Raw genomic sequence first — 121,896 nt, forward strand, 5'->3', positions numbered from 1 at the left:
ATGAATCATCCTGCCCCGTGAAGGGTTTTGCATCCTCTCTGACTCTGCCCTCTTCGGTTCTATTTTTATTACATTACGTTCACTTCGCCTCCGAAGGAAGGAATCGATTAGAGAAACACATTTTAAATATCCCCATGAGATTCTCCTGCTGTCCTTGGGACGTAGATGATACAGAAAGAACATGGAGAGAATTTTTAAGGAAGGACAGTGTGTCTAGAGGGGCTTCCCTGGTGGCTCAGAGGTTATAGTGTCTGCCTGCAATGTGGGAGACCCGGGTTCAATCCCTGGGTGGGGAAGATCCCCTGGAGAAGGAAATGGCAATCCACTCCAGCACTCTTGCCTGGAGAATCCCATGGAGGGAGGAGCCTGGTAGGCTACTGTCCATGGGGTTGCAAAGAGTCGGACACGACTGAGCAACTTCATTCACATTCATTCAACGTGTCTAGAAGCTCTTCTGTGGGTTGGAGAGAAACAGACCATGCAAGTCTCATTCACAACTGCAGCCCCAGAGTATATAGTTGGTGCTCAGGATATAACTGCTGGATGAGAAATGAATGAAGGTTGGAAGTCAACGGAAGGATGAAGGGAGAGAATGGGAGCCCCCTTGTGCGCCTGCCTTCACCGTGATCAGCCAGGGCTAAGTGCCGCTCAGGACAGGGAACTCTGGGGAAAACAGGGAGTCAGCCTGATGGCTCTTTGCTCTGGGCACATTACAAGAGCACAGGCCAAGGAGAAATTCACAGGCAGAGGACTCCGTGTGCACCCGCCCAGCTCATGGACCATACCCAGCCTTTCTCTAAACGGTGGCCATGTGAAACGTAAGGACAAACGCCATGAGAGCCACACAGATGCTGCTTCCCAGGTGGCTCAGTGGTCAAGGATCCACCTGCCAATGCAGAGGACGTGGGTTCAATCCCTGGGTCAGGAAGATCTCCTGGACTACGAAATGGCAGCCCACGCTAGTACTCCTGCCTGGGAAACCCCATGAGCAGAGGAGCCTGGCGGGTTACGGTCCACAGGGTCGCAAAGATTTAGACGCAACTTAGCAACACAACAATGACAGGAAAGGCAGTCAGTCTTCCTGGATCAAGTTGACAGTGGGATGGACACAAGAACAGGAAGGGACGGCGCATGTCACCCTGGACTTGACCCCCTGAGCAGACTCACTGCTCAGCAGACAACCACCCTTCACCCTTCAACCATGGGCAGGTAAACATCAGACGGTCAAAGAGGGGAGAAGGATGCTTTTCCTCGCTCTTCAGGAAGATTGGAGAAGAAAAGGCTCTTGCCAACAACATCTGTACATGGACTGGCTTTGCCGAGCCTGCGGATGGTGCCAGCCATGGATTTGGACAAGATACACAAGGCAAAATGAGCCAGGGAGCAGAAACCACGTCTGCTTCTCAGCAGGGTCCTGCGGGGGGAGATGGAGGGACCAATGAGGTTTCTTTTAGGAAATATGAACAGCAACAATGGAAAGGACGTCTTCTGGGCCATCTTCACTAGATGGGCCTTTTCCTGCACCAGGCCTGGAGTTCTTGTCATTTGAGCCGGTGCCTTTAGCCATATCTCGAAAGACACCTGGCTCTGGATCCATCAGGGGTCCAGGGGAAGACTGGAAACCATCCCACTGGGAACCAGGACAGGTAACCTACGAGGAGTAAAGCCATCAGAATCTCTTGTAGAAAGTGTTGCTCTTGGTTTATTTAAAACACTAGGGCAACTACGGAAATAATTCCCTGCAGTAAAAAGACTGCTCTCCACTTCAAGAGACCTCTTCACAGCAACTGAGACCCAGGAAAGTCCGTCATTAGGCCCAGAGAGAAGAGAATGGCATGTCAACGTTGAGGTTTTGTGGTGAGCAGAGATGAAACCTCCCTGGAGTTTGCTGGTTCTGTCTCACCCAGCTACTTTATCCCAGCATGGCTGTGGTTTGGTCTTCAAACAAGCTGAAAGATAAGCAAATACCCTGCCTCCTAGGTGACACTGGATTTCCCTCAGCATCCAGTGTGTAAACGCCAGCAGTACAGTAGAAAGCCACAACTCATCCACACTCAACCGCAGAACCCTCACCCAGAATAAACCATGACTAGGGCAGAAGCTCCTCCCCAAACAACAAAATCAAATTCGATTAAAAGGTGACACTGCCAGCCTCTTTCAGCCACTGATCTTTTTGATGTGGGAAATGTGAGAGTCAGGGAGATCAAATAGATAATTCAAGCCACTATAAATCACAAATGATGTCTTACCATCAGAAACGAACACTTTGGGATGGGTTGAGAGACTAAACACGTACTGTCCAGTTGAGTATCCCTAGACACATGTAGTTATTTCACTTTCAACTAATTAAAATGAAATAAAATTTAAAATTCAGCTCTTCGGTCATGCTAACCACACATGTCCAGTGCTCCAGTCTATGCTGGGCTCTGGACTTGAGCCTAGACGTAAAACATTTTCAGGAACTTCCATGTGATCGAGCTAGTGGTTAAGAATCCACCTTCCAATGCAGGGGATGTGAGTTGGATTCCTGGTCGGGGAATAAAGATCCCACCCGCCACAGGGCAACTAAGCCCACAAGCCGCAACTAAAGAGCCGGCGCCACAGAGAAGCCTGTGTACCACCATGAAGGCCCAGCACAGCCAAAAAGATAAAACGTTTCCATCCTCCCAGGAAGTGTTAGCGGACAGCGCAAGACTAAATACTAAGAAAGGGAGAAGGAAAGGAGGCTTAAAAAGAAATAAAAGGGCTTGTTTTGTTTTTAATTAGAGACTTAACTCCTGGGTGCCTCTCTCAGTGTTTGCTGAAGGTGGGCTCAAACACAGCAAACACGTTAATGACTTGACACGCACCTCCAGGACTACACAAGTCAATATTCCTCCGTTAGTGAACGTGAAAGTGAAGTTGCTCAGTCGGATCCAACTCTTTGCAACCCCACAAACTGTAGCCTATCAAGCTCCTCCGTCCATGGGTGTTTCCAGGCCAGAGTGCTGGAGTGGATTGCCATTTCCTTCTCCAGGGGATCTTCCTGACCCAGGAATCGAACCCAGGTCTCCCGCATTGCGCGCAGACGCTTTACCGTCTGCGCCATCAGGGAAGCAAGCAGTAATAGTATATGTGCCACGCGTAATTATTTTTATGGTTTTCATGGCTTTTTAAACAGACTGAGAACAACAGTTTGAATGAAATGTGGTTGGTGGTCTCACGCTCTGTTTGGTGTTGTGTTCTCCATACTATCATCTTTGTATTTTTGCTGCGGAAAGCTGAGACAATGAAAGCTTTTCAGTTACTCACGGTAGCTCATTTTTTATGGCAAACATTAATACTGTATTTTTTAAATTCCATTTACCTACATTTTTCATACGAAAGATTCATTTCTAAAGGAATACTTCTCCCTGGTATTGAAAAAAATAACTTGTTTCCTTTTGGATCTTTCCACCAGATTATGTTTCTTCTTCCTAGAGTTCCCAGAATAGCATAAAGATCCAGTCATTTAAAATGGAACTGGGTCTGCCTTACTGGTTTGGCCCAGAATGCCCAATCAAGTAGGTGAAAAGCTAAACTTTGTCCATCCCATTGGCCTTTCATGTCTTACGGTCCAAACTTTCAAGATTCCCAGCAATACACCCAGTTTCCCCTCTGTTTATGGTTAATGGAATAACAGGAAAAATACAGATTTTGAAGTCAAATACCACTGATAAGCTCAATGATTTTGAACAAATTATTCATTGACACAGAGCCTCATCTGTGTTTACTCATCTGAAAATAAGGTTAATAATAGAAATATCATAGGTTAATTGTAAACATTAAATGAGTTAGTGTGCATAAAGCACCTAACCTACTGCTCAGCACACAATAATTCAATCTATATTAGTGTTGGAATTTTTGTTGTTGTCTTTCTATGGCTTTGCTTTTAATATGTACTGTGTTTCTGAAAGTAATCTTCTTTAGTTTGGTCTTGAAAGAATTCCCTCTTCTGCCCAGTGAGCAGAAAAAAAATTTTTGTCAATAATTAGAGAGCCCTCGTCTAGAATCTGTTGAGTTGAAATAGGTAAACATCTGCTGCTGCTGCTGCTAAGTTGCTTCAGTCGTGTCCGACTCTGTGCGACCCCATAGACGGAAGCCCACCAAGCTCCCCCGTCCCTGGGATTCTCCAGGCAAGAACACTGGAATGAGTGACCATTTCCTTCTCCAATGCATGAAAGTGAAAAGTGAAAGTGAAGTTGCTCAGTCACATCCGACTCTTCACAACCCCATGGACTGTAACCTACCAGACTCCTCCGTCCATGGGATTTTCCAGGCAAGAGTACTGGAGTGGGTTGCCATTTCCTTCTCCAGATAAATACCTAGCAAAACTCTGTCAAAAATGAATATGGAAGAAATAGAAAACCTGCAGGGTTCTATAACTATTTACAAAATTTAATCACTAATTTAAATTCTATTCTCGGCTGGATCATAAGTACATAGAGTTTATGACACTATTCTCTTCACTTTTTATGATGGCAAATTTGAAGTACAAACAAAAGTAAAATGAATAATAACTCCCCACATAGAAATGTTTTTGCAGGTAAATTCTATCAAACACTCAAGTAAGAGGAATTCTAATTTCTTTTTTCTTTTTTTCTTTTTCAGTTGGAGGAAAATTGCTTTATGATGTTGGTTTGTTTTCTGCCGTAAAATGACACATATCAGCCATAAATATATGTGCATCCCCATGGAATTTTAATTTCTCACACAATTTTTCAGATACTAGGAGAAGAGGAAACAGCATAACTCATCTTTTATGCAAATAAAATCTTGAAGTCAAAAGCAGATGAAGATGAGATGAGAAAGGAAGCTTCAGGCCAGAGGAGTGAGTCACACTGAGAACTGATGTGTGTCCATGCAGAGGTTGAATTCCATGGTGACCTTGCCTTTCAACTAAAATCAAGCCATGCTGCTGCTGAGTCGCTTCAGTCGTGTCCGACTCTGTGCGACCCCATAGACGGCAGCCCACCAGGCTCCCCCAGCCCTGGGATTCTCCAGGCAAGAACACTGGAGTGGGTTGCAATTTCCTTCTCCAGTAAATCAAGCCATATTTTACATTAAAATCTTTCTCATCCTTCCCCTTTTACATTGTGATTTATGGTAAGACCCTTCCATTAACACCTGATAAACTCACACTCTTGCAGAAGTGAGAACAGGGAGACAGACTAGGGGACAGAATGAGAAATAAAGCCTGCCGCGCACCCACCACCTGCCTCCCAGAGCCCCACACAGCACAGAGAGGTCTCTGGCCCCCGTGTTCTAGATGAAAGTCATAAGCAGAGTGAGTGGTGAGGATGTAGGTGTCTCTTTTCCTTTTTAAGATTTCTTTTTTTTATATGGGACATTTTAAAGTCTTAATTGAATTTGGCCATTGAATTTGGTCAATGAATATTGCTTCTATGTTTCGGTTTTTTGGCCACAAGGCATGTGGGATTTTAGCTCCCCGACCAAGGACCAAACCAGCACCTCTCATTGGAAAGCAAAGTCTTAACCACTGGACCACCTGGGAAGCCCCCGTAGGTGACTCCTAATGGCTTTGCTGTGGCTCAGGCCTCATACCTAGATGACTATTCAAAGAAATGATTTGATCCAGACAAATCTCACGCATCAGCCATGTACACCCCGCAGCAGCCCCGCAACCACAGCTCAGGACTGGCAGAGAGCTTCCTCCATCCCCTCTCATCAGAAGTGAGGCCCACTCCTCACCGCTTCTCCCCCAAAGGGGTGACATCAGAAACATTGGAGGTTCGAGCCGACAACGACTTCACTCCTCTGTCGCTCCTGCTGGAGCTGTGATCCCATTCGTATCATTAGCCCAACTATACACTGTCTTGCTAAGTGAGACCAATTTTAGTAACTTCAGACACGAACATTTTCTTGTGGTAAATTTCTCATTTTCCAAGGCTAGATCATTTCAAATGGAACCATGTAAGTGGCGGTGGGCAGGAGGCATTTAAGAGGCTGCGAGGTTATCAGGCTGATTGAGATGGAGAGCAATTTGGGGAGGACTGAACAGTACATTTAGTTATACCAAGCTAGATCAAGATGAGGATGACTTTACTTGTTTGAATAGGCTGAAGGTTTTCCAGCATTTTTTTTTAGCAACAGTGGGGCTTTGGTGAATGAAATTTTATGTAGGTCTTCAATATATAGAGTTGATCACATCAGAGCTGGTCTTCTTATGGTAAGAAGATAGCGATTCACTCACTTGACCTTATCTTACCCCTCCGAGTTGACTTCTCCAGACCCTAGACTCCAGCCTTCAATACTCTGGGTCCTGAGCACGTGGCTCAAAATCCCCTGCCATAGGTGCTGAGTGTCCAGTGAAATCTTCCTCATAGGGCCATGCATAATCTAGAGACAGGAAATTTGTGCAAACCAAACCCTTAATTTTACTAATGAGAAAACAGTGAGAAGGGTCTTTCCTGACTTGTCTGAAGTTCACAGCTATTCAATGGCAGAGCCACAGTGCATATGTGTCTTGACCCCTGTTTCCTTCTATTTCTACCATACCCAATTGACACCATTAAATAGAATTGAAATTTTTGAACTTGCGTCCCCTAATGACTCCTATATAGCTAACTCTCCCCATACTTGAATAATATGTGTACATACTTCTCCACAGTTCTAAGGATACATGTAGCAGAAGTCCCGGCCAGGCTGTGGATGAAGCTTGCAGAGATGGCTGGACCACCCACACACGTGTAGTTCACTAAGTATCATGGGGGCCAGAGGCCTCCCAGAAATCACTTTAATATCTGTTGAAACTGCGGGCAGCCCTTTTACACAACTGGACCTTTGTGCAAAGCTGAGCACCCAAGTTATACTCCATAAAGACTTGTAGGCAAAGAATGGGCATGCGTGTGTGCCCAGTCATTTCAGTCATATCTGACTCCTTGTGACCCTATGGACTGTAGGCCACCAGGTTCCTCATCCAGGCAAGAATACTGGAGTGGTTTGCCATGCCCTTCTCCAGAGGATCTTCCCAACTCAGAGATCCTACCCACGTCTCCTGCATTGCAGGTAGATTCTTTACCAACTGAGCCACCAGGGATGGGATGTCATTGCAGACTCTGGAATAAGGGGGCCTTTGGACCAGAGTTTATTAAGCACTGATATGTGGGTATAGTTGGATTATTAAATAGATTCCTCCAGTAACTATTTCCAAATGAAAAAGTGACAACGGATCTGGAAGATGTTACAAGAGCATTAAATGACTGGGATGGAAATGTTATGGGAACTCAGATACTAATGTTTATGTCCTTTCCTGTGTTCAGCTCTGGAGCAGCATTCGTGACACTGGCATTTCCTGTGGGGAATGAGCCTCCTGCATGGAATCCCATTTGTTATCACCAGGCATGGACTTCTTTATTTTTAACTATTAATAAAAACAACCTCTTTAGTGGGAAAAAAAAATAAAGGAAGAAACTGGGGACAGGAAGAACAGGGCCAAGTAAGGACAATCAATAGAAGGCAGGACTAGAGGAGATGGTGAGGTCCCCTGGGAAAGAGCAACCATGCTGGATAAAGGGTTGGGTCTGAAGGGCCAGCTTCCCCAACGGGACCTAAGGGATAGAGGGGAATGGCAATTCCAGTTGTGATAAATGCCTCCCCTGGACACTGCCCAAACTCAACCATACTGACAGTGCATATGCGACTTGGGAAAGAAAAGGTGTGGAACACAAACACTTAAGAAAACTGCAAGCCTTTCACAATAGCTGGAACATGAAAGCCACCTGAATGCCCAGCAACAGAAGAGGGGATAAGACAATGTGGCATGTAGAAATTACCATATCGGAATAGCACTCATATCATAGGGGAGTATCACTCAGCCATAAGAAGGAACAAAATTAGGTCATTTGTAGAGACGTGGACAGACCTAGAGACTGTCGTACAGAGCGAAATAATTCAAAAAGAGGAAAAAAAAACGTATATTAACAGATATATGTGGAATCTAGAAAAGTGGTATAGATGAACTTATGTGCAAAGCAGAAATACAGACACAGACGCAAGAGAACAAACATATGACCCCAGGTTGGGGGAGGGGGAAGTGGAATGGACTGGGAGATCAGGCCTGATATAAAGACACTACTGATACTATGTATTAAAGTAGAAAACTAATGAGAACCAACTATAAAAATAACATTTTTAAGAAATTAAAAAAGAAAATTAAGTCCTAGAAGTAATCTAGGACTTAAGCACCCAGCATCTGCACACATGCCCCCCACTCCTTAAGACAGAGATGGGAAAAGTGTCCCTTAGCAGCAAGAGGGGAGTTGAGTGAGCTTCGGGACATGACCAGGAGGCCTTCTCCCTCCACACCAACTCTCCACCCGCTACCCTCAAGCAAGTATCAGCAGTCTTAAGGCATCTGGGAGCTCCAGCAGACTTGGAGTTCCAAACACAAGCTCTCTCTGCAAGTCCAATACACAAAACCCCAGGAAAAAAAAAAAAACACACACACAAATAGGCCTTGCATGTGTCCCATGGCAATGCCTGGTACCAACCACCATGGTGGGAAGGACGAGGTATCATGAGTGGTACACTTGGTGCCCCCAGGCAAGCCAGCCTCCCAACCACCACACGTGATGGGGGAAGAATGGCAGGACCCCACAGGTGAGGAGAAAAGCTACTGTTGGAGGGACGAGTGCAAAATAGGTCGTACTAGCAGGTACCTATCAAGACTCCACTTGAGAAATTTCTAGACGGTTACCCCAAAAGGTCAAGAATAAAAGGCTTGAATAAGCTAAAATCATTTTAGAGAGGAAAAAGAAGATGCAACGAGGAGAATTTAAGAAGGTAACCATCACATCCGAGAGGATAATATAGAAAAAGATAAGGAGCCGAGGCAACCAAAGACAGATGTGTAGAACGAAAATGAAAGGAATAAACTGAAGAATAATCAAAGCCACACACCGGGTGGTCTCATAGCCTAGCACTACATACATTGTTTCAGTTCATCCTCCCAACAACCCTACCCTGTAGAGTGTCTTCCCTCCCCTTCTGCCCCTCCCCGTGAGAGTTGAGAAGTCTAGGGTTCCCAAGGTCGAATAAACCAAGGTCATTCAGCTGGCTAAGATGCAGAACCAGACATCAAACCGAGGTCTGAGGGCCTGAAACCTCTCCCACCACTTTTCACGTATCTCTGCTCCCTGCGCCGGCCCCCAGTGCCCCCCTCCACCACGCTGTCTCCCTGCAGAGCCTGGATGGGCCATGGGCATCATCTGGGCAGTGACGGCCTGGCCGTTAAATGGAGGCCTGAAATCAAAAACAGAAAACTCCGTAGAGTATTAAAGCCAAGTCCTGAGGGTTTGGGAACTGGCACAAATGTTTTGAAAAATACAATAATAGCCATCCTAGAAGTTAGTGAATACGAATTCAGTCACTAGTTAAGAGAGTACCCAGAAGCAAGAGAAGAGAGTTGGGAAAGCAGGAGGGGAGTATTGGACATGAATGCTGAAAGCAGCCCCGGGTCCTTGCTGCACTGCACCTGCCGGGTTCTCCTCCAGAGATTAGGAGTCCTTGGGCGTGAGGCGAAACCCAGGAATTGCAGCTTCAACAAGCGCCAGGGACTCTGGGCCAGAACAGAGTTCAGAAACACTGGTGAGAAACCAGGGAGGATACCAAGTGTGATAGAAATGGGAGAAAGATGTACGTATTCTAATACTGGGGGAACCAGAAGAGAGGAAAGAGAACATGTCCAAGGCCACTGCTAAATCCACTTATCTGCACTTGAAGATGGATGTAGCCTTTGTCCCAGAAAGAGAATATTCTGGAAGAGCCAGGCAACTGGTGAAGCGGGGGGGGGGGGGGAGAAAGGGGGAGGTGCCTCCTGCATTGCTAAGTGGCAAAGGACCAAACCTAAGCTAAGGCTTAAAACAATTATTAATACTTGATCTAAGGCTATAAAAGAGTAAGGAAGGAAAATAAGAGGAAAGAATGCACTAAGTCAACGTTATTGATTTACACTCTGAAAGAAATGCCAGAACTATTATTTAGATGTCAAAATAACTCCAAGAAGAGTACAAGGCTGTTTTGATCATTTGAAACCGAATACCTGCCTTCTTTGAGATGGGGCTTTCAGACACAGAGCCTCCTTAAATACCACTGCGATGCTCTGAGCAGATCACATTTCCCCTTCAAAGGTTATACCACGTTAAATTATATGCAATTTCAAAAAGAACAAGTCGTTGTCCTACTTTGAGTCCTCTTCTCTTAAAAGCATGTTTTGACTAAGATGAATTTATAGCCCAAGGAGACTTGGGGAAAGGAAAAAGCCTTGAAATTGCAAGTAAAAATAACTAAGAATTCCGGTCGCTTCTTAAATATCAAGTGACGTTGTTTTGGGACTAGGACCAGAATTGCGCAGAGCTACAGGCAGATGGGCTGTCTGTGGAATCTGCCATCTCCAGCAGACACTCAAGGGGGAGAATTCTAGCTGGAGGTGACGATCAGGGAATATCCATAACGGGAACCCAACAAGGGGTGGGGGGGGGGGCAATCTGCCCATCAAATGGAAATCAGAGAGCAGGAATAGGAAGGTAGATGCTTACTTCACATGGATGTTGCTAGACTCTAACGAATGTTCCTGGAGCCCTGGCCCTGATGATGGCTCGTGGCTTCTTTAGGTTTCTGTAAAACATGCTCTAGTTCCATGGATAAGTGCAGCTTCAGCACTCCTACCAAAACAGCCACAGACAGGTTCATCTATTTCTACCCTAAAGAAGATCCTTGATCTACTTGTAAGATTTGTCCATAATAAATTATCATTAGTGTTTCCTTTAAAAGAGAGAGAGATCTCCTTATACTTTTTTGTTCTTTCTTTCTCTCCAGGCATTTATCTGGAGAAAACTCTAATTCGAAAAGATACATGCACCCCTGTGTTCACAGCAGCACTAGTCGTAACAGCCAAGATATAGAAGCAACCTAAATGACAGAGGAATGGGCAAAGAAGATATGGTCCCCACACACAATGGAATACCACTCAGCCATAAAAAGGAGTGAAATTTTGCCGTTTGTGGCAAGATGGATGAAGTTGGAGGACAATTCGCTAAGTGAAAAAAGTCAAACAGAGAAAGATAAATATTATATGAAATCACTTACAGGTGGAATCGAAAACAAAAGATACATATGAACTTATTTACAAAACTACCCACAGACAGAGAAAACGAACTAGAGGCTACCATGGGGGATATTGGGTGAGGGATAAATTAGGAGATGGGGATTAACATACACACACTACTGTACATAAAAAAGAGAACCAACAAGGAGCTACTGTATAGCACAGAAAACTATCTCAATATCTTATAATAACCTACAAGGAAAAAGAATCTGGAAAAAAATATATATATATGTATACATAAAATTGCAGCCATGAAATTAAAAGACGGTTACTCCTTGGAAGGAAAGTTATGACCAATCTAGACAGCACATTAAAAAGCAGAGACATTACTTTGCCAACAAAGGTCCATCTAGTCAAGGCTATGGTTTTCCAGTGATCATGTATGGATGTGAGGGCTGGACTGTGAAGAAAGCTGAGCGCTGAATAATTGATGCTTTTGAACTGTGGTGCTGGAGAAGACTCTTGAGAGTCCCTTGGACTGCAAAGAGATCCGACCAGTCCATTCTGAAGGAGATCAGCCCTGGGATTTCTTTGGAAGGAATGATGCTCAAGCTGAAACTCCAGTAGTTTGGCCACCTTATACGAAGAGTTGACTCATTGGAAAAGACTCTGATGGTGGGAGGGATTGGGGGCAGGAAGAGAAGGGGCCGACAAAGGATGAGATGGCTGGATGGCATCATCGACTCGATGGACGTGAGTTTGAGTGAACTCCAGAAGTTGGTGATGGACAAGGAAGCCTGGTGTGCTGCAATTCATGGGGTGGCAAAGAGTCAGACACGACTGAGTGACTGAACTGAGCTGATACATACAATGGAATAACATTGCTGTACACCTGAAACAAACACAACATTGTAAATCAACTATACTTTCATTTTTTAAAAACCAAGCACCTTCTTGTGCTTTTGTGTGTGTGTTTTCTTTATGCATGTTACCGATCTTTTCATCACTCTCTTCCCTAACACTTGCTGTACCAAATCAATAGAACTCATTGTATAAGTGAAAGAGCCCCAGAAGAGCCTACATAGCAGATAGAACTAGGGTTTGTTTAACCGCCAAAGGAAGAAAAGCTTCTTAAACTTCTCATCTTTTGCATATAGTCACTTTGATAATTCTATTTTCCAGTGTTTTTTTTTAATTATTCAAATGCAAATTACTGAAAGGAAAAGACATTTCCAGTAGGATAGGGGACTAGGTACTTGAATTGTGGCTTTGATCTGTCGGGGCATTTCCTGAGTCCTGATCCAACACTTATTTCCTTAAAGAGAGGACCTATTAGCCTGCTAGGTCTGCCATAACAAAATCCCACAGCCAGATGGCTTAAACAACAGACATTTATCATCTCACAGTTCTGAAGGTTGGACCTCCAAGATTACGGTGTCGGTAGGTTGGGCTTTTCCTATGGCCTTTCCCCTTGGCTTGCAGACACCTGTCTCCTCCCTGCGTCTCACATGACCTCTCTGTGTGCACACATCCCTGGTGTCTTTACCTCTTTTTAGGAAACCAGTCCAATTCGAATAGGACCTACCCTCCTGACTCTATTGTATTAGTGGAGCTCTACAGGGAAACAGAACTAATAGGATAGTAGCAGAGAGATTATAGGAATTGGCTTATGGTTACGGAGGCCAGAAATTCCCACAATCTTATCTACAAGCGGGAGAACCAAGAAAGCCAGTGGTATAATTCTGTTGAGTTCAAAAGTCTGAGAATCAAGGGGCTGGTGATCTGAGTCAGAGAACCAAGAGTGCCAGTGTCCAAGGTCAGGAGAAGATGAACAGAAAGTGAATTCACCCTTCCTCCATCTTTTAATTCTATTTAGGCCCTCAGTGAATTGGATAATGTGCACCCATGCTGCAGAGGGTATCCGCTTTACAGGGTCCACCAATTCAGATGCTAGTCTCCTCTAGAACACTCTCACACGCATCCAGAAAGAATGTTTTACCACCTATGCCTTCACCCAGTCAAGCTGACTTACAAACTTAGCTATCACACTCATTTCACCTTAATTATTCACTCAAGGTCCTATCTGCAAAGGCGGTCACATCGAAGGTTGGAGCTTCAACATGTGAATTTGTGGGAACACAATGCAGACCATGACAGAGGATATGCCAGAAACATGAGCAGAACCAACTGTTAGAACTCTGTAGAGGGTACTTTGCTGGTGGTCCAGTGGGTAAGATTCTGCACTCCTAATGCAGGGAGCTGGGAGTCGATCTCTGGCTGGGGAACTATATCCCACATGCTGCAACTAAGACTCAGCACAGCCAAAGAAACAATTAAAAATATATTTTTTTAAACTCTGTAGAATGATGGAAAAGTTTAAGGTATTACTCTCTTTTAGCTTGACCCATAAAATCATTACTGTACAAATACCATGAGTTAAACCATACCGCTAAAATAAATATTTATCTCTCTGTTGTTTAGTCACCAAGTTGTATCTGATTCTTTGCAACCCTGTGGACTGTAGCCCACCAGGCTCCTCTGTCCATAGGATTTCCCAGGCAAGGACACTGGAGTGGATTGCCATTTCCTTCTCCAGTGGATCTTCCTGACCCAGGGATCAAACCCACGTCTCCTGCACTGGCAGGCAGATTCTTTACCACTAAGCCACCTGGGAAGTAAATTTATGATAATTTATTTATTATCTATCTATAATAAAACAAACACTGGGAAGTAAATTTATGGGAAGTAAATTCTATTCCTAACCTTTATCTTTTAATATAATTTAAAGGGGCTTCCCCTCAATCAGAAACCCTTGGACATTCATTTCAGGTCAAAATGAAAAAATAAGTCAAAATAAATATCTTAGAAATCATCTGTAGTTAGCTTCTGATGGGGAAAAAATGTGGCTATAGCATTTAATAAATAAAAGACAACAACTTTTCACTCAATGTCCTTATGATCTGAAAAACCACTGTTGTTAAACTTAATGTCCATTACTGTTTCAATAAGCAATGAGACACAATCAAGAAGGGATTTAACCCAAGATCGTAAAATCTATGCAAATCATCAAATATGCGTAGCCAATGAGGGAGTTACAGCTTCCAGCACTGCAACACTATTGGCCCATGGTGTTTATTATTTTTCTTCACAAAGTGCCTGACTTTACAACTCCCTGAGGACTGGCACGTATCTGTTCTGTAAATGAACAGCCAAGGGGTAACTTACAACATGGGAACATTGAAAGGAAGGGTAAGGTCTTGGGAACAGTCTTAGGTTATACCAAACAGCATCTTAAAACACATTTAACCAAAACCTACAGAAAGAATTTTTCTGAACCTCAGAGTAACCAACCTTTTTTGGCAGCTCATGAAATTTCTATTAGCTGCCCCACACCTGACATCATCAAAGTAAAAATGCACCAGTGTCTTCTTTGCCTAATCAATATAGTTAGTTTAAATTTCCCATTTACTTTTCATTGTCATTTTCTGCCTGCCTCCAGCATTAGGTTCCTTTTGGTTAAGTCCCAAATCCATGCTATTATGTATGACTAAATCTTCAGGCAATGTGTCCAAACTTCCATGGAGGTTCTCTTTCAACTTCTCTGGTGCTGGAATACTAGAGTGATGAAGGCCTACTAATAATTATTAGCAAAATGGGATGGATTAGATGGTAGGATGGCATCACCGACTCAATGGACATGAGTTTGAGCAAACTCCAGGATGTGGTGAAGGACAGGGAAGCCTGGCGTGCTGTAGTCCATGGGGTTGCAAAGAGTCGGACACGACTGGGCGACTGAACAACAACAGCAAGAGAGAACAGTGCAACTGAGAAGGAAACGCAAGAAGGAATAGCCGGAGAACAGATTTCTTTGTAGTAAATGTATTTGTAGATTTATAACATATTTTACCATTAAGGTATTAATATCTGATTCAACACAAATATGGCTGATAACAGTGTCAGAACTGAGGAAACTCTCATTTTTGACACTTCCCCTAAAGTGAGAAGAACCAAGGCCAAGTTCTTTCTCTCAATGACACCAAAGTTCTGAAGAACTTCCACAGATAGGACTTACTATGGCCCATTTCTTTCCTGATTGCTGCTCCCAAGCCCAAAAAGTATACTATAGGTCAGGACCTATATTCTCCCATTGCTATAAAATAGCAAATTGTATGTTACTTCAGTAAGGAATATTAAAGATGAGTAGTACAAAGCATTATATTACATTAAATTCTCAAGATGGACAGGGAGGCTCAGCATGCTGCAGTCCATGGGGTCACAAAGAGTTGGACACGACTGAGCTGAACTGAACTGAACCATCTTCTCACTTGGTTTAGAGTAAAGATGGCCCTATTGGTTCCCCTAGCTTGACTTAAGTTTAGACAACCTAATTCTCCTTTCTAGCACTTAACTTCCTTTTACTTAGAGCATTTTTTTGTAGAAGGCTTGTCATCATAAATTCTGTCTGCCACTTTGAGATGTATATAAACTGTTATAAAGTCTACCGCTAGCTTTACAACCTAGGGGTGTCTTTCTCAAGGACATGGGAACCATGTTCTTAAAATGTAATCATCAAGGAAGAGAGCCCCCTATCTCCCAGTCCCTATAGGATGGTAGGAACCTAACTTGATGACCTTAATCACAGAGATTAAAATTAAGTATTTGCAAATTCAGGAAATAACTCCATGTGCTCAACACATCCCACTGATCAACCTCCCCTACCATCCTCCAGTATTTTTCCACTAGCTCCTCCCAGCCCTTAAAACACTCCCTGCCCTTTGCTGCAGTAGATTTGAGCTCAAACTTTGTTCTAGCCTCTCGTTGTCCTATTGCAATAGCCTTCAATAGACTTTCCCTTGCCTGTTTAAATTTGACCACTGCAATTTCTGCTTTGGCAAGGGTTTATCATTTCCACAGCTCTGCCCTTCAAGGAATAAAAGGTAAAAGATCCTCTTCCTTCAGCTTCAAAGAGTTACTTTTTCACAATTATTCATAACAAAGGACCCACAATTCCTTCAGGGTATAATGTCTATAAGATATCTGCTGCAAATTGCTAGCGCTTGTTTATAGGGATTTCTACTAGTATTCTCCATCATCATCATTACTCAGTTCGGTTCAGTTCAGTTCAGTCGCTCAGTCATGTCCAGCTCTTTGAGACCCCATGAATCACAGCACGCCAGGCCTCCCTGTCCATCACCAACTCCCAGAGTTCACTCAGACTCACGTCCATCGAGTCCGTGATGCCATCCAGCCATCTCATCCTCGGTCTCCCCCTTCTCCTCCTACCCCCAATCCCTCCCAGCATCAGAGTCTTTTCCAATGAGTCAACTCTTCACATGAGGTGGCCAAAGTACTGGAGTTTCAGCTTGAGCATCATTCCTTGCAAAGAAATCCCAGGGCTGATCTCCTTCAGAATGGACTGGTTGGATCTCCTTGCAGTCCAAGGGATTCTCAAGAGTCTTCTCCAACACACAAATGCTTATTGGATTTTGGCCAGAAACTGCCTGGTCCTGGGAAAGCACTAGGAAGCATGCAGACACAATCCATGCTGGAAACTTTAGTCCAACATCAGTGTTACAAGGATAGACGTTTGCAAAGCATTAATATGCTTTTCTCTTTTGCTCCAGTCTTTGGAGACATGCCTTGGCTTGGGAGGGGAAAATGAGAATTATATAAGGAAAGCAAAGAGATAGACCAAGGTAGTATCAACTTCATGCAACTTTAGTCTGGCATCAGTGTTACAAGGGTAACCATTTGCAAAGCATTAGTATGTGTTTCTCTTGTTTTTCTCTTTGCTCTGATCTTTGGAGACATGCCACTGCTTGGAAGGGGAAATGAGAATTATATAAGAAAAGCAAAGAGGCAGAGGAAGGTAATTCTCACCTTCATGCACTAACAATAATGGTTTTTCAGCAAGAGATAGTCTTCCAGGCTGGGCTGGTGACCAGAGAAAGGATGCCCAGCTTTCCTTGTCTCTCCATTAGTGTATAAAAAGCAAGGCCTGAAAGACTAAACCATGTAGGGTTCATACAGGAGGAGAAGGGGACCCAGAGGCGGGAAGGAGGTCAAGACAAGTGCTTTGGGCCATTCTGGCTACTATGACAGAAATACCATAGACTGGGTGACGTAGTGAAAGTGAAAGTCGCTCAATTATATCCAACCCTTTGTGACCCCATGGACTATACAGTCCATGGAATTCTCCAGGCCAGAACACTGGAGTGGGTAGCCTTTCCCTTCTCCAGGGGATTTTCCAAGCCCAAGGATCAAACCCAGGTCTCCTACATTGCAGGTGGATTCTTTACCAGCTGAGCCACCAGGGAAGCCCTGGGGGGCTTAGGCAACAAACATTTAAGGCTCACAGTTCTAGAGGCTGGGAAGTCTGAGATCAGGATGATAGCAGAGTTTCTGGGGAGAACCCTCCTTCTGGTCTGCATCCATCGTCTTCTTGCGTGTCCTCACACGGTGGAGGGAAAGAGAGGAAGCTCTGATCTATTGGTCTTACAAGCACACTAATCCCATTATGGGGGCTCCGTTCTCAGGACCTCATCTAGACTTACCCACTCCTTGAAGACCCAAAACCATCACTCTGGGGAGGTAAGGTTTCAACCTATGAAATTTGTGGGGAGGGACGCAAATATGCAGTCCAAACCTACAAGCCAACAGGTATACAATATTTCAAGTGAGGATACCCACCCAGGATGGAGTTCTGGCCTTACTACTGGGTCAGGATACTCCATATTCCAATCCTGGGTCCAGACACATGCTACAAAATTTGGTTGCACAAAAACATGGTCATTCTGAAGGACGCCTTGAAGGTCAGGTTTGTGGGGCCAGGGTGAGAATCAGGCTCAGGGATCTGCAGACAGCAAAACAGAGAGAGCAGATGTATCCCAGAGGTACTGCCTGGGCATGAAGAATAGACTGCCACTTCCCCAGTTCCAGGCCAGAGAACTCACAACCCAAAGCCATCTTAGGGGAAAAGCCAAGAGACGCTATTGGAGCAAATTTCACTTTAAAGGAGTTATTTCAACACAACTGAGGCCTTTTCAATTAAATTGGATGGGACAAGATTTAAACTGGATAGAACCAGAAGCCAAATTTTGCCTAATAACCCACAGGTGGGTCCAGAGAAGGATCAGGTCACACAGCCGAAATGAAGGCATCACATTTTCTCTGCAGCAGGGGTTAAACCGATGCTGCTGTCCAGCAGCCAAGCCTGATTGCACACAGAGGTATGTTTCATCCTGACAACAGCTCTCAGGCATCAGTGCTTATCCACATTTACAAACGAGGAGGAGGAGGTACAAATAGATATAAACTTTCCGTGGTCACAAAACTAGTGAGTGGTGGTGTACTAGGACCCAAACCCAGGTCAAGTTCAGTTCAGCTGCTCAGTCATGTCCGACTCTTTGAGACCCCATGGACTGCAGCACGCCAGGCCTCCCTGTCTATCACCAATTCCCGGAGTTTACTCAAACTCATGTCCATTGAGTCAGGGATGCCATCCAACCATCTCATCCTCTATCATCCCCTTCTCCTGCCCTCAATCTTTGCCAGCCTCAGGGTCTTTTCCAATGAGTTGGCTCTTCGAATCAGGTGGCCAAAGTATTGGAGTCTCATCTTCAACATCAGTCCTTCCAATGAATATTCAGAACTGATTTCCTGAGCTTCCTAAGCCTCTTATCAGTCTCCATCAGAGGGCAGACAGAATGAAAATAACAATCAAAAAATCACAATCACAGGTCAAGGTTAGGGCCCAATCTAGAACCCATGCCTGTAATCCATACCCCACATGGTCCCTGATCAGAGTATCAAAAAGCCCACATCATCAGGAGCCCATTAAAAATTAAAAGGAAGATACCATGTGAAGCTTCAGTATCAGAGTGTTGCATGAAGGGGGACTCCCTTCCAGGGCCTGAGAGTGGGTCTTGTCTAACACATGGAGATGAATTGTCTGAGGAGATACACAGGCTGACATAGCAAGAGACTTTTCTGGGAAGGGGCACCCAGGCAGGATAACGAAACCCAGGAGAGCTGCTAGCCACGTGACTCACAGTCTCAGGGTTGACGGTATTGGGATTCGCTTCCAGGTTGTTTCTGGCCAGTCACCTTGCTTGGCCCACGTTTGGTCTGACTCAGGGTCCTTACTGGCGGCTCAGGCATCTCTCAGCAAATATGGATTCCAGCTTGAAGCATTCTGGAGGGTTGGTAGGACGTATGGACTGGTGTCTTCCCTCCTTGTGGCCCCTCCCAAATTCTCCCGGTTAGTTTCCAGTTGCAGCACCATGATGTTCGGGACCTCTTTTGGCGAGATAACTCATGCAAGTGGTTATCATTGTGAATGGCCAAGGTGGGCAGTTTCAGTTCAAAGTTTCCCTAACAAATTTTCAAAAATACACTACAGGCTAGCAAAGCTACATAACTTCAAAGTGCCTCATGCCTGGTGACACAATCCAACCTAAGAACTGAAAAATTAAAACAAACCTAAAAAAAATATATATATTTATATATATAAACAGTGGCAAAAATTAAAGATGAAATGAGAACAATGCAGAGAAAAGGAATGCTGGAAGAGGTTGCCTGTGAGAGTTGTATTTTTAGGGAAAGAAAGGGAAAATGATTTTTCTTCCCAAGACTGGATCAAACTCTGAGGTTTGAGTTAAGAAATGACCTTCAGCCATAGCAGAGAATAATAAAAGACAATTTCCAGTAAGTATGCTAGCTCGAATTAATGACTTACTTTTTATTTTTAAGCTCAATTCAGTAGAGATTTACATGCATTAGGTTACAATGATTAACATTTGAAATCTGACCTTGAAATAATCTTTACATTGTAAATTCTTAATGATCAAAACAATGTTCTCAGTGATTAAAACATATTAGAAATTAATTATTAAAAGAGAATAATTGCAAATACACATTCCTAAAATCTCAAGGCTTTTAAACCATTTATACAAATGACTGAACATTTTTTACATTTACAAAAAAAAAGCCTCCATCTGATTCTCATTTTCATTGTCAATCCAACAAGAAAAATAGTACCTCTCTGCCTCTTCTTTTCTATCATCTTGCAAACTAGAAATGAGCACAACTACTTTTGATCCCATCAAAGCCAAGGACAGAAAATTGTTCCATAAAAATCTGTAACATTAAGGAATAATCCCCAGAACTTTCTTAAGATTAATAAAAGGTCAGCAGTCTTGATGATCATTTGTCTTTTTAATAAATCACTTTAAAAAACAAACATTTTAATAACATACAGTCAGAACACAGTCTTCCTGCTATCAAACAACCACGATTGAGGCTCATACTGGTAACAGGACAAGTGGAATTACTTAGCAAACTGCATTTGCCTGAACACTTTTTTCTAAGTAATAAGGTTTCAAGAAATAGTTATATCTCATTACACAGAGAAAAAAAATTCAACCAGATATTGGTTCCATGTATTTTAAGCAATCTTTCCCAATGCCATGGCTTTCCTTAACTTGAATATGCTTATCCCATATGGATTTCCTTTTGATAGAAGGAACCCCCGAATGTGTACAAACTGGTGCTGACTGTGGCTTCCACTGGCCAAGAACCAGAATGAGGGTCTCTCAGATGCGCTGACCTCCCAAGAGCTAGTCACACCTGGCCAACTCTCCTGGGGAGATGCAAGAACATCCCTTACACTCTCCTTGTCCGTGGGATCCCATCAGAAGTGACGAAGTTTAATGAAAAAAAAAAAAGAAAGAAAAGGTAATTTGCTGGGGCATTTGATATATGCCCTTTCCTGAGTTGTTAAACATTACTTTTAGTAGTTTACTTTACACTGATCATTAGCATATCTTTTCCAAAATAAAGGAGTGATATTTAAAATGCTACCTTTATTAATTTTTTATTGCTAAATAACAAATTATCCAAGCTTAGTGGCTTAAAGTAACACAGATGTATTATTTCACGGTTTCCATAAGCCAAGATTCAGCACATTTTAACTGTTTTCTTTTTTTGCTCAGGATTTCTGCTACGGACTGTTTCTGTCAGCTCAAAATTAATATGTTGAAACTCTAATCATCCGAGTGCTGGGATCTTTCTGAAGTAATTCGGATTAGAAGAGTTCAAGAGGGTGGGCCCCCATGACAGGATTAGTGCCTTAAAAGAAAAGGAAGCCTCTCTTTCTTGTGATAACACAGCAAGAAGGCAGCCACATGCAAACCAGGAACAGGGTCCTCACGGAATCCACCAGCACATGGATCTTGGACTTCTGAGATCTTGAACAGTGAGAAACAAATGTTTGTTGTTTAAGCGACCCAGTCTCTGGTATTTTTGTTATAGCAGCGTGAGCTGACCAAGACAGCCTTGCAAGGCTGAAACCAACTTGTTAATTGATTAACCAGGTGCATCCTCATTTGGAGGTTCAGTGATGGAAAATCCACTTCTAAGCTACCACAGTGTGGTGGCAGAATTCATTGCCTTTTGGGTGTAGACATAAGGTCCTCATCTTCTTTCTTACTGCCAACTGGGGGCTACTCTCAGCTACTAGGGGCTATATTCAAGCCCTTGCCATATGGCCTCCTCCACAGGACCCCTTACACTTCAAATCTACCTCTTCAGAAGGACTCCATCCCCAGGCCTGATTAAGTCAGGCCCACTCAATAAGTTAACTGATTTGGAACCTTTAAAATTCCTTCACTTATGTCATATAGCATTACCCAACATGACATTCCGGAGAAGGCAATGGCACCCCACTCCAGTACTCTTGCCTGGAAAATCCCATGGACGGCAGAGCCTGGTAGGCTGCAGTCCATGGATCGCTAAGAGTCAGACACGAATGAACAATTTCCCTTTCACTTTTCACTTTCACGCATTGGAGAAGGAAATGGCCACCCACTCCAGTGTTCTTGCCTGGAGAATCCCAGGGTCGGGGGAGCCTGGTGGGCTTCCATCTACAGGGTCGCACAGAGTCGGACACGACTGAAGTGACTTAGCAGCAGCAGCAACATGATATTCATAGTCTTGTTCACACTTGAGAAGAGAGGGGTATTGGGACTTTCCTGGTGGTCCAGTGGCTAAGACTCTGCACTCCCAACGCAGAGGACTTGGGTTCAATCAACCCCTGGTCAGGGAACTGGATCCCACGAGCTGCAATTGAGAGTTTACATGCCGCAACTAAGACCCAGCAAAAAAGTAATTTTTTGAAAAAGAGAGAGAGAGGGAGAGGGCTTGCCTGGTGGCTTAGCATTAAAAGAAAAAATCTGCCTGCCAATGCAGGAGATGTGGGTTCAATCCCTGGGTCAGGAAGATTGCCAAATAGAAATTTTAAAAAACAGAGAGAGAAGAGTGTTATATAGATTATGTACATCAGGGAGCAGGAATGTGGGACTGCCTCACAATTCTATGGTTTAGATTCTCTGGAGAACCTTAACTAATACACATGGTCATTGTATGAATTACAACTCAAGCCCCTCTGTATGTCACTCCAAACCCAATCAGTAACTTTATATTATCCACTGTCTTGCGGTGAGCAAAAATGGCAATCCCTTGAGGGTTTTTTAATGTCCATGACAGCTAAAGGGCCCTAGAAGAGCTATAGTCCACGTAACCTTGAGGCTGTACTTGATTTGTTTTACGCAGAATGCAGTGAACGTGTAGTCTCTCTTATGACACCTTACTATAGGTGTTCTTTTAGCCTGATGACATATAAAGTGGGAAAACAAGAGAAAACAGGGAATGCTCCTGTTGCAGATGATACAATAACTATCAGGTAGAAATTTTCGGCTGCAGATAACTGAAAACCTAGCCAAAGGGGCTTAAGCAATAATAAAGACGTGCGTTACTTCATATAATAAGTAACCTGGGGAGAGAAAGGGAGACTCCAGGATGGATCATTCAGTTGCTCATATGAATGTGGGTTCTTTCCTTCTTTATACTCTGCCATCCTCAGGGTGTTGACTTGGAATGACTCCCCTCACAGTCCCAAGGAAGTCGCATAAATCCAGGCATCATGCAGAGATGATAACATCTAGAAGCACAAAAGGACTATTCCTTCTTACTTGCCTCTTGTAACATTTTAGAATGAAAGCTGAGATCTACATTCTGCTGCAAAATACAGTGAAAAGCACCCAATACTTTACAAGGTCTTAAGTTTTCCTAAGAAAAGAAGAGCAAACATTTCCAAACTCATTCCATGAGGTCAGTAGTACCCTGATACCGAAATCAGACAAAGATATTACAAGAAAACTATAAACCAATATCCCATACGAACAGAAAAACAAAAATCCTCAATAAGATATTAGCAACATATAAAAAGTATTATGCTCCATGATCAAGTGGGACTTATCAGGAAGGCAAGGTTCAGTTCAGTTCAGTCGCTTAGTTGTGTCTGACTCTTTGTGACCACATGAATTGCAGCACACCAGGCCGCCCTGTCCATCACCAACTCCCGGAGTTCACTCAGACTCACGTCCATCAAGTCGGTGATGCCATCCAGCCATCTCATCCTCTGTCGCCCCCTTCTCCTCTTGCCCCCAATCCCTCCCAGCATCAGAGTCTTTTCCAGTGAGTCAACTCTTCGCATGAGGTGCCCAAAGTACTGGAGTTTCAGCTTTAGCATCATTCCTTCCAAAGAAATCCCAGGGCTGATCTTCTTTAGAATGGACTGGTTGGATCTCCTTGCAGTCCATGGGACTCTCAAGAGTCTTCTCCAACACCACACTTCAAAAGCATCAATTCTTTGGCGCTCAGCCTTCTTCACAGTCCAACTCTCACATCCATACATGACAAATGGAAAAACCATAGCCTTGACTAGACGGACCTTTGTTAGCAAAGTAATGTCTCTGCTTTTGAATATGCTATCTAGGTTGGTCATAACTTTTCTTCCAAGGAGTAAGCGTCTTTTAATTTCATGGCTGCAATCACCATCTGCAGTGATTTTGGAGCCCCCAAAAAATAAAGCCTGACACTGTTTCCATTGTTTCCCCATCTATTTCCCATGAAGTGATGGGACCAGATGCCATGGTCTTTGTTTTCTGAATGTTGAGCTTTAAGCCAACTTTTTTGCTCTCCTCTTTCACTTTCATCAAGAGGCTTTTTAGTTCCTCTTCACTTTGTGCCATAAGGGTGATGTCATCTGCATATCTGAGGTTATTGATATTTCTCCCAGCAATCTTGCTTCCAGCTTGCGCTTCTTCCAGCCCAGAGTTTCTCATGATGTACTCTGCACATAAGTTAAATAAGCAGGGTGACAATATACAGCCTTGATGTACTCCTTTTCCTATTTGGAACCAGTCTGTTGTTCCATGTCCAGTTCTAACTGTTGTTTCCTGACCTGCATATAGGTTTCTCAAGAGGCAGGTCAGGTGCTCTCGTATTCCCATCTCTTGAAGAATTTTCCACAGTTTATTATGATCCACATAGTCAAAGGCTTCAGTGTAGTCAGTGAAGCAGAAGTAGGTGTTTTTCTCTGGAATTCTCTTGCTTTTTCTGTGATCCAACAGATGTTGGCAATTTGATCTCTGGTTCCTCTGCCTTTTCTAAAACCAGTTTGAACATCTGGAAGTTCATAGTTCACATATTGCTGAAGCCTGGCTTAGAGAATTTTGAGCATTACTTTACTAGCATGTGAGATGAGTGCAATTGTGCAGTAGTTTGAGCATTCTTTGGCATTGTCTTGAAGGCAAGATTAGTTGATGTGAAAACCTATTTGTGATCCCATGGACTGTAGCCTGCAAGGCTCCTCTATCCATGGAATTCTCCAAGCAAGAATACTGGAGTGGGTTGCCATTTCCTTCTCCAGAGATCTTCCCTACCCATGGATCAAACCTGGGTCTCCTGCATTGCAAGTGGATTCTTTACTATCTGAGCCAGTAGGGAAGCCCACAGCATAATACACACTATTAAGAGAATAAACGGATTGAAAGCAGGAGGAAAAGGGGGCAGCGGAGGAAAAGGGGGCAGCAAAGGATAAGATGGTTGAATGGCATCACCTACTCAACGGACATGAGTTTAAGCAAACTCTAGGAGATAGTGAAGGACAGGGAAGCCTGGCGAGCTGCAGTCCATGGGGTCATAAGAGTCAGACACAACTTTAGCAACTGAACAACAACAAGAGAATAAAAGACAAAAACCACATGATTAGACACGGGAAAGGCATTTGGAAAACCTTGATACACTTTCATAATAAAATCATTCAAAAATGTAGGAACAGAATGGAACTTTCTCAACCTAATAAATGCTCTATAAAAACCCATAGTTAACGTCAGGCTTAATGGAGAAAGACTGAAAACTTTGCCACTAATAGCAAAAACAAGTCAAGAATGTCCCCTCGCCACTTCTATTCCACAATGTACTGGAGGTTCTAGCCAGTGAAATTAGATAAGAAAAAGAAATAAAAGGCATCCAGATTAGAAAGAAGTAAAACTTTCTTTGCAGATGATATATAGAGAAAATCTTAAGAAATCCACAAAATAAACTGTTAGAGTTAATGAAGAGTTCAGAAGGCTGTGGGATACAAGATCAGTTTACAGAAATTAACTGTGTTTCTGTATACACAGAGTGATGAACAATCCCCAAAAAACCTTCCACTTGCAATAACATCAAAAAGAATAAAACAGGCAGGAATTAAATATAACAAAAGAAGTATAAGACATATACAGTGAAAACTACAAAACATCATTGAAAGAAATTTTTAAAGATCTAAACAAATGTAAAGACATTTCATATTCATAGATTGGAAGACTTAACATAGTCAAGATAGTCATAACAGTCAATCTTATGTGTCAGTTTGATCAGGCTATAGTTTCCACCTATTAAATCAAATAATAATCAAGGTGTTGCTATGAAGGTATTTTTTAATAAATGTGATAATTATCTATAAACAGTTAACTTTAAGTAAAGGAGAGTATCTTAAATAATTTGGTGGGCCTGACTCAATCAGTTGAAAGTCCTAACAATATAACTGAGGTTTTCAAGTAGAAAATTGATTTCCTGGTGGCTCAGTGGTAAAGAATCTGTCTCCCAAAGCATGAGACGAAGGTTCGATCCCTGGGTTGAGAAGATCCCCTGGAGAAGGAAATGGCAACCCACTCCACTATTCTTGCCTAAAGAATCCCATGGACAGAGGAGTCTGGTGGCTCCCAGGGACAGAGGGCTACATTCCATGGGGCTGCAAAAGAATCAGACATGACTTAGTGACTAAACAATAACAACATTCCAGGTAAAAAATATTCTACTGTGGTCTGCAGTTTCTGCTCATGTCCCAGGGTTCTACCCTGCCCTTTAGACACCCTGGCCTACAGATTTCAGATTTGCCTAACCAGCCCCAATTGCATGAGTCAATTTAGGGCTGTGTGTGTGAGTGTGTGTGCATGTGTGTGTGTGTGTGTGTGTCTTGTCAGTTCTTTTTCACTGATAGAACCCTAACTGATATAATGGTTATACCTCTTAAATTCTCTACAAATTCAACACACTCTCATTCTAAATCCTGGCTGGCTTTTTTTTGCAGGAATTGACAAATTGATCCTAAAAATCATATAGAAATTCAGGAGACTCAAAATACCCAAAAAAATCTTGAAAAATAAAAAAAATTTGGAAGATTCACATTTTCCAATTTCAAAATGTACTACAAGGCTACAGTAATCAAAATAGTGTTATATTGGCATAAGGATAGACATTATAGATCAGTGGGAAAGAATTGAGAGTCCAGAAGTAGACCCATACACTTATGAGCAATTGACTTCCAACAGGGTGCCATGGCAATTCAACGGGGAAAGAATAGTCTTTTCAACAACTGGTTTTGAGACTGTTAGATATTCATACCCAGAAGAATGAAGCTGGACCCTTGCTTCACACTATATACAAAAAATTAGCTCAAAATGGATCAAAGATCTAAAAGTAAAAGCTAAAACTATAAAACTATTAGAAGAAAACACAGGTGTAAATCTTTGTGAGTTTCAATTAGACACTGGTTTCTAGGATATGGCATCAAAAACACAAGCAACTAAAGAAAAAAACTGATTGAACTTCATCAAAATCAAAAACTTTTGTGCTTCCAGTGAAAGCACTCAGTCATGTCCGACTCTTTGCGACCCCGTGGACTATACAGTCCATGAAATTCTCTAGGCCAGGATACTGGAGTGGGTAGCCTTTCCCTTAACCAGGAAATCTTTCCAACCCAGGGACTGAACCCAGGTCTCCCGCATTGCAGGTGGATTCTTTACCAGCTCAGCCACAAGGGAAGCCCTTGTGCTTCAAAGGAAAGTGAAAGTAGAATGGGAGAAGATATTTGTAAATTACATATCTGCTAAGGACTGAGTTTACAGGATATACAAAGAGAAGACTTATAGCTCAACAATAAAAAGACAAACAATCCAATTTAAAAATGGACAAATGACTTGAATAGATATTTCTCCATAGAAGATACATAATGGTCAATAAGAAACTTGAACATTTGCTCAACACCACGGTCATAAGGAAATGCAAACAGAAAGTACAATGAGATACTATTTCATATTTACTAAGATAGCTGTAATCAAAAAGACAGACAAAACAAGTGTTGGTGAGGATGCAGAGAAACTGTAACCCTCATACATTGCTGGTGGAAATTAAAATGACGCAACCACTTTTGAAAACAGTTTGGCAGCTCTGCAAAATTCCACTCTTCATATATACCCAAGAGAATTAAAAACATATATTCACATAAAATGTTGTATGGAAATATTCATTGCAGACATATTCATAACAGCCCCAAATGAAAATAATACAAATGTCCAATTGATGAATGAATGAATAAACAAAAAGATGGTATATCCATCCCTATAATGGGATACTCTTCCACATAAAAATTAATAAAGTACTCTGTGTGTGCATGCTCAGTCACTCAGTTGCGTGCAACGCTCTGCAATCCTATGTACTATAGCCTGCCGGGCTCCTCTGTCCATAGAATTTTCCAGACAAGAATACTGGAGTGAGTTGCCATTTCCTCCTCCAGGGAATTTTCCTGACCCATGGATTGAACCCTCATCTGCATTGGCAGGTGGGTTCTTCCCACTGACCCACCTGGCAAGCCCCAATGAAGTACTGATATATGCTAAACCATGGATGAACTTTGAAAACATTATGCTAAATAAAAGAAGCCAGTCACAGAAGGCCAGCTACTATACGATTCCATTTGTATGCATGTCCAGAATAGGCAAGTCCACAGAAACAGAGCAGATTAATGGTTATAAGGGGCTGAAGGGAGAGGAGTGGGGAGTGACTGCTAAGGGACCAGGTGTTTCTTTCGAGGGTGAAGAAAACTTTCTGGGATTAGACAGCACTGATAGTTCTACAGATTTTGAATATACTGAAAACAACAGAATTGGATATTTTGAAAGGGTGAATTTTACACGTGAATTGTATCTAGTTTTTAAAAGTACAGCGAGAATTTGAGGTTCCTAAGAGTGTTCCCCCAAAAAGATATAAGGGGAAAGGGGTGGAGAGGACAAGTGTTGCTAAGGTAATGAGAAGCAGGGGCTTCTGTGTGGGTGTAGGGTGGTGGGTGAGAAATGTTTGTTTTGCAGGAGAACTAGTGAAACGGAATCCAAGACAGAGGTCACAGAGAAAGCAGGAAGGGGCCTCGGGGAAGGAAGGAGGAGTGGAAAGGTGTGAAAGCAACTTAGAAGGAAGAGAAAGGCACTTCTCAGAAGGGACAGGACCCTGGGGAGGGATCTGGTGGCCCAAGGACTCAGACCGGATAGAAAGCATGTTTGAGGAAGACAGTTCTTCTGGGCAAAAGAATGAGAGAAACAGATTTTTCTTAGGAGCCACCTTGAAGTATATTCTTGCATCCATTTAAGATTCTTCCAAAAGCTCTAATAAAGACACAAAGCCCTTTTGGGGCTGTGCTTCCTTACATAGCACAACTCAGGCCAGGATGTGAATACAAAGCTCCTCGAGGATGCACTCTATCTAAACTATTATGAGTCCTAATTGATGGAATTTTACTGCACAAGTCATTTAGAAACAGTTTCTGGACTCACTGCTCTTCTGAAGGTGAGCAAATCAATCTCACTTACTAAATGTGTCAGATGTGCAAAATGACAAAATAAGAAATACAGATGAACTGACTCCCCGACAGGCCTGGCTGGGAATTCAATCCACGGTCTCTCCATCCTAAATTCATTGCGTTTCCACCCACTCTTTCTTTAAAATTGCTCAGTAAAATGTAGGACAACATTCCCCAAAGTCTCAAAGGTCTGCACACTCAACATCCATTTTAAAAATATGTAAGACATGGGCCTTTTTATTTTCCTGTATTCAAAATATAGAGTTTATGCTCTTTATATATGGAGTCCAGAAAACCTGTACGGATGAACCTCTTGGCAGGGCAGGAATAGAGACGCAGATATAGAGAACTGACATGAAGACACCGTGGGGAGGGAAGGGTTAGACGGACTGGGAGAGCAGCGTGGACATGTGTACACTCCCATGTGTAACACAGACAGCGAGTGGGGAGCGGCTACACACCACAGGGGGCTCAGCTCGGGCCTCCGCGACGACCTCGAGGGGCGGGAGGGAGGCTCACGAGGGAGGGATATATGTATACATATAGCCGATTCACTTTGCTGTGTAGCAGAAACTGATGCAACACGGTAAAGCAGTCATATTCCAAAACAAAAGAAAACAAACCATGAAAGTATGCTCTTGCAATTAGAGGACTCAAAAAAGCGTGTTTCTCCTTGGTAGTCGCAGCGTCAATCCTGAGAAGTCACACTTTTGTGTGCAAGGGTTTCTCATACGTGACAAATCACTTCATTTTTGTGTATTACTGGTTATTTTTTAGATACATTACAATGGTGGGAAATATCCATTAGTCAGTATTTATCAAAATTGTGTTGGAAAGGCTGATGCTGAAGCTGAAATTCCAATGCTTTGGCCACTTGATGCGAAGAGCTGATTCATTGGAAAAGACTCTGATGCTGGGAGGGATTGGGGGCAGGAGGAGAAGGGGACGACAGAGGATGAGATGGCTGGATGGCATCACAGACTCAATGGACATGAGTTTGGGTGAACTCCGGGAGTTGGTAATGGACAGGAAGGCCTGGGGTGCTGCGATTCATGGGTTCGCAAAGAGTCGGACACGACTGAGCAACTGAACTGAACTGAACTGAACTGAAGAGAACAGTAAACAAGAATTTGGGGCCACCTACTCCAGTCATTTGTTTTCTATGAGTTTACCAGTCAACTCCTCACTTTTACCTAAAAGCGATTCCAAACGCTGAAACAGTCATGGGGGAGTATGAATGCACTCTAACGGTGCAATAAAGATTGCCGCTTAGATTGTGCCTGTGGCCCATCTTTGCTTTTGGTTCCATCTTAATCTTTTCACTGGTGTCAGCACGCCTTTTCTAGCTATTCACAGTAAATATTTACTGCATTTACTGCTGAGCTTTGCAGGCCTGCGGGCCTTTGTTGCAACAATTCAACTCAGCCATTGTAAGAACAGTGCAGCCACAGACAATATAAAAATGGATGGGTATAGCTGTGCTCTTATAAAACATTTACCAAAAAACGAGCAAGAGGCTAGATTTGGTCCATGGCCCACGGTTTGTCAGTCACTGGTTTACACTATGTTGTTGTCGTTCAGTCACCAAATCGTGTCCAACTCTTCGCAACCCCTTGAACGGCAGCACACCAGGCCTCCCTGTCCCTCACCGTTTCCCGGCAGAGTTTGCCCAAGCTCATGTCCATTGCATCGGTGATGTCGTCCAACCATCTCATCCTCTGTCACCCTCTCCTCCCTCTGCTTACGCTATACTGGAATCAAAAGTCATGATTTATGCTTTACAGTTGAGACAGCTGTTGATGAATGATTATATTTCATATTTCTCCCAGTTCAGGGAAGTCATTTTTTTCTTTTCTTTGCACATTGCCAAATTATGTGGCAATGTTATGTCACAGATTTGAAGGTGACACGTTTTAATGGGAAGCAAACATGGTGATATAAAGATAGACATTGCTCCAACTCTCCCCAACTCTGTACTACCAGCTTTCTCCGTCCCTCCAAGCTGTAGACACAGAGTTGAGCTCCCACGGAAATGAGATGATGGGGAAGGGTAGAACCACTTTTGGGTGGAAGCTGAGACATGATGATCAAGACCCTCCGCTTCTCTTCCGCAGTTCTTAGCTTCTGAGAGGATTCGGCGTGGTAAGATCTGGGGAGGCGTGTTCTGAAATTGAGTGTGCTTTGGATTGGGAGCCAAGGCGGGGACCCAGGACATGATGGGGGTGCTGGTTTCCCCCCGTGTGATAGCAGGTCACAGGTCACAGGCCCTCCCCGTGTGCCATGCCATTTGGTGTGTGCTCGCCCCGCCCCTCCCTGATTACAGATGCTGGAGAGCCTGCTAGTTACCTTAAAGTCTTCTTATCCTAATCCTAACCTGTTCTCTTTCTCCACGATCCTCTCCAAAAAGCTCACCTAGAACTCCTGATGCTTGCTTTCCACCTCTCACAGGAAAGTCCTCTCCGCTTTGTTCTGCTCTCCCATCTCCAGAAAATGTAGCTGTAATTCCTGTTCCCACAGCTGTCTCTGGCTGGAGAAGACCCTTATTTTTCAACAGGGAGACGATCTTGCATATTTAAGTTCAACCTTCACATTATCCCAGGCAGCTCAAGTTGTGCACAAATAACTTGTTATTAATAAAAATTTAACAGCTCTGATATATAATTATTTTTCCATAATTTAGAGTGGACTTAATGTTAGCCCTGAAATAATGTCTTCTGGGTATTTTTGGCCATGCAATGTGACATGTGGGATCTTAATTCCCCAGCCAGGGATTGAACCCAGGCCCCCTGCATTCGAAGCAGGGACTCTTATTCACTGGACCACCATACCTGGTCCAATGTCAATTTTTTTGATCCCTGGATGGGGAAGATCCCCTGCAGGAGGGCATGGCAACCCACTCCAGTATTCTTGCCTGGAGAATCCCATGGACAGAGGAGCTTGGTGGGCTACAGTCCATGGGGTCGCAAAGAATCAGACACAATTGAAGCAACTTAGCATGCATGTGCGACCTTAAAAAGCCTCCAAACTATGATGTTTACACTCTGCTGTGTACCTAAGGGAGCCTGTCTAATACAGTGTGAAGACTTACAGTTTGTGAGCTGGTGAACATTCATTTCCGGGCCCTCAGATGGTTCACTTCTGCTCTCTGGGCCCCAATGTGATCAGATGATTCTCATTTGCTAGTTACAAGACGCCCTGTACCAGAAAAACACATAGCCGCCAACGAGCCCTCAAGAGAGGGCATTCCTGCATACTGACAGCCACCACTATCCTCAGGCATATTTTCACCCAGAGGAATAAACATCCTAGTAGGAAGAGACATGAAATGCGAACCTTGAAGTCATAATTCAACGTCTAAGGACTCACAAACCAGTTCAGGTTTATTAGATGGCTAATAAAAATAAATCATGGTCATGTTTTTAAAATGACTTCCCATGTGCTGTGGTTACTTCTCAGGCACACTGTAAATTAGCTGTGAAGGGCTACTTCCTGCTGGGACATTTTTTTTTTCTCCCTCAAATATAAAGGGTTATAAGGCTAAAGAATGCAGACGCGCATCATGTCTGCAGAAATCATTTAAAAAGATCAAATGTAATATGTACTTTCAACATGGACAACGGGCTTTGAGATTTTCCATTCAGGCATCCTCGAACACCGCCTCCAGCATTTGCCAATTACTTCTGACAAATACCATTTGGGCCTGAGTGATGCTGTAAGTGAAATAAAACAGTGGGAGGAAAAAAAAAAACAGCATGATAAAAGGCATTTTTTTTGGTCTGCTGAGAACTTACTGTAAGTTATCCATTCACGGGGGAAGGCCTTGCTTCCTGCCAGGGACGGGCCCCATGTGATCCAGAGTTCTAAGGTGACTTTTGTTTGACAGTAATAGGAAGAGAAGACAAAACTCAGTTTTCAAGTCCCTTGAAAGGGAGTTCGCTCTTTTTTTCCCCCCTCACAAAGGAAAATATGTCTATAAACAAAGGAAGGGACGGCAGGCACTGCTGCAACCCCCATACTGCACAATATGAGCTAATGGATGAGAACAGTGTTGTGAAATCAACCTGGCTCGGATCTGAGAGTGGAGCATGTCAGAACCTGCAGGGCACCCAGGTCGGCATTTAGGGGGCAGCTGACTGGTCCTACCTGCAATGTATCCCTCCTGAAAGCTCCTCCACTTCTGAGGTCTTTCTGTCCCAGAACCCATGGGTGGCCTCTGACACGTGAGGACCACATCCACCCCCATGACCACCATCACCTTGGTCTTCAAGACTCCAAGGAAAGTCGACCTTAGTGCTAAAGGGAATCAGAAAGTAGCTCGTGGAAATGGCCAGAAAGAAGCTGGACGGATATAAAGGCTACCTGAAAGGGACTTCGCCTCCTACTCCCCTGGGCTGGGCTTTCCCCATGTATCAGAACAGTGTCCGGTGGGGAAGAAATCCATTCACACGTGGCACCCGTCTGGTGCGGTGCTGGCCCCTAGGAAGCTTGCACTCCCTGGAATTCCTAAGTTAACGGTAGAGCCCAGTCTGAAAAATCCCCGGACTCTTCTAGTCCAAACCCCACAGCCCCCAGGCATCACAGTGGCTCAGTGAATTCAGAAGCACACCGCTGCACTGGGATCTATTTTTCCCCTGAGAAAGTGAACCTCAGAAATGTAAGAAAGGGAGACTGGGGTTCCGAGGCTGATTGCCCAGCTGCCCCCAGCAAGGGGTGTGGGTGAGGAGCTGGGTGGCTTCTATCAGGCCACCTCCCCTGGCACTTCACAGGTATTTCAGAACCTCCATCCCTCAAACTCAAAGGGGCAAAACTGTGATAATCACAGGAAATCTGGCCTCCGGGGTCCTCCCAGCAGAGTCCCAGGCCCCGCCTTACTGTCTGTAGGTGAGTGACTCCAACGGCAGCCTCGTGTCAAGGATGGGCATCCCCCAGCTGTGCCAAATATCTGCTGATGGTCAGGCCAACTGGTCCAGGAGACTGGGAATTCTCTACCAAAATGGGCTGAAGTCTGCATACAGCCACACTTCTGCTTTTGTTCTGGGTTTTTTTTTGTTGTTGTTTGTTTTTTGTTTTTTAATGTATTTATTGCGGCATGTAGGGTCTAGTTCCCTGACCAGGGATCGAACCCAGGTCCCCTGTGTTGGGAACCCAGAGTCTTAACCACTGGACCCCCTGGGACGTCCCCAGTCACACTTTGAGGAACTGCTTCTCTAACTCTTAGTAGGTCCAGGGCAGGATCTGAGACTGAATTTCTCAAAAGCTCCTTGATGCTGTTGATCGGCAGATCACCTTTTAAGGAGCAGGGTCCTAAGGCAAGCAACCCCAGTAAAAGACGCTGAAAGAGCTTCTTTAGCTTCCTGAGGGACATTTTTGGTGGCAGAAGCCTCCCCAATAGATTCCTGCCAACAAGTAAACTATAAAAGATGATGAATCCCAACAGCTGCTCACTGCCAATATTTTGCTTCTACTAGAATGCGAGATGCTGCCTTCTAACTATAAGGGACAGAATATTTCTTCTTCCATACAATTTCTGCTGATGGCTGTGTCCATGTGAACCACAGCTCCCAAGCTGGGATACAGTGGGGCTCCCTAACCAGCGCTTGTCATCCCAACCTGAACACTGGGTGCAGGATAGGTTTCCCAAATAGCCAGCTACCTCTGATAAGGAAACTTCAATCAGAGACACTGTCATCTATAGTTTTCTCCACTCTTCCAATTAAGGGGGAAAGCTTCAATACCACAGTAAAGGCCTCACCAGGTCATGCTAGCATGCTGTAGGTGAAATGCCCAAGAGAAAGCAAACACCCACTCAAGACAAGGCTGTGTGTGTTAATCACTCAGTCCTGTTCAACTCTTTGTGACCCCATGGACTGCAGCCCACCAGGCTCCTCTGTCCATGCAGATTCTCCAGGCAAGAATACCGGAGTGGGTAGCCATTCCCTTCTCCAGGGGATCTTCCCGACCCAGGGATCGAACCCAGGACTCCTGCATTGCAGGCGGATTCTTTACCATCAGAACAACCATATACCCCAAGGCTGGTATATGTATAAATAGCAAGGGGGGTGGAGGGAAAGAGGAGAAGGCAGAAACCATGACGATCGGAGCTCCCCTGATCTGCAAGTTGGATGAGTCTTGATGGAAGGACAGGTCATGGGTGCCCTAGGAAAGTCCAGCAAACCAAAGAGCTCATTTCAAATGAGACATTCCCTCCCCTGCCGCACCCCACCCCCACTGCGCAGTCACTAGGCGACGCTGTGCTGGGTCACGTCCCATGCCCGGCCTTTCGGGGGTCTGGAACCTGTCGGCCACCTGCAGACTCAGCAGTTCAAGGGCACCCTGGCGTTGTTTTCATTCCACTTTGAAGCTCTGTCCTCAGATCAAACGTGGGCCTGTAACAGCAGACGGGCAGCCCTCCCCTGCTCTGGGAGAAATGGCTCCTTTCCAGCTCTCTACCGAAGGGACCGCTTTCTAATTCGAGAAGCATCTGGCAGAAGAGGAGACACAGGAGTCACCATCGCCCTCCCCTTCCTTTGTGTGGGTGGTCAGCTTAAACTCCTTCAAAGGACCCTTGCTCTGTTGGCCTGCATGTCAGGACCTGTCTACCAGCCGCCAATGATGGAAATTAAAACCTGTGACCCGGTGCATGAAAGATTCTTTCCTTCTCAAAACAAGTCCCAAATATCGACCTCTGTTTATAGCTTGTCTGTTGGCAGAGACCGGGCAGTTCCTGCCTCTTATCACAGGCCCCTCCTCTCACCCCCACCTGGCCAGGTCCTCTAGCAGCCCTCACCTTGAACTAAAGCTTATCTGCCTGTGTTTCCTCACCCAAGGAGATCCAGGGGCCCACAGGAGAATATGAAGTCTGACTTTATCCCAGAAGCAACGCACAGAGCAGTTTTTTGCTTTGTCTGGATCCTACTAACATCTGAGAAAAAAAACACACACACACACACACAAACAAACACTGTTTTCCAATTTCCACGGTTGCCTCCATGACCTGAGTCAGCATTCTCAGTTGGGTGGGCCTCGTGTGCCATCTAGTGTTCAAAGATAGAAGTGTTTCAAAGTCATCACAAAGTCCCCTAGAATCAGAGATCCGGTTCATATTTTTCAGCCACCAACCACAACACTCGGGACCCTCACTGGTGTAGCTTTCTTTTAAAGGAGACGTGTGAAAAGAACTAAAGTGTACTGAGCGCTTGTTCTGATCTGACCACCCTATTTAACCCTACTGACTGAACCAAACGCTAAAACATTTGTGCTTTGGATCCATCTGCACTCCACGTGGACTGGTACTATATTTAAAAAATACTTAGGCAGCATAAACTTGTACAGCAGTACAGCAATCGGTACTCTCTGTCCTGCCTTCCCAGACTACTGCGGTTATAGGTTTGAAAATCCAGAATGTTCCAGCTGGGAGAAGTTGAAAGAGTTTGGTCCTGTAGCCAGCAGACTCCGAGGAGGAAGTTTGCTGACCATCAGAGCCACCTGGGAGCTTTAGGACCCCGAGGATCTCGGCACACTCCAGGCCAGTTTAGCCAGACCCTCTGGAGTGGGACCCCAGCCTCTGCAGTACTGAAAGGTCAACATGTGAGACGGCGGTGACATCAGCAAGAGGGGGGGCTAGGAGGCCCCAGTGTTTATCTCTTCATAAAAACAGTAAACAACTGCAAACCGACTAGCTCAGGAAAGCTCTGGAGCACAATGACAAAGCAGACAAAAGCCTGCAGAGCTCAAACACTGGGATGGCCACATGGACAAGAACAGGAAGTGTTTCATCTGTGTCACCCCATGCTCGAGTCAAGAGCTCGAGTGCTCACCACATGCAGGACGGGAGCCACGGCGGCGCGGAGCCCTGCCCTCAGTCTCAGCCCAAGCCTTGTGCCGCCACGTCCAGGTCAGCCTCTGGGTCCCAGGTCACACATGACCATTCCCAGTCCCGCCCCGCTACGCCCCGGGCCCCACGCCCAGGTCCCCGATCACCACTCTGAGCCATCACTGCCAAGACACACTGTCCATGCTCCCAGCCCTGCCCCTGGGGCCCAGGTCAAAGCTCTGAACTGTCCTTGCCAGAGGCCAACTGTCATTGCCCTGAGCCCTGCTCCCCGGATCCTACCGCCAGGTATTAACGGGCCAACACAGGTAGGTAGCCCTCCACGGCATGGTTTAGCAGAGACATCACTTTGCCAAAAAAAGGTCCATCTAGTCAAGGCTATGGTTTTTCCAGTGGTCACGTATGGATGTGAGAGCTGGACTGTAAAGAAAGCTGAGCACAGAAGAATTGATGCTTTTGAACTGTGGTGTTGGAGAAGACTCTTGAGAGTCCCTTGGACTGCAAAGAGATCCAGCCAGTCCATCCTGTAGGAAATCAGTCCTGAATACTCATTGGAAGGACTGATGTTGAAGCTGAAACTCCAATACTTTGGCTATCTGATGCAAAGAGCTGACTCATTTGAAAAGGCCCCGATGCTGGGAAAGATTGAAGGTGGGACGAGAAGAGGACGACAGAGGATGGGATGGTTGGATGGCATTATGGACATGAGCTTGGGTAGACTCCGGGAGTTGGTAATGGACTGGGAGGCCTGGTGTGCTGCAGTCCACGGGGTTGCAAAGAATCAGACATGAGTCAGACACAACTGAGTGACTGAACTGAACTGAACTGACCCAGGTAGGTGCAATCACCATCCTACGACTGCCTCCCCAGCTGGAGCTAAAGTTGGGACTTTGACCCACCATCTGGAGGCTGCGTGGTGACCGCACCCTGCACCCCGGGGCCAGGGACCAAGCCACTGCTGCACCTTGTCACTTCAGGTGCCGAGCCTCTTCTGCACCACCACTACCACCCCTGCCAGAGTCACTGTGGTGAGACCCCAGAGACCCGGACTTGGGTCCACAGGTGATCTGCACACACGCCCACACCTTAGACAGCAGCACCTCTGCCTCAGCAAACGGCCCCAGGGCTCCAGGTCCACTCCAGGTCTGCCAGCACACCAGATCACAGCCAAGAGGGACCCTACTGGCTAGAAGTTCCTCCCAAGGGGAAAACAGAACAGAAGACCCAGCAACCTTCACCTCCAAGGCTCCCAAAAGCCTTCGTTGCCAAGGGTACCCGTAGGAGGACTTTCGCACAGAGGACTCTGGCCATTCGCGCCTCTCTGACCTCAGCCGACAGAGCTGCACAGGGATGACGCAGCTGGGCCCTCCAAGAAGGACAGACCCTGCAGCCTGCCAGGCTGGCACCCTTCCAGCCACCTCTCGGTGAAAGTCTTCTCCCACTAAAGGCAGTCTAAAAGGTGATGCGTGTGTGCTAAGTCACTCCCGTCGTGTCTGTGCGACCCCATGGACTGTAGCCCACCAGGCTTCTCTGTCCGTGGAATTCTCCAGGCAAGAATGCTGGAGTGGGTTGCTATTTCCTTTTCCAGGGGATCTTCCTGACCCAGGGATCGAACCCAGGTCTCCTGCACTTCAGGCAGATTCTTTACCATCTGAGTCACCAGGGAAGCCTTTTGAAAAAAAAAAAAAAAAAACAGAAACTTTGGAGCTGAAGACCATGAGTGAAATGAAAAAGTGCATCAGAGAGCTTCAGAAGGAGGCTCAATTAGGCAGAAGAAAAATATCCGTGTAGATGGAGGAGAGAAAAGTTCAATTGAAAAAGAGTGAAGAAAATGTATGTGAATCATGGGATGCCGTTTTTGTTTAGTTGTTAAGTCATGTCCGACTCTTTGAGATTCCATGGACTATAGCCCGCCAGGTTCCTCTGTCCATGGGATTCTCCAGGCCAGAATACTGGAGTGGGTTGCCATTTCCTTCCCCAGGGGATTTTCCCGGACCAGGGATTGAACCCACATCTCCTACATTGGCAGGCAGATTCTTTATCACCGAGCCACCTGGGAAGCCCTCTACAAGGTGTAGGTATCTCAAAGTCATCATGCTATACACTTTAAATATATACAATTTATTTGTTGATTATTCCTCAATAAAGTTTAAAGCACACACATACACACACACAGGATTCCCATGAATGACTGAGGCCTTGAACCGCTGGCCCCACCTTCACTATCTGAGGCTGGGAGGCGGGCCACTCAGGACACTGGGTCCCAGAGATGACCTGAGGATTAAAGGTGTGCTGCCCGCCTCCAGCATACCCTGTACTTGACCTGTTTCCCTGGGGCATCCTGAATCCCGCTTTCCTCTTCGTCAGCTTTGAATCTCCGTTTGTGAAAAGGGCAAAGTTAGAAATACAATTGTTTACTGTCCTAATAATTGCTAAGTACATGCTTTGCCTTCCTGGGTTTCAACCTACCTTCCGATTCAGCTAGTAAAGAATCCGCCTGCAAAGCAGGAGACCTGGGTTTGGTCTATGGGATGAGACAATCCCCTGGAGAAGGGAAAGGCTACCCACTCAAGTATGCTGACCTGGAGACTCTCACGGACTGTATTGTCCAAAGAGTCGGACACAACTGAGCAACTTTGACTTTCACTTTCCGATTCAGAAGGCTTCCAGGAGTTGGTGGCCAGAGCTGCAGAGCTGGACAAGGACCCTTAAGATCAACAGGGACCCCCACCCCCACCCCAAGACAAATTCCTCCAGGATGGGATAAGCCTGCCTGGTGGGACTACCCTCCCCTCCTGCTCCTCTGATCACACCTGCTGCCCTCCGTGGAAGGTGGGTCTTCACAGTGCCTGGGAGGGGCTGGAAAACTGAAACTCCACCATAAAAAGTGAGGCTGCGGGGAGAGGGGTTGGCCCATAGGAACTTCCAGGCAGGCCTTCTCTCTCCTCAAAGCTTGGCGCTGCCTGGTTCCTCATGGCCAGTGAAGTCACCCATTAGAACCCAAAAGCGAGACGAAACAGAACCAGCTGCTGAGTTGGCCCATCCCCACCCTGTCTCCTAGGCTGCCCATCTTTGGTGGTAGAAACATGTAACTGACAAGTGATGGCCTTGAACTCAGATGCTCCTGGGGTCAAACCCCAAGTCCCCTGGCCCCGCTACACCCCAGTGTCTTCATGCCTCATAAAGACGTAATATGTGCATCCGTGTGGCGCTGGTGGTGAGGAATCCACCCGCCACTGCAGGAGACGTAAGAGGTTCGATCCCTGAGTCAGGGAGATCTCCTGGGGAGGGAAATGGCAAACCACTCCAGTGTTCTTGCCTGGAGCATCCCACGGACAGAGGAGCCCGGCAGGCTACAGTCCACGGGGTCCCAAAGAGTCAGACACGACTGAAGAGACTTAGCATGCATACAAGTGCGTCCAAGAGCAGAGGAGGGGCTGGGATGAGGGCAGAGGCCTCTGTGAGTCCCTGGACCCTTCAAGGCTGACGCTACCAATCCCCTTTCTCCTCCAATGCCTGGCTCCTCCTTTCTGGTTCTTCCCAGAATAATACAGTTTGGGGAGTTCCTCTGGGGCTGTGTCTGATCTGATACTCTGGAGGGAGGATGCAGGAAAGGGGAGAGAGCCCGCTAGAAATGACAAGAAAATGTGGCTGCTGATGCTAAGCCCACGGCCCAGAGCAAGCTCCTCACTGCTTGGGGGCTCCACCCACAAAATAAGGGGTCAGAGTGGATCACCCCAAGGATGTGTCCCACCCCAATCCTCTGATGCAACACGTATTCAGAGGCTCAGTGTTGGAGACACCCAATTTAGGGTCAGGTCTGCCCAACACAGGGCTTCCGTGATGGCTCAGATGATAAAGCATCTGCCTGCAATGCGGGAGACCCGGGTTCGATCCCTGGATCAGGAACATTCCCCTGGAGAAGGCAACGGCAACCCGCTCCAGTAGTCTTGCCTGGAAAATCCCATGCATGGAGGAGACTGGTAGGCTACAGTCCATGGGATCGCAAAAAGTCAGACACGACTGAGCAACTTCACCGCCCAACACTTCACATCAGGAGTCCATAGAATGAAAACTGCAGGAAACCCTGGGAAGACCAGGGCTCAGGGTTAAGGGCACAGGCCTCCTCTGGTGTCTCAAGGTTAGCACTTTGCAGCCAACACCCCCTGAAATCCCCCAGGGGCTCAGCAAATACACATTCATGGAACCGCAACCCCTGGTCCCCTCGAGACCGACTCAGTGGGTTTGGGCTGGGCTCCTGCCCCCTGACTGTTCCTGACGTGAGTTGGGGGACCTGTGCTGACAAACATGAGCCTCATAAAGGCCCTGCCTGCCTGTGACGGAGGGCACATCACCCCTCGCTAACCTGTCCTCTGTCACGATCCTACTCTCCGCAGAGCCTGTTTCCTTTTCCGTAGACGAAGCTGTGCCGTGTTCAGTCGTGTCCAGCTCTTTGCGATTCCCATGGACCATAGCCCGCCAGGCTCCTCTGTCCATGGAATTCTCTAGGCAAGAATACTGGAGTGGGGTTGCCATTTCCTCCTCCTCCAGGGGATCTTCCCGACCCAGGGGTGGAACCCGCATCGCCTCCATTTCCTGCATTGGTAGGCGGATTCTTTTCCACTGAGCCACCGGGGAAGCCCAGGTTTTCTAGAAAATGTGGCTCGTAACACACCCTCTTGGGGTCAGTGTGAAATCAGGGGCTCTGGTCTGAGCTTTCTTGTATTCAGGGCTCTCTGTCAAGGGGAAGTGGTGGTCCAAGCCAGGAGGGAAGGTGCTCAACGGCAGAACCGCAGGACCCAGCCATCCCAGTGTTCGTCCCAGGGAGACCATTCCAGCTGCACTTGGCTTGCAGGAGGTTCTGATCGGGCGAGGGGAGGTGCCCACGGAAGCCAGCCTGCGTCTCACCAACAGTCGTGCAGCAGGAACCTTAGGAGGGCGGGGGTGGAGGGACTCCTAGCTGTGTGACCCCAGCTGTGACCTCTCTGAACTTCCGCTTCCAGATTTACAAAACCAGGAAGGTATTACCTCACAGATGGTTTTAAGGATTAAAGAGGCTGGTAAATGTCACACACAGGGCACAGGGCCTAACACTGCCAGGGGGTCACCATCATCCTCAGCTTGACAGGCTCTAGGCCTGGCTTCCCAGGTGGCTCTAGTGGTAAAGAACCCGCCTGTCAACGCAGGAGATGGGAGAGATGGGTCGGGAACGTCCCCTGGAGAAGGAAATGGCAACCCACTCCAGTATTCTGGCCTGGAAAATGCTATGGGCAGGGGAGCCTGGCAGGCTACAGTCCATGGGGCCTCAAAGAGTCAGATAGGACTGAAGCAACTTAGCACGCACACAGTCCGGCCTGTGAAAAAGTGTTAGCTAGGCATGAAAAGACGGACAGAATCTTCCAGCCAGTACTAAGCCTATATATATATGTATTGACTGTGCTGGGTCTGCATTGCTGCCCACGGGCTGCCCACAGCTCCAGCTGGGATGCTGCGGCTTCTCCCGTTGCAGAGCAGGCCTCAGTCACTGTGATGCACAGGCTTAGTCGTCCCCTGGCACGTGGGATCCTCCCAGACCAAGGATCCAAAGTGTGCCCCCTGCATTGGCAGGCGGACGCTTAACCAGTGGACTGCCAGGGAAGTCCCTAACCCTACATTTTTAAAAGTAGTTTTATTGAAATAGATAGCTTACATGCCATACAATTCACCCATTTAAAGTTTATAATTCAAGGGGTTTTAGTATATTTAGTTGTGCAATGATCACCACAATCAATTTTAGAATATTTTCATCACTGCAGAAAGGAACCCCGCACTCTTGGCTGTCGCCCTCCAATCCCTCCAGGACTCTGCCCCCGCCTTCAATCACTAGTGACTTTCCACCTCTAGGTGCTGGTTTAGTCACTACGTTGTGTCAAACTCTTGCGACCCCATGGACCGTAGCCCTCCAGGCTCCTCTGTCCATGGGATTTTCCAGACAAGAATACTGGAGTGGGTTGCCATTCCCTTCTCCAGGGGATCTTCCTGACCCAGGGATCAAACCTGGGTCTTCTGCATGGAAGGCAGATTCTTTACGGAGTGAGCAACCAGGGAACTGCCCTCCACCTTGAGACTTGTGGCTGGATTCTTCTCTTCAGCATGATGTTAAGGTCCATCCATGTGGCCTGCGTGTCAGTGCTTCCCCACTTCTATGGTGAGTAACGTTCTGCTTGACGGGCAGGCCGCCTTTGTTCATCCATTCATCCACTGACGGACATTTGGGTTGGGGGCTACTACGAATATTCATGCTCATGCTTTGACATAGACATACGTTCCCAATTCTCTTGGGTATGTACCTAAAAGGGGAAGTGTTGGGTCTCCACCCCTTTCCTTTCCACCAGCAGCGTACGAGGTCCCGGCTTCTCCACATCCTCCACACCTGTTGCTACCCACCCTTAACACTGCTGTGCTAGAGGGTGTAAAGCAGCACACTTACATTTTTACTAAACCGTACTCTACTTTTGTGAGCAGTTTCATTTTTAATTTAGTCATAGCGTAGTGTTAAAACTACATGGAACAGAAGGAAATTAAACAAGAAACCAACTCCTCAAGGAAAGGTTACAACAGAATGATAAAAGACAGAAATGTCCTCGGCAAGGTGAGAGGGAACAGTCCTGGAGAGAGCAGATGGCACTGCTGTACAGGGCACACCACACTGTTCCCTGGGGACCACACTCGTGTGCACGGCACACTGCATTGCTGTCTGTGGTGCAGTCACACCGGTGTGTGTGTGTGGCACACTGCATTGCTGTGTGTGGTGTCACATTATTGTATGTGATACGATGACACTGGTGTGTGTGGCACACTGCATTGTAGTATGTGGTACGGCATTTCCTGTGGTACAGTCACACCGGTGTGTGTGTGTGGTGCGCTGCACTGCAGTGTCTAGTATGACATTATCGTAGGCGACACCAGTGTGTGTGTGTGTGTGTGTGTGTGTGTGTGGTGCGCTGCAGTGTCTAGTATGACATTATTGTGTGTGTGTGTGTGTGTGGTGCGCTGCAGTGTCTAGTATGACATTACTGGCGCGGCGACACCGGTGTGTGTGTGTGTGTGTGTGTGTGTGTGTGGTGCGCTGCAGTGTCTAGTATGACATTATCGTAGGCGACACCGGTGTGTGTGTGTGTGTCTGTGTGTGTGTGTGTGTGGTGCGCTGCAGTGTCTAGTATGACATTATCGTAGGTGACACCGGTGTGTGTGTGTGTGTGTGTGTGTGTGGTGCGCTGCACTGCAGTGTCTAGTATGACATTACTGTAGGCGACACCGGTGTGTGGCACACTGCTTTGCTGCCTGTGGTGCAACGACACTGCTGTGCGTGGTACCCTGGCAGGGATATAGAAAAGAACACCAGGCCTTCCTCCTAATCTCGTTCCCTGTAACTCACACGTGACCTCCTGCATCTGCAAAACAAAGCTCTTTTCCAGTAAACTCACACGGTGCATTCCTGACAAAGCTCTACATTCAAACATCAGCTGATAAACCAGAGTAGGTTTTGTTATTCTTCCTCCTCAGGAAACTTATGCTAATCTATCACAGAATGTAGCTGCTGTTTACCAACCGAGGGGCTAAAATAAACCCCTCACTTCTGTGCCAACGGCTCCTTCGAGGGGGTGTCCAGGTGCTTCGACAAAAGCCGTCTTCAGGGAATCACAGCCCTGGTTTCCTGAAAGGTCATTCCCAGTCTCACCTTCAAGCAGCAGCAAAGTGCCCTGGTCTGAGGCAAGCCTCCTCTACGTCTAGCTTGAAAGATTCGAGCAACGTCTCGAACCATCCTTAACCTTTGGACACCTGTCCCCTAGGGCCAGTCAGCAGCTGGAGCTTTACCAGCCACAAACTCTGGAACCAGACACCAACAAGGGCGGGTGTGTCAGGAACCTGAGGCCAGCCCAAGGTCTAGGAAAGAGAAAAAAAAGGGGGGTGGGCAGGAGGGAAATAGCGACAGGGGAGGGGCAGTGAGTGAGAGAAAGGCCCAGACAGCACCGCTGGTAGGAGACCCACCTGCTGAGGCCCTCACGGAGCCCAGCACAGTCGAGCCCAGGGAGGTGGTGCGTGGCCTGCCTGCGATCCACCCTGTGGGCCGCACTGTCCACAGGAGCCACTCTTGCAAGGGGTCGGAATACATTTACACGCCAAGCATCACCTGCAAACTGAGAGTCTTATAATATTGGGGTTTTTTCAATTACTTTTCATTGGAGTATAGCTGGTTTACAATGTCATGTTGGTTCCTGCTGTACAGCAAAGCAAACCAGTGACAAGCATACATGCACACATATATATATTCTTTTTTTTAAGATTCTTTTCCTGTAATAGTCAGTACAGAGGATTGAGGAGAGGTCCCTGTGTCCCCAGGAGGTTCCTATTAGACTACTGTTTTCTTTTCAAACAAGGGTGGATCTGTTGCAGATGATGAAACAGTTCTCATTTGCAAATGTTTGAGTGGTTATTTCTTGTCACTGTCCATTTTTTCTAATGACGGACAACGAAAGCACACAATTACCACATGGGTCTATCAAGTTTTTCTTGTCAAGGGGAGGCTTTAGTTTCAAAAGGTGTAAAGCATCTACCAGCAGGAATTAACATGCGTGCGCTCACTCACTCAGTCGGGTCCAACTCCTTGCGACCCCATGGACTGCAGCCCACCAGGCTCCTCTGTCCACGGGCAAGAATACTGGCGTGGGTTGCCATTCCCATCTCCAGGGGGGTCTTCCCAACTCAGGGATCAAACCCACATCTTTTATGTCTCCTGCACTGGCAGGCAGGTTCTTTACCCACTTGGGAAGCCCAAGAATTAACATATTTAGGTCCTAAATGTCCATAAAGATGGAACAGGAAAATAAATGATGGTGCAGCGCAGGGTCAGTGCACCGCGCCCCGTGGCCTGAGTGGTGAATCAAGCTTCACCAGGACACACCATGCATTTCTGTCTGCACACCGTCTATGACTGCTGTGTCCTACAGCTTAGACAAATGCCTCAAAAGCTTAACTATTTACTATTTCACAGAAATATTTACAATTTTACAGAAAAAGTTGGCAAATGCATGGTAGAGCGTGTCCTGAAACATGCTGCAGCTATTAAAAACAAACTCAACACCAACATCTATGAACAGGGAAAGGGGTTCACGATACAACAGCGAAGATGTTTTATTTCTAACGCTGACTCCCAAGGTGCCTGGCACAGTGGTGGCAGAGGTGGGTAGCGTCCCTCCCCAACCTCAGGACCCCAGCTTCTCTGCATGTCCCCCCTCCTCTGACTTATCCAGGGCTCCCTGAGACCGAAGACTGCCGAGGCCTGAGGAGGAAATACGTCCCCTTCCTACCCCAGTCCTAAAAAGGCTAAGAAATACTGTTTGGTAAGGATTAAGGCTAAAGCATGCCCATTTTGCCCTAGGTCAGTCTCCCTACTCAGAGTCCCAGAACCAAGCAGAGGGCCCCACTGAGGCTGGGCTGTGCTGGGTGGGGCCGGGACCCCCAGGGAGAGCTGCAGAGGGAAGATCCCGGGAGCAGACCTTAAAGAGCTGTGTGGGGTGAGCCCCAAGCACAAAACTTGATCTCTGATTCCTCGCAACACCCCTATTACAACGAAGAAAAGCAGCAGAAGAGTCAAAACCCCACCGCAAACAATGGGCTTCCCTGGTGGCTCAAATGGCAAAGAATCTGTCTGTGTTGTAGGAGACCCGGGTTCAACCCCTGGGTCAGGAAGATCCCCCGGAGAAGGGAATGGCCACCCACTCCAGTATTCTTCTCGCCTGGAGAATCCCATCGACAGAGGAGCCTGGTGGACTGCAGTCCATGGGGTCACACAGAGTTGGACACGATGGAGGAACTGACACACAAAGGATGGCGAAGGGAGGACACGGGCTGAGCAGAAATTCAACACATTCTGGAAAAAAGCTGTAAATAGAGGGAAGACTGGAGAAGGGGAGGGGAGAGGAGGAGGGGAGAGGGAAAGGGGGAAGGAGGGGGAGCACCCTGCGCCAGCTCCTCCACCCCACTGCTCGGTGGCAGCACAGGGAAACCACCTTCCCCATCCCAGTCCAACAACCTCATTTTCAAATGTGCAATCAAGGGTGAAAAACTCAAAGTGAGTCACTCCAGCTCAAGGCGGCCAAGACCTGGGAGGGCTGTGCGACCCCCACAACCCCACTTCAAAAGCCAGAATGGTGAGGGGGTGGTGGGGGGCTCTGAGCATAAAGCAGCACAGCCTCTTGTTACCACACACGGAGCCCCGGGCCGACCCTGGCCCCGTCCAAGCCTCCCCTCCCTATTCCAGGTCACACTTTGCTCAGACTCTTCCTCCAGGACTGACTGCAAGTTACCCCGAGGGCATAAGAAGGGCTGCTGGCACCGACAGCTCCAGGGTCCCCTGGAACCACCTGGCCTGTGCAGAGCGCCTCCACGTCCCCAAGCAGCCACCACTTGCCCCTACAGACAGACAGAAGCAGAAGGATGGGACTGAGCAGATAACTGTTTAATAGAAACTCTTCGTTGACTCTCAGTGAGTCCATATAAAATAAACCTGAGTTTAAAAATGTTTAAAGAAGCCACACCCACCAGAGGAGGTGACCTTACGCACTTGGTGAAGTGCGTTACGTAAAAGCTGTCTGCAAGGCGGTCAGGGCCTTGGCAGAGGCCTGGAGAATCTTCAGCTCTTCCGTCCGCAGTGTTTCTACCAAAGTCAACTGGTTCATCAAAGCCACTTCATCCTTCATGCGAGAAACCTGCAAGTTATTTTTAAATTTTTTTTTTTTTTAGTGTAGTAAAATACAGCTAAGATTTAAGACTCTGACTGGTTTTAAATGTGCAATTCAGTGGCACTAAGTACAGTCACAGTGTTGTGAAACCACAGCCACCATCAATCTCCAGGACTTTTGCATCTTCCCAAACAGAAACCGCACCCATTAAACATTAACTCCCCACTTCCCCCTCCCCAAATCCCTGGGAACCTCTAGTCTGGAATACTAGACTTCTCATTTAATTTGAATCATGCAGTATCTGTCTTTTCATGTCCTGGTTTATTTCATGCAACACAATGTCTCCAAGGTTCAATAAAATCATTTATTAATCCCAGTAATGTTTTCATTCAAATGAGCTGAACCCTCATTTAATTAAAACATTCACTACACAAACGGGGAAAAAGTACCTTAAAAATCTATGAAAAAGAATTCATGCACTAATTTACCTACTAAAAGGTGTCTGTGTGCTGTGTGCTAAGTCGCTCAGTCATGTCCGACTCTGTGACCCTATGAACTGTAGCCTGCTAGGCTCCTCTGTCCATGGGAAGAATATGGGAGTGGGTTGCCAGGCCCTTCTCCAGGGATCTTCCCCACCCACGGGTTGAACCCGTGTCTCTTACATCTCCTGCACTGGCAGGTGGGTTCTAAAACTAGGGCCACCTGGGAAGCCCACTAAACAGTATAAACACATGTTAATAGTCAAAAACACAGATTACGTCAGTGTTTATTTATTAAGGCATTAACAGCACCCCAATAAGGTGGACTATTCCTATCCAACAAGTACAAAACAACTTCTCAATCAAAACACTTAAGAATGAGATATTCTAGAATCATACCTTTCGAAGCACAGCATGAGTCTCCTCTATGAAATAACAGCATATTTTCTGGGCTACGTCCAAACTTGTCTTCTCATTTGTATCAGAAATTATTTCCCCAAGAAGTACTTTTTTCCAGCACATACTAGAAGCAAAAACGTTCAAGAAGGTCATTTCAGCTGGTTCTCAGAAATAAAGGCTTTTTCCACTTCAACACAACACTTGTCCTATTTTTCCAAAAACATAATAAAACTCATTCCATCAGCGCATTCCCTCAAACCTCCTGCCAACGTGCAGGTCCTGTGCTGAAGCAGACACAGCAGACAAGATGGAAGGAACCCTGGGGATGAGAAGCAAGGGGCTGAGTTTTCTAGCATCACAGTCCTTTGGCTCACAAGCAAGCGGAGCCACGGCCACCGACCACAGGGAGGGAACAGAGGACAGACGAGAAGGCAAGCCCACAGCCAGAAGACCACAGAGTAAGGAGTAAAGGCGGCGGGTTTTGTTTTCTTCAAATAACAGCATCTCCTTTAAAAAAAAAAAAAAAAGACAAACACAACACAGGACGTGTTTCAGAAAGTCAAGTGCTCTACAGATGGAAAAGCAGAATCTACCATGAAGTCTTTTTCATCATGGAGGTCATGCCAATTTATACAAGAAAGTCTGTAGGAACAGGGACTCCATGGGCTGATGGGAACAACTTTCTGCAGGCACAACAGTGCTGCTGTGCCCGGGTAGGCAAGACGCCGAGCAGGAGGGGGCCAGGCCAAAATCGACACAAAGAGGAAGGAAGCGGGGTGGAGGACAGGTCTGGATGCGGAGAATGTGGATGTCGACTCGGCCGAGGAGGAAGAGGCAGGCGAGGACTGCACCTTCTGAATGCAGGGCACAGAAGTCGATGAGAAATTCCCCACAGCCCCCAAGCCACAGCGTATAAAGTCTCAGACGTCTCTAGCTTTAGAGACGACGGTGACAACCTCAGGAGCAGAAGGGTTCTTAGGAAAGGAGGGAGGGGAGGGAGAGAGGGGGAGCAAAGAAGAAAAGACATTCCTTTGCGCTGGGCTGTTTTAACGGCTATCTGTTTTAACCCACACGACTGCCCAGCAAAGAAAGCATTATTATCCCCACCTTTTAGACAAAAAGAAACTGAGAATCCGGAACAGTGAAGAACTGAGCCTAAGTGAGAGAGCTAGTGAGAGGCAGAAATAAGTGTGCAAACACCAGTCAGGCACAATCCCAAACGCACGCTTCCTCTGCCACACCGCTCCAGTCAGAAAGAACTCCAAGGGAGGGCTTCCCTGGTGGTCCAGGAATTAAGAATCCGCCTGACAATGCAGGGGACATAGGTTCGATCCCAGGGCTGGGAAGATCCCACGTGCCTCTAGGCAGCTATGCCTGTGTAGCACAACTACTGAGCCCACGCTCTAGCACCCGAGTCACAACTGTTAGGGACCAAACGATGGTCTCTAGGACCTGAGTCATGTTTACCAGAAAGAGACAGGATATGCGCTCATCCTGCCTGGCCAATCATGTAACGCCAGCTACTCCTGTAACTGAGGCAAAGAACTGCCTGTATATAAGCCGCCATACTCCTTTGTTTGGGGCTCTTGTCGGATTCCCTTGTGTGGGATGAGACTTGAGCCCTAGCGCGCTAGAGATAAACTCCCTTCTTGTTTTTGCATTACTGTGGTGGACTTGCTCTGTCAGTCGGTTTGGAGATACGGGCTCGGAGCATAACATTTGGGGGCTCGTCCGGGATCTCCATCCCGCCGGGGAGGACAACTCTCCTGGTAGAAGGGAGTAACCTCGTTAGGAGATAAGAGCTCTGAGCACCGGTGCTAACGTTGCAGAAGCCCAGATTAAGTCCGAGGCCGGGTATCATACTGGGGAGGCATCTGGCTATAAAGTGCAGAGGCAAGTCAGCGTAAGGCCGGGGCCTGGTTTTGTGCTGGGGAGGCAGCTGGCTCTGGTTACTGGATTAAGTCAGCGTAAGGCCGGGGCATGGTTTCATGCTGAGGAGGCAGCTGGCTCTGGTTACTGGATTAAGTCAGCGTAAGGCTGGGGCCTAGTTTCATGCTGGGGAGGCAGCTGGCTCTGGTTACTGGATTAAGTCAGCGTAAGGCCAGGGCCTGGTTTCATGCTGAGGAGGCAGCTGGCTCTGGTTACTGGATTAAGCCAGCATAAGGCCGGGGCCCAGTTTCGTGCTGGGGAGGCGGCTGGCTCTGTGAACATCCTGCAGGTAAGACTGAGTGCATTGTCGGGGGCCACCTTGTGTTTGTTCTCTGTTTGTCTATTTGTGGTGTCTGCGTTGCTCTTTGTGTGCTCTGTTGGCTCCCAGTGTACTTTTCTGTGATCATGGGACAAACAACTTCTACTCCTTTATCTCTTATGATTAACCACTTCTCTGATTTCAAGTCTAGAGCACAGAATCTATCATTGCTGGTGAAAAAAAGCAAGTTAGTAACTTTTTGTTCTGCCGAGTGGCCTGCTTTTGATGTCAGCTGGCCACAAGAAGGCACCTTCAGCCTGCCTACTATTCAAGCGGTCAGAGAGAAGGTGCTCACCCCCTACCCTTCAGGACACCCAGCCAGACCAAACTCCCTACATTTTAGACAGGACCTGGTGGAAAACCCCCTGGCCTGGCTAAAACCTTTTGTTTTTCAGCCCCTCACTTCCCTTCCCTCTTCCCCGCCCTTGCTTCCACAGGTTCCACAGGTTTCATCGGGAGAAGCCAAAAAGAGAACCAAGCCTTCAGCTCCTCCCAGAAAAAGGGGCCCCACCTAGGGAACTCGGAAAAAGGCAAAAAAAAAAAAAAAAAAAAAAAAGGCCGGCATAGCAGAAAAAGACCAGGAGGTTCCCTCCTCCACCATTCATGTGTTTCCGGTCCGGGCGGGGCCAGCCAGAGAGGGTAGAAAATGGACATATCAGTATTGGCCCTTCTCCACTAGTGATTTGTACAATTGGAAAACCCAGACTCCCTCCTTCTCTGAAAAACCGCAGGGTCTTATTGATCTTTTAGAGTCTATCCTGTTTACTCACAATCCCACTTGAGATGATTGTCAGCAACTGTTACAGGTACTTTTTACTACAGAGGAGCACTAACGGATCCTGTCAAAAGCCCGGAAAAATGTGCCAGGGGTGGATGGGAGGCCCACAGTACAGCCTAACCTCATTGAGGAGGGGTTCCCCTTGGTGGGATCCAACTGGGACTTCAAACGCGCTGAAGGTAAGGAGCGTCTCCGAGTGTACCGTCAGACTCTCATGGCTGGCCTTAGAGGGGCCACCAGAAAGCCAACTAATTTGGCCAAAATAAATCAGTGAGACAACAGCCAAATGAGAGCCCAGCAGCCTTCCTGAAAAGGATAATGAAAGCTTTTAGACAGTATACCCCTATAGACCCACAGGCAGATGAGTCACGAGCGGCAATTATGTTAGCATTTGTAAATCAAGCAGCCCCCGATATTAAAAAAAAAAGTTAAAAAAGATAGAGAGGTTAAATGAACAATCCTTGCAAGATCTAGTGAGGGCAGCCGAGAGAGTTTTTAATCATAGAGAGACCCCAGAAGAGAGAGAGGACCGCATTAGGAAAAAAAAAAAGAAAATTTAGAGCTGAAGAAAACCGTAAAAATCAAAAAGAGCTGGCCCAGATATTTTTTGCTGGGGTTAAAAACAAAAACAGGTTCCAAAAAGGGGAAAAAATTGGACTCAAAAACTAAAAAAAAAAAATGACAAGGCGTAAGCTTGAAAAAAACCAATGTGCGTTTTGTAAAGAGTTTGGACATTGGAAAAATAAATGCCCCCCAAAAAATCTAAGAGGGGCCCAAGAACCCCAAGAACGAGACTCCCTCTCCAGACAGTCATATCCTCTACGCGGGTGAGGATAGCGACTAGGGGGGTCAGGGCTCAAAGCCCCTCCCCGAGTCCTGGGTAACTATAAATGTGGAGGGGAAACCGGTTGGCTTCATGGTGGACACGGGAGCCCAATACTCAGTCTTAAACCAAAAAGATACACCCATGTCTAAAAAAAGTAGCTGGGTGCAGGGAGCAACCGGGACTAAACGATATGGATGGACTACAAAACGGCATGTGAACTCGGGGGCCCACCAGGTAACCCATTCTTTTCTGGTGATACCTGAGTGTCCAGCACCCATGTTGGGGAAGGGATTTACTGTCTAAAGTAAATGCCCAAATTCATTTCGACCACGGACAAGTGTCAGTTTTAGATGGGACCGGGCATCCTCTTCAGGTCCTGTGTCTGGCATTAAAAGATAAATACAGACTCTACTTGCCAGAGGCCCCAGCGACAATAAGCCCCAAAGTACAACCATGGGTTCAAAGATACCCTCAGGCCTGGGCTAAAACTGCAGAAATGGGACTAGCCAAACAGAGGCCCCCTATCATTGTGGAACTGAAAGCCAGTGCTTCCCCGGTGAGGGTACGACAGTATCCCATGAGTCAAGAGGCTCGACAAGGAATTACTCCTCCTATACAACGCCTCATAGATGCTGGGGTCCTGAAAAGGTGCCGGTCCCCATGGAACACTCCCCTGTTGCCTGTGAAAAAGCCTGGGGGAACTGATTTTAGACCGGTTCAGGATCTATGAAAAGTCAACAAATGGGTGAATGATATTCATCCTATGGTTCCTAACCCTTATACATTGCTAAGCAACTTGCCTCCAAACTACATTTGGTACACTGTTTTAGATTTAAAAGATGCCTTTTTCAGCTTGCCTCTTGCCCCCGCAAGCCAAGAGATCTTTGCCTTCGAATGGCAGGAAGACGGTGGTCAGACCCCTGTGCAGCTGACAGGGACTCGCTTACCACAGGGTTTCAAAAACTCGCCCACGTTATTTAATGAGGCCCTGGGCGAAGACCTCCGTGAGTATCGGGTTGAACACCCTACCATTGTTTTATTACAATATGTTGATGACCTTATGCTGGCGGCGGCTACAGAAAAAGAGTGCCAAGAGGCAACAGATGACCTTCTCCAAACCTTGGGGACTTTAGGTTACCGGGCTAGTGCCAAAAAGGCCCAGATTGTCAAGCAAGAGGTTACATACCTCGGTTATAAGATAAAACAGGGCCAGAGGTGGCTAACACAGACTATGAAAAAAACCATCCTCCAGATCCCTGAGCCGGCTAGCCCTAGACAAGTGAGAAAATTTCTGGAAACGGTGGGATATTGCCGGTTATGGATCTTGGGGTTTACAAAAAAGGCCAGACCCCTATATGGGGGGACCAAAAAAAAAAAACAAAGACTGAAAATGGACTGAGCCAATAAAAGAGGCCTTCCAAGAGCTCAGGCGAGCCTTGCTAGAAGCTCCTGCCCTTGCCCTCCCTGATCCACCTAAGCCTTTCCAATTATTTGTAGATGAAAAGCGGGGGATAAAAAAAGGGGTACTAACACAGAGATGGCGACCATAAAAGCGACCTGTAGCTTACCTTTCCAAGAGACTGGACCCAGTGGCAGCCGGATGACCACCTTGCCTCCGTATCACTGCGGCCACCGCGCTCTTAGTCCACAATGCTGAGAAACTGACTTATGGACAGAGACTCTTGGTCTACACTCCTCATGCCATAGAGAGAGTTTTAAAGCAACCCCCAGGTAAATAGATTTCTAATGCCCGCTTGACGCACTACCAGGCCTTGCTACTTGACACCCCACGGATTCATTTCCAAACGCCCTGCACTCTAAAGCTGGCCACTCTTTTGCCCAATCCGGAGAAAAACAGCCCCCTCCATGATTGTGATGAGATACTGGCCGGGGTAACAACAATGCGAAAGGACTTAACCGATACTCCACTGGATAACAGTGAGCTAAAATGGTTCACCGACGGCAGCAGTTATGTAAAAGATGGACAGAGAGGGGCGGGAGCCGCAATAGTAGATTACTCTGGACAGACGATATGGGCAGAGGCCCTTCCCCGGATACCTCAGCACAAAAGGCAGAGTTAATTGCCCTGATTCAAGCATTAGAGAGAGCCAAAGAAAAAAAAATAACTATTTTCACTGACAGTCGCTATGCTTTTGACACGGTACACATCCAGGGCCCAATATATCGGGAACGGGGGTTTTTGACAGCTAAAAAAAAAAAAAAAATTAAAAACTTGCCTAAAATCCGTAGACTTTTAGAGGCTGTACAGATGCCTCGGGCTGTGTCAATAGTACACATACCTGGACATCAGAAGGGTGACAGCCCCACGGCACGAGGAAATCATGCCACAGACCTGGCAGCTCAAAAAGTAGCTGATGAAGATTTCATCACCCCTGTGTTGGCGATCGGACTTCCACCTCCAGGTATGGGAACTCTGCCCCCAACCCCTGAGTATTCATCCACAGACTTTGCTTGGATCCAAAAACACACCAACCTTCAAAAAGATAAAGATAGATGGTACCGAGACTCAGACGGCTACTTGATACTCCCTGCTCAGTTGGGACGGCAACTATGTGAGCATTTGCACTTGTCTACTCATCTGGGAAAAAAGAAGACTCTGATGCTCTTTCAAACTGCGCGCCTGCGATTTCCCCGGCACCAAACAACTGTAAAGAACATAGTGCATGCTTGTAAGGCGTGTCAACAGATGAGGTCAGGAAAAGGACTACATGCAGGACTGAGGTATCGGGGAGAAGGACCAGGGCAACACTGGGAAATAGATTTCACCGAGGTAAGGCCAGGCAAGTATGGTTACCGGTACTTGTTAGTGTTGGTGGATACCTTCTCAGGGTGGGTGGAAGCTTTTCCTACAAAGGGAAAAACCGTGATGATAGTGGCAAAAAAAAAAAAAAGATTAAAAAAAAATAGTTCCCAGGTTTGGCCTGCCAGTGACCATCGGCTCTGATAATGGACCTGCTTTTGTGAGTCGAATATTTCAGAGCCTTGTCCTAGCCCTGGGGACTAAATGGAAGTTACATTGTGAATACAGTCCACAGAGCTCAGGGCAAGTAGAAAAAATGAATCAGACTCTAAAAGAAACTTTAACTAAATTGGCTATAGAGACTGGCGGGGACTGGGTGACCCTCCTTCCCTTCGCCCTCTTCCGTGCGCGTAATACTCCTTATCAACTTAATCTGACCCCATTTGAGATTCTGTATGGGAGACCTCCCCCTGTATGTCCAATATTTGAAGGAAAAAAACTACTGCCTCCCACGTTGGGGCAACTCCAAGAGGCCTTGATGGCCTTAAGCAAGGTGCACTCTCGTGTCTGAAAACTGCTCCGGAAAATACACGTGGGTCAAAATAAGGGAACTATTCCCTCACATGACATTGGCCCAGGAGACTGGGTATGGGTCAAAAGGCACCAAACCAAGGCACTAGAACCCAAATGGAAGGGTCCTTATGTTGTTCTTCTTACCACCCCAACTGCCCTAAAGGTTGACGGTATCGGGCCTTGGGTGCATTGCAACCACGTACGCCCAGCTGCTTCAGCAGAGCAAGAAGACGCTAAAAAAAAATGGGAAGCATCTCTGCACCCGTCCAACCCCTTGAGGCTAAAGCTTCGAAGGCGCCAACAGGACCAGGACAACTCGACTGGGCCCTCTTATAGATGACCCAGTTACTCTGCTCCGGAGTTGCCAGCGTGAACCCGCATCAACCCGTCAAAATCACCGGGAAGCTGCAAAATGGACTAACACGAGAGGTGCTAAACTCCACTACCGCAATACATCCACCAAACACATAGTGGCCAGACTTATACTTTGACCTTAAGCCGATGGTAAATGTGCCTTGGGCTAGGGGTTATCTCTGAGAACAAGGGTTCTGGGCATGCCCAGGCGCACCCAGGCATGACTGGAAGACCTGTGGCGGGGCACAAGACTCATTGTAAAACTTGGGATTGTGTTACTTCTAATGACGGACCTCGGTGCTGAGAAGTAGAAAATCGAGATTTACTTAATTTTTCATTCGCCAAGCCCCTCCCTAGGGTCCTCGGAGATTCAACTTTTAGCTGTAAATGTTACAATTATGCACAAGTCAGAATAAGGTTCAATCCAGAAAAAAGCAAACAGGAGGAGATTAGATCTGCTCTTTCTGCAACAAGGGGGACTCTGTGCTGCCCTAGGAAAAGAGTGCTGTTTCTATGCGGATCATACAGAAACAGTTAGAAAATCTATGGCCAAAGTAAAAAAAGGACTAGCCCAACGTAAACAAGAAAGTGAGGCTCATCAGGGATGGTTTAAATCTTGGTTTCAACAATCGCCTTGGCTGACCACCCTAATCTCCACCTTGCTGGGACCCCTGCTAATACTTCTGATGCTTACCTTTGGCCCATGTATTATCAATAGACTTATAGACTTTGTAAAGGAATGCATAAATACAGTACAGCTGTTTGTGCTTCGACAACAATATCAAACTGTGTCTCAGGACCGAGAGGAAGATTCCTCTATATGATCTAAGGACAGGGAGGGAATGTTAGGGACCAAACGACGGTCTCTAGGACCTGAGTCATGTTTACCAGAAAGAGACAGGATATGCGCTCATCCTGCCTGGCCAATCATGTAACGCCAGCTACTCCTGTAACTGAGACAAAGAACTGCCTGTATATAAGCCACCATACTCCTTTGTTCGGGGCTCTTGTCGGATTCCCTTGTGTGGGATGAGACTTGAGCCCTAGCGCGCTAGAGATAAACTCCCTTCTTGTTTTTGCATTACTGTGGGGGACTTGCTCTGTCGGTCGGTTTGGAGATATGGGCTCGGAGCATAACAACAACTACTGAGACCGTGCACCACAACTATACAAACCCGAGGGCCCTAGAACCCGTGCTCTGCAACAAGAGAAGCCACCCCGATGAGAAGTCCATGCACCTCAACTAGAAAGAGCAACCCCTGCTCTCCTCAACTGCAGCAACGGAGACCCAGAACAGCCAATAGTTAAATAAATAATTTTAGATTAAAAAAAAAAGAACTCCAAGGGAAGCAAAGAGGCCTCAGCAGGACCCCTGGGAAACACCCAGTTGCTTTTTTTAACCCGAGGTTAACGTCTTGAAAAGGCACTCGTACCTTTTTCCAAGGAAGATGCAAAGAAACTTACGTGGTGGGTACACATGAGATAAAATGAAATGGAAGACAAATGGATGGGCAAAACAAGACAAAGGAAAGACACGGGGAGGAAAAATGAGATGAAGACTCAGGGATGAGTCTGTGATGACTCGCATGCCTTAAAATCCGGCACACTTAGACGGACCACAGATTAAGTTGCCTGAGTGTTCTAGCAAGCAACAAGATGAAGGAAGTGTGTCGGATACAGAATTCAGCCTCTGCTAAGAAGAAATACGCACGATTTCTGGCATGGAGACCCAAAGGGAGTTTTTCCCTCCCAGAGTCCCTACGGAAACGTAGGCAACGTCGCGAACAGGAACGTCGCAGGCGTGACGGAAGGAGCGCCAGCCGCTTCCGGGCGCCGAGCTGGGGGCTACGTCTCGGCGCTGACGTACCGACTCCCTCCCACAGCTCAAGGATGGGCTCCGCCACCTCCAGGATGTGGTCACTCCGGTTTCCCTCAGCTGAGCTTCTGCTGAGTAGTGGACATTATTCCTCCCGACTCCCTCTGGCTAAGGGGAGGGCGGGCAGCCTCTCGGGAGTGCTGAGGACCCAGCCTGGACGCGCGGCTCCAGCGGGGGCTCCTCTACCCGCCTGCCCTCCGGAGAGACCCAGGCCTCTCCTCAGCGGGAGTCGGGGTCTGCCCTCAAGACGGAACCGGGGGCCCGCGCTCCGGAGCCCTGTCTGCTTCTGGGGAAAAACCTCCCTACTCAAGAGACTCTCCTGTGACCAGCGTCAGTGCGCACACTTTCTGAAGTGTTCACCCTGAACAGCGAACTGCAGGTCACCCGGGACGCGGGGGTAGAAATATCTGAGGAGAGGCCAGTTCTCAGGACCATGCACTCAGATTGTGACTCTAAAACCAGACACTTCCAGAAACCGTAGAAAGCTAGACATTCCCCACGTGGGGCAACTTACACAAAGACTGTGCGTGCTAAGTCGCTTCAGTCGTGTCTGACTCTTCGCGACCCCATGGTCTGTAGCCCACCAGGCTCCTCGGTCCATGGGATTCTCCAGGCAAGAACACTGGAGTGGGTTGTCATGCCCTCCTCCAGGGGATCTTCCGGACCCTGGGATTGAATCCGCGTCCCTTACGATCTCCTGCATTGGCAGGTGGGCTCCTTACCACTAGCGCCACCTGGGAAGCCCACACGAAAAATAAGCAGCCCCAGTAATGCAAGGGCATTTCTTTCTCTGAAATGGGGCGTTTGAGTGTCGGCCAAACCAAAAGCCCCAGTTATGTCCAAACTGTAGCGGCAGCTGGTGACCAACAGACAGGGGACTTACAATTCTTCAGCTTCCAGACATAACAACTTTAGAGCTGTGAGCAACCGCCATGACGGTCCATCCCATCCAAAAGTCAGATTCCTAAAGCAGAAAAAGGACAGGTGCATGCATCGATCACTGAATCTTGTGTCCTGCACAGGAAACTAATTCAACAGTGTAAATCAACTACACTCCCATACAAACTAACCCTAACCGTAAAATTAAGTTTTAAAAATGACAAATCTCACTGTGACACTTCATTACACCCCAGTAAATGGCTCAAGGGCCACACACTTTTTTAAAGGGGCCGTTCAACGTGGTGCAGCCAGTAGTCTTAGTCATAAAGACAGAAGAGAAAAGTGGGCCTGCAAATGCTTAAGGAGAAAGCTCTTCTGATCAGGTAAGAAGCTGAAGCTGAGTGAGGAGGCCACAGTGAGACGGATGGAGAAAAGTCTGGGTTATCCTGAGGATCGAACCAACGGTGGCATCACAGCTAGCTGTCCCTCACTCTGCTGCTGGACTATTGAGAACTCAGTTTTATCTAAAGAAGAAAATCTGCAAGGGAGAGAAGGGAAGGTCTCAAACCCAGTTTATCCCATTTGGTGTGGAATCACCTCAGCACCTCCCATCCCAAGAGCCTGCACCCGGTTGCTGGGTGACTGACGGCCAGGCTGGCTTGCAGGAGTAATGCCACGCTGCCTGACCACATGTCAGCAACAAGCACACAGGGCCACCAGTCAGTACATACAATCATTTAAGACGTCAAGTTCCTATCTCAGGTCCCCAGAAAAGTCTCTTGACAAGTATCTTCCCCTCTTTGTGTGCCCCACCACACATCAAGCACAATGTACTATATACAGTAAGAGCTCAATAAATAGCTGTCTGTCACCAGATCTGAGCCAGGAGGCCTCTCGCACCTTTCAAAACCTGAACTCTTAATTTTTCATCAAGATTTCCTAAAGAAAAAATTTCGAGAGAAACACTTACTCTATGAAGTCATGATCCTCCAAAATGGAAATCTTTTTGTTCATCTGTTTAGCAGTGGATGGAAGATATTTAACAAGTATATCTGCATTAAAAAAAAAAAAAAAAGAAATCAGGCTGATGTAGAGCATAAAATTCAGGCAAAAAGGAAGACCCTTCTCAGCTTACTTTCCATCCCATCAGTAATTAAGACACATGTAAACAATTTTACCTCTTTCACATAAAAAAAAAAAATCTAGTCTTTTGGTCCAACTCAATGAGGTCACAACTTAACCCTTGAAAGGCTACAAGAATTACCAGACAGCAGACAAAACATCCACTACCTCAGCTCCTGCTCCCACAAAGCAAAGCAACCCACAAAATCGGGGAATGAAGACATGACAGGACCAGTGGGAAGCCACACCCACTGAAGCACAGGCTCTAGACAATCAGGAGGAAATGTTTCCAGGCTTCAGGTTTTTAAAACTCAGAATTCAAAACTATCTGGATATTAGTGATTATAATCATAAAACAACTGAAAATGATAATGTAAAAATTAACAAAGCTTTTTGGGATAATAGGATACTGAAGGATTTTTCTTTTTTTTTTTATAAAATTTCTTTTTATTTTTTCTTACATGCAAAAATAAAGTGTAAATTTTGTTCAAAGTATTTAACAAATCGATACTGCATGGTCATCAATATTAAAAGTTATTCTGATAATACAATGCTAGTCTCAAAGCTAGCTTTCTAAGAGACCCAGCAAGACCCAGTTTTTGCTGTTCTATTTCTTTTTGAAAAAAGGCATTATTACTTTAGCTAGAGGATGGAGTGGTAGCACTTTGACCAAGTTTCTATTTCCACTAGAACTTATATTAAAATTACTTCAAATTATATACTCAGTAAACCTCCAGCCATTTCTTCAGCGCCTAGAAAACTGCTTCTCTGCTGCTTGAAGGGAAGGGGGAATAAATCAGCCTTCCATGTATTATTTTTAATACTATATTTGGAATTTTTACAACTTTAATACGTAAAGTATTTTTAAAATATGATTACGATGCTAAGTAACAAAAGAACACAAACGGAATCCATTTTTTTTCATGGCCTTAAACCCCTTCAAACAAGGGCTGTGTGTAACATATTTATCCTGTGATTGGTGCAGTGTGATTACACACAATGGGTGTTTCGTAAGTCCTTTTTACTTGGAACTCTCTCATCCTGCACTTTATTTTTTAGAGTGCTTCCATTCTTTCTTCAGTATTCATTTACTTATTGAGCTGCACAAAGTCTTGGTTGTGGCACACAGCATCTTCAGTGTGTCATGCGGGGTCTTTAGGTGTGGCACGCAGGCCTAGTTGCCCTGCAGCAGGTGGGATCTTAGTTCCCCAATCAGGGATCGAACCTGTACAGTCCCTGGCATTGCAAGGCAAATTCTTAGCCACTGGACCGCCATGGCAGTCAAGTGCCCCACTGATCTATCTTTACTGACCATGTCTCAGTACAAAATTCCCATTTCTTGTCATCTACAGGTACTCTATTTCCCTAGGAGTTTTCCTTTGCTTTCATTCTACTGTCTGACCTAACGCAATAAAACTTTTCTCAGTTCTTAACCTCAATATGGATCAAAGCTATGTTGCTTTTACTTCAACACTGAAATGACGTGGTCAATAAGAATTAGGGTAGCCCTACCTAGGAGAAAGTAACTCTTACACATTTTAAGGTTTTGTCATTTTTATAAAAAAAAGAACCAGACTGGTGGCAGGGAATCCAATTATCTTAGTGATAAAACCAAAGTCAGTTCCAACCTTTTGAGACATAAACACAAGCGTGAGGATTGCTGACAGAGACAAATCCGTACTCCAGGAGCAGGCGGTGGTTATCGTGGGGGCCGTAGCAGATGAAAACCTCCTTGTGTTTGCCACAGCGTGTAGCCGTTCTAATTTCATAACAGCGAGTTTCCTCATTAAATGCTGCTTTTACCTAGAAAAAAAACAAATTGCAAAACATGTCTCTTAAAGCAAAGCAGAAAACCAAAAAGATTAACTGGTTATATTCATTTAAGCTAGATGCAGCTTTCAAGTCCTCAGCACAGAATGTACCCACATGAAGAAAAAAATGCCACATCTGAACTTCAGCCTCTTTGGTTTGCCTCGATCTCACTCCACTGGGGATATAATCATCTCCTTTAGGAGAGGGCAGAAGCCTGGGGATGAAGAGGTCTCTAGCTGACTCCCAAAGTGGGATCCCTTCTCGATTTCCCACAAACATCCATCCAGTCAGAAACTGTTGGCTGAACACCGCCTCCATGCCAGGCCCTGTGCTAAGCACTGCGGTTACTCCAAGTGCAAGGTAAAAGCCCTGTCCTCTAAGGCTGCAGAGCTCCAAGGGAAAGGAGCAAGACCCTCAGCGATCACAGCTAAACCCTGAGAGCGATGCCACCAAGTGTGGAAGGGAAAGAGACAGGAAAGCAAGTGAGGCTTTGGTCCCAGGTCTGAAAGGATGAAAGATGCTGCTCCCTGGGGAGCTGCTTGTTTAGACCCTCCAGGGGACACAGCACCAGGCTCTGTGGGTCTGGAGAGCAGAGTCGGGAAATGGGGCAAACGAAAAGGATGCCAGGATGGGGAGACAGGGTCAGGAGGAAAGACAGGAGCCTACCAGACCTGACGGCAGGGAGGCTGACCAGCTGCACCGTTCCCTGGGGCTCTGCTCACTACTCCGGTCGCAGGTTCTACACGGCCCTGTTGAAACTGAACCCGGGTCCCCCAGTGGATGTCTCACCTGGACGTCAGGGCTGTGGTTCAGCAGATCCAGGTAGGGGGCGAGTGCGCAGGTGTCTGGCTCCGGGGAAAGGCACAGCTGCGGCGGGCGCTTCATGTACACAGCCCTGGTGTTGACGGTGCACCAGGCCCACCGCAGGGCGCGGTAGCTAAAGATGGTCTCAATGGCCTCAGAAAACAGAGGCTGCAGGGAGGAGAAAAAGCCTCGAGAAGAAGAAAAGAACTCCTGCACATGGCTTCTCTGCTCCCAGGCCTTTGTTTTCAAAGGGTTGGGAAGAAGATTCACCACTTCTGGCTCCAAACAAACTGGGCAGGTGTAGGCCTTTGGTAAAACCTCCAGGTAAGGCTTCCAGGGAGACCGATCCCCAGCATGCTTCTCTGACACTAAAAAGGTGCACAGAGCCAACAGAGGAGATGGAGGAGGCTGCCACCTTTTAAAATGAAAATCCAGATTGGAGGAGTTACTTTCATTCAAAATATGGAATAAGCAAGAGATGCAGACATCTGAGGGCTTAGTTCTGCTTCCAGAGGGGCTGTGGCCAAGTGGTGAGTACACTCCATGTTCACTGAATGCATCCAAGAGAGGGTCTTCCTTCCTCAACGGCCTCCTCCCGGGACCACACCCCAGTACAAAGGCCATGAACAAGCCACAGGCACGCAAGAACTGGCTCGGTGACCTGAGTTCCAGCTTTGTTTGCAAGAGATTACTTTCTGCAAAGACCTCTTTGCTTCCAACTCTTTTCTCCAGTTTCAAAGCTGTTGCTGGAATTTCACTTGTTCCACTTTAGTAAGGATATAAAATTGGGGGAGATGGGGAGCAATTGATAGAAAGAACTTAGACGTTCCCCATTCGACACAGTACCCGCTGGGCACCAGTAGCTATTCCAATTCTTGCTTTTTAGTTAAATAATATTGAAAATTCAATTCCCCAGTCATAGGAGCCACATTCCAAGTGCTCGTCGGCCATATGTGGCTACCATACAGGAGAACTCAACATGAAACATTTCTATCACTGCAGAAAGTTCTATTGTGCAATAATAACCCAGGCAGAAAAATGAATAAGCTCATTATATACCTGTACAGTTCTGAAGTTTTTGGTCTTAAACTCACCCATTCTATTGCAAATTATATACTGCAGTATTTTTGTTTATTACCAATAAAAAGAGCTCATGTGGCATGGGTGTACTTAGAAAAGTTTTCATTAATCCTTCAAAGTTCAGGTTCCTATATGACCGTGCATTCTACTCAAAACTCCAGAAGCATACAGAAAATGTTAATACCAAGAGCATCCTTGCCTCTACTCAGGCTCATGAAAATATATCAGCCTTCTTACAAAAAGTAAGCCAGAGGGGCTTACCGTGGGCTGAGAAACAACACAATTTTTCTTTCTTTATCATTTAGAAACCTCTTATGCTGAGGACCTTCCTCAATCTGTCCTGGAAAACCCACCCAAAAGGAAGAGAGACGCCCTTATAACATAAGCCAGAAAACAGTCTTCAGCTCCTATGTTGGCCTCTTCTCTTCTATGCCAAATCTAACCAGCTCCTTCATATCGTCAACAGCTCTTCATAGCTGAAGCAGAATTCAAGCAAGTACAGTAACGATAAAAATAAAAGCATAAATAACATTTGTCAAGACCTACAACAGTGGAAGAGGTGTGGAGTGCTGTGAGTCAAGGCATTCAGTTATGGTGTGTTATGTCTATGCTCCCACTTAATCCTCATTTTTTGGTAAGGTCAGCTCAGAATTCAAATCCACTTCCCAAGCAGCCTATCAAAAACCTTGAAAATGCAATTTACCATGAATTAAGAGCCAACTTCATAGAATCAACTTTTCACATCACTTCTGACATATACCAGCCATAAGAAGGGACTGGGTCCTAAGGGACTGTGTCTTAGCTGACATACTTGCTGACGATATAAACTTGAAAGGAGAAACACTCGCGCCAGATGAGCTGGTGAGCGGTCACTTACTTAGCAATGTACGCCCCTAAGTAGCTTCTTATCACTGTGTCCGTGGTGAGCAGGCAGCTCTCAGGCAACGAGATAATCGTCTGTCCCTCCTTACCAGAAAGAAAGTAAAGTTTAGAACATCCGTGCTTGGGGGAGGGCCTGAGTGAATCTCCCGAAGTCCCTGATTCCACAGTCATCTACTAAGAACCCAGTGGAGCCCAGCCATAGCCGACCAAAGAGCTTCCAGCGGATGGGCTCCCCAGGCCGAGTCAGCAGACACCAGCAGGACTGCTCCCACGCCGGGCACTACAGCCCCAATGAGAGTCAGAGGTTAACGGTGTGACTGACACCCACCACCAGTCAACCTCCCATCAGAAAGGAATGCGGAAACACTCCCGCACCTCAAGGTCTAGTGTTCCTTCTTGTTCTTACACCAGGAAATAGTGCCACCTATAGGCAACAGACAGAAACCACGCCAAAAATTTCTTCCAGTGAAATGCACGTGCCTGGTCATTCATTCCCAGTAATGACCTATTCACCATATAACCTGTAACAAGTAGCTGAAGAAAGGGCAAGGGTGCCCCCCACCCCCAGCACAAGAATCTCACTTGATCACCTGCAAAAGTAGAGTTTTCAGTTTCTCCCACTGAGACAGAAACACAGGAAGGAAAATTAAGACACCAAGGAACAGACCAGTAGAAATAAAGCACTAAGAAGCCAGATAAAAGATCCTGCTTTCATCATAACTGACACCTAAGTTTGGGTTAAACATCTCGGCCAAAAACCTCGTTTCAGTTTCTGGTCTCCTCATCTGTCAATCAAGACTGAGCTGGGACTTTCCCTGTGGTCCAGTGGTTAAGAATATGCCTGCCAGTGCAGGAGACTCGGGTTTGGCCCCTGGTCCGGGAGGATCCCCCACGCCATGGAGCAACTAAGCTCGTGCACCACGACGGCTGAAGCCACCACACCATACAAGGAGTGGGCCCTGCTCACTGTAACTAGAGAAAGCCCATGCACAGCAACAAAGACTCAAAAATTAAAAAAGAAAGACCAAAGACCAAAAATTTAAAAAAAAAATTTAAAGAACAATTATCTTCACACAAAAAAAGACTGAGTTGGTATGGTCACTAAAATCCCTTCCTGCTGTGACATCCCATGTCAACAAAAAACCAAACAAACAAACAAAAAAACCCAACCCTCTGAATACAAGGTTCTATATCTTGATTGAGATAAATGTCTTCATCATCAAAACCCTATCAAACTGGACACTTAAAATGTGTGTATTTCACTATGTGTAAAATATGTCTCAATTTTCAAAGTTTTCACAAAAAAGCCACAATTGAAAGTACGTGTAATATAACTGCCAAATATCATTTCCTGATCCAAAACTACCCATAGTCACGACTATCTTCATGAGAGGTACAGAGGTACAAAGTCTGCTACAGAATAGTCATATACCTCCCCTCAAAAAGAAAGATCCTGCACAACAATGTGAATGGTGAATGTACTTAAGACTATTCAACTGCACACTTAGAAATAGTTATGATAGTAAATTTTATGTTGTGTGTATTTTACCACAGTTAAAAATGAAAAAAAAAATTATGATAGCATAATAGAATTACAACATTAAAAGCTACCATTCTTTAGGTTAAAGACACAGACACAGCTAGGTTTAATCTAAATCAAGGAGTAAATATAAAACAATTTTTAAACAGAAGATTCAAATAATTACAAATAAGGAATTCATGTCTAGCTCCACAGAAAACCGTGCATTGGATGCCCTTTAAATGGCACGGAAGAACTAAAACAGACCTTCAAGAGCAGCTATGTCATTTACTTGCTCGCTGTCCAGCCTCGGAGACCGAAGCTGGCTCAGGGGGTCAGGGGCCTCGCTTGGCAGAAGGAGACCCCGGGACAGGCTGAGAGGTCCCCTTCCCTGCCTGCTGGGTTCTACCTACTACGGAGGCTCAGATTTGAGCGGCTCCGCTCCAGCCCCAACCCACCCTCAGCACATCTAAAGCATGATCAGCCTTACAAACCTGCTGCAGCGGAGGCGGCTCATCGCGCACCCCGACACTCTTTCCCTGCCTGCCCTCCCCGGGCGCTGGCAGGCGAGACGCGGCTGGAACTTCGCGGATGAGCAGAAGCCTGCCCCTCCTCACCCTCTGCCCCCTCCTGCTACTCCCTGGATCTACACCCTGGAGCTGAGCTGATGGAGCCCGGACCACCACACAGCTCAGGACCACCTACCCAGGCTGGTTGACCTGACGACCGAAGAAACGTGCGCTCCGTGACGCTGGCTTTGTTTCTTGCACACAGCAAACAATTCTAACTGACAGAACTGTATTCAAACCCATCCATTAAGTTAAAAAAAAAAAAAAAAGTGTGTCTAAAATATTTTTAATTCATTTGACTTGAACCCCAAAACCAAGCAGAAAAACCCACTTTGGGTTTCAAGGTGAGAGAGAAATTCTCACCTGCAGGGACGTCTTGCTCATCAGTCCTCTTCCTGTACCTACAAACGCAAAGAGAGAAAAAAGATAAATCCTATGACAGCTTCAAGGTCTTAGAGATACTATTCTGCATATGTGGGTGAACTTCAAAATAACACAAAGCGAAAGCAGAGTGTCTCACATCCTTTGACTCCCCGGGGAAACCGAAGATCAAGAAGCTATTCGGGACGATGTCTCAACCTCCTTTTGGGTTTATGATCCTTGAAGGGCAAAGTCTGCCTTAGAGGCGACACCTAAAGATGATCGCCTTCAGGCAGCTCAGGTGCTGGGTCTCAGACGGGCCACCTGAAGCTGGACTCTCTCCCCTGGGGTCTCCTGGCCGAGGTGGGGGACCAACTCCCCAGGATGCCCACCCAACTTCGGAGGCTGGACCCACAGGTTACTTCTACCCATTACCAGACCCAGCATTCCACAGGAATGATCTCCAGTGTTTGGCTGAATGACCACTAAAGCCCATTCAGGTGCCACAACGCCTGGGGCTGTGCCCTCCCCTCTCCAGACAGGCAAGCCACGAGCTGCACTCTCCTAGACAGGACAAGCCACGAGCCATGCTCTCTGACCAGACAAGCTCGGCGCGGTAGAGCCAGAACCAGCTGCTCTGGCCCGTCATGACCAGGGCACAGTCATGACACTAGCTTCCCCAGTGGCTCTGGCAACACCACCAACATCCATAAGTTTACCCCTCAGTGCCCAGCGCTCCCCTCCTGCCAGTCAGCTAACAGCTTTTCTCGAAGAGATGGGCACGATATGACCTGTAATCATTGTATGAACTCTCTCTAGTCGTCTTCTCAAAACCACAGTTTCTGACTTTTTTCTCTCAGCTAGTTGTTGTGGTTGTTCAGTCACTAAGTCATATCCGACTCTTTGTGACCCCACAGACGGCAACACACCACGCTTCACGTCCTCCACTGTCTCCCGAAGTTCGCTCAAACTCGCAGATAGGAGGGAATATAATATAGCAAGCCTGTGGGCCTACTGGGAGGTTCTGGATCATGAAGAGAATTCTTGACTCGAGTCCGGAATCAGGTGTCTGGCAAGTTTAATTTAATGAGTAGTCCTTCCTACCTAGAAGCATACTGTCTGCTCGAGCACATGGTTCTGATTTTAAGAACTTAATTTCTTCTGTGTGTCCCACAGTAAAGTTAATCATCCCTGTGGGCCAGAACCTTTAAAAACCCTTAAATGGGAGGAATTTTTTCCTGTGGAGTCCCTGGTGGCTCAGCTGGTAAAGAATCCACCTGCAATGTGGGACAGCTCGGTTAGATCCCTGGGTTGGGAAGATCCCCTGGAGAATGGAATGACTACTCACTCCAGTATTCTGGCCTGGAGAATTCTCCGGACTGCACAGTCCATAGGGTCGCAAAGAGTCAGACAAGACTGAGCAACTTTCATTTCCATCCTTTAAAAAAATTCATGTGCTAATTTAAGTGGAAATTCCTCTCTAAACATATATGAACAGAACTAAGCAGATGGAATTAATCCAGAAGGTACTTTACCTATATGTCCACAACACAGTGGTCAACAGACCAGAAAACAGGTCACAGTAACTTGTACTTACTAAGGCAAGGTAGGAAGTGGTCATTAGAATGTTATTACACTACTCACTGCCTTATAATTTCTGCTGCTATCTATCCAAAAGGCCCAGATTTGGACAGTGCTTTTAGTGGTAAAAGGAAATATTGGAAAAAATAAAAATAAAAGGAAATACCAGGGTCCGCTCCCAAAGCATAAATCAGATCAAAGTCTAAAGACTGAATCCTGCTTTTAACTTGGAATCCTGCCCTGACGCTCCACAAACTAATTCCCCAGAATTTCACACATTTTGACAGAATCCCATGAGCTTTCTCTGCTATCCTACACTGATTAAAAGCTAACGATATAGAAAACACTTAGGGAAGGTGTTGTGGACTGAATGCTTGTGTCCCCTTAAATTCATATGTTGATTTCTTAACCCCCAATGCAATGGGTTTGGAGGTGGGGCTTCTGGTAAGTGACTAGGCCACAAGGGTGGAGCCCTCCTGAATGGAATTCGTGCCCCTGTAGGAAGAGAGAGGAGAGTTCCTCAAGTGAGGACACGAGAAGATGGCAATTCACAAAGCAGGAATCAGTCCTCACTAGATGGTGAATCTGCCCAAACCACAGTTTTAGACTTCTCAAACTCCAGAACTGTCTGAAGTAAGTTGCTGTTTAAGCCACTGGGTCTATGGTAATTGGTTACAGCAGCCCATACTGATGAGGTTCCTTGCCCCCAGAATTGTAACTGCTGGGTTCTGCTCACTGCCAAACCACTTTGCTTTAGCTCGGCCATCACCATGAATCTGGACACAGGCCCAGAGGAAGTTGTTGCCACTTTTAAAACTGATAAATCACACTGCTCTAAATCATAGACAGATTACTTATTTTCAGGCATTCGATTGAAACCATATGCCAATTCCAGCTTGATCATTTTAAATCTATCCTTCTTAAGGCAAAGTGACACTCAAGGAGTAGGCAGGTCTTAGGCACAGCAAGTCCACTCTGGACACTGCTTTTCCCTTGATCATCTTGAAGAATTCCATCCGGGACTTCCCTGGTAGCCAGCGGTTTCAGGCTCCACCTGCTGATGTAGGGGACACAGGTTCAATCCTTGATCCGGGAAGGTCCACATGCCCTGAAGCAACTGAGCCCACGCACCACAGCTACCGAGCCAGCGCGCGGAGAGCCGGTGCTGCGCAACGAGAAGCCTGTGCCCGCGGCTACAGAGTAGCCCCCCAGCCCTGCTCGGTGCAGCCAGAGAAAGCCCACAGGCAGCAACGGAGACCCAGCACAGCCAAAAATAAATACATTTTTAAAATACATTTATTAAGGGGACAAAAAACAAAACTCTATTCAGTAAAATCTAAGGGTATGTTTTTTTACTAGGCATTCCCTGACACACAGCAACAGAAAATTAAACAGTGTTAGAGGCTAATAAATATGGTTCATCTTCATAAAAAAAAGGAGCAATCCTAACAGAGAATGGTTCAAAATCAAGTATTTTAGCCCAAAGTCATCATGTATTACTGACACATAGGGAACAACTTCACACACATCCCCTCACTAGACCAGGAGCACATGAGGTAAACAGTTTATCTTGAGGGCGTATAAGGAAGTCAGTGTGCTCCAAGTTAAATTACCTAATGGGTACCTGAAGGATCATTTTAAGGGCCAAGGGGAACCTTCCAAGGCTTACGACTTAAGCATTCTATCAGGTGAAACATCTGCACCTGCCCTGTGACACTGAGCTTCGAGGCCCTCGGCTCACAACTGTCTCTGTGCTACGGCAAACCCGAAACCCATTTGAGGAGCACATCGGTCCTCTCACTGGTGACCACAAGCCCACTTGTGGACAAAGCTGGGTGGTCTTGTACGCAGGCACATGCCCATAGCCACCAGCTCCCCAACTTCTGTGACAGAATGTTCCGGAAGAGCACGCTGACCCAAACTTCGAGGCAAGATCCTCAATTTTCGGTAAATGCTAATACAACCTCCACAGGGAAACACCTCAACTTTCAGAAAAGAATATTTACCCATTCCTGTTCAGGTGGCTGTGGACACCAGGGCCACAGAGGGGGCTCCTCCTCAGTTAAGGCTACCCTCAGGGCTCCTCTCCTCAAGCCACCCACCCAGGGAACAAGCCCCCCTGCTGGTTCTCTGGAACCTGCTGGACTGAGAAAACTCCTGGGATGCACCCAAGCTAGGAGATAATCCCATCAGCTGCATGGGCTTGAAAATCTCACGAAACCACCACGAGCAGGTTGATGGGGTCACCAGCCCCCATGTTACACAGCGTCTTCCCTACAAAAACCCAGTGAAGACATTTCCCTCACATCTACATTCCAGAAATACCTCTAGCTCTGATGAGTAAACAATTTAGTTGTGCTTACAGAACGCTAAGATTCAGATAACTGACCATGTACACTGGGCTGCTGGACAGAGGAGTCAAATTGGCAGCCCACCTCTGACAGGTTCAGTTCAGTTCAGTCGCTCAGTTGTGTCCGACTCTTTGCGACCCCATGAATCGCAACACGCCAGGCCTCCCTGTCCATCACCAACTCCCAGAGTTCACTCAGACTCATGTGCATTGAGTCAGTGATGCCATCCAGCCATCTCATCCACTGTCGTCCCCTTCTCCTCTCGCCTTCAATAGGGGGTGCAAGATGTCGTAATTATGGCTTTTAGGTGTTATCCTTATCCCTGCCTTCATCTTATTTTTCTATTCTCATCTCCCTTTTCTAACTTTTAATTTTATTTCACCATTTTGGAATTTCTGTCCACAAGCCCCTTAAAACTCATTTTCCAAATAAGGTAACGTGTAAATAAATATCGCACCTACAGGACAGCGTGCCTGCCACACAACATGAGACGTGCGCCCAGAAAGAGCACAGCCCACCTGCGAGAATCGCCCTGGTTCTCCCATGACCTGGGCCCACGTGTCTCTCAGGAGACAGGTGAATGAAAGCCAGATCTTACCTGGAAAACGAGCAGGTATCAAGGTTGCATCTTCAAACCTCCTGTCTTTCAGCCACTTCTTAAGCTCTATAAATTCAGGCTTGTAGCTCTCATTCACTAATCAAGAGAGGAAAGAAAACCTGGTGACTAAAATCACTATATAATTGGATCACTCCAAACGGACAAGATGACTTTAAAATTCATATGGAAGACCTGGGATAGCCAGAAACACTTTGAAATACTGACCTCAAAACTTTTTATCACTCAAAATGACAGTAACTAAGATTGTGTGATACCATCATCAGGACAGGAAAAGAAATCAATGGAATAGAAAAGAAAGCCCAAAACAAACCTACACATATACTGACAACTGTGTTTGTTTTTTTAATGCAAAGGCAATTCCATGGAGAAAGGACAGTTTTGTTTTGTTTTGTTTTTTAATAAATACTGCTAGAACATTTGGAATAAACATATCATGGACTATAATTCATGTTAAAACAAAGTCCTATTGATACACATTAACAACACAGAATTATCTCAAAATAATTATGCTGAGTAAAAGAAGACAGATTTTTAAAAATGCATACTATATAATTAAATAAAACCATAAAACACAAATCAATAGTGAAAGCAAATCAGTGGTTGTCTGAAGATGGAGGAAAGGAGGGTTCAAAGAGGTGCCAGATGAAAGGATTACCAAGGGAAATGAGAAACTTCTTAGGGTGATAAATAACGTTCATATCTTGACTTTGGCAATGGCCTCCTGTGTGTATACATATGTCAAATTCTATCAAATATGTGACATTCATTGTGGGTCAGTTATACCTCAATGAAAGTGTTTTCTTAAGAAACATATGATCTAAAATACAAGGCTTCTAAAATAGGTTATCACAACCTAAACAGTTCACAGTAAGAGCACTGAATAAGCAACTACTAAAGGAAATGGCAACCCACTCCAGTATCCTTGCCGGGAAAATCTCATGGACAGAGGGGCCTGGAGGGCTGCAGTCCATGAGGTCGCAAAGAGTCAGGCACGACTGAGCGACTAACACACACTCCCAGCACTGCTAACCACTGTGGAGGACGTCCAACATGCTCTTCACACTCGAGAAGTTAATGTTCTGGTTGGGGAAACAAGACTCCCACAGAAAACCAACTGGAAAACCAGAAGGTCCTGAAGAGTAATACCCAAGAAGCCTGGAAACCGGGTGGCATTAGTGAGAACTGGAAATGGCATTACCGAAAACATAAGACCTCAACTCAGTCTCAAAGGTTAGAGAGAAAGGCGACGAGCTGGGAGAAGGGAAGAAAGCGGGTTTGGCTGGAGAAAGACTATGGGGAATGGCAGATGTGGGGGAGGTTGGTAGAGAACATACTTTCAGCCCAGGGAGAGGTGGGGGGGTGGAGGGGGGCGCACTTCGAAAGGGAGCTGATGGCAAACAGCATACAAAAGACAATGAGGCTGGACCTCCCTGGTGGTCCCATGGCTAAGACGTCACAGCTTCCTCTGCAGGTGGCATGGGTTCCATCCCTAGCACAGGAAAGCTCCTACATGCTACACAGTGCGACCAAAAAAAAAAGAAGAGGAAGACAGAGGGTAATAGGTCTTTAAAATAAAAATAAAGACAGTGAAGATCCTGGAGGCTCCTAAACCAGAGGCAACAACCCCTTAGGAAAAGTCAGACTGACGGTGGCAACTGGAACTACCAACAGGAAAGAAAAACAGCGATGTGATGAAGAGCCAGCTGAGGTCACCTCTGGGTACAACAGAGAGGCAGAAGTTAACCTAAGAAAGACCAGGTGAGAGTGAGTGGGACATGGCCTGCAGGGCAGAGAAAACTTCGTAGGCAAAGACAACCTCCAATGGTGCTGAGGTGCTGCGGGTCAGCGGGGAGACGTTTTGCTGTCATCAAAAACAACAAGTGCACTTATGTAGTCCTCTCCAGTGGGCCAAGTACCTTCACATACAGTATCTCGCTCAGACTGGGTTACACTGAACTTGAAATGATAAACTTATGTCCAAACACTGATAACCTATAGGTAGTGAGAGGTCAGGCCAAGAAACAGAAACCTGGGAGTCATCCCCAGAGAAGATAGAGCAGAAGCGATACATCTGTAATCCCATAAGGGTTTAAAAGAATAAAATGGCACTATTACAAAACAGGATTCTCTTAGAAGAGGGCTTCCCTGGAGGCTCAAATGGTAAACAATCTGCCTGCAGGGCAGGAGATCCAGGTTGGGAAGATCCCCTGGAGAAGGGAACGGCTACCCACTCCAGTATTCGAAGTATTCTCTATGAACACTGCTTATGTGCCTTTGAGAAAAGCTCTGTCTATCTGTTAATATCAACCAGCAAAGGATTCCTTTTGTCATCACTTGCACCAAAAGAATCAAAAAAACTGTACCTCCTCTTGATTCAGAACTTCTGAAGAGTTTTCGTCTTCTGATCCGGCTTGTTCTTCCTCCTCCGTTCTTCATATTAAAAATGCAGTTTCTGTTTAATTGTCCGAACTAAAACAAACAGCATTTTCTTTGCTTTTCTTTCCAGTTGTATGACAATCACTGTTCTTTGTACCTGTAAGGACATAAATATAGAAACCATTTCTCTAAAATGTTTTTGTATACAAATTGTTTATACTATGAGCTAAATCATGATCCTTGTGCAGTAACAGAATTACCATTATACAGTTTTATCTCAACTTCCTACCAAATGCTGATTAATCATGGAAATTCTTATTATCGAGTTCATAATTGTGTGCACATCTCAATGCTAATCAATGTTTACTAAGCAACAGCCTAACTGTACTCTGAATAAACAGTAGCCACACACATGAAAAGATGCTCAACATTGCTAATTATTAGAGAAATGCAAATCTACAATGAGGTACACCATCTCACACCAACAACAAATGCTGGAGAGGGTGTGGAGAAGAGGGAGCCCTCCTACACTGTTGGTGGGAATATAAATTGGTGCAGCCACTACAGAAAACAATATGGGAGGTTTCTCCAGAAACTAAAAGCAGAGTTGCTATAGGATCCAGCAATCCCATTCCTGTGCATATAGCTGAACAAAACTATAATTCAAAAAGATACGTGCACCCCTATGTTTAAAGCAGAGTTATACACAATAGCCAAAGCATGGAAACAAGCTAAATGTCCATCAACAGATATGGTGCATATATACAATGGAGTACTATCCACCCATTCAAAAAAAGGACAGAATAATGCCATTTGCAGCACCATGGACGGAACCAGAGGTTATCTAAGTGAAGTGAGCCAGAAAGGGAAAGACAAATACCATACAACGCCACTTATACGGTGATCTAAAATATGACAGAAACGAACCTACCTATGAAACAGAAACAGTCACAGACAGAGAGAACAGACTTGCAGCTGCCTGGGGAGGGAGGCGAGGAGGATGGACTGCATTGAGATGCAAACTATTATATACAGAGTGAATGAAGAGGGCTTACTGCATAGCACAGGGAACGATATTCAATATCCCGGATAAACTATAATGGAAAGGAATATAAAAAAGAATGTATATGTGCATTTATACATATAACTATATATATAGAATCACTGTGCCGTACAGCAGAAATTAACACAACACTGTAAATCAACTATACTTTGAAAAAAAAAAAAAGGCAATGAAGCCCCTAACTGCCAGGAAGTTGTACACGAGAAAAAAAAAAAAAAAAAGGATTCTCTTTCAGTGTGAAGTAATAATTTGTTCTTAAAACCAGGATCCTGAAACATAAACTAAGTAGGTGGTTGCCAGAGATTAGGGAGAAAATGAGAACCAGGAGAGCAGACAAAGCAAAGAGATGATTATAAAATCTACAGTGACCACTACAGTTTCTACATGTTAGTTCCTCAGAAATGTAAAAATGAAATCCATGAATCACACTGGCATGATACAGGTAATGGAGTATTATTAAGCCATGAGTTGAAAGTACCTACGAAGACAGAATATACAAGATATATTAAGTGAAAAAATAAAGTTGCGGAACAAATTCAAAGACCCCTTATTGGTCTCCGTTGGGCACATTTTATGTTTACAAAACAAGAGGATTTAGGAAAATATTCAAAAACGTACAAGGGGAGGGGGCTTTTACTCTTCCTTCTGTAACTGCCTATTCTGACGTATATATGTGCGTATATATATATGAGCACATAGTGACATAACTCTAATATTACGTATGTGCATATTATGTACACTTTAAGACTTCCCTGTAGCTCAGACGGTAAAGAATCTGCCTGCAACGCAAGAACCCCAGATCAATCCCTGGGTCAAGAAGATCCCCTGGAGAAGGAAAGAACAGCAACCCACTCCGGTACTCTTGCCTGGAGAATCCCAGGGACAGAGGAGCCCGGTGGGCTACAGTCCATGGGGTCGCAAAGGGTCGGACACGACTGAGCGACCAACGCTACTTTAACCAAACCACTGTTTTTCTTAAATTACTAAAAATTACCAGGCAGCCCATGAATAATGAGACACGAACCCCAGCCTCTATTACTGTACTATTACTTCCCAGCGATGGAAGGTTCCGTGTTTGATCGACCCGAAGGTGGAGTCGGGCCCCAGGGCCCACCCCGGCTCGTCCCCTCGGCGTCCCCAGCGCCACTACAGCGCGCGGGCCGGGACGCCTCCGCGCGGACCCCCAAGACCCGTGGTCCGGGGAGCGAGGTGTGCGCGTGGCGCCAGGGTGACCCCACGGCTGGCGGCACCGTCCTCGCCCCCCGTTCTCATACGCCAGAATGGAGGCCGCCCCTCCGTTGGCACACCCTCCGCACCTACCACGCCCCGCCCCACCGCTCTGCCGCCGCCGCAGGACACAGGGCTGAGACCCCGGCCGCTTTACAAACGCCCTGACTTAGGGCCCTTCGCGCCGAGGATACTCGGGTCGACTTTCGATAAAAGAATGAGCCCCCAGTACTGGGGGGCGTTAAGTGTAAAGCGCAGAGGCATGGCAGGGGGTAAACAATCTGAATTCAGCTCTCTTTTTTAAATAAAAATAGAAGAGGAGCCCAACAGGAAGCCGAGCCCCGTTACCCCGGCAACCGGAGGCCCCGCCCCGGAAGTTTGCCAGCGCACTTTGATGCAGCTCCAAGATGGCGGTGGGCGGACCCGAAGCGCGTAAACACTCGGAGCAGCACGCCAGTTGCTCGCGAGTTAAAGAAGCGGGCCGCAGCAGCAGGGGGAACAGCCGAGCGCCGCCAGGCCCGCCTCTAGGCCCCACTGACCCAAGTCCTTGGTCGCCAGGCCGAGCTCTCGGCGCCGCGGGCCTCTGCCTACCGGCTTGCACATGCGCATTCTTCCGGGGGGGAGGGGTGGAAGGGGACGGCGCGGCTGACAGAGCTAGCTAGGGTCGTCCGTGGATGGACTGCAGGTCCAGGAATAAGAAAACCCTGTGGCCTGTGGACCAGGAGTCTACGCTCTGAAAGCCGACCTGGAGCGTGTTTCCTTCCGTAGTTCCAAGGGGGGAGCAGCCAAGTGTATGTCTGCCAGGGCATCCGCCCGGCCCTCTCTGTGGCCCGCACACTTCCGCCTTGCTGGGCGGGGCGGAGGCCTTGCAAGGCCAGGCCATCCCCCATTTCCGGGCTGACTTTGCTTTGACCCCCGCTCCCCCACGCCTGTCCGTGGGCCAGAGTGCCTCGCTGCGTTCCTCTTCAGCCTAAGGGCACTTCAGGTCATCTGGCCCAGTTGGGTGTCCCTGGAACAGCGTAACTTCTCCCTTCAGAATGTCACGAGAGTGTATGTTCCTCTGTTCTTTGTCTCATCACAACAAAGATTTGGAGCGACGGACATTAAAGCCCTCGCTGTGTCACAGCTCTCAGGTCTTGGACGAACCGTGTTATAGCTCTTAGGCAAATCAGTGTTACCGCTCTATTTTATTTAGAAGATAGCAGGAGAATCCATCCTCGAAACGTGAGGGCATGCCAACCCAAAGACTTGAAGGGATGAGAGTGGAGGAGCACGTGGGGGGGGGGGGGGAGAGCATGCCCACATGGGAGAGAAAGAGAGACAGCGCTTTGGCTCCTCCTTTTATATGTTTTTTCCTCCACCTGGGCCTGCTCTATGCAAATTGGGCTTAGCCAGGAGTGCTGATGGTTCTACCTGAAGTCTTCACTCTGGTCGTTGGACCTTCCTTGGTTTTTTTTAGCCACCGCCGTTTTGGATTCCTTTTCCCTATTCTACCTACCTAACATTCCCCACTCAAGAGATGGGAGGCCCAAGGCAATGGCAACACACTCCAGTAATCTTGCCTGGAAAATCTCGTGGACGGAGGAGCCTGGAAGGCTGCAGTCCACGGGATCGCTGAGGGTCGGATACGACCGAGCGACTTTACTTTCACTTTTCACTTTCATGCATTGGAGAAGGAAATGGCAACCCACTCCAGTGTTCTTGCCTGGAGAATCCCAGGGACAGGGGAGCCTGGTGGGCTGCTGTCTATGGGGTCGCACAGAGTCAGACACGACTGAACTGACTTAGCAGTTTAGCGGGGGCGTCGAGGTTTTTCTGGCTACTTCCTGCTGAACCAGGGTGGCAAGGGGTATTGGGCCTCCCTCTCTTGTTAGTCTCAAGCCTCAGAGTCCTTATAGCGGTGTCCATCTAAGGGTGTGTGATATTTTTCATGGTCGGCTGTAGTTTTATATCTTTGTTGAACTGGCACTGCATGTTGTAGCTTGTTGACCTGGGCAGAGACAAAACAGGTTAGACAATTGACAGTACATGGAATAGTCATAAGCATCATCAATGTAGCATAACAAGGACTAGTAGGGGCATTAGTCATTTTAAGTTCACATTGCCAGGATGGCTCAAGTCCCTCATTGTTCAAGGATCAGAAGATCTATCTCCTGTCTGTTTTGGAGTACAATCTCTGTCAAGCTGTGTTGGCTATTTAGAGCTGTCCTGAGAAATCTTACCCCAGAAACTAGATTTTGGGGGTGTTCATTAGAATGGCACTTATTGGTAGTCCTGAACAGGTATCTGAGATCTCCCAGGGGCTCACAGGTGTATTGAGTGTCCTCTTCTGTTTTCTTCCACGGCTTGACTCGTGAGTAGTGAATCCAGGTGTCATGTCCTGTTACCTTGACTGCTGTGGGGGTAGAAAGTATTACAGGGTAGGGGCCCTTCCATGTGGACTGGAGTTGAGCTTTTGGGGACCCATCTTTCCAGACTTTGATTAGGACTTGAGTCCCTAGAGCATATAGTGGTGACTCCTTAGAATCTTCTGGGTCCTGGTTCACACCACACAAGCGTATATCCTGTTGGAATTGCCCAGTGGCCATGGTATAAGACTGGAGGGTCTGAACCTCTGGATCTAGGAAGAGGTCATTGACATAAACAAAAGGTCTCTGATATAGCATCTCATAAGGAATAAGACCAAGCTGTTCCTGAGGGGCAATGCGGGTGCAGAGGAGAGCTATTGATAAAGCCTCCTTCCATCCAGGGAGGTCTCCTGGGTTCTTTTTTATTGCTGATTTTAAGAATTGATTGGCTCTTTCTACTTTTCCCGAAGATTGAGGCCTCCAGGCACAATGGAGATAAGTAATGCCCAATGCTTTTGAGACCCCTTGGGTGACCTTGGAAGTAAATGATGTCCCATTGTCACTTTGTAATGACCTGGGCAGACCAAATCTTGGAATGATTTCATGAAGCAGTTTTTTTACCACCTCAGCCTTCTTAGGCCAGGTGGGAAAGCCTTCAATCCATCCTGTGAATGTATCTATCATGACTAATAGGTATTTATACCCTTAAAAAACTGGCATCTGGGTGAAGTCCATCTGCCAGTCCTCTCCTGGGTAGGCCCCATGTCGTTAGATGGGCTGGGCCAGCTGGGGTCTTTGAGCTCCTTGGGGGTTGTTTAATTGGCAAAGTGGGACAAAAGGAGACCACCTGTCTTATAGTTGTTTGGAAGCCTGTTCTTCTGAAGGACCTTTCTAGTAATCTTTGGAAGGCCTTTTCTCCTAAATGAGTAGTGGCGTGTAAGGAGTTAACCGACTTCCATTGGAGGTTCTCAGGCAGAAAAAGGAGTCCCTCCTTTTGGAACCACCCCCATATGATCTTGAAAACCCTTGCTCTTAGCTTTAAGAGTCTCACCTTCAGTATATGAAGGAGTTTCTGGCAAATTAGTCTGTGGAACTAAGGTGGCAATCTCTATTAGGTCATGTTTCTGTAATGCTGTTCTCCTAGCTGCCTGATAAGCTGCTTAGTTCCCTCGTGCCACTTCTGTGTTCCCTTTTTGGTGTCCTTTACAGTGGGAAACTGAAACCTCGGTGGGCAGAGGAACTGCCTCCAAGAGTCGAAGAATCTGATCACCATATTTGATTGGGGACCCCCGGGTGGTCAAGTGGCCCCTTTCTTTCCAAATAGTCGCATGTGCATGTAGCACCAGAAAGGCATACTTGGAATCAGTGTAAATGGCTATTCTTTTTCCTTTTCCCAGCTCTAAAGCGCGAGTCAGGGCTATGAGCTCAGCTAATTGGGCTGAAGTACCTGGTGGCAGAGGCTTAGCCTCTATGGTCTCAAAATTGGAGACTACTGCATACCCGGCTCTTCTTTTCCATCCAAGACAAAGCTGCTTCCATCAGTGTACCAGATTTCCTCAGGACTGGTCAGAGGATCTTCTGACAATCCCTCTCGGGGTTTTGTCCAGTGGTCCGAGGTTTCTAGACAACAGTGAAAGGGGAGAGAGCCCTCGGGGGTAGGCAGGAGGGTGGCTGGGTTAAGAACCTCACAAGGGGATATGGTGAGGCCTGGATTTTCCATCAGCATTACTTGATATCTGAGGATTCTTTGATCAGACATCCATAAATGGCCTTTCCCATTTAGGAGTTGTTTTACTTGGTGGCTGGTAAAAATAGTTTGCCCCCAAAGGAAAGTTTTAAAGCATCTTCTATCATGATTGCAATAGCTGCAAGATTTCGAAGGCAGGGGGGCCAGCCTTGGGTAGTCGGATCGAGTTTTTGGATAAGTCAGCTACAGGCTGAGGCTCAGTTCCCAACCTTTGAGTTAACACTCCCAAAGCTATTCCCTCTTTAATGGACATAAAGTTGGAATGCTTTTTCTGGGTCTGGCAACCTCTAGGCAGGTTGCCTGAGTTAAGGCCTGTTTTAGTGTAGCCTCTGCCTTCTTTTGAGGAGTTCCCCACATCAGTGGGATTGAATCATCTCGTCCCTTTAAGCTTTCATAAAAGGGCTGGGCAATTAGACCATAGTCACCACCCTTATGGCAGAAAGTGAAGAGGAGCTAAAAGCCTCTTGATGAAAGTGAAAGAGGAGAGCGAAAAAGTTGGCCTAAATCTCAACATTCAGAAAACGAAGATCATGGCATCCGGTCCCATCATTTCATGGGAAATAGATGGGGGAAACAGTGGAAACGGTGTCAGACTTTATTTTTTGGGCTCCAGAATCACTGCAGATGGTGACTGCAGCCATGAAATTAAAAGACACTTACTCCTTGGAAGAAAAGTTATGACCAACCTAGATAACATATTCAAAAGCAGAGACATTACTTTGCCGACTAAGGTCTGTCTAGTCAAGGCTATGGTTTTTCCTGTGGTCATGTATGGATGTGAGAGTTGGACTGTGAAGAAAGCTGAGCGCCAAAGAATTGATGCTTTTGAACTGTGGTGCTGGAGAAGACTCTTGAGAGTCCCTTGGACTGCAAGGAGATCCAACCAGTCCATTCTGAAGGAGATCAGCTCTGGGTGTTCTTTGGAAGGAATGATGCTGAATAAATAAATAAATAAATAAAGCTGAAGCTCCAGTACTTTGGTCACCTCATGAGAAGAATTGACTCATTGGAAAAAACTCTGATGCTGGGAGGGATTGGGGGCAGGAGGAGAAGGGGACGACCGAGGATGAGATGGCTGGATGGCATCACTGACTCGATGGACGTGAGTCTGAGTGAACTCCGGGAGATGGTGATGGACAGGGAGGCCTGGTGTGCTGAGATTCATGGGGTCGCAAAGAGTCGGACACGACTGAGCGACCGAACTGAACTGAACTGAACTGAACTGGGTATCCAGATTCTACAATATCCAGTTAGTCCCAGGAAAGCTCGCAATTGTTTTCGAGTCTTGGGGGAGGGCAACTGGAGGATTCCTTGTACCCGATCAGAGGACAGCCTCCTGGACCCGTGTGTAATCTGAACTCCCAGGTAAGTGACCTTTGTCTCAACCATCTATGCCTTAGCACGGGAGACTTTATATCCCCTTTCTGCCAAGAAGTTTAGAACCTGAATTGCATGTTGTTGGGCACTTTTCTCATCTGGAGAGCAGATTAGTAGGTCATCTATGTATTGTAATATTTTTCCATTAGGTCCCAGGTCCAGATCTAGGAGATCCCGGCTAAGGGCCTATCCAAACAGGTGGGGGCTATCTCTGAACCCCTGAGGTAATACTGGCCAAGTCATCTGTTGGTGTTTTTCTCCTGGGGCCTCCCACTCAAAGGCAAAAAGATATTGGGATTCTTTAGCCAGTGGTATGCAAAAAAATGCATCTTTGAGATCCAAGACTGTAAACCACTTGGCACTGGGTGGGATTTCTCCCAAGATTACATAGGGATTGGGTACCATGGGATGGAGGGGGACTACAGCTTCATTTATGATCCGGAGATCTTGAACCATTCGCCAGGTTCCATCTTTTTTTCCTTACTGAGTGGATTGGGGTGTTACATGGTGAACTGGTGGGGACCAATAGCCCACAAGCAAGGAATTTATTTATTAAAGGCTGTAGTCCCTCCCGAGCCTCTCTTTTGAGAGGGTGTTGTTTCCGGTTAGGAAACCGAGTGGGATCTCAGAGGATAATGATGACCGGTTCAGCTCGGTGGGCTCGTCCAGGAATCCCCTGGTCCCACACCTGGGGGTTAATTTTGTCTTCCCATAGTTTTTGGTCCCTCTCTATTGAAGGTGTAATGGGTTCTTCAGTAGTAACCAGGAGCTGTAGAGCTCTAGGGGCTGAAAAACTTCCCATCACAAGGGCGGTCCCCAGTTTAGTGAGTATATCTCTTCCCAATAAGGGAGTAGGACACTCAAGGACCACTAGAAACTGGTGGGAAAATATTTGTCCATCGCAGCAACAAAGAAGTGCTCAGGTGAATCTTTTAGTAGTTGCTTTTCCTGTAGCACCCAAAATGGTACAGGTTTGGGAGGAGAAGGCTCCGGAGTAGGAGATCAAGACAGAGTAGGTAGCCCCTGTGTCAACCAAGAAATTTTCGGACCTACTTGCCACATCCGGATGCACCCTTGGCTCCAGCCCTGTGATGGTTATCTGTGACAGGTGGGCTGGCTGGAGCGGGCCACTTCAGTCCTCTTGAACCATCATGAGAGTAGGCTTGGCGCTTGACCTGAGGCTCTTAGGTCCCAAGGGCAGAGTGCCACCCAGTGTCCCAGTTTATGGCATTTGTGGCAAGCCAGTTCTAGGTCACAGTTTGGACACTCTTTGGCCCAATGCCCCGCCTGTCTACAGGTCAGGCATTTGTCTTGTGCCTTGTCCTCCAAGGACTCGGGGTTTGCCATAGGGCTTCTCTGAAGGGCGGTCAGCATCTGGGCATGCCTTGTCTCTTTCCTTCTCTCCTTCTCCTGGGCCTTGGCCTCCTCCTGTTCTCTGTTATAGAAGGTATTGGTGGCTGTCTGGACCATCTCATCTAAAGAGGCAGCAGGGTCCTGCTGCTGTAGCTGTTGTAACTTAATTCTGATATCTGATGCACATTGGGACAGGAATTTGTCCTTTAAAATCACCTGTCCTTCATAAGAGTCTAAGTCCAGATTGGTAAACTTTTGGAGTGCCTCTTTTAGCCTTTCCAGAAAGGCAATGGGGTTCTCACTGGGTTCCTGAGTTATTGCTGAGACTGGGCACAGTCCCACAAGTAATAGGCTTCCTTCTGTTTCCATAGGTGGACTTCCTTAGGGGTGAGTCTTTCTGAAGCTTATCCTACCCAGAACTGTTGCAACCTGAGAGCCAGGAGTCCCCGGGTCAGGGTGCAGATCCCCAAGCAGGCTGAGGCGTGACAGCCTTCTAGAGATAAAATCCCTGGGCAGGGCGAGGCGTGACAGCCTCTGGAGAATTGGGTCCCTGGGTAGGTCAAGGCGTGACGACCTCTTGGGACCCCTGGGACTGGCGATCCCCGAGCAAGTTGAGGCGTGACAACATTTCGAGGACCAGATCCCTAGGCAGGTCAAGGCGTGATGACCTCCTGGGACCCCCGGACTGGAGTTTGGGCATCCCCAAGGTCTCCAGCATGACAGGGGGTTGGATATTATAGAGTATTTCCCTGCCAAGGCCAGCTATTTTCTGGTTGTCTCTCCAGAAGATTGTAGAGGCAGGCTTGTGGGTCTGGATGGGGCTCAGGCAAACAGCATGAAACAGGAGGGAAGCGGGCAGAGCACAACCTTTGAAAGAATGACATAGCACAAGGGTATAATATAAACCAATTAAAATCAGTTGGGTCCAAGATGACAAGTCAAATTCAAGTACTTAATCCCCAATCTATAAGCCAACAGACACACCCAGAGGTGGCAGGACAGCTCCAAGGCATGGTCAAAAGAGGGAGGAGTGGGTGGTTCCCCAATGGTAGGGATGATCCTCCCACTCATTAGCATATGAATTCCACCCCCTCACAAAACCTAGCCAGGCCTAATTCCGTGGCCCCAGCCCTTGCCCTTGGCAATGGTTCACACCCTGAAGAGTGGCTTCTTTCTGGATCCTAACAAATCCACCTCTTATCTCTTTGTCTCTCAATGAATTTTTGCAGTGAGACATCAGTTCAGTTCAGTTCAGTTGCTCAGTTGTGTCTTTGCGACACCATGAATCATAGCATGCCAGGCCTCCCTGTCCATCACCAACCCCCAGAGTTCACTCACGTCCATCGAGTCCATGATGCCACCCAGCCATCTCATCCTGGGTCGTCCCCTTCTCCTCCTGCCCCCAAACCCTCCCAGTATCAGAGTCTTTTCCAATGAGTCAACTCTTCGCATGAGGTGGCCAAAGTACAGGAGCTTCAGCCTTAGCATCATTCCTTACAAAGAAATCCCAGGGTTGATCTCCTTCAGAATGGACTGGTTGATGAGACATCAGGGCCTGAGTTTCATTAGTTTTGGCCAAGCTTGAGTCCCGGGAGAGAGCTGAAGAACAGGAGAAAAAAGCAGTGGGGAAAACGTGCCAAGGAATCCCCTTCATAGCCTGCGGACAATTTGCTAAATATCTGACCAGTGCTTACAATTTAATTGGTCTGATCCTTGGCACAGAGAAGAGAAAGGACAAAAGAACCCCCACCGGCTTGTGTAACAGCTACTGGGGCTCAGCAGATAGCGCCTTTGGGACATACTGAGAAGTAGCCTCTCCAGAGTCCCTCAGTTGTGCCCCCTGCTGCCCGCCTGTTCGCAGGAGGTTGGAGGGAACAAGAAAAAAGAGATTGTAAAGGAATTAAGATTTCGTTAGGCATGTCCCTCCTGCCATAGGAGCGAGGACTTCTTACCTTAATCGGAGGTCTTCTGGAATCTGAGTCTGGGCCGCGTGACCTTTCTGTTGAGTTTGTTTCTTGCTGTCCCGGTTTGCAGCACAATGGGCCTTCCCCTGCGCTGAGTTTCTTCGCCTTCCGCTTCTAGCGAGGGAGCTTCGCTGAGTTGGGCTCCTGCTGTGCTTGGCCTCTTCTGGCCGCATAGATGTAACACGAGTGTATGTTCCTCGGTTCTTTGTCTTGTCACCACAAAGATTTGGAGCGACGGACATTAAAGCCCTTGGCGCGTCACAGTTCTCAGGTCTTGGACAAACCGTGTTAGAGCTCTTAGGCAAATCAGTGTTACACCTCTATTTTATTTAGAAGATAGCAGGAGAATCCATCCTCAAAGTGTGAGGGCATGCCAACCCAAAGACTTGAAGGGAAGATGGTGGAGGAGCACATGGGAGAGGGCGAGAGAGAGAGAAAGCACTTTGGCTCCTCCTTTTATATGTTTTTTCCTCCACCTGGGCCTGCCCTGTGCAAATTGGGCTTAGCCAGGAGTGTTGTTTGTTCTACCTGAAGTCTTCACTCTGGTCCTCGGACCTTCCTTGTTTTTTTAGCCACCGCCATTTTGGATTCCTTTTCCCTATTCTATGACTTCCCTGGTGGCTCAGATGGTAAAGCGTCTGCCTACAACACGGGAGACCTGGGTTTGATCCCTGGGTTGGGAAGATCTCCTGGAGAAGGAAATGGCAACCCACTCCAGTATTCTTGCCTGGAAAATCCCACGAATGGAGGAACCTGGTAGGCTACAGTCCATGGGGTCACAAAGAGTCGGACACAACTGAGCAACTTAGCTTTACCTCCCTATTCTACCTACCTAACAAGAAGACGGACTTCAATTGCTGCCCTACCCACTATTCAGTTCAGTCACTCATTAGTGTGCTACTTTTTGCAACTGCATGGACTGCAACATGCCAGGCCTCCCTGTCCAACACCAACTCCCAGAACTTGCTCAAACTCATGTCCATGGAGTCCGTGTTGACATCTAAACATCTCATACTCTGCCAGCCCCTTCTCCTCCTGCCTTCAATCTTTCCCAGCATCAGGGTCTTTTCCAATGAGTCAGTTCTTTGCATCGGGTGGCCAAAGTATTGGAGTTTCAGGTTCAGCATCAGTACTTCCAATGAATATTCAGGACTGATTTCCTTTAGGATGGACTGGTTGGATCTCCTGGCTGTCCAAGGGACTCTCAAGAGCCTTCTCCAACACCACAAATCAAGCACATCAATTCTTTGGTGCTCAGCTTTCTTTATGGTCTGTCACATCCATACATGACTACTGGAAAAACCTTAGCTTTTGGTTTTTACAGACTATGGGGACTTTTGTCCACAAAGTAATGTCTCTGCTTTTTATTATGCTGTCTAGGTTGGTCATAGCTTTTCTTCCAAGAAGCAAGTGTCTTTTAATTTCATGGCTGCAGTCACCGTCTGCAGTGATTTTGGAGCCCAAGAAAATAAAGTCTGTCACTGTTTCCATTGTTTCCCCATCTATTTGCAATGAAGTTATGGGGTTGATACCATGATCAGAGTTTTTTGAATGTTGAATTTTAAGCAAGCTTTTTCACTGTCCTCTTTCACTTTCATCAAGAGGCTTTTTAGTTCTTCTTTGCTTTCTGCCACAAGGGTGGTGTCATCTGCACATCTGAGGTTATTGATATTTCTCCCGGCAATCTTGATTCCAGCTTGTGCTTCATCCAGCCCAGCATTTCCACGACGTACTCTGCATAGAAGTTAAATACGCAGGGTGAGAGTATACAGCCTTGACTACTCCTTTCCCAATTTGGAACCAGTCTGTTGGTCCATGTCCAGTTCTAACGGTTGCTCCTTGACATGCATACAGATTTATTAGGAGGCAGGTAAGGTGGTCTGGTAAGAATACACAGAAGACTACAAAAAAGAGCTTCATGACCCAGATAATCACGATGGTGTGATCACTCATCTAGAGCCAGACATCCTGGAATGTGAAGTCAAGTGGGCCTTAGAAAGCATCACTATGAACAAAGCTAGTAGAGGTGATGGAATTCCAGTTGAGCTATTTCAAATCCTGAAAGATGATGCTGTGAAAGTGCTGCACTCAATATGCCAGCAAATTTGGAAAACTCAGCAGTGGCCACAGGACTGGAAAAGGTCAGTTTTCATTCCAATCCCAAAAGAATGCTCAAACTACCGCACACTTGCACTCATCTCACATGCTAGTAAAGTCATGCTCAAAATTCTCCAAGCCAGGCTTCAGCAATATGTGAACTGTGACCTTCCTGATGTTCAAGCTGGTTTTAGAAAAAGGCAGAGGAACCAGAGATCAAATTGCCAACATCTGCTGGATCATGGAAAAAGCAAAAGAATTCCAGAAAAACATCTATTTCTGCTTTATTGACTATGCCAAAGCCTTTGACAGTGTGGATAACAATAAACTGTGGAAAATCCTGAGAGAGATGGGAATACCAGACCACCTAACCTGCCTCTTGAGAAATCTGTATGCAGGTCAGGAAGCAACAGTTAGAACTGGACATGGAACAACAGACTGGTTCCAAATAGGAAAAGGAGTAAGTCAAGGCTGTATATTGTCACCCTGCTTATTTAACTTATATGCAGAAATGCTGGACTGGAAGAAACACAAGCGGGAATCAAGATTGCCGGGAGAAATATCAATAACCTCAGATATGCAGATGACACCACCCTTATGGCACAAAGTGAAGAGGAACTAAAAGCCTCTTGATGAAAGTGAAAGAGGAGAGTGAAAAAGTTGGCTTAAAGCTCAACATTCAGAAAACGAAGATCATGGCATCTGGTCCCATCTCTTCATGGGAAATAGATGGGGAAACAGTGGAAACAGTGTTAGACTTTATTTTGGGGGGCTCCAGAATCACTGCAGATGGTGACTGCAGCCATGAAATTAAAGGACGCTTACTCCTTGCAAGAAAAGTTATGACCAACCCAGATAGCATATTCAAAAGCAGAGACACATGCTTGGGGCTGGTGCATGGGGATGACCCAGAGAGATGTTATGGGGAGGGAGGTGGGAGGGGGGTTCATGTTTGGGAATGCATGTAAGAATTAAAGATTTTAAAATTAAAAACAAAACAAAACAAAACAAAAGCAGAGACATTACTTTGCTGACTAAGGTCGGTCTAGTCAAGGCTATGGTTTTTCCAGTAGTCATGTATGGATGTGAGAGTTGGACTGTGAAGAAAGCTGAGCGCCAAAGAATTGATGCTTTTGAACTGTGGTGTTGGAGAAGACTCTTGAGAGTCCCTTGGACTGCAAGGAGATCCAACCAGTCCATTCTGAAGATCAGCCCTGGGATTTCTTTGGAAGGAATGATGCTAAAGCTGAAACTCCAGTACTTTGGCCACCTCATGCAAAGAGTTGACTCATTGGAAAAGACTTTGATGCTGGGAGGGATTGGGGGCAGGAGGAGAAGGGGACGACCGAGGATGAGATGGCTGGATGGCATCACTGACTCGATGGACGTGAGTCTGAGTGAACTCCAGGAGTTGGTGATGGACAGGGAGGCCTGTCGTGCTGCGATTCATGGGGTCGCAAAGAGTCAGACACGACTGAACGACTGAACTGAACTGAACTGAAGGTGGTCTGGTATTCCCATCTCTTGAAGAATTTTCCAGTTTGCTGTGATCCACACAGTCAAAGGCTTTGACATAGTCAGTAAAGCAGAAGCAGATGTTTTTCTGGAACTCTCTTGCTCTTTTGATGATCCAAAGGATGTTGGCAATTTGATCTCTGGTTCCTCTGCCTTTTCTAAATCCACCTTGAACATCTGGAAGTTCTTGGGTCATGTACTGTTGAAACCTAGCTTGGAGAATTTTGAGCATTACTCTGCTAGCATATGAGATGAGTGCAGTTGTGCAGTAGTTTGAACATCTTAGGTATTGCCCTGCTTTGAGATTGAAATGAAAACTGGCCTTTTCCAGTAGCCACTGCTGAGTTTTCCAAATTTGTTAGCATATTGAGTGCAGAACTTAAATAACATCATCTTTAGAATTTGAAATAGCTCAACGGGAATTCCATTACCTCACTAACTTTGTTCATAGTGATGCCTCCTAAGGGCCACTTGACTTCACATTCCAGGATGTCTGGCTTTAGGTGAGTGATCACACTGTCGTGGTTATCTGGGTCATGAAGATCTTTTTTGTATAGTTCTGTGTATTCTTGCCACCTCTTAATATCTTCTGCTTCTGTTAGGTCCATACCATTTCTATCCTGTATTGTGCCCATCTTTGCATGAAATGTGTCCTTGTTATCTCTAATTTTCTTCAAGACATCACTAGTCTTTCCCCATCTATTGTTTTCCTCTATTTCTTTGCACTGATCACTGAGAAAGGCTTTCTTATCTCTCCTTGTTATTCTTGGGAACTCTGCATTCAATGGGTATATCTTTCCTTTTCTCCTTTGCCTTTAGCTTCTCTTCTTTTCTCAGCTATTTATCAGGCCTCCTCAGACAACCGTTTTGCCTTTCTGCATTTCTTTTTCTTGGGGATGGTTTTGATCACTGCCTCCTGTACAATGTCATGAACCTCTGTCCATAGTTCTTCAGGCACTCTATCAGATCTAATCCTTTGAATCTATTTGTCACTTCCACTGTATAATCATAAGGGATTTGATTTAGGTCATACCTGAATGGTCCAGTGGTTTTCCCTACTTTCATCAGTTTAAGTCTGAATTTTGCAATGAGTTCATGATCTGAGCCCCACCCACCCCACCCTTTTTATCAGCTAGCCTCCAAAAGAGCCCAATATGCATAAGAGGGGAAGGTAGTATTAACTTTGTAGTGGAGAAAGTTGGCCAATGCTTCATTGGCTGAGTAATGAGGAATGATAGCAGTGATAAGTCATGTTGATTGCAGGTTTCCCATCTATAGGAAAGGTACTTGACCTCTGTGATATTACCATGCAAAACCTGTAACCTTAGTTCAGTAACAGAACAGCCTGGTTCTATGTTGGGTGTGTCCCTTTAAGGCTGTTTGTATTGTTGCCTGTGCTTAGTCATGCTGGCTCTGCACTTTTGTGTTGCTGAACAGAGAAAGAACTTTGTCCATAGCCTGAAATATACATAATAGCCCTTTCCCAAGGCCCTGTCTCCCAGGCTTGAATTTTAAAGGCATAACACTTTCCTTTATGTAGAGATAAAATTGCAGAATTTGTTAAAGGTTATGCACAACTGCAAAAGCAAAGGATTATCTCCCCCCTCCAAGTCCAGCTGAACAACTTCCCTTTCTCTTTTCACTTGCATGCACTGGAGAAGGAAATGGCAACCCACTCCAGTATTCTTGCCTGGAGAATCCCAGGGACAGGGGAGCCTGGTGGGCTGCCATCTATGAGGTCACACAGAGTCGGACAAGACTGAAGCAACTTAGCAGCAGCAGTAGCTAAGTCTGGCAAGTACCAAGAGATCTGCAACAACCAGATACATCCCCTCCCCTTTTAGTATAAAAGAAGCCTGAATTCTAACTCAGGTAAGATGGCTCCCTAGGACACTAGGCCTCTATCTTCTCTGCCTGCTGACTTTCCAGATAGTCACTATTCATTGCCCCAAAACCTCATTTCTCAATTTATTTGTAGTGTCCCCAGCAATATGAACTTGGACTCAGTTCTTCCTTGATAATATCAGAAACACCCCCCCCCCCAAAAAAAAAACAACTGTCTGGCCAATACAGCCAGTGCTCCATATCCATGGGTTCCATATCTGTGGATTCAACCAACTGTGGATCCAAAATATTAGAGAAGAAAAAAAAAAGCAGAAAATTTCAAAAGCAAAACTTGAACTTGTTATACACTTATAACACTTACATGGCATTTACATTGTATTAAATATTCTAAGTAATCTAGAGATAATTTAAAGTATATGGGAGAATGTGCCTAGGCAAATACTAGACCATTTTATATGAAGACTTGAACATCCTAGGATGTTGGCCTCCAAAGCGGTGTCTTGGATACCAAGGGGTGACTGTAGTCCTAAAAGCTGAAAAAGGTCATGGAAAACAAGTAAGCTCTGTAAGAATCAGTCACAAACCAGAGGAAGCTAAGGAGACATGACAGTTAAAGGAACTGTGGCATTCTGAAGAGAATCTTGGACTAGAAAGGGGATATCAGAGGGGAAAAACTAGTGAAATCCACAAAATCACAGAACTTAGTGAATACTGCTGTTCCAGTGTTACTTCTTGTTGTTGTTCTTCAGTCACTAAGCTCTTCCTAATTTTCCACAGTACCGTCCTAAGGGAGTCGGCTATTTACCTCTTAGTTTGTTTCCTCATGATCTCAAGATAGTTGCTGAAGCTCCAGGCATCACATTCTCCATAAATGCATTCAAGACAGAAGAAAAAGGGCAGATGAAACAGGTGTTTTCCTTTTATGAGGGAGAAAAATAATGTATACTCCCATCTTCTAGATGGGAATTGGTAGATTCTCTTCTTGACCAAACTCTAGGCAGACTACACTCAGCCCTCTTCTCAGTTATGCCTCAGCCTGGGCCTATAAAATTTACTGTCTCGGCACTAATGATTTCATCCACTCCTCTCTCCCTGCATGAAAAAGACATTAACATAGTTTCTAATAGCTCAAGGCTGCATGCCTAGGATGACCTTAGTGCCTCGCCCCCCTTAATGAGCTCCAGGCTGCCAAAAGGATTTACTATTTGTTTTAGCCAACACCTGACAAATAGGTCCCTTACTACCCTTTCTTACAGCATTTACTAAAAGAGGACTTAAAATTTGTGAATTCTTTCTCTGTCCATTTGAGATATATATGTATCTCCTGTAACTCAGGATTGAGTCTTTCTCAAGGACCTTAAAACCATTCCTTTGAAATGTAATCAGCAGAAAGGATAGGACCTCTGTCTCCCAGTCTCTTTGTAGCCCTGATGGGCATTTACACTTAGCAGCCCTTTATAATTTTCCCCTAACTCTACACAGGGCCTTCCATTGCCCCTGCCTACTCCCTCAACTTCTCTTTAAAACATCCAGTCACCTCTGTACAAATCCAAGTTGAGTTCAGTTCAAGTCTATAGGGTCGCAAAGAGACTCAACTGAAGCAACTTAGCATGCATGCATGCAATAATACAACACTGATTAAAATCTGTTCTTACCACTTTCGGGAATTCAAGCTGGTGCAGCCACTATGGAAAACATCGGGAAAGTACCATATTTCACAAATTTATGCAGAGTTAAAGTTAATTTAACTATCAGATTTATGGTCAATGACCTATATCCAGTACTTCTTGGTTACCTTGGTGGATTTCTTCACTCCCAGGCTCTAATTGGAAGGCCCTTAGGAAACTGAAAGAGGTTAGAGTTCTCTTTGGGCCACAGCTGATATTGCTAGAGTGGACTCCATCACTTAGTTAATAATACCTGCTCTGACCCTGGCCTTTTTTTTTTTTTTTTTTTTTTGAGTAATGCAAGCTCAATCAGAACAACCAACTGAATCTCACTCAAAAATCATAACCTTCCTCAGTCATGGGATGGACTTATGTGGTTAACACCAAGCTATGGTCATTAAAGTTTAAAGACCCCTTTATGTTGTGTTTGTGACATTGTACTATAGCTTTGTAAAAATATTACCATTGAGGAAACTGGGTGAAGTACAAGGAATTTCTGTATTATTTCTCACTACTGTTCATGAATCTACAATCATCTCAATAAAGTTTTGTCAAAAAGCAGAGGTCTTTCCCTGATTATTAGTTTTGTTTTTTGCAACTGATTAGAAAAATTCCTTGAAGTTGTGATATAATTGGAAACTGTCTAAAGCATAGCTGTTCAAAGGAAGTTTCTGCTATGATGGAAAGCGATACCTGCACTGTCCGGTACAGCCATCGCTAACACATGTGACTCCTCAGCCCTTGAAATGTGGTTAGTGGAACTAACAGACTGAATTTTAATTGTATTATTTTGATTAACATTACATTTAAGTAGCCGTAAGAGTGTGGGCAAAGAACGTTACCTACCATTTCAGTAAACAGCCCACCCCAACGGTGCACCCAGAAAGGAATTCACAGCAGACAAAAAAAACAGGATACTGGCCCTAGATAGAGTTCAAGGGCACATCAAAGGAATAATTTCAGTAAGCCCAAACACTTATCATACACTGAAAACTGCTAACTTCATTAATTTGAGTTTTTTTTTCTTTAATTAGCAGTAATTGATGTTCCAGGACCTGGGTTTTTTGGGTTATTTTTGCAAAAACTCCTGCATATCCTGGCTCCTCCCTTACCTCTCCAGAACAATCCTTCAGAGGTATCTGAAGAGGCTATGCTGCTGCTGCTGCTAAGTCACTTCAGTCGTGTCCGACTCTGTGTGACCCCATAGATGGCAGCCCACCAGGCTCCACCATCCCTGGGGTTCTCCAGGCAAGAACACTGGAGTGGGCTGCCATTTCCTTCTCCAAGAAGAGGCTATATCCCAGGCTTAAATCCTCAGTTCAGTTCAGTCACTCAGTCCTGTCCAACTCTTTGCGACCCCATAAACCACAGCACACCAGGCCTCCCTGTCCATCACCAACTCCCAGAGTCCACCCAAACCCAAGTCCACTGAGTCAGTGATGCCATCCAACCATCTCATCCTCTGTCTTCCCCTCCTCCTCCTGCCCTCAATCTTTCCCAGCATCAGGGTCTTTTCAAATGAGTCAGCTCTTTGAATCAGGTGGCCAAAGTATTGGAATTTCAGCTTCAAAATCAGTCCTACCAATGAACACCCAGGACTTATCTCCCTTAGGATGGACTGGTTGGATCTCCTTGCAGTCCAAGGGACTCTCAAGAGTCTTCTCCAACACCACAGTTCAAAAGCATCAATTCTTCGGCACTCAGATTTCTTTCTAGTCCAACTCTCACATCCATGTAAGCTCACCAAATAAAATGTAATTCTCAACTTTTGTGCTTAGTCACCTAGTCGTGTCCAAATCTTTGTGACCCCATAGCCTTCCAGGCTCCTCTGTCCATAGGATTCTCCAGGAAAGAATACTGGAGTGGGTTGTCATGCCCTCTGCCAGGGGATCTTCCCAACCCAGGGATGGAACCCAGGTCTTGCACATTGCAGGTGGATTCTTTCCCATCTGAGCCACCAGGCAAGCCCAATATAACAATATTTGACATATTAAACCTGGGCACAATGAAAATATTATGCTTAATGTCGATGACTCTTAACATGCCTGTATTACTTAGATCAACAAAGCAAACATTAACACTAGGTATTTAATACTGAATAATTCCCAGTTCATATGAACCTGAAATTCATTTAGGTTAATTTCTCTTGCATTTAGAATTATTTGCTTTGTAAGCATTTAGTTTTCTGTAGGCCAATTAGATTAGAACTCATTTACAAACCAGTCATAACAATATTATCAAAAAATATCTCAACTTTTAGTTTGTGCTTTTTCTTTCAGTGGACAGGACACAGCACAGAAATGAAAATTATATCATAGCCCCCTAATTCCTCTATTTTAAGCACTAACTGGTAAGGAAGAAAATTAATTTCCCACCACTGAACTAATTTATGAACCTTCTCAGTCTCCATTTCCTTACTTTAAAAATGTAAATAAAAAGATGAATCCTAAGGCGTTATTTTGAGTGGGAGAAAGGGCTGCAACGCCCCTTTGCACCTGTACGCTTCACGAACTGCAAACAAGTAACCTGACAACCTTGTGAATAAACAGTGATTCAGTGAACACTCCTCACCGAGAGGTGAAAATCAGCCAAGGCTGTGCCAGTAGCTTTGCTTTCATATTTAGGGGAGAAACCAACAAACACTTGATCTCTACCATTTTCATCCAACTTATTCCACAACTCGAGGTTCCCAAGACTTCAGTTACAGTGATATTTTTCAAACACCAGGAAAAATAAAGTTAGTACATATGATTCATTTCTGCAAGCGCAACCGTGAACACGGGTGAACAGGGGGAATTCTGAGTTCAGCTCAGTTCAGTCGCTCAGTCGTGTCCTACTCTTTGCGACTCCATGGACTCCAGAACGCCAGGCCTCCCTGTCCATCACCAACTCCCAGAGTTTACTCCAATACATGCCCATTGAGTCGGTGATACCATGCAACCATAACGATGGGGTTCAGTTTTAACTGAACGTTTAACGTTCTCTACGTTTAACGTAGAGAACACGACCAATAAGAATGACTCTCTGCCTCCAGGCCTGAAATCGCCAGCAGCAGCTTTTCAGGAGGGCTGTTTTTAAACCTCCGCAGAAGTCACCTCTCTACACCGCTGAGGGTCCGCAGGCAGCCGGGCCCCGAGGGGCGGAGCCTGAGTCTGCGCCTGCGCGCTAGCCCAGGCGCCCAGGATAATTCAAGGCGGAGATCGCTCCGCGCGCTTCTCGCGCAGACGCTGAGACGCGCAGCTCCCTGTTGAAGGCAACCCAAAACCCTGCACACCGGCCATGTCGTCCTCCAACCGCGTGGCGCTGGTCACCGGGGCCAACAAGGGCATCGGCTTCGCCATCGTGCGTGACCTGTGCCGGCAGTTCCAGGGGGACGTGGTGCTCACGGCGCGGGACGAGGCGCGGGGTCGGGCGGCTGTGCAGCAGCTGCAGGCGGAGGGCCTGAGCCCCCGTTTCCACCAGCTGGACATCGATGACCGGCAGAGCATCCGCGCCGTGCGCGACTTCCTGCGCAAGGAGTACGGAGGCCTCGACGTGCTGGTCAACAACGCGGGCATCGCCTTCAAGAGTAAGAATCGGCTGGGTGCTCCAGGAAAGGCGGTCACCCGCTCTGAGCATCTCGGTCCAGAATGGACCAAATCTGTCGGGGAATCGCTGTAGAGGGGCTTCTCCCGCCTGTGGGGTCCAGAATGACTCCCTAGAGAAGGAGAAAGGAAGGGGGAAGGGGAGCGGCTAGAGGAATTGCAAGGAATTGGATGTTCTCTACCTGAGAGAACTGTTTCTCTGGCTCAGAATCCTGGGCACCTTTTCCAGGTTATTCCACAGCCCCTTTCTGATCCACAGAGGTCCCATGCGTGCACCCTTTGTACAGGGCCGTGCCAGTGGTGCGTTCTTACAAAACTATGCTTCATTATCAAACTGGGAAATTCACACGGGTGCAATACTGACTGTATTGTGCACAAAATTCAACCGGTTTTTACCTTCACTAGTTGTACACAAAACTCAAGAAATGAATCTTCTTATGCAGTGTTACCGCGCGAGAACTGTTTCTTGACTCCACTTTACTCTTCTCTTGAAAGCTGCTGATACCACACCATTTCACATTCAAGCAGAGGTGACTATGAAAACAAACTTCTTTGCCACCAGAGATGTGTGCACAGAGCTCCTGCCTCTGATAAAACCTCAAGGTGAGTCTGACTGGACCCTAGACTGCAGTGCTTCTGGCAAGATCTGGGTCCACCTGGCCCTAGTCTCATCTACAGGCTCCTGCCGCTCCTGCTCAGCCTCACTGGCCTCCACCGTGTCTCCACCCAGACGGGTGTCCTGCACCCTGAGGTCCCTCGACACACTGCCCAGGTCCTTGGTGCTGTCTGTCCACCTGCTTTTTGCTCATCTGGCTCTTTCTTCTCTTTCCCATCTGAGCTCAGAGGTTTCCTCCTCCAAGAGGCCCTTAGGTTGCTCTGTGCCTGTCACAGGGGCAGTCCCGTCAGGAGTCCTTCCCAGACCTTCCCTCTCCCCTGTCCCCCTCTTACTCAGCCTAGTGGAGCCTGCACCACCACCAGTTCATTAGTCCCCTTCCCCCCAAAGACTCTCCCTTTCCCCAAAACATCTTGGTAACTAATCCCATCATTCACCCACCAGGAACCTGGAGGGCACCCTGCCCATAAGTGGGAGGTAAGCCTGCCCACTTATTGTCACTACCAGTTCCTAAATTCGTCCAGCTGAGTTTGTCCCCAGCCGTCTGCCCCATCCCAGCTCTACAAACAGGCCCTCAGCTGTTGTTTCTAAACATTTGTAAACCCTCCTAAGGGACCCCCTGCCCTTCTTGAATCCTTTTCTTTCTTGGCAGGTTCACTGCCCCTCCCAAAAATCCTGCAAGTATAAAGTTCAAGCCCTTAGTGTGGCTAATAGAGATCTCTAATCTGATAACTGCCCTGCAGTGTGCTCAGTGTTCTGGACAAAACAAACTCATTCCTATAGGGTAAACTACTGTAATGTTTACCCTGAAGTAAGGGGCCAGGAGGGGAACCTCCACCCATAAAACACACAAAGTAAGACAAGCAGATACTTTAAAAAGGATTCAGAGAGTGCCTAGAGATTGAGTAAGGGTGTTTACAGTTTACACTCAGCTTCTAACCTGTCTCCCGTCCGCTTGTTCTGGGAGGTGCTGCTCCTTCAAAGACTTGGTTCACTAGGACGTCATAAGTCAGCTCCTAAGTGTCCCCTGATTCTCTGAAGTGATATCTTTGCTTTCTAACAGCCTGTCTGCATTTGTCATAGCTTTCTTCCCAAGCAGCTCTCATCTGATTTCATGACTGCCTTCAGCATCCGCAGTGGTTTGAGAGCCCAGGAAGAGGAGCTCTGCCACTGCTTCTTCCTCTTGCCCTCCTATTTGCCATGAGCTAATGGGACCAGACGGAGAAGGCAGTGGCACCCCACTCCAGTACTCTTGCCTGGAAAATTCCATGGACGGAGGAGCCTGGAAGGCTGCCATCCATGGGGTCGCTGAGGGTTGGACACGACTGAGCAACTTCACTTTCACTTTTCACTTTCGTGCATTGGAGAAGGAAATGGCAACCCACTCCAGTGTTCTTGCCTGGAGCATCCCAGGGATGGGGGAGCCTGGTGGGCTGCTGTCTATGGGGTCACACAGAGTCAGACATGACTGGAGCGACTTAGCAGCAGCAGCAGCAGCAGCAGCAATGGGACCAGATGCCACGATCTTCGTTTTTTAATACTGAGTGTTAAGCGGGCCCTTTCACTCCCTCCTTCACCCTCATCAAGAAGCTCTTTAGTTCCGCTTTGCTTTCTACCATTAGAGACCATCTGCATATCTGAGGTTGTTAATATTTCTCCCACAATCTTGATTTCCAACTTGTTAACTCGTCCAGCCCAGCATTTCACATGAAGTGCTCTGCGTAAAAGTTAAACACACTGACAATACCCTTTCTGTTGTTTTCCTCTATTTCTTTGCATTGTTCATGGAAAAAGGCCGTCTTGTCTCTCCTTGCTATTCTCTGGAACTCTGCATTCACTTGGGTGATCCTTTCCCTTTCTCCCTTGCTTTTCGCTTCTCTTCTTTCCTCAGTTACTTGGAAAGCCTCCTCAGACAACCACTTTGCCTTCTTGAATTTCTTCTTCTTTAGGGTGGTTTTGTTCCCTGCCTCCAGTGTACTATTAGGGACATCTGTCCATAGTTCCTCAGGCACTCTGTTTACTAGATCGAATCGCTTGAATCTATTCATTAGCTGCACTGTATATTCATGGGGAACTGGACTTAAGTCATGGCTGACCGGCCTAATGGTTATCCCCACTTTCTTTAGTCAAAGCCTGAATTTTGCTATGAAGAGCTGATGGTTTGAGCCCCGGTCAGCTCCAGGTCTTGTTATTGCTAACTGTTACAAAGAATGTAATCACTCTGAATTCAGTATTGACCAGTCATTTGGTGATGTCCATGTGTAGAGTCGTCTCTTGTGCTTTTAAAAAAGGGTGTTTGCTATGACCAGTGATAGTCTCGGGGCATTCTCAGGATGCCCAGCCTGAGGTTAGAGCTTTGGTCCCATGAGCAAAGACTGGGTTGGAGAAGGAAGTCCTAACCTCCTAGGTACACTAACCAGCAACTGAACCTCTGCAGCAGGTAGCTGAGGAACAGGATGAGAAACGCTGATGTCATCCCCATCGTGGGAAGATCCCACAGCCCTTGGCAGGGAGGGAGCCCTGCGTCTCAGATGCAGCACCGCAGAGTGAAGTTTCCATTGTTATGGTCAGAAAGGAGGAAAGGAAGGAGCAGTCACGGCTGAACTAGATGCTCTCTGTTCTCACCTGAGTTCTTGGAGATAGTCTGGAAGAAGAGGTTCATTTGCTGTATGCCCTCGGGACCATTTCCAAAGACTTTAAATGGTTGAGTTTTGAAAATAATTTTCACAAGTCATTCTGGGTAGTAGATTCACAGACTTCTTCCTTCATGACTTATTTATTGAGTTTCAGGGAAATATTTCATTCTTGTAATTTCTAAGAAGATTCGGTTCAGTTCCGACTCCTTGCATGTCCTACTCTTAGTCGTGTCCGACTCTTTGCGACCCCATGAACTGCAGCACTCCAGGCCTCCCTGTCTATCACCAGTTCCAGGAGTTCACTCAAACTCATGTCCATCGAGTCAGTGATGCCATACAGCCATCTCATCCTCGGTTGTCCCCTTCTCCTCCTGCCCCCTATCCCTCCCAGCATCAAAGTCTTTTCCAATGAGTTAACTCTTCGCATGCGGTGGCCAAAGTATTGGAGTTTCAGCTTTAGCATCATTCCTTCCAAAGAACACCCAGGACTGATCTCTTTTAGGATGGACTGGTTGGATCTCCTTGCAGTTCAAGGGACTCTCAAGAGTCTTCTCCAACACCACAGTTCAAAAGCATCAATTCTTCGGCACTCAGCTTTCTTCACAGTCCAACTCTCACACCCATACATGACCACTGGAAAAACCATATCCTTGACTAGACAGACCTTTGTTGGCAAAGTAATGTCTCTGCTCTTTCATATGCTATCTATGTTGGTCATAACTTTTCTTCCAAGGAGCAAGCGTCTTTTAATTTCATGGCTGCAGTCACTATCTGCAGTGATTTTGGAGCCCCAAAAAATCAAGTCTGACACTATTTCCACTGTTTCCCATCTATTTCCCATGAAGTGATGGGACCGGATGCCACGATCTTCGTTTTCTGAGCTTACGCCAACTTTTTCGCTCTCCTCTTTCACTTTCATCAAGAGGCTTTTTAGCTCCTCTTCACTTTCTACCATAAGGGTGGTGTCATCTGCATATCTGAGGTGATTGATATTTCTCCCAGCAATCTTGATTCCAGCTTGTGCTTCTTCCAGCCCAGCGTTTCTCATGATGTACTCTGCATATAAGTTAAATAAGCAGGGTGACAATATCCAGCCTTGACGAACTCCTTTTCCTATTTGGAAACCGTCTGTTGTTCCATGTCCAGTTCTAACTGTTGCTTCCTGACCAGCATATAGGTTTCTGAAGAGGCAGGTCAGGTGGTCTCGTATTCCCAACTCTTTCAGAATTTTCCACAGTTTATTGTGATCCACACTGTTAAAGGCTTTGGCATAGTCAACAAAGCAGAAATAGATTTTCTCTGTAACTCTGTTGCTTTTTCCATGATCTAGTGGATGTTGACAATTTGATCTCAGGTTCCTCTGCCTTTTCTAAAACCAACTTGAACATCTGGAAGTTCATGGTTCACGTATTGCTGAAGCCTGGCTTGGAGATTTTTGAGCATTACTTTACTAGCTTGTGAGATGAGTGCAATTGTGCGGTAGTTTGAGCATTCTTTGGCATTGCCTTTCTTTGGGATTGGAATGAAAGCGGACCTTTTCCAGTCAGTGGCCACTGCTGAGTTTTCCAAATTTGCTGGCATATTGAGTGCACCACTTTCACAGCATCATCTTTCAGGATTTGAAGGAGCTCAACTGGAATTCCATCACCTCCACTAGCTTTGTTCGTAGTGATGCTTTCTAGGACCCACTTGACTTCACATTCCAAGATGTCTGGCTCTAGGTGAGTGATCACACCATCGTGATTATCTTGGTCGTGAAGATCTTTTTTGTACAGTCTTCTGTGTATTCTTGCCACCTCTTCTTAATATCTTCTGCTTCTGTTAAATTCATACCATTTCTGTCCTTTATTGAGCTGATATTCCCATGAAATGTTCCCTTTAGATGTAGCTTACTTTTGAAAAACATTAGCAATAACATGTTGTCACTTATAATAATAAAACAGATAAAACCCTTTGAGCAAACCCCTTCGAAAATACATTCCCTTCCTTCCCTAATGTCCTCTTTCAAGAGGTCAGTCCTGTCCCCAGTAGGGATTCATCCTTCTTGTGCTCACCTTTCTGTGCACTGATCTATGTTGTATTTTAGGCAGAGTGGTGAATGTATCCAGCTTTGTCAGTGTCAACTCTCTAAAGAAATGCAGCCCTGAACTGCAGCAGAAGTTTCAAAGTGAGACCATCACGGAGGAGGAGCTCGTGAGGCTCATGAACAAGTTTGTGGAAGACACAAAGAACGGGGTGCACAGGAAGGAGGGCTGGCCCGATACCGCATATGGAGTGTCAAAAATCGGAGTCACGGTCCTGTCCAGAATCCACGCCAGGAAACTGAGTGAGCAGAGAGGAGGGGACAAGATCCTCCTGAATGCCTGCTGCCCAGGGTGGGTGAGAACCGACATGGCAGGACCCAAAGCCCCCAAAAGCCCAGAAGAAGGAGCAGAGACCCCCGTGTACTTGGCCCTTCTGCCCTCGGATGCCGAGGGGCCTCATGGAGAGTTTGTTTCTGAGAAAAAAGTTGTGCAGTGGTGAGCTCACTCACAGCTCCACCCATGGGTCTCTTTATATTGCTATCCCAGATTCACCAAACATACACTGACAAAATTAGCCCTATGCAGAACAAAAGAAAAAGGAATCAAAATATCCAGATCAAGTTCTCACTGGGAGATGGCTGCTAATGTTGTAAAGAGTTTTCTGATTTCTTCTGTGATCCCAGGGGAGGAAAAGTGGGATGGATGACAAATAATAAAAATAAACAATTCTTTATAAATGTGCACTTGTGCAAACTTTTACATGGTGAATCTGCTCCATTATTCATAATAGCTGAAGCTAGTTTGGTGGACATGTGGGTGTCTAGTATTAGTTCCATTTTTCTATTTAAAATTTTTCAGGACAAACATCTGGAACCAGAGAGTCCTGGCTCTGCCCCCTTCCTGGATGACCTAGAGCCAAAATCCAACAGGATACTACTCCCTAACACAGGGAAACATGCTCAGTGTTATGTGACGGTCTAGGAAGGAGGGGAGATTGTAGAGAACCAATACATGAAGATGTGTGGCTGAGTCCCTGTGCTGTCCACATGAAACTGTGGTGACAGCTGACAGCGTTGTCAATCAGCTATGAAGGTGTTAGTCGCCCAGTCCTGTCTAGCTCTTTGCAGTTCCATGGACAGCTGTCTGCAGTTCCATGGACTGTGGCCTACTGGGCTCCTCTGTCCATGGGATTTCCCAGGCAAGAATACTTGCCATTTATTTCTCCAGGGGATCCTCCCAACCCAGGGATCAAACCTGGGTCTCCCCCCATTGCAGGCAGATTCTTTACTGTCCCAGCCACCAGGGAAGCCCTGTCCTCCAATATAAAATAAAAGTTTAAAGAAAAAGAGCGCTGGGTCCTCTTTTTTGGCTCAGGATACAGCACAAGGAAAGATGTGGAGCCTGGAGTGGTGTTTAGTAACCTTATGGAACATTTGATCCCTCCTTAAGCAGGAGAAGAAGGCAGGGCCTCCTCCTTCTCAACTAGTCACCTCACTGGATCCTAGGACACAGTTCTTTGCCTTCTGGACTGTGACGGGCCTCCCCGTCCCACACCACGCCACCTTGTGGGTCTCCAGCCTTGTCAGCTCTACTCCAAAGGGCCCTGCACACCGGGCATGTCCTCTACCTGCTTGGCCCTGGTCACCGGGGCCATCAAGGGCCTTGGTTTTGCCATCGTGCGTGACCTCTGTTGGCGGTTCCCGGGGGACGTGGTGCTCACAGCGCAGGACGAGGTGCGGGGTCGGACGGCTGTGCAGCAGCTACAGGCCAACGGCCTGAGCCCCCATTTCCACCAGCTGGACATCACTGACCTGCAGAGCATCCGCGCCCTGCGCGACTTCCTGCACAAGGAGTACGGGGGCCTCAATGTGCTGGTCAACAATGCGGGCATGCCTTCAAGAGTAAGTGGGTGGGATCTGGCGGGGTGTGTGTTGGGGGGTGGTTACAGCCACTGTGAGGGGAGCCAGGCAGGGCGGGGCGGGGCAAGGCTACAGCCTGAACCTCCGCTGTGGGATCTAGAACCCCCTCCCTAGGGATGGAGCACAGGCCAGAGGTCACAGGGAGAGCAGGTCCTCCATGATTACAAGCTTTTCCAGCAAGAAGGCCTTGCAATAGCTTTGACCAGGGTAAAGGACAGTGCCCAGATTTTCGCAGTATTGATTTCACTGAACTTTGGTTGAGTTGGGTGAATTTTTAACTTCTGAAACCAATTTAAAATTGCAGAGTGGTACACAGGAGGTCATATGGGTTTCTTTCACTCAGCCTCCCCTGATGATGCCATCTTATGTAACTATACAGCATTATCAAACCACAAAACACCCATTGGTGCAGTACCGTTCACTAACACCAAACATTACTAGACAAAAACAGAGTTCATGGAAAAAGTACTGTGTCAAGTAAGCATTTTTACCATATGGCTTGTGGTTATTAGCCCTATTCTTTTTCTATCCTAAAAGCTGGTGATCCCACAGATTGCAATTCAGGCAGAAGTGACCCTGAAAACAACGTCCCTGGTACCCGAGATAGGTGCACAGAGCTCTTACCTCTGATAAAAAGCCGAGGTTGAGTCCGATTGAGCCCAAACTGCAGGTTTCTGGCAAGATCGGCGCCCACCTGCATCTGGTCTCATCCTTCTCAGCTGCACTGACTTCCCCCTGTGTGCTCGCTCGGCAGGATGCCCTATGGCCTCTGGGCCCGCTACACCCTGCCTGAGTCATTGGTGCTCTCTGTCCATGCACATTTGGCTCGCTCTTCTCTTTCCCATCTTAGTTCAAAGGTCTCCTCCAAGAGGCCCTTCACGTGCTCCATGCCCATCACGGTGGCGGCGGTGTTGGGGGGGGGGGGGGGGTCCTCTCAGGAGTCTTTCCCAGACCTTCTCTCTCCCGTGTCCCTCTCAGAGTGACCTGATTTGGGTTTGTGGTGCTCATACTACCACATTCATTAGACCCCTGAAGACTTCTCTGCTCCCGGCCACCAGAGTGTTTCTCCTATGGCACTGATGTGGTGTATTAGCAATACTGGTTTCTAGATGCTAAACCAAGTATACATACTTCAGTCATTAAGGTTCAGGAAGTCCCCAGAGCATCCTCAATTCAATAATTCACTGTAAGGACCGAGAACTCGCAAAAAGCTATTATATTCAAAAGGACACGATGTTAGAAAAGTGGACAGCTACTCATTTCAGCAGTGTTAAGGTCTCATGGCCCAGGGTCTACGAAAGCCCAGTATGGAGCAGTGACTTGACATCTCCCTGCAGATCCTTGGGCCACCACGTATTTCTCCCCCAAAGAGCCAGTGTCAGACACAAGGGGTTTTACCAAGCAGCAGGCTCGACCCAGCATTAATGTCCAGGGTTCTCGGTGAGGGGTGGTCACGCAGGCATGGCCCACTGCCCTCGTGGCTGGACCTGCTCTCCGGCCCCTCCAGGGCTCCAGCTGATATCAGGTAGGCCTAGGCCCCCACCATACTCATACGTGAACATGAATTAGGTAACCTGACCCTCGAACAAGTAATTGAGGACAGTCTTCTCAGGCAAGGACATTCAGGCTTCACTAACACCTCCCAGATGTCCTGGAATAGGGCTGAAGCTTCCTCTGGCCAAGCTTAGCCCTTTACTTATGGAGAACACCCTCTGGACCTTCACTAAGGCTCCCTTACATCAAAGGGATCATCAAGCATCTAAGTTTAGCATAGATTTTATTTAACAGATACAGAAAGAGTGCAGAAATAACATCTCTCATTGGGAGCAGCCAGAGTGGGGTTGGAGGATTTGAGAGCAACAGATATTCGGGCTTCTAAAGCCACTACTTCCATTTCCATGTGTTTCTATTGATACTAATTTGTTTTCAATTTTTATCAGAAGATAGTTGCTTTGCAGTATGGTGCTGGTTTCTGCCATACATCAACATGAATCAGCTACAGGGGTACCTATGTCCCCCCCTTCCTGAACCTCTCCCACCTCCCACCCCATCCACCCCTCTAGTTTACGCAGAGCACTGGCTTGATCTCCCTGAGTCACACAGCAAATGCCCCCGGCTATGTATTTTGCATGTGGCAATGTGTGTGTTTCCGTGATCCTCTCTCAGCTCCTCCCACCCTCTCCTTCCCCCACTGTGTGCACAAGTCTGTTCTCTACGTCCACGTCTCCACTGCTGCCCTGCAAATAGGCTCATCAGTACCACCTTTCTACTTTCCATACACAATATTCATCTTTCCCTTTCTGACTTACTTCACTCTGTACAGTAGGCTCTAGGTTCAACCACCTTAGTGATATAACTTGATTCTCGCCTTGATCAACTGCTACTTGTACCTTCAGTTCAGTTGCTCAGTCGTGTCTGACTCTTTGCGACCCCATGGACCACAGCCCGCCAGGCCTCCCTGTCCATCACCACCTCCTGAAGTTTACCCAAACCCATGTCCATTGAGTTGGTGATGCCAGCCAACCATCTCATCCTCTGGCATCCCCTTCACCTCTTGCCCTCAATCTTTCCCAGTATCAGGGTCTTTCCAAATGAATCAGCTCTTCGCATCAGGTGGCCAAAGTATTGGAGTTTCAGCTTCAGCATCAGTCCTATCAATGAACACTCAGGACTGATCTCCTTTAGGATGGACTGGATGGATCTCCTTGCCCTACAAGGGACTCTCAAGAGTCTTCTCCAACACCACATTTCAAAAGCCTCAGTTCTTCAGCGCTCAGCTTTTTATGTAGCATAAAACTGTTTGTGCAGTCTATTTAGTATTGTTAAGAGAGAAAAAGAGGCAACACACAAAAAAATTATTTCAGTTTAAGACAAAGAACTCTTTGAATGGGAAATCACCAAACCAGAATTAGTGAGGATGGCCCGCCTGACAGGTACTCAGGAAGAGACTATTGTGGAGAAAAGGCTGAAACAAAGTAAGGTAACTGTGGACTGTCTTCAGCTTCTAGCCCAGGTGGCTCTTTGTGACTCTCAGTCCTTAGGTTCCCATTTTGTCGCCTTGAGGCATTTTCAGGCTTCCATTTTGGTTTGCTTACAGAGGCCACCAAGGAATTAGAGCCAGCTCAGCCTAATGACCTCTGCGTTTAACTCATTTACAGCATGGAAACTGGCTCATGGTTAGCTATGCCGAGTTCTTCATCCACTAGTTATTTTCCATCAGTAGTACACCCTGCAGAGACTTTACCTCCATCTCCCATCACACTTGAACATCTGTATCAGTATCTTCCTATGGCTCCTTTACATGTGAGAGTTGAATATTACCAGCAAGGCCAGTGATAACCCATATCACAGGGCAGTAGGTAGAACATGTGACCTGGAAACTAACACTCAACAGATGCTGGCACCTGGCAAGAGAAACACTCAGTGATTAATGATTGGTTCAGTCCATCACCACATCTTACAAAAATATCCCACAGACATCCCAGGGCTTCTCCTTGACTTCAGTTCCGTTCATTTCAGTTCAGTTAGTCAGTGATGTCCGACTCTTTCCGACCCCACGGACTGCAGCCCGTCGGGTCTCCCTGTCCATCACCAACTCCCCGAGTTTACTCAAACTCATGCCCATTGAGTCGGTGATGCCTTCCAACCATGAGGATGGGTCTGTTTAAACGTAGAGAACATGACCAATCAGAATGATGCTCTGCTTCCAGGCTGCAAATTGCCAGCAGCAACTTTTCAGCAGGACTGCTCTGAAAACTCTGCAGGTGGCCCCGCTCTAAGTGCCCTGCCCCGCCTGGGGTCAGGAGCGAGCCCAGCCCCGAAGGGCGGAGCCTGCATCTGCGCTTGAGCGCTCAGCCCAGGCGCCCCGGGGTGATTCCTGCGGGTGATCTCTCGGTGCCCTGCGTCTAGCTCAGAGACCGAGAGGCGCGGTTCCCTTCTGAAGGCACCCCGACGTCCTGCACACAGCCCATGTCGTCCTCCACCCGCGTAGCACTGGTCACCGGGGCCAGCAAGGGCGTCGGCTTCGCCATCGTGCGTGAACTGTGCCGGCAGTTCCAGGGGGACGTGGTGCTCACGGCGCCGGACGAGGCGCAGGGTCGGGCGGCCGTGCAGCAGCTGCAGGCAGAGGGCCTGAGCCCCCGTTTCCACCAGCTGGACATCGATGACCGGCAGAGCATCCGCGCCGTGCGCGACTTCCTGAGCAAGGAGTACGGGGGCCTCGACGTGCTGGTCAACAACGCGGGCGTCGCCTTCAAGAGTAAGAAGCGGCTGGGCGCTCCAGGAGACGCGGTCACCCGCTCTGAGCATCTCGGTCCAGTCTGTAGAGGGGCTTCTCCCGCCTGTGGGGTCCAGAATGACTCCCTAGAGAAGGAGAAAGGAAAGGGGAAGGGGAGCGGCTAGAGGAACTGCGAGGAATTGGCTGCTCTCTGGAAGGAGAGAACTTTCAGTTTCTCTGGCCCAGAATCCTGGGCACCTTTTCCAGGTTACCCCACAGCCCCTTTCTATCCACAGAGGTCCCATGCGTGCACCCTTTGTACAGGGCCGTGCCAGTGGTGCGTTCCTACAAAACTATGCTTCACTATCAAACTGGGAAATTCACACGGGTACAATACTGACTGTATTGTGCACAAAATTCAACCGGTTTTTACCTTCACTAGTTGTACACAAAATTCATGAGAGATATCTTATGGAATGTTACCGGGAGAGAACTGTTTCTTGACTCCACTTTGCTCTTCTCTTGAAAGCTGCTGATACCACACCATTTCACATTCAAGCAGAGGTAACTATGAAAACAAACTTCTTTGGCACCAGAGATGTGTGCACAGAGCTCCTGCCTCTGATAAAACCTCAAGGTGAGTCTGATTGGACTCTAGACTGCAGTGCTTCTGGCAAGATCTGGGTCCACCTGGCTCTGGTCTCATCTACAGGCTCCTGCCGCTCCTGCTCAGCCTCACTGGCCTCCACCATGTCTCCACCCAGACGGGTGTCCTGCACCCTGAGGTCCCTCGACATACTGCCCAGGTCCTTGGTGCTGTCTGTCCACCTGCTTTTTGCTCATCTGGCTCTTTCTTCTCTTTCCCATCTGAGCTCAGAGGTTTCCTCCTCCAAGAGGCCCTTAGGTTGCTCTGTGCCCATCACAGGGGCAGTTCCGTCAGGAGTCCTTCCCAGACCTTCCCTCTCCCCTGTCCCCCTCTTACTCAGCCTAGTGGAGCCTGCACCACCACCAGTTCATTAGTCCCCTTCTCCCAAAGACTCGCCCTTTCCCCAAAACATCTTAGTAACTAATCCCATCATTCACCCACCAGGAACCTGGAGGGCACCCTGCCCATAAGTGGGAGGTAAGCCTGCCCACTTATTGTCACTACCAGTTCCTAAATTTGTCCAGCTGAGTTTCTCCCCAGCCGTCTGGCCCATCCCAGCTCTACAAACAGGCCCTCAGCTGTTGTTTCTAGACATTTCTAAACCCTCCTAAGGGACCCCCTGCCCTTCTTGAATCCTTTTCTTTCTTGGCAGGTTCACTGCCCCTCCCATAAATCCTGCAAGTGTGAAGTTCAAGCCCTAGTGTGGCTAATAGAGATCTCTAATCTGATAACTGCCCTGCAGTGTGCTCGGTGTTCTGGACAAAACAAACTCATTCCTATAGGGTAAACTACTGTAATATTTACCCTGAAGTAAGGGGCCAGGAGGGGAACCTCCACCCATTAAACACACAAAGTAAGACAAGCAGATACTTTAAAAAGGATTCAGAGAGTGCCTAGAGATTGAGTAAGGGTGTTTACAGTTTACACTCAGCTTCTAACCTGTCTCCCGTCCGCTTGTTCTGGGAGGTGCTGCTTCTTCAAAGACTTGGTTCACTAGGACGTCATAAGTCAGCTCCTAAGTGTCCCCTGATTCTCCGAAGTGATATCTTTGCTTTCTAACAGCCTGTCTACGTTTGTCATAGCTTTCTTCCCAAGCAGCTCTCATCTGATTTCATGGCTGCCTTCAGCATCCACAGTGGTTTCAGAGCCCAGGAAGAGGAGCTCTGCCACTGCTTCTTCCTCTTGCCTTCCTATTTGCCATGAGCTAATGGGACCAGATGCCACGATCTTCATTTTTTAAATACTGAGTGTTAAGCGGGCTCTTTCAAGCTCCTCCTTCACCCTCATCAAGAGGCTCTTTAGTTCCGCTTCGCTTTCTACCATTAGAGACCATCTGCATATCTGAGGTTGTTAATATTTCTCCCACAATCTTGATTTCCAGCTTGTTAACTTGTCCAGCCCGGAATTTCACATGAAGTGCTCTGGGTAAAAGTTAAACACGCTGACAATAGGGAGCCTTGTCGTATTCCTTTCTCAACCAGTCAGTTGTTCCATACAGGGTTCTAACTGCTGCTTCATAGCCCGCAAACAGGTTTCTCAGGACACAGGTAAAGTCTGGTATTCCTGTCTCTTTAAGAGCTTTCCGCAGTTTGTTATGACCCACACAGTCACAGGCTTTAGTGTAGTCAGTGAAGCAGAGGTGGATATTCTTCTGGTGCTTTCTCTTCAGCTTCTGTTAGTCTTTACCACTTCTGTCCTTTATTATACCCATCTTTGGATGAAATGTTCCTTTGATATTTCTGATTTTCTTGGAGAGATCTCTAGTCTTACCCTTTCTGTTGTTTTCCTCTATTTCTTTGCATTGTTCATGGAAGAAGGCCTTCTTGTCTCTCCTTGCTATTCTCTGGAACTCTGCATTCACTTGGGTGATCCTTTCCCTTTCTCCCTTGCTTTTCGCTTCTCTTCTTTCCTCAGTTACTTGGAAAGCCTCCTCAGACAACCACTTTGCCTTCTTGAATTTCTTCTTCTTTAGGATGGTTTTGTTCCCTGCCTCCAGTGCACTATTAGGGGCATCTGTCCATAGTTCCTCAGGCACTCTGTTTACTAGATCGAATCACTTGAATCTATTCATTAGCTGCACTGTATATTCATGGGTAACTGGACTTAAGTCATGGTTGACCGGCCTAATGGTTATCCCCACTTTCTTTAGTCAAAGCCTGAATTTTGATATGAAGAGTTGATGGTCTGAGCCTCAGTCAGCTCCAGGTCTTGTTTGTGCTGACTGTATACAGTTTCTCCATCTTTGGCTGCAAAGAATGTCATCAATTTGATTTCAGTATTGACCAGCCATTTGGTGATGTCCAAATGGTGTAGAGTCGTCTCTTGTGCTGTTAAAAGAGGGTGTTTGCTATGACCAGTGATAGTCTCGGGGCATTCTCAGGATGCCCAGCTCGAGGTTAGAGCCTTGGTCCCACGAGTGAAGACTGGGTTGGAGAAGGAAGTCCTAACCTCCTAGGTACACTTACCAGCAACTGAACCTCTGCAGCAGGTAGCTGAGGAACAGGATGAGAAACGCTGATGTCATCCCCATCGTGGGAAGATCACACAGCCCTTGGCAGGGAGGGAGCCCTGCGTCTCAGATGCAGCACCGCAGAGTGAAGTTTCCATTGTTATGGTCAGAAAGGAGGATAGGAAGGAGCAGTCACGGCTGAACTAGATGCTCTCTGTTCTCACCTGAGTTCTTGGAGAGTCTGGAAGAAGAGGTTCATTTGCTGTATGCCCTAGGGAGCATTTCCAAAGACTTTAAATGGTTGAGTTCTGAAAATAATTTTCACAAGTCATTCTGCGTAGTAGATTCACAGACTTCTTCCTTTGGTCATGACTTATTTATTGAGTTTCAGGGAAATATTTCATTCCGGTAATTTCTAATATAATTAGATGTATCTTGATTTTTAAAAACATTACAAGTCACATGTTGTTCCTTATACTAATGAAACAGATGAAACCCACTCAGCAACCCCCTCCCAAGTACCTTCCCTTCTTTCCCTAACGTCCTCTTTCAAGAGGGCAGTCCTGTCCCCAGTAGGGATTCATCCTTCTTGTGCTCGCTCACCTTTCTGTGCACTGATCTGTGTTGTATTTTAGGCAGAGTGGTGAATGTATCCAGCTCTGTCAGTGTCAGCTCTCTAAAGAAATGCAGCCCTGAACTGCAGCAGAAGTTTCGAAGTGAGACCATCACAGAGGAGGAGCTGGTGGGGCTCATGAACAAGTTTGTGGAAGACACAAAGAACGGGGTGCACAGGAAGGAGGGCTGGCCCGATACCGCATATGGAGTGACGAAAATCGGAGTCACGGTCCTGTCCAGAATCCACGCCAGGAAACTGAGTGAGCAGAGAGGAGGCGACAAGATCCTTCTGAATGCCTGTTGCCCAGGGTGGGTGAGAACTGACATGGGGGGACCCAAAGCCCCCAAAAGCCCAGAAGAAGGAGCAGAGACCCCCGTGTACTTGGCCCTTCTGCCCTCAGATGCCAAAGGGCCTCATGGACAGTTTGTCCATGAGAAAGAAGTTGTGCAGTGGTGAGCTCACTCACAGCTCCACCCATGGGTCTGTTTATATTGCTGTCCCGGATTCACCAAACATACACTGACAAAATTAGCCCTATGCAGAACAAAAGAAAAAGGAATCAAAATTTGCAGATCAAGTTCTCACTGGGAGATGGCTGCTAATGTTGTAAAGAGTTTTCTGATTTCTTCTGTGATCCCAGGGGAGGAAAAGTGGGATGGACGACAAATAATAAAAATAAACAATTCTTTATAAATGTGCACTTGTGCAAACTTTTACATGGTGAATCTGCTCCATTATTCATAATAGCTGAAGCTAGTTTGGTGGACATGTGGGTGTCTAGTATTAGTTCCATTTTTCTATTTAAAATTTTTCAGGACAAACATCTGGAACCAGAGAGTCCTGGCTCTGCCCCCTTCCTGGATGACCTAGAGCCAAAATCCAACAGGATACTACTCCCTAACACAGGGAAACATGCTCAGTGTTATGTGACAGTCTAGGAAGGAGGGGAGATAGTAAAGAACCAATACATGAAGATGTGTGGCTGAGTCCCTGTGCTGTCCACATGAAACTGTGGTGACAGCTGACAGCGTTGTCAATCAGCTATGAAGGTGTTAGTCGCCCAGTCCTGTCTAGCTCTTTGCAGTTCCATGGACAGCTGTCTGCAGTTCCATGGACTGTGGCCCACTGGGCTCCTCTGTCCATGGGATTTCCCAGGCAAGAATACTGGAGTCAGTTGCCATTTATTTCTCCAGGGGATCCTCCCAACCCAGGGATCAAACCTGGGTCTCCCCCCATTGCAGGCAGATTCTTTACTGTCCCAGCCACCAGGGAAGCCCTGTCCTCCAATATAAAATAAAAGTTTAAAGAAAAAGAGCGCTGGGTCCTCTTTTTGGCTCAGGATACAGCATGAGGGAAGATGTGGAGCCTGGAGTGGTGTTTAGTAACCTTATGGAACATTTGATCCCTCCTCAAGCAGGAGAAGAAGACAGGGCCTCCTCCTTCTCAACTAGTCACCTCACTGGATCCTAGGACACAGTTCTTTGCCTTCTGGACTGTGACGGGTGTCCACGTCCCACGCCGCGCCACCTTGTGGGTCTCCAGCCTTGTCAGCTCTACTCCAAAGGGCCCTGTTCACCAGGCATGTCCTCAACCTGCGGGGCGCTGGTCACCGGGGCCAACAAGGGCCTCATTTTGCCATTGTGTGTGACTTGTGTTGGCGGTTCCCCGGAGGGACATGGTGCTCACGGCGCGGGACAAGGCGTGGGGTCGGGTGGCCATGTAGCAGCTGCAGGCGGAGGGCCTGAGCCCCCGTTTCCACCAGCTGGACATCACTGACCTGCAGAGCATCCGCACCCTGTGCGACTTTCTGCACAAGGAGTACAGGGGCCTCAACGTGCTGGTCAACAACACAGCCATTGCCTTCAAGAGTAAGTGGGTGGGAGCTGGGGGGGCGGGTTACAGCCACTGTTGGGCGAGCCAGATGGGGCAGGGCAGGGCTACTGCCTGAACCTCCGCTGTGGGATCTAGAACCCCCTCCCTAGGGATGGAGCACAGGCCAGAGGTCACAGGGAGAGCAGGTCCTCCATGATTACAAGCTTTTCCAGCAAGAAGGCCTTGCAATAGCTTTGACCAGGGTAAAGGACAGTGCCCAGATTTTCGCAGTATTGATTTCACTGAACTTTGGTTGAGTTGGGTGAATTTTTAACTTCTGAAACCAATTTAAAATTGCAGAGTGGTACACAGGAGGTCATACGGGCTTCTTTCACTCAGCCTCCCCTGATGATGCCATCTTATGTAACTATACAGCATTATCAAACCACGAAACACCCATTGGTGCAATACCGTTCACTAACACCAAACATTACTAGATGAAAACAGAGTTCACGGACAAAGCACTGTGTCAAGTAAGCATTTTTACCTTATGGCTTGTGGTTATTCAGTTCAGTTCAGTTCAGTCGCTCAGTCGAGTCCGACTCTTTGCGACCCCATGAATCGCAGCACGCCAGGCCTCCCTGTCCATCACCGTCTCCCGGAGTTCACTCAGACTCACGTCCATCGAGTCAGTGATGCCATCCAGCCATCTCATCCTCGGTTGTCCCCTTCTCCTCCTGCCCCCAATCCCTCCCAGCATCAGAGTCTTTTCCAGTGAGTCAACACTTTGCATGAGGAGGCCAAAGTACTGGAGCTTCAGCTTTAGCATCATTCCTTCCAAAGAAATCCCAGGGTTGATCTCCTTCAGAATGGACTGTTTGGATCTCCTTGCAGTCCAAGGGACTCTCAAAAGTCTTCTCCAACACCACAGTTCAAAAGCATCAATTCTTCAGTGCTCAGCCTTCTTCACAGTCCAACTCTCACATCCATACATGACCACAGGAAAAACCATAGCCTTGACTAGACGGACCTTAGTCGGCAAAGTAATGTCTCTGCTTTTGAATATACTATCTAGGTTGGTCATAACTTTTCTTCCAAGGAGTAAGTGTCTTTTAATTTCATGGATGCAGTCACCATCTGCAGTGATTTTGGAGCCCCCAAAAATCAAGTCTGACATTGTTTCTACTGTTTTCCCATCTATTTCCCATGAAGTGATGGAACCAGATGCCACAATCTTCATTTTCTGAATGTTGAGCTTTAAGCCAACTTTTTTGCTCTCCTCTTTCACTTTCATCAAGAGGCTTTTTAGCTCTTCTTCACTTTCTTCCATAAGGGTGGTGTCAAGCCCTATTCTTTTTCTATCCTAAAAGTTGGTGATCCCATACCGATTGCAATTCAGGCAGAAGTGACCATGAAAACAAACATCCTTGGTACCCGAGATGTGTGCACAGAGCTCTTGCCTCTGATAAAAAGCCGAGGTTGAGTCCGATTGAGCTACATATTTTGCATGTGGCAATGTGTGTGTTTCCGTGATCCTCTCTCAGCTCCTCCCACCCTCTCCTTCCCCTACTGTATGCACAAGTCTGTTCTCTACGTCCACGTCTCCACTGCTGCCATGCAAATAGGCTCATCAGTACCACCTTTCTACTTTCCATACACCTGCCTTAATACACAATATTCATCTTTCCCTTTCTGACTTACTTCACTCTGTACAGTAGGCTCTAGGTTCAACCACCTTAGTGATATAACTTGATTCTCGCCTTGATCAACAGCTACTTGTACCTTCAGTTCAGTTCAGTCGCTCAGTCGTGTCTGACCCTTTGTGACCCCATGGACCACAGCCTGCCAGGCCTCCCTGTCCATCACCACCTCCCGAAGTTTACCCAAACCCATGTCCATTGAGTTGGTGATGCCAGCCAACCATCTCATCCTCTGGCATCCCCTTCACCTCTTGCCCTCAATCTTTCCCAGTATCAGGGTCTTTCCAAATGAATCAGCTCTTCGCATCAGGTGGCCAAAGTATTGGAGTTTCAGCTTCAGCATCAGTCCTTCCAATGAACACTCAGGACTGATCTCCTTTAGGATGGACTGGATGGATCTCCTTGCCCTACAAGGGATTCTCCAGAGTCTTCTCCAACACCACATTTCAAAAGCCTCAGTTCTTCAGCGCTCAGCTTTTTATTTAGCATAAAACTGTTTGTGCAGTCTATTTAGTATTGTTAAGAGAGAAAAAGAGGCAACACACAAAAAAATTATTTCAGTTTGAGACAAAGAACTCTTTGAATGGGAAATCACCAAACCAGAATTAGTGAGGATGGCCCGCCTGACAGGCACTCAGGAAGAGACTATTGTGGAGAAAAGGCTGAAGCAAAGTAAGGTAACTGTGGACTGTCTTCAGCTTCTAGCCCAGGTGGCTCTTTGTGACTCTCCATCCTTAGGTTCCCATTTTGTCACCTTGAGGCATTTTCAGTCTTCCTTTTTGGTTTGCTTACAGAGGCCACCAAGGAATTAGAGCCAGCTCAGCCTAATGACCTCTGCGTTTAACTCATTTACAGCATGGAAACTGGCTCATGGTTAGCTATGCCGAGTTCTTCATCCACTAGTTATTTTCCATCAGTAGTACACCCTGCAGAGACTTTACCTCCATCTCCCATCACACTTGAACATCTGTATCAGTATCTTCCTATGGCTCCTTTACATGTGAGAGTTGAATATTACCAGCAAGGCCAGTGATAACCCATATCACAGGACAGTAGGTAGAACATGTGACCTGAAAACTAACACTCAACTCTCTTGCACCTGGCAAGAGAAACACTGAGTGATTAACGATTGGTTCAATCCATCACCACGTCTTACAAAAATATCCCACAGACATCCCAGGGCTTCTCCTTGACTTTCAGTTCAGTCCACTTGCTCAGTTGTTTCCAACTCTTTGTGACCGCATGGACTGCAGCATCCCAGGCCTCCCTGTTCATCACCCACTCCCGGAGTTTACTCAAATTCATGTCCATTGAGTCAGTGAAGCCATCCAGTCATCTCATCCTCTGTTATCCCCTTCTCCCACCTTCAATCTTTCCCAGCATCAGGGTCTTTTCAGATAAGTCAGTTCTTCACATCAAAATATTGAAGTTTCAGGTTCAGCATCAGTACTTCCAATGAATATTCAGGACTGATTTCCTTTGGATGGACTGGTTGGATCTCCTTGCAGTCCAAGGGACTCTCAACAGTCTTCTCCAATGCCACAGTTTAAAAGCATCAATTCTTCGGCATTCAGCTTTCTTTATATTCCAACTCTTACATCCATGCTTGACTTTGGCAGGTCCTAAAGCAGGAGTGACCTTGACTGCAGGTTGCTTCACTCTATCAGGCATCTGGGATAAGTGAGCTAAAAGAGGATATCACCTCCTGCTCTCAGCATAATACTGATGTCTCTTATTGCATAACCCATTTAAACATCCTCAATTCCATTCTGCCTACTCCCCACATGTCATCAACTTTTACCCATACTTTCTCATCCTTCAGAGGGATGTTAAGTTCCGTCACTGCTCATGCTGACTGCCCTTATCAATACTCGCCTAACAAGTGCCTCCCCTTAGTCTACCCCCAGCACACAGGTCGGGTTACACAGGCCCAGACTGGCGGACTCTCTAAGCTGCTGACTAGACAATATAGCTGCAGTTGCTGTTTCTCCAAATTGGCCAGATAGGTGAAGACACAGTCCATCTCATTGGGCCATTTGGAATTTAAATTTATACTTTAAATTTATAGTTAACTTTCTTGCTTACCAGTTATCCCCTGACTTCCAGATCATAAATTGCAGCCGGGTCCCAGAACTACAGTATGGCCAGAAAAACGAAGGTTGAAATGAAGTAGGGAAAAGACTGTAGAGTCACCCTGGCATCCTCCACACCCCTTCTTCCCCACAGGAGAGAGGAATCTATCCGGGGGCTTCTTCCAAGGCTCCTATCATGCTGATTGTGGGCATAAGCTCACGAATGTCTGTAAGCCAATATTTGAGACAACCAGAGTTTCATTTCCTGTCCCAATTCTGTATCAAACCTCTACTCTGAGCATGAACGTGTGTTCCCTGGCCTGAGGAATATAGCTCATCAGTCCAAATCGTGCAGTGTCCTCTGCTCCAGTACCATAATACAACTTGGGCCCAAGGATCTACTGCTGGCTACACGGAGCCGTGCCCACAGACAGCATCTCACCTCATCGGGACATTTTCTACCTTCCCAGGGCTACTACCTGCAACTCACCTGCTCTGTGCCCATCGTTTGGCTCAAAGAATATGACTCATACCATGCAAAGACTTTTTCTCTCACCCTGTCAGATACAGCAGGAATGGGAGAGGCACGGATAAACAAGGATCCCATCTCTGCATTCCTGCAGCACCCCATTTGCACTCATCTCATGGGGCCAGGCCCCAGTTCGATTCCTGGGCTGGGAAGAGCCACTGGAGAAGGGATAGGCTACCCACTCCAATATTCTGGCCTGGAGAATTCCATGGACTGTATAGTCCATGGGGTTGCAAAGAGTCAGACACGACTGAGCGACTTTCACTTTCATGGGGCCAGGTAGCACTTCAAATAAGCACACCTGAAAACACTCAGTGGTTCCACTGCCTTCCAGTTTTGGAAGTGATTCTTCCGATGAGTCTTAAGTAGTTGTACTTTAATTCCTCCTAACTTCCAATCTGACACCCAGAGTATCATGTGACCGTCCCTTAAATAGTCTAGTTTCTGCTGCCCACCTCTGTCATCATACATCCAGGACTCGAGTCACCACTCCCGAGCTGATATATAAACCTGAACCCAGAGAAATGAGCATCAGTTCAGCCCTCTGAACTGAGTTAATTTCACCATCCTTCAACCTGATGCTCTCTGGTCAACTTGGAACTACCATCCACAAACCCATCAGCCCTTTGCTGGTCAACAGAGGCCTGGCATAGAGCCCTGCCCAAGTGACCTAAGGTCCTCAGCTGGTTCCAGAGGAGGCCTTGGAGAAAAAGATGCTGTCTGCTCCTGAGTGCAGTAAGGACTCCTCCAACCTTTGGAGCTCTTTCCTCGATATACCATTTTCATTTTCTTATGGAAATCTGGGCACTGCCCTCCCCTTTATACCATGTCTTTCTCTTTAGTTACCCTAGAATCATGGTTAGGGCAGGTTACAAGACTGCCTAATGCCCTTCACTCGTAGTGAAGTGAAAGTCACTCAGCTGTGTCCGACTCTTTGCAACCCCATGGACTATACAGTCCCTGGAATTCTCCAGACAAGAATACTGGAGTGGGTGGCCGTTCCCTTCTCCAGGGGATCTTCCCAACCCAGGGATCGAACCCAGGTCTCCCACACTGCAGGTGGATACTTCACTCACAGATACAGTCTTAATTCATCTCGTAGGAAACTGGTAACTGCCTCTCCAGGGGGAATCAAGTCCAACATCTCAGCAAATTGGGTATTCATTATTCTCATACATACCTTCCCAAGTAATGGTTTGTGTTGCATTTTAGGCAGAGTGGTGAACATGTCTAGTGGATGGGGCTTCAAAGCTCTTGAAAGCTGCAGCCCTGAACTGCAGCAGAAATTGAGAAGTGAGACCATCATGGAGGAGGAGCTGGTGGGGCTCATGAACAAGTTCTTGGAAGACACAAAGAATGGGGTGCACAGGAAGGAGGGCTGGCCGGATAATAATACATATGGAGTGGTGAAAATTGGCATCACAGCCCTGTCCAGAATCCAAGCCAGGAAACTGAGTGAGCAGAGAGGAGGAGACAAGATCCTCCTGAATGCCTGCTGCCCAGGGTGGGTGAGAACCGACATGGGGGGATCCAAAGCCCCCAAAAGCCTAGAAGAAGGAATAGAGACCCCCGTGTACTTGGCCCTTCTGCCCTCGGATGTCGAGGGGCCCCATGGACAGTTTGTCCATGAGAAAAAAGTTGCAAAATGGCAATTCATGCCTGAGTTCTACCCATAGGCCCCACTTGCTTACCTGTCCTGATTAGACTAAGAAAACACAGTGTTCAAAATATCTCCTCATTAAAAAAATCAAGCATGCCTACCTCTATGTAAATTTCAAAGCCACTTTGAAATGGCTACTGTTCTGTGAGATCTTTTGTGATTTCTTATGTGATCCCAGGGAATAAAAGAAGAATGGATGACAAATAATCAATAAACATAAATAGCTGAATACATGGTTCTTTATCAATGTCTGTTTGTTCCAACTGATTATATGCCGAACCAGCTCAGAAGTCTAATAGACCAAAATGTAGGTCAAGGAAAGTGAGAGTACTACTTGGGGAAAGAATTCTCATCAATAGGGCCAGATGGGAAATACTGTTAGTTTTCGGGTTCAAGTGGTCTCTGTGAGAACTGTTCACCTCCCCTCTTTTACCAAGAAAGTAGCCAGAGACAATATATAAGCCGACGAGCATGGCCACATTGGGTCTGCCAGCTTTAGCTGACCAGCCTCTAGGATGACATGGACCACACCATGAGGGCAAAACCTCTGCTCTGGTGCCTGTAAACACCAAACTCACTGGGAAAAAAACAATTTTATGTGTGAAATGTGAGGGGGTGCTGGTATGAAAGATAACATCCTACAAGAATCTGAGACAATGGGGAAATTGAGAATGGGTGGGCATGAGTGGGTATGAGAGATCACTGTCAAATCTCTTCAGGGTGAATGTGTCGTTTTTGTGGGGTGAGGTGTCAGGAGGTCTGCAACATTAGCATGGTTATGCAAAATACACGCAGAAGTGGAACACATAACTAGAGTAACATAACAGTTGAACCTAGTTGGGAGGACACCTGGTCGACCACTTTATCATGCTTTCAACTTTCTGTTTAAAATCTTTGAACTGAAACAGCCTGGTTCTGCCCTTTCCTGTGCAACTTTGAGCAAAATCCTACATCTACTGTATCTCGTATATTGTAAAATGAAGAGAACAGTCATAGGATTGCTGTAAATCGTCCATATATCTGTGATAGTGCTGAAAATACACTGGAGGTGCTAACTGTCCTATGTCATGAGTCCCTGTAAGAGGGGCACAGCTGCACCCAGGGCATTGATGAGAAGCTTCCTGCTGCCCAGAACTATGTCTGGCTCCCCAAGGCCCCAAAGACTGTCACAGAAGCTCCATGTGGTACAGATGCCCCTTCTGCCATGGTGACCTATCACTGTCCACCTCTCATTGTCAGCCCTGGGGAAGTAAAAAGTGACAGCCCCTGAAGGCAAAGGCAGGGCCCTTCCTGAAGTCAGGTTGACTTCACAGCTGTAGGCCTTCAACTACTCTGGTATTTTCCTCCCCCTGCACCCTGCACCATATGACAACAGAGGATCATCAGTGTCTAGATCGACGGTCAGCATCCCACCGGCCAGTCTGGAAATGGATAGTGGAATCACAATGATCATGCACCTAGTTCCAGATAAATAAAGCTCACGTGATAAACCAGTTGTTAACTGTGACCTAAGACAAATCAAAATGTATGCACTTTCAACAAACCTAAGGATATGTAACTTTTAAATACAGCATTCCAATTATGACCCTGCACAGTAAGAGGTTCATAAACAACCCTTCAATATGGGACACACTGAATTCCGGAGTTAGATAGCCTGCCCACACAGAAAGTCTAATCACAGGACCTATTGTCAAAAGCCAAGTTTCTATCAAGAGAGCAGGCAGACCTATGTCCTTAGAAGTAGTTTACTGTTGTTCAGTCACTCAGTCATGTCCAGCTCTTTGCGTCCCCATGGACTGCAGCACGCCAGGCTTCCCTGTCCTTCTCCACCTCCTAGAGCTTGCTCAGACTCATGTCCATTGAGTCAGTGATGCCATCCAACATTTCATCTTCTGTCGCCCCCTTCTCCTCTTGCCTTCAGTCTTCCCCAGCATCAGGGTCTGTTCCAATAAGTCAGCTCTTTGCATCAGGTGACCAAAGCATTGGAGCTACAGCTTCAACATCAGTCCTTCCAATGAATATTCAGTGTTGAATTCCTTTAAGATGGACCGGTTTGACCTCCTTGTTGTCCAAGGGACTCTTAAGAGTCTTCTACAACACCACAGTTTGAAGCAGTTACCCTAAGGAATTTCACTGCATCTTAGGAAGAAGCAACCATTCCAATTCTGAGGGTTTGATGGACCTGAAAAGGCAAAATGATAGGATACTAAAAGAGGAACTCCTCAGGTCATTAGGTGCCCAATATGCTACTGGAGATCAGTGGAGAAATAACTCCAGAAAGAATGAAGGGATGGAGCCAAAGCAAAAACAATACCAGTTGTGGATGTGACTGGTGATAGAAGCAAGGTCCGATGCTGTAAAGAGCAATATTGCATAAACCTGGAATGTCAGGTCCATGAATCAAGGCAAATTGGAAGTGGTCAAACAAGAGATGGCAAGGGCGAACATCGACATTCTAGGAATCAGCGAACTAAAATGGACTGGAATGGGTGAATTTAACTCAGATGACCATTATATCTACTACTGCGGGCAGGAATCCCTCAGAAGAAATGGAGTAGCCATCATGGTCAACAAAAGAGTCCAAATACAGTACTTGGATGCAATCTCAAAAATGACAGAATGATCTCTGTTCATCTCCAAGGTAAACCATTCAATATCACAGTTATCCAAGTCTATGCCCCAACCAGTAACGCTGAAGAAACTGAAGTTGAACAGTTTTATGAAGACCTATAAGACCTTTTAGAATTACACCCCAAAAAGATGTCCTTTTCATTATAGGGAACTGGAATGCAAAAGTAGGAAGTCAAGAAACACCTGGAATAACAGGCAAATTTGTCCATGGAATATGGAATGAAGCAGGGCAAAGACTAATAGAGTTTTCCCAAGAAAATGCACTGGTCATAGCAAACACCCTCTTCCAACAACACAAGAGAAGACTCTACACATGGACATCACCAGATGGTCAACACCGAAATCAGATGGATTATATTCTTTGCAGCCAAAGATGGAGAAGCTCTATACAGTCAACAAAAACAAGACCAGGAGCTGACTGTGGCTCAGATCATGAACTCCTTATTACCAAATTCAGACTCAAAATGAAGAACGTAGGGAAAACCACTAGATCATTCAGGTATGACCTAAATCAAATCCCTTATGATTATACAGTGGAAGTGAGAAATAGATTTAAGGGCCTAGATCTGATAGATAGAGTGCCTGATGAACAATGGAATGAGGTTCGTGACATTGTACAGGAGACAGGGATCAAGACCATCTCCATGGAAAAGAAATGCAAAAAGGCTAAATGGCTGT

The 121,896-nt window shown here is 46.6% G+C and overlaps 4 protein-coding genes and 1 pseudogene across 18 annotated transcripts; 4 read left to right on the forward strand and 1 right to left on the reverse strand.

Moving 5' to 3' along the window:
• Nucleotides 1-47,416: 47,416 nt before the first annotated feature.
• Nucleotides 47,417-77,023, reverse strand: SETD4 (SET domain containing 4). Of its 15 annotated transcripts, none has more exons than XM_042238250.2 (11): nt 76,944-77,023; nt 73,896-74,065; nt 71,512-71,607; nt 66,985-67,022; nt 64,529-64,617; nt 62,557-62,986; nt 61,584-61,758; nt 59,804-59,885; nt 58,838-58,918; nt 48,539-48,662; nt 47,417-47,687 (listed from the first exon to the last, which is right to left on the reverse strand). In XM_042238250.2, the coding sequence occupies exons 2-11, from the start codon at nt 73,966-73,968 to the stop codon at nt 47,556-47,558; spliced, it is 1,320 nt and encodes a 439-aa protein (XP_042094184.1). In that variant the 5' UTR covers nt 73,969-74,065; nt 76,944-77,023; the 3' UTR covers nt 47,417-47,555. The 15 variants fall into 15 exon arrangements, with proteins under 15 accessions (XP_042094184.1, XP_042094213.1, XP_060262352.1 ...); XM_042238279.2 differs by having other exon boundaries at nt 76,738-77,023; XM_060406369.1 differs by having other exon boundaries at nt 62,557-63,337; nt 76,738-77,023.
• An 18,267-nt stretch (nt 77,024-95,290) lies between these two features.
• Nucleotides 95,291-101,709, forward strand: LOC101114408 (carbonyl reductase [NADPH] 1). Its single transcript, XM_004003397.6, has 3 exons — nt 95,291-95,679; nt 96,191-96,298; nt 101,031-101,709. The coding sequence occupies exons 1-3, from the start codon at nt 95,391-95,393 to the stop codon at nt 101,465-101,467; spliced, it is 834 nt and encodes a 277-aa protein (XP_004003446.2). The 5' UTR covers nt 95,291-95,390; the 3' UTR covers nt 101,468-101,709.
• Nucleotides 101,710-102,476: 767 nt separating this feature from the next.
• On the forward strand, nt 102,477-103,651 carry LOC114110594 (carbonyl reductase [NADPH] 1-like). Its single transcript, XM_027961537.3, has one exon. The coding sequence runs from the start codon at nt 102,585-102,587 to the stop codon at nt 102,999-103,001; it is 417 nt and encodes a 138-aa protein (XP_027817338.1). The 5' UTR covers nt 102,477-102,584; the 3' UTR covers nt 103,002-103,651.
• Nucleotides 103,652-106,757: 3,106 nt separating this feature from the next.
• LOC101114663 (carbonyl reductase [NADPH] 1) lies at nt 106,758-111,512 on the forward strand. The gene is made up of 3 exons (XM_004003398.6): nt 106,758-107,145; nt 107,633-107,740; nt 110,834-111,512. The coding sequence occupies exons 1-3, from the start codon at nt 106,857-106,859 to the stop codon at nt 111,268-111,270; spliced, it is 834 nt and encodes a 277-aa protein (XP_004003447.2). The 5' UTR covers nt 106,758-106,856; the 3' UTR covers nt 111,271-111,512.
• Nucleotides 111,513-112,395: 883 nt separating this feature from the next.
• On the forward strand, nt 112,396-118,816 carry LOC101114920 (carbonyl reductase [NADPH] 1-like; annotated as a pseudogene).
• The last annotated feature ends 3,080 nt before the right edge of the window (nt 118,817-121,896 follow it).

This window comes from Ovis aries, chromosome 1, assembly GCF_016772045.2.
Source record: "Ovis aries strain OAR_USU_Benz2616 breed Rambouillet chromosome 1, ARS-UI_Ramb_v3.0, whole genome shotgun sequence".
NCBI lineage: Eukaryota > Metazoa > Chordata > Mammalia > Artiodactyla > Bovidae > Ovis > Ovis aries.

Coding starts and splice junctions, on each gene's coding strand:
- SETD4 (XM_060406369.1), bottom strand. CDS start 73,968: ATGAAGAACGGAGGAGGAAGAACAAGCCGGATCAGAAGACGAAAACTC. Junction 59,886..61,583: donor TTGTGTTTATGTCTCAAAAG/GTTGGAACTGAC, acceptor TTTTTAATGCAG/ATATACTTGTTAAATATCTT. Junction 48,663..58,837: donor TGTCTGGAAGCTGAAGAATT/GTAAGTCCCCTG, acceptor TTTTGCTTCTAG/TATGTGCTGGAAAAAAGTAC.
- LOC101114408 (XM_004003397.6), top strand. CDS start 95,391: ATGTCGTCCTCCAACCGCGTGGCGCTGGTCACCGGGGCCAACAAGGGC. Junction 95,680..96,190: donor CGCGGGCATCGCCTTCAAGA/GTAAGAATCGGC, acceptor TTCTCTTGAAAG/CTGCTGATACCACACCATTT. Junction 96,299..101,030: donor GCCTCTGATAAAACCTCAAG/GTGAGTCTGACT, acceptor GTTGTATTTTAG/GCAGAGTGGTGAATGTATCC.
- LOC114110594 (XM_027961537.3), top strand. CDS start 102,585: ATGTCCTCTACCTGCTTGGCCCTGGTCACCGGGGCCATCAAGGGCCTT.
- LOC101114663 (XM_004003398.6), top strand. CDS start 106,857: ATGTCGTCCTCCACCCGCGTAGCACTGGTCACCGGGGCCAGCAAGGGC. Junction 107,146..107,632: donor CGCGGGCGTCGCCTTCAAGA/GTAAGAAGCGGC, acceptor TTCTCTTGAAAG/CTGCTGATACCACACCATTT. Junction 107,741..110,833: donor GCCTCTGATAAAACCTCAAG/GTGAGTCTGATT, acceptor GTTGTATTTTAG/GCAGAGTGGTGAATGTATCC.